Raw genomic sequence first — 113,866 nt, 5'->3', positions numbered from 1 at the left:
AGTTAAAAGAATGTTAAAGAAGGTGTGTGATGCACTGGGGACTGATTTCCAGAGCTGCAAGGTAATGGTGCAGCTCTGTAAAACTCTGATTTGATCACACTTGGAGTATTGTAGAGTGTAAGCCATAGATTGAGTGGACAGCCAGCACCCCTTTCCCGTGGTGACAATGACCAATACCAGAGGACGTCCATTTAAGGTGATTGGAAGAAAGTTTAGGGGTAATATAACAGGCAAGTTTTTTTTTACACAGATTGGTGTGTCCCTGAAATGCATGGCAGGCATGGGAGTAGAGGCTGATATAATAGGAACATTTAAGAGACTTGCAGATAGGCACACACATGTATGTGTGAAAAATAATGTGTTATGGGCTATGTAGGAGGGATGAATTAGACTGATCATGGAACATAGATTGTCTGAGTATTGTATGCTGAAAGACTCATCCTGTACTCTACTAATCTATATGAAATATTGACTGTACTCTTTTCCATTGATGCTGCCTGGCCTGTGAAATTCCTCCAGCATTTTGTGTGTGTTGCTACAAATAACAGAACTGTTTTCTTTTTCTCCACTTTTCAGAATTACACTTTCTTCATATATAGTGATATTTTCAAATTTTGATAATAAATTTACTTTAAACTTTTTGAGCTTTAATAAGGTGCATGATTACTTATCTACAGTAACGCATTTTTGAGCATAGATCACAGAAATTTACAGCACATTACAGGCCCTTCGGCCCACAAAGTTGTGCCAACCATGTAACCTACTCTAGAAACTGCCTAGAATTTCCAAATAGCTCTCTATTTTTCTGAGCTCCATTTACTTATCTACGAGTCTCTTAAAAGACCCTATTGAATCCCACCTCCACCACCATTGCCGGCAGTGCATACTGCACAATGACAACTCTGTGTGGAAAAATTTACCTCTCACTTAGACCTTGTACCTACTTCCAAACTCCTTGAAACTATGATCCTTTATGTTAGCCATTTCAGCCTGGGGTAAAAGCCTCCGGCTATCCACACGATCAATGCCTCTCATCATCTTACACACCTCTTTCAGGTCATCTCTCATCTTCTGTAACTCCAAGAAGAAAAGGACAAGTTCACTCAACCTGTTCTCATTGGGCATGATCTCCAATCCAGGCAACATCCTTTTAAATCTACTTTGCACTGTCTCTAGAGTATCCACATCCTTCCTGTAGTGAGGTGACCAGAACTGAAGACAGTACTCCAAATGAAGTCTAACTAAGGTCTTATATAGCTGTAAAACTACGTCACAGCTCTGAAACTCAATCCCATGGTTGATGAAGGCCAAAATACCATACACCTTCTTAACAACACAGTCAACCTGCACGGCAGCTTAGAGTCCCCTATGGACACAGATCCCAAAATCACATTGATCCTCCACACTGCCAAGAGTCTTACTATTAACATTATATTCTGTCTTCAAATTTGACCTCCTGAAATAAATCACTTCACATTTATCTGGGTTGAAGTCCATCTGCTATTTCTCAGTCCAGTTCTGCATCCTATCGACATCGCACTCTAACCTCAGACAACCCTCCAGACTATCCACAACACCCCCAACTTTTGTGTCATCAGCAAACTGACTAACCCACCCTTCCACTTCTTCATCCAGGTCATTTATAAAAATCACAAAGAGGAGGGGTCCCAGAGCAAATCACTGTGGAACACCACTGGTCACCCTCCTCCATGCAGAATACAAACCATATACAAACACTCTTTTCCTTCTGTGGACAAGCCAATTCTGGATTCACAAAGCAAGGTCTCCTTGGATCCCATGCCTCAATATTTTCATAAGGCTTGATGTGCCCTTGACAAAGCCATGCTGACTCTCCCTAATCAGATTACGTCTGTTAGAACCACGGATTCGGCAGCGCAGGAGATTCGGCAATTGCACTCATGAATGTGCATGTGTCAGCTAATTGTTACTTCATTGTGATAGTATTTAACTCCAGTCATAGTATTTGTCGAGACTTGGTCATGGACATAGCTACACTTCATTACCTGCATTCTGCCTTGGCTGAGAAATTGGACTGTCAACTGACTGTGAAGACAAGCGGTATTCATTTTATTCTTAGTTGTTCTTTTCAGCCGCACTGTAGGCTCCACTTTCCATCTGAGTGTTTTAGTCAATGGCCCTGTTTGGCCTAACGTTTATTGTTTTCTTTTTCCTTTCTAACATCGTTCACATTAAAGTCTGTGAAATATCGAACCACTTCAGTTTCTCTCACTCTGCACTTGGGCCATATCCAAATCTGGTGACAATATATTTCCAAATGTTCATAAATCCTGCCTCTCAGGATCTTCTCCAACAACTTGCCCTCCACTGAAGTAAGACACACTGGTCTATAATTTCCTGGAGTATCTCTAATCCCTTTTCTGAAGAAGTGAACAAAGTTTGCAACCATGCAGTCCTCTGGTACTTCGCCTGTCCCTATTGATGATACAAAAATCATCACCAGAATCTCAGCAATCTTCTTCCTCGCTTCCCCCTGTAGCCTGGGGTATATCACGATCGGTCCCGGTGACTCATCTAACTTAGTACCTTTCAGAAGCTCCAGCAGATCCTCTTTCTTAATGTTTATTCACTCAACTGTTTCAATCTGCTGTATGTCACCCTCACAATTGCTAAGGTCCTTTTCATTGGTGAATACTGAAGCAAAGTATTCATTAAGTTCCTCCGCTATCTCCATTGACTCCATACACGTTTTTCACTATCGCTCCTGATTAGTCCTATTCTCACATGGCTCATCCTCCTGTTCTTCACATATTTGTAGAACGCCCTTGGGTTTTCCTTCATCCTGTTTACAAGTGCCTTCTCATGGCCCCTTCTGGCTCTCCTAATTTCATTCCTGAGCTCCTTTCTGGCACCCTTGTAATTTTCTTGAGCTCTAACAGTACCTAGTTTCTTGAACCTTTTGTAAATTTTTCTTTACTTTTTATCTAGATTTTCTACATCCTTTGTACACCGTGACTTTTTTATCCCACAATCCTTTCCCTGCCTCAATGGAACATACCCATGCAGAACGCCATGCAAATGTTCCCTGAACACTTGCCACTTTTTTGCCATGCATTTCCCTGAGAACATCAGCTTCCAATTTATGTTCCTAAGTTCCTACCAAACAGTATCATATTTCCCCTACCCCAATTAAATGTTTTTGCAAATAGTCTGCTCCTGTCTCTTTCTAGCGCTAAGGTAAAGCAGAAAGAGTTGTGATCACTATCTCCAAAATGCTCTTCTACTGAGAGATCTGACACCTGACAGTTCATTTCCCAATACCAGATCAAGTACAGCCTCTTCTCTAGTTGACTTATCTACGTATTGCATCAGGAAACCTTCCTGAACACAACTAACAAATTCCACCCCACCTAAACCCCTTGCTCGAAAGAAATGCTAGTCAATATTTGGAAAGTTACAATCACTCATCACAACAACCCTTTTATTTTTGCACCATTCCAGAATCTGCCTCCTTATCTGCTCCTCGATGTCTCTGTTACTATTGGGTGATGGTCTATAAAAAACACCCAGCAGAATTTTTGCCCCCTTCCTGTTTCTGACTTCCACCCACAATGACGCAGTAGACAATCCTTCCAAGACTTCCTCCTTTTCTGCAGCCGTAATACTATCCCTGATTAGCAATGCTTCTCCCCCATCTCTTTTGCCTCCCTCCCAGTCCTTTTTAAAACCTCTAAACTCGGCACACTCAGCAGCCATTCCTGCACCTGAGACATCCAAGTCTCTGTAGTCACATCAACATGATAGTTCCACATATTGCTCCCCACTCTAAGTTCATCTGCCTTGCCTATGATTCTCCTTGCATTAAAATAGACACATCTCAAACCATCTGGCTGAATGCATCTTTGCTCTATCATCTGTTTCTCCTCCCTCACAAACTTCCTACAAGCTGTCCCGACTTTTGCACCACTACCACATCCTCTGCCTCTTCACTTCGGTTCCCACCCCACTGCAAATCTAGTTTAAACCCTCCCCAATAGTATGAGCAAACCTCCCTCCCAGGATATTAGTTACCCTCCAGTTCAGGTGCAACCCGTCCCCCTTGTACAGGTCACCCCTTCCCCAGAAAAGGTTCCAATGATTCAAGAACTTGAAACCCTGCCCCCTGCTCCATCTCCTCAGCCACTCATTCATCTGTGTTATCTTCCTGTTCTGACCTTCACTAGCTCATGGCACCAGGAGTAATCTGGAGATTACCACCTTGGAGGTTCTGCTCTTCAGCCTCCTTCCTGACTCCCTAAATGTATGACGCAGAACCTCTACCCCTCTCCTGCCTATATCATTGGTACCAACATGTACTGTGACCTCCAGCTGCTCACGCTCCCCTTCAAGAATATTCTTCAACCATTCTGAGACATCCTGAACCCTAGCACACAGGAGGCAACACACTATCCTGCTGTTTCTTTTGCTGCTGCAGAATCCCCTATCTGTATAAATGGAGTGAGAAAGAGACACAGCATGAAAATTTCTGGTCACTGTACAAAGGTTTTAAAGAAGAATGAGCAATGGAAATAAAAGTTGGGTGCTGACTAAAATGAGTGAGCTGCAAACTTTTGCAGCTTGCATTGTTCATCAGGGTGTGAATCTGCAAATAGAAGGTGTAACTTTTCTCAGTACTGATCTGTGACTGTAACCCATGAATGTACAATAAAGGGTCTTGAAAATAAGAGGTGAACTACACTATTGTCATTATAATCATGAAGTTAGAAAATGCAAAGGACCTTTTCAAGTTCAATCTGAAGTTCAAGTTTATTTGTCATTCAACCATGCACATGTAACAGCTAAACAAAACAATGTTCCTCCGGAGCCAAGGTGAAAAACACAGAAGACAGTTACACACAGCACACATCACACAACACATATAGTTAAAAAAGCACATAGATACACAAAAATAAATAATAATGATAATAATAATATCAGTGCAAATCTCTGAGTGACATATCCGTCCTGAAGACTGATGGTGCAGGGGATATTGTCTCAGAGTGACGTTTCTCTAACAAGAGCGCAGCAGCTCTTTTTGAACTTTGATAAGGTGCACGACTACTGTCCTATTGTAATGCATGTTGAAGAAATGGAGTGAGAAAGAGACTCAAGCATGAAAATAAAGTTGGTGCTGATTAAAATGAGTGAGCTGCAAATTATTGCAGCTTGCATTGGTCATCAGGGTGTAAACCTGCAAACAGATAGTGTAACTTTTCTCAGTACTAACATGCACCTGTAACCCATAAATGTACATACATAGAATAAAATGTCTTGGAAATAAAACAGAAGGTGAACTTCATTATTGTAACTACAATCAGGGTAGTATATGGTGACATATATGTACTCTGATAATAAATTTAATTTGAATTTTAAACTTTGAAATGCCTCAATGACAAGGAGGAATATGACACAATAGTCTTCACCTGCTGTGTGAGGATGTGAAGCAAAAACACTAGCGTCTGTTAGGAGCTCTTGACCTCTACAAGTCAGGGTTATCTGATGGGATTTGATTAGCCCGAGATGATTCCATTTACAGTGGTCCCACTTGTGAATCTGGACCTGTTAAACCCAAACTCATTAATAGTCTGAGGGAATGAACTTGCTCGTTTTTTTTTCTGCTGCAAAACAGGGAATTTTACATCGGAAGACAGTTAAAACAAACCTGATTCTGATTCTGAAAGGGGCCCTTTCCCTTTCTGAGGACATCCCAAAGCAATTGTCAGTGGATATGCTGAGAACTTCTGTGCTCTTTACTTGACTTACAAAACAGAATTTAAGGAAGTACCAATGGATGCCTCATGTAACTGAGAGGGTCATGGTTTTTGACTTCTCCAGTACATTCAACACCATCCGCCCTGCTCTGCTGGGGGAGAAGCTGACAGTGATGCAGGTGGATGCTTTCCTGGTGTCATGGATTCTTGATTACCTGACTGGCAGACCACAGTACGTGTGCTTGCAACACTGTGTGTCCGACAGAGTGATCAGCAGCACTGGGGCTCCACAGGGGACTGTCTTGTCTCCCCTTCCCTTCACCATTTACACCTCGGACTTCAACTACTGCACAGAGTCTTGTCATCTTCAGAAGTTTTCTGATGACTCGGCCACAGTTGAATGCATCAGCAAGGGAGATGAGGCTGAGTATAGGGCTACGGTAGGAAACTTTGTCACATGGTGTGAGCAGAATTATCTGCAGCTTAATGTGAAAAAGACTAAGGAGCTGGTGGTAGACCTGAGGAGAGCTAAGGTACGGGTGACCCCTGTTTCCATCCAGGGGGTCAGTGTGGACATGGTGGAGGATTACAAATACCTGGGGATAAGAATTGACAATAAACTGGACTGGTCAAAGAACACTGAGGCTGTCTACAAGAAGAGTCAGAGCCGTCTCTATTTCCTGAGGAGACTGAGGTCCTTTAGCATCTGCTGGACGATGCTGAGGATGTTCTACGAGGCTGTGGTGGCCAGCGCTATCATGTTTGCTGTTTTGTGCTGGGGCAGCAGGCTGAGGGTAGCAGACACCAACAGAATCAACCAACTCATTCGTAAGGCCAGTGATGTTGTGGGGATGGAACTGGACTCTCTGATGGTGGTGTCTGAAAAGAGGATGCTGTCCAAGTTGCAAGCCATCTTGGACAATGTCTCCCATCCACTACATAATATACTGGTTGGGCACAGGAGTACATTCAGCCAGAGACTCATTCCACCGAGATGCAACATAGAGCGTCATAGGAAGTCATTCCTGCCTGTGGCCATCAAACTTTACAACTCCTCCCTTGGAGGGTCAGACACCCTGAGCCAAGAGGCTGGTCCCGGACTTATTTCCTAGCATAATTTACATATTACTATTTAACTATTTATGGTTTTATTACTATTTATTATCTATGGTGCAACTGTAACGAAAACCAATTTCCCCCAGGATCAATAAAGTATGACTATGATTATGACTATGACTATGACTAAACAAATTGTTCCATCATCTGCCTTCATTGTTCCATCACTTAAGAGCATAAGACCAGAAGACAATATTCCAGGAACATAATTAGGCCATTCAGCCTATCAGTCTGTGCCACCATTCTATAATGGCTGATTTATTATCCACCTCAGCCCCATTCTCCACATAACCTTCAACACCCTTACTAATCAAGAACCACCAACATCCACTTTAAATATTCACAATGACGTAGTCTCCACAGCCTTCTTTTTCAATGAATTCCACAGGTTCACCACTCTCTGACTAAAGAAATTCTTTCTCATCTCTGTTCAAAAGGGATGTCATTGTATCGGAGACTCCCCCATGATAGGAAACATCGTCTCCACATACACTCCATCCAGGCCTTTCACTATTCAAGAGATTTCAATGAAATTTCCCCCTCATTTTTCTAAACTCCAGCAAGTACAGGCCCAGAGCCATCAAACGCTCCTCATGTGTTAACCTTTCTCATTCCTGGGATCATTCCCATGAATCTCCTCTGGACCCTCTCCAAATACAGCACATCCTTTCATAGATAGGGTTTCCTAAACTGTTCAACATATTCCAAGTGCAGTCTGACCAATACCTTATAAAGCCTCAGTTCTTTGATAACTTCCCAAAAACCGACTGGAAAACATTTTATGATCCCATAGTTGTGTTTACAGCTGTGCACAGGATTGGGATTAATTTTAAACACAAAGGACAAAAGGCCTTTACTTCATGGAATTATTATTGTTGTTCAGTGATCTTGCTGAAACAAAAATGCTGATCTGAAGATATTTTGCATCTCTGCACTTGCTCTCATCAGCATATAGCACAATGGTTATTGAGAAGTTTTCCAAAAAGTGATGGGAAAATACAGGAAGAGGGTAGAACAATTTGTTTATATATAGCATCTACTGGTACTTCCCTATATTCTGTTTGGGAAGATAAATAAAGAAGACAGAAGTTCTAACCACATCTTTTGCTGAGAGTGAAAATTACACAGATGACAGTAGTGACTGATACAACAGAGTCAGCACTCATACTATATCCCAATGTACAGAATTTAAGCAGACATACATTCATGGCTAATATACTGCACTGTTTTCTCCTAAAACACATGTAACAAACTCAAAGTAACAAAAGCTCTCTATCTATACTGAATTATTTTTATCATTTATCCATTTCTGTACAATGTGAAATTCAGTGTTTATAAACAATTGCAAAATCAGCAACGAAAATTCAGGACAATATAAATCAGCCACATTCTTGGATCATCTCAACCCTCGCACTGCAATGAAATTAAGATTGAACAATGAAACAACACACACAAAATGCCGGGGGAGCTCAGCAGTCCAGGCAGTTGAACAATTAACATTGTTTAGTTAAACTCCAAGATGGTGCCGATACAGATAATTTCAGGACATACAGTATGCCAGTGATATGAAACCTGATTTTGATTCTGATCCTGTATTATTTCTCCAACAAGTGTGACATGTGAGAATTGTTATCCCTTGTACTGAAGCTCTCTCTGTTACAAGGGGGGCGCTGGTAGCGGACCCAAATGCAAGACACAGACACTGAAGTTCTAGGAACAGGACTAGGTTTGTCAGGAAAGCAAGGGAAGAAACAATGCTGGACATTGACACAGGCCCTGGGCGAGGATTCAGGGCCTGGGCTAGGACTTGGGCTAGAAGCACGGAACCCGGATGTGGAATGAGGAACAAAGAGCCTGGACTAGGAACTTGCAACCAGAGCCTGGACAAGGACCCGGAACCTGGGTCTTAGTTGGGACTTGGAACCTGAGTCTTGACTCGGAACCGGAACCCGGGTCTAGGCTGGGACTCAGGACTAGGATCTCGGCAAGGACAGGATGTGGAACTCCTGCACAGCACGAGGTTCTTGAATGTGGCTTGGATAGGCCGAGGGACTCCTGGACTGGACGAGGGAACTCCAGCACAGGACGTGGCTTTTGAACTAGATTTGGCTCGGCTCTTGGACTCGGCTTGGTTAGGCTCTTGGGTACGGAGCTGGGACTCCTCCTTGGAGCACAGGGCAGGGATGTCTGCTGAGGATTTGGATTGGGCGATCCAGCACAGGATGAGGAATCTCCAGCACTGGGCTGGGCGAGGCACCAGAACTGGATAAGGACACGAAGCTCAGACTTAGACAAGGCTGGAACACGGCGCCTGGACTTGGTCTTGGAACACAGCAACAGAGAGCTTTGGATTTGAGCACAGGAACAGGAACCACAGAGTCAGGACTCCTCCTTGGGAAGCACAAGATGTAGGGTTGGGACTTGTACACAGAACATGGAAACTAAACAGAGGGACACAAAGAGACAGTTCCAAACTCAATGACAGATAGTTCCCTCTCTTGGCACGGCAAGGCTCTGGTCTCACTCCGGCGGCTGAACTTGACAAGGTTGCAGGCAAAGGTTTCAGAAGGAAGGGAAGGGAACAGTCCAGCCAAAACAATCCCTAGGTTTGCAGAGGTATTTATGTGCCAGGCCGAATTGAGAATCAGGTGCCTCAATTAAGGCACCCAACAGAACAAGAGAGAAAACAGGAAAACCCAGAACAAGCATTGATGGACTGGACCGTGAACAGAAATGCAGACTTCACTGACTGGACCATGACACTCTAAGACTTCATCTGCCTCAGGGAATCGCACAGCATGAATCTGGATAGATCACACTTTGACTAACATTGAAAGATCTAACCAGGTGAACAGGAATATTGGGATGCTAGCAACTGAGAATCTGTGCAAAAGTATGCAGAGTTAGGATATGGAGGTGAATTAGGTAAGATAAAAATGTCTTCTCCTTAGACAAGTGTGACCTGTCCATTTACTTTGCCCTATGATTCTATGAGAAATAGAAACTACAGCGGTTGTCTACTTACACAGACCATTTCCTGTCAAAGTGGAGCCGAGTTGGTTTAGGAACAGTTCCGACGTGGCTTTTACCCATTGTGAATGTGTAATTCCATTCAGTAGGTTTCCCCTCACATCTAACTAAAGCAAAGTGAAACCACATCAGAGCTCTTGAAATTGCACCAACGGAGGGAAAAGAATTCAGAAGAGGTGAGCTCTAAAAGTTACTTTAAAGAGTGGGCACAGCCTTTAGAGAGGGAATGAAGTGGAGTACTGTATGCTGAGTTTCCATGAAAGGCCCCTTCTACATCACACCTATTTCCTACCTCTTCATCGCTGTTCAAAAGGGATGTCTCTGGGGGACTAAGATTGCTTCTGCCCTCTCTGCCCCAGCCAATGATTCTGCCGATGTTGGGCAAACATGCTGCCGAAGGCGTTTACAAAAGTGCAGAGGGCAAGCTCTTCCTGGGCTGCAGGAGGGAACTGGCGGTAGCCTTGCTGAGTACAGTGGCTGTGATCTGCCGCAGGGGCCCCCAAGCTTTCTCCGTACTGCACCGTCTGTGGCACAGTTCTTCCCTCATTGCTCGAAACAGCGCTCCAGCACTGATACAAGGGCCCGGTAGTCATGCTGCTTGGCTAGCATTAGGTCGATGAGGGCTCACAGGGTCTACCCCTCCAGCACCACGGAAAAGTGCACAGCCACCTCGGCGGGCTCTACCTGTTGTGCCATGAGGCAAGTTTGACTTGCTCCGGGCGGCTGGACTGTTGTATCTGGGGAGCTCCAGGGTTGATCTTGTGGCGCTAATCGTTGAGGCCCTTTGGTCTTCCCCTTGCTCCAGCAGCATCTGCCTCATGCCCATCCTCCCATGGCTACGACATCTTGCATTCCCTGGTGCGGGTCGTGACAGAGGCGGGTGTTGCGCTCCGCCGTGTCCGCCAGGTTGGGTTGACTGGTACGCTCTCTCCGTCGGGGCTCCCTGGGAAGGCATGAAGCTCGGTTCCCAGGTCCTCCCTGGGGTCTCATCTCATGAGCCCGGTACGGGGCAGACATACTGCTCGGTCCTGGACTTATTACGCGTGTCTTAAGGCACTCTATACAACGTCGTAGCCCTTCAATCTCATTGTCAATTTTGCATCCCACTCCTGATACCAATGTGGCGAACATTTGGTCCACAATGACAGACGAGGAAACTCATTGAACTCAACAACCATTGTATTGTTATAAACCCAAAACAGTCTAGGAACCATGACCCGGAGAGTGAACCCAACCAGTCTCATACAGATGGGGGAGGTAACCATCACACACCTCCATTGCAGTTAGGGTGACCCACAAATACACAAGCAAATAACTGCATAATCCAAGCTAAAATGTAACAATAAAAGAACTGGAACTTCCCACCATAATCCCATAAAAACATTTGAACACAAGAGCAATAAATAGTGCTGGTCATTAGAAATTCAGGGGCGGTGTCACAATATTATGATTAGTTTTTCTTAGGGTTCTTTTACCTTAATCTGTCAAATCAATCCAGGTTCATTGCACAACACCCAATCCAGAATAACTGATCCCCTAGTGAGCTTAGCCACAAACTGCTCTAAAAAGACATCTCATAGGCACTCCAGAAATTCTCCATCCTGGAAACCGGCACCAACCTGATTTTCCCAATCTACCTGCACACTGAAGTCTCCCATGACCATTGTAACATTCACGAGAAAACCTGAAGGTGCTGGCAGTCTGAGCAACACACCCAAAATGCTGGAGGAACTCAGCAGGCCAGGCAGCATCTATGGAAAAAAGTACAGTCGACATTTTGGCCCATAGATGCTATCTGGCCTGTTGAGTTCCTGCAGCATTTTGTGGCTGTTGTAACATTGCCCTTTTGGCATGCATTTTCTATCTCCTGTTGTAACTTGCAGACCACATCCTTACTACTGTTTGGGTGTCTGTATACAACTCCCATCAGTGTCTTTTTACCTTTGCAGTTCCTTAGTTCTACCCACAATGATTCAAAGCTGTCCGACCATATGTCATCTATTTCTAATGATCTGATTTCATGTTTTACCAATAAAGCCAGCCCACCTCATCTTCCTTCCTGCCTGTCTTTTCGATACAATATGTATCCCAGGACATTCAATTTCCAGCTAGAATCTTTTCTCAGCATGATTCAGTGATGCCTACAACATCACACCTACCAATCCTCAACTGTGCTGCAAGATCATCTACCTCATTTTGTATACTGCGCACATTCAGATATAACACCTTCAGTCCTGTATTCACTCTTTTCAATTTTGTCTGCCTTTTATGTTGCAACTCATCCCGTTGATATATTTTCTAATCCTGATATTTTAGCTCTTCTCAGCATTTAATTTAATCCTTGGGAACTGTTTGAAAGTTTCTCTCTTGCTAAATATAGCTAAAAGCTTTGAAGATCGTCACTTCCTACTCTCCAGTTGTGGTTTTTGATCAAACTCCCTGCTGCTTTCTTCCTCATTTTTATTTCCCAGCTATTTCTCTCTGAGGACAGATAGGTCCTGGCTGGGTCTCTGCGAATAAAAAGATGTGGACTTCAGTTCTTCTGATTGGTTTCCTACCCGGTGAGTAACAAACTGCGCTGGACATTTGCATCATCAGTTTTGGTTTGGGGGTCATACACCATTTTCAGAACAGTATTTGAATACCTGTAGACACTAAAGATGTCAGAAACTGGAGTTCAGAGTTCACTCCTGGAGGAACTCAATGGGTCAAGCAGCTTCTTTCAGGGAGAGGGGAAATGTCAACGGTTTGGGTCGAGACCCTGCGTCACGTGTGAGTGGAGAGGGATAGAGTGTAAATAGAAGAGGGGGAGGTGTGAGACTGGGTCCACTAGGTGGTAGGGGATTGAGGAGGGGTGAAGCACAGTCGGCAAATAGAATGGAGAGGGGAAGGTGTGGAGTTTCAAGTGGGTGAGAGGTGAAGCAGATAAGGAGAAAAGGGGAATAGTATGGAGTCAGTCAGGAGAGAATATGTCCAGGTGGAGAAATCTCCTGGTGGCTGTTAAGCGAGAACATCAGGTCTGCCATTTCTGGAATCTGATTTCACAATGTAGGGATCACTATGAGATTATTGTCTTGAAATCAGTGTCATTCCTGGACCATTTCAGTGGGGCAATTAGTAAAGAACATTACTAGATCTAGAGTCAAAGGTAAACCAGGGTGTGTAGGGATGAAAGATTTCTGTCCTGAAAGGCCTTTCTGATCCAGATGGGATTTTGACAGTCTGGTAGTTGATCATTATCATTATTGATATGTGTTTTTAATCCAGAAATAATTAATAAATTATCTACATAAACTCTTAATGTATCCTTAAAGAAATTAAAATTGCATCTGGATTTCTAGACACTAAAGTACTAATGACCACTATTGCACCACCTTCTAATTACACAGAGAAATACTTGATAGGTACAAAATATAAAGTTTCCATCAGAACCAGAGGGCCTGGTTTTAGACATCATGAGGGGTTTCTTTCTGCAGTTTATAAACTGGTCTGTAAGTGAGGAGTAAATCAGGACACCAGCCTAATGGAGAGGACTGAAACATGATCTCAAATGATCCTACCAACTTCCAGCTCAATCAGTTTCAATAGATACATTTAATGTACATCCTGAAATTCTTTTTCTGAGCATACATCCACAAAAACAGAGGAATGCCTCAAAGAATGAATGACAATTAAATGTTAGAACCCCAAAGAACCCCCCAACTCCCCCTCTCACGCATAAGCAGCAGCAAAGCAATGATCCCCCCTCCCCCACCAGCAAAAAAGCATCAACACCCCACCCACTGAGCACTCAAGCATGCAGCAAAGCATAAATAAAGACACAGACTTGCAGTACCCCAAAGACTATTCATTCACCCGGTAATTCAACATACCGCAGGCGCTCTCGCTCCCTGATAAGGGAAAAGAGGTGTCCCTGTTTCACAGGTAGAAGGGAGGCATAACAAAGCGACTTGCTGATTTATGGTGTTAAAATTCTGTTGTGTTGTATTTTCCAAGCCCTGTGCCCAAAAGGCTCGGGCCTCTGGGCACACAACCTGCAGCCAGCTCGCCGCTTACGATCTTCCGTCTACTCCCACGACTCACCAGCCTTGAATCCGCCTGCCTCCAGAGCCACGAAAAGCCGGCACCCTGAAGGCGCGCTGACCTTCCAGGCTGCATCCTTGGCATATCGAAAAGCGACCAGTCGTGAGGCCCCGAAAGCAGGTCCCATTTCCACCAAGAACTGAATTGAGCGTGTAACCTTCAGGTCAGGGACTACAGAAGAATCTTGAGAGGGAAAAAAGAGCTATCAAAAGATAGAAATAGAGATGTTTCCAAAATGTCAGCAAAGGAGTTGCCGTTAGGCTCCGCCTCCAGATCCAATTTCCTGGAATCTGAGACACACACACACAAAAATCTGGGAGTATTCCAAATTAATCCTTTGGGAACTTTGTGTACATTTGAAGGGCTGATAGGAGGTAATTGAAAGTTTAATATTGCCGCTGTCCCCCAGTACTGCACTGGAGGGTCAGCCCTGGGTTTCTGCTCAGGGCTCTGGAGTGGGAAGTGAACCCACAATGTACTGACACAGGGGAGAGAGCACTGACACAGCTGACACAGTAACAGCACTGACTGCACTTCACACCAAAATCATTAGCCGTGGTAACACGTGCCACTTGCTGGACGTGACCTGGACGGGTTTTTTATTGTCATGTTCAAAAATATTAGTTTGCATTAATTGGTCCTTTCTCCTCAAAACTGAAAATGCCTCCCTCAGTTTCAGGTGCATTGTGGGCAGAGAAATATGTAAAAGGAGTTTTGGGAAGAGCGATCACAATCGATTGTCACTATGAAGAAAAGCACCGCTCACACAAAAAGTATTGGTGTGATGGATGGACTCCACTGTGTTCAGTTTTAGTGGAAACAAATGGGCAGCACAGACGGAGTGGATGAGTGTCAATCACAGATAACCCAGAACAGAAAATATTTACTGTTACTGTGGATGATCACCACTCTGGAGATACAGGATGGTACAGCTGTGGAATTAGAACACCAGGTCTTGATACGAGATATTATTTACATCTAGAAGTACATGAAGGTAGGTTTCTCAGTGATTGACTTTGTCCCTTCAGTAGAATAAATGTCTCATCCATGTTTTCTCCGGGAAGGGTCTGTGCATTAGATGTCCTGGGGAGTGACAATGTGCTGATCCCAGGGTGAAGCTTGTTGAATGGAGAAATGCCCATCTCGTGGATGTGTCTGAAGAACAGCATTCTTCTCCTCCTCCTGCTCAGCCTCTGCACAGATTACAAGATCTTTGTCCAGACACTGTCCATCCCTAACTACCATTGCATTAATATCAGTGCCAAATATTTCCCTTTCTACGGCAGGTCATTTTCTCATGAAAGCCACCAAACATGTGACGGATATCTCACAAGTTGCTGCCTTTAAGCACTCAATGGCCACTTCATTAGGTATCTTCATAACTAATAAATAGGCCACTGAGTGTACATTCATGGTCTTCTGCCGCTCTGACCCACTCACTTCAAGGTTCAGATACTCTTCTGCACACCACCGTCATAACACATGGTTATTTAAACTCCTGTCATCTTTCTGTCAGCTTGAACCAGTCCGGCCATTCTCCTCTGACCTCTCTCATAAAGAAGGCATTTTTGATCACAGAATTGCTGCTCACTGGATACTTTCTGGTTCTTTTGCACCGTTCTGTGTAAACTCTGGAGAGAGTTGTGCCTGAACATCCCAGGAGGTCAACAGTTTCTGAGATGCTCAGACCTCTCCATCTGCCACCAACTATTATTCCACAGTCAAAGTCACTAAGAGCACATTTCCTCTCTATTCTGATGTTTTGCCTAAACAGCAACCAGACATCTTGACCATGTCTGCATGATTTTATGGACTGTGTTGCTGCCACATAAATGACTAATCTGATATTTGCATTAATGACCAGATGAACAGGTGTAGCTAATAAAGTGGCAGAAGAGTGTTTGATTTTCAGATGTTCATTCAGAGTCTGATTGTTGAATTCCTTCCCACAGAACCTGTGTCTGTTCCTGTGCTTCGATATCTGTCACCAGCAAATGTCTCCCGTCTTGGGGGCTCAGTGTCAGTTTCCTGTGAGTCTCTCCAGGGATCCCTTCCCATTCAGTACACATGGTATGAACAAACCTCATCTGGGCATCCAAAGATCTCAGATACCAATAAACAGGCTCTATGTTGTCAATCCTTCAACCAGCAGCACCATCAATATTACTGCAAAGCCTCGAGTAAGCTTGGAGTAAAATACAGTGCAATGGTTAAAGTGACAGTCTTCAACAACGGAGAGATCTGCAGTTACGTGACAGAAATCAATGGCACCAGTAAGTTCTACTTTCAAGAGAGGATACATTTAAATATTTCTTTTTGTTACTCTGTTACTGCTGCTCTTATACTTCTAGTGAGAGTAAGGTATGTCTTTGCATTTGTAGAAGCTACACATTGCAGCCTCCATGGGGTAGAAATAAAGTGCAGTAAACAGTTAAGTCTGTCACTTCCTCCTGGAAGATGTGGAGCATCTCAAACATAGTTGGACTTGCACCTCCATGAAAAAGAAAGAATTCCATTCATACTTGTGACTTCTGCATTGAAGATGTGAGAATGGGTGTCCAGTTGTGAGACAGTGACACTGTCATATAAACAAAAGGAAGGACTCTGAACAAGCAGTATGAAAGAAATTCGAGAATGTCAGGGGGCAGGAGTGAGTGTAGTTGCTACTACTAAGGAGAAGGTGCTTGGAAAACTGAGAGGTCTGAAGGTCAATAGGTTGCCTGGACCAGATAGACTACACCCCAGTGTTCTGAAGGAGGCAGCTGAAGAGATTGTGGAGGCATAAGAAGTGATCTTTAAAGAATATCTGGATTCTGGAATGGTTTTCTAGGACTGAAAAATTGGGAATGTTCCTCCACTCTTTAAGAATAGAGGGAGGCAAATGAAAGGGAGCTAAAGACCAGTTAGCCTGACTTCAGTGGTTGTGAAGATGTTGGAGTCCATTATCAAGGATGAGGTTTTGGGTTACTTGAAGGCACATGATTAAATATGGTTTCATACAGGGGAAATCTAGCCTGAAAAATCAGTTAAGACTCTTTGAGGAAATTACAGGCAGGATAGACAAAGTGGATATTGCTTACTTGGATTTTTAGAAGGCCTTTGACAAGGTGCCACACTTGAAGCTGCTGAAGAAGAAACCACAGTAGTACTGGAAAGATTCTAGAATGGAAAGAGGATCGGCTGGCTGGCGGGAGGCAAAGAGCGTGAACAAAATGGTGCCTTTCCGTTTGACTGTCAATGACTCAAGGTTTTCCACAGTGGTCTGTGTTGGAACCACTTCATTTCACATTTCATGTCAACGATTTGGATGACAGTGTTGATGACCTTGTGGCCAAGTTTGGGGACAATAAAGTCAAAGTGAAAGTCAAAGTTTGCACAGTTTCTTATCCATTGATCCTGTTTACAGTTACTGTTCTGTAGGTTTGCTAAGTATGCCCGCAGAAAAAGAATCTCAGGGTTATATGTGGTGAGAAGTATGTACTCTAATAACAAATTTTTACTTTGATTTTGATGAAGGGGTACGTCATTGAATCCTATCGAATATTGAAAGGACTAGAAAGAATGGATTTAGAGATACAAACAAGGCTGCTGCATTTCATGATTCTGAACAGGATAATAAACGCTCAAATCTCTTGTAAAACACTACAGCAATGTTTGTCATAGGTGAGGGATAGGCCAGTGTTCAACTTAAGCTCCACAAGGCTGATATATCTCTGTCCTGAACTGACGCTGTGGCCTTCAATTAATGGGCTCCTAAATTGGCTGCAGTGATGACTGGCTTTGTGTCTGTGACTCATTTTCACGAATTTCAGTTCTGAATGTAATTTGCTTACTTTTATGGTTTGCACGATTTGACAGTTTTTTTTCTAAATGTGTTCTATTTGGTTTCTTTGTTTTGTGGCTGCCTGTAGGAAAATGAATCTCGGGGTTGTATATAGTATACATACTTTGATAATCAATGTACTTTGAACTTTGAACTTTGAAATTGAAGTGTAATCTGATTGGCTGAGTCCATAAGCTGTCACACTTTTTTTTAGATTATGAAGACATGCAGTCCTCTTTTATTGTCATTTAGAAATGATACAATATTTCCTCCGGTGTGATATCACAAAACACAGGACAGACGAAGACTGAAAAAAACTAACAAAACCACAGAATTATAACATATAGTTACAACAGTGCAACAATACCATAACTTGATGAAGAAGTCCATGAGCACAGTAAAAGTTCGAAGTCTCTCAAATGTCCCACATCTCAGGGAGAAGGAAGAAAAACTCTCTCTGCCATACCCGACCACGGTCCGACTCTGAGTCATCTGAAAACTTTGAGTTCTGATCAGCTCTCTGACACCGAGTACTGAGCGCCATCTCTATCCGAACGATTCGTCCTCCATCTCGGTTGCCAACAGCAGGCAAAGCTGGGGATTTTGAGGCCTTCCCTCCGAAATTGAATTCTGAATTTAAACTTTCAGAAGTGTAATCCAGTTTAGAGAGGATGCTGCAGAGTCATGGAGTTACAGGTTATGGGTACAGGTGTTTCAGCCCAAATCGTCCATGCCGACCACAGTGTCTTACTGAGTTTCACCCATTTCCCTGTATTTGGTCCACATCCTTCTAAAGCTTTCCTGTACATGAACTTGTCCAAATGTATTTTAAATAGTGTATTTGTACCCACCTCCAACACTTCACAAGATCACAAGACAAAGGAGCAGAAGTAGGCCATTTGGCCCATTGAGTCTGCTCCGCAGCTCCCCCATGAGCTAAACTATTCACCCATCTAGTTCCAATTTCCGGCTTTTTCCCCATATCCTTTGATACCCTGACTAATTAGATACCTGTCAATCTCCTCCTTAAACACCCTCAATGATCGGGCCTCCACAACCATATGTGGCAACGAATTCCACAAATCCACGACCCCCTGGCTAAAAAAAATTCCCCTCATCTCTGTTTTAACTGGGTACCCTCTAATTCTAAGACTATGGCCTCTTGTCCTGGACTCACCCACCAAGGGAAACAACCTTTCCACATCTACTCTGTCCAACCCTTTCAACATTCGAAACGTTTCTATGAGATCTCCTCTCATCCTTCTATACTCTAATGAATACAATCCAAGAGCCGACAGACACTCCTCATATGTTAGCCCCTGCATTCCAGGAATCATCCTCGTAAATCTTCTCTGAACTCTCTCCAACATCAGTACATCCTCTCTAAGATAGGGGGCCCAAAACTGCACATAGTATTCCAAATGAGGTCTCACTAATGCCCCATAGAGCCTCATCAACACCTCCTTACTCTTATACATTATTCCTCTTGAAATGAAGGCCAACATAGCATTCGTCTTTCCTTACCGCCAATCCAACTTGGTGGTTAACCTTTAGGGTATCCTGCACGAGGACCCCCAAGTCCCTTTGCACTTCCGATATTTGAATTTTCTCCCCATCTAAATAATAATCTGCCCGATTATTTCTTCTTTCGAAATGTACAACCGTACATTTATCAACGTTGTATCTCATCTGCCATTTCTTTGCCCACTCTCTTAAACTGACTAAGTCTCTCTGCAACCTTTCCGTTTCTTCAACATTTCCTGCTCCTCCACCTATCTTGGTGTCATCCGCAAACTTGGCCACAAAACCATTTAATCCATAATCCAAATCATCGATATACATCGTAAAAAGAAGCAGCCCCAACACCGACCCCTGCGGAACACCACTAGTAACCGGCAACCAATCAGAATAGGATCCCTTTATTCCCACCCTTTGCTTTCTGCCTATCAGCCAATGCTCCACCCATTCCAATATCTTTCCTATAATTCCATGGGCTCTCATCCATTAAGCAGCCTCATATGCGGCACCTTATGGAAGGCCTTTTGAAAATCCAAATACACAACATCCACAGCCTCTCCCTTGTCAATCTTATTCGAGATTACCTCAAAAAATTTCAATAAGTTGGTAAGGCAGGATCTTCCCTTCATGAAACCATGCTGGCTTCGGCCTATCTTGTCATGCATCTCGAGGTATTTCATAACCTCGTCCTTGAGGATTGACTCCAATATCTTTCCAACCACCGATGTCAGACTAATAGGTCTGTAATTTTCTTTCTGCTGCCTCCTTCCTTTCTTAAATAGCGGAACTACATTTGCGACCTTCCAGTTCTCCGGAACCATGCCAGAGTCTATTGATTCCTGAAAGATCATTTCCAATGCTTCCACAATCTCCAAAGCCACCTCCTTCAGAACCCTTGGGTGCACCTCATCCGGGCCGGGAGACTTATCTATTCTTAGTCCACTTAGCTTCCCAAGCACTTTCTCTCTAGTTATCTTGACTGTACCTAATTCTATTCCCTGATACCTCTGGCTATCAGGTATATTGCTCATGTCTTCCACTGTGAAGACTGATACAAAATACTCATTCAGTTCCTCCGCCATCTCTTTGTTATCCATTATAATTACTCCAGCATCGTTTTCAATCGGTCCCATATCTACCCTTGTCACTCTTTTACTCTTCATATATTTAAAAAAAACTCTTAGTATCCTTTTTTATGTTAATCGCCAACTTCCTTTCATAATTCATCTTTTCTTTCCTAATGACTTTCCTAGTTTCTTTCTGTAAGTTTTTAAAGGTCTTCCAGTCCTCATTTTTCCCACTAATTTTTGCTTCCTTGTACGCCGTTTCTTTTGCTTTTATTTTTGCCTTAACCTCTCTCGTTAGCCACATTTGTGCCATTTTTCCATTCATGATTTTCTTTTTTCTTGGAATATATTTTTCCTGCATTTTCCTTATTTCTTATAGGAATTTCATCCAATTCTGCTCTGCCATCCCTCCATTTAGTTTACTTTTCCAATTGACTTGGGCCAGTTCCTCTCTCATGCCACTGTAATTTCCCCTGTTCCACTGAAATATCGATACACCTGATACCAGCTTCTCCTTTTCAAATTTGAAACTGAACTCAATCATATTATGATCACTACTTCCAAGAGGTTCCTTTACCTCCAGCTCCCTAATCACCTCAGGTTCATTACACAGCACCCAATCCAAAACAGCCGGTCCCCTGGTGGGCTTCTGGACAAGTTGCTCCAAAAAGCCATCCTGTAGGCATTCTACAAACTCCCTCTCCTGAGATCCATTACCTTCCTGACTTTCCCAATCCACTTTCATATTAAAATCCCCCATAATTATCTTGACATTTTCCTTCTGACACGCTTTTTCTATTTCCAGCTGCAACTTGTAGTCCACATCCCGACTGCTGTTTGAAGGCCTGTATATAACTGCTATTAGTGTCTTTTTACCCTTGCCATTTCTTAATTCTACCCATAAGGATTCTACCTCTTCTGATCCTATATCCCTTCATTCTATTGATTTGATATCGTTACTTACCATCAGGGACACGCCGCCCCCTTTACCTACCTTCCTATCCTTCCTGTACACTGTGTATCCTTGGATATTCAGCTCCCAATCACATCCATCATTTAGCCATGACTCGGTGATGGCCACAATGTCATACCTTTTAACCTGCAGCTGTGCAGCAAGGTCATCCACTAATGCTGAGTGCATTTAAGTACAGTACATTTAGATCGGTACCTGTTGCCACTTGTGCTATGTATCTATTTCGCAGCAAATTATCCTGTATATTCATCGGCCTGTCCTTTTTACCATCTTTGCTGCACGGTATTTTTGACTTATTTCTATTTTCTTCTTCCTCGATCCTAACATCTTGGTTTCCTTCCCCTTGCCAACTTAGCTTAAACCCTCCCTAACAGCTATATTAAACAATCCCGCTAGGATATTAGTACCTTTTGAGTTCAGGTGTAATCCATCTTTTTTGTACAAGTCATACTTTCCCCAAAATAGATCCCAGTGATTCAAGAATTTGAAGCCCTGCCCCCTGCGCCAGTTACTTAGCCACACATTCATCCACTTAATTCTGCTATTCTTACCATCATTAGCGTGCAGCTCAGGCAGCAATCCTGATATTATTACTCTGGAGGTCCGGCTTTTCAATTTTCTTCCTAGCTCCCAGCAATCTTTCTTCAGGACCTCCTCTCTTTTTCTGTCTATGTCATTGGTACCAATATGTACCAAGACTTCCAGCTGCTCGCCCTCTCTCCTCAGAATACTCTGGACTCGATCTGAGACATCCCGTACCTTGGCACCAGGGAGGCAACACACCATCCGGGTATCCTCGTCCGGCTCGCAGAATCTCTTGTCCGTCCCCCTTACAATGGAGTCCCCTATAACTACCGCATTTCTTCTTGCTCTCTTGATTTTGGCACTGGGCAGAATGCTAGAGTCTCGTTCACTGTGGTCCTCCTCTGTCAGGTCTGCCTCTTCAACAGAATCCAAAACGATAGATCGATTTCTGAGGGGGACTGTCACAGGGGTGCTATCCACTACCTCTCTATAGGTAGTATCTATCACCTCCTCACTTTCCCTAATTAGCCGAAGGTCATCTATTTCCATCTCCAGCACCTTAACACGGTCCTTCAGAAGCCTCATCTCAGTGCACCTGGTGCAGATGTAATCCTTGGGGAGGCTGGGACTTTTCCTCTGACCTTTTCCATGCACATACTGTTCCGTGTGGAAAACACTACACCTCCCAGTCCTCTAAGACTCTCCTCTCACCTTCAGACGAGACTCTTTAGATTTTGAAGTCCCTACTCTGGAATAAAGACGGTGATTATCCACCATATCCTCTTAATTACAGAGTACCTGGAGGCATATGACAAGATAGGCAGAACTCAGCATGGATTCCTTAAAGGAAAATCCTGCCTGACAAACCTATTACAATTTTTTGAGGAAATTACCAGGCCAGACAAGGGAGAGGCAGTGGATGTTGTATATTTGGATTTTCAGAAGGCCTTTGACAAGGTGCCACACATGAGGCTACTTAACAAGATAAGAGCCCATGGATTTATGGGAAAGTTACATACGTGGATAGAGCGTTGGCTGATTGGCAGGAAACAGAGAGTGGGAATAAAGTGATCCTATTCTGGTTGGCTGCCGGTTACCAGTGGTGTTCCGCAGGGATCAGTGTTGGGGCCGCTTCTTTTTACATTGTACATCAATGACTTAGTTTATGGAATAGATGGCTTTGTGGCTAAGTTTGCTGACGATACGAAGATAGTTGGAGGGGCCGATAGTGCTGAGGAAACGGAGAGTCTGCAGAGAGACTTGGATAGATTGAAAGAATGGGCAGAGAAGTAGCAAATGAAGTACAATGTTGGAAAGTGTATGGTTATGCACTTTGGCAGAAAAAATAAACGGGCAGACTATTATTTAAATGGGGAAAGAATTCAAAGCTCTGAGATGCAACAGGACTTGGGAGTCCTCGTACAGGATACCCTTAAAGTTAACCTCCAGGTTGAGTCAGTAGTGAAGAAGGCGAATGCAATGTTGGCATTCCTTTCTAGAGGAATAGAATATAGGAGCAGGGATGTGATGTTGAGGCTCAATAAGGCGCTGGTGAGACCTCACTTGGAGTACTGTGGGCAGTTTTGGTCTCCTTATTTAAGAAAGGATGTGCTGACGTTGGAGAGGGTACAGAGAAGATTCACTAGAATGTTTCCGGAAATGAGAGGGTTAACATATGAGGAACGTTTGTCCGCTCTTGGACTGTATTCCTTGGAGTTTAGAAGAATGAGGGGAGACCTCATAGAAACATTTTGAATGTTAAAAGGCATGGGCAGAGTGGATGTGGCAAAGTTGTTTCCCATAATGGGGAGTCTAGTACAAGAGGGCACGACTTAAGGATTGAAGGGCGCCCTTTCAGAACAGAAATGCGAAGAAATTTTTTTAGTCAGAGGGTGGTGAATCTATGGAATTTGTTGCCACGGGCAGCAGTGGAGGCCGAGTCATTGGGTGTATTTAAGGCAGAGATTGATAGGTACCTGAGTAGCCAGGGCATCAAAGGTTATGGTGAGAAGGCAGGGGAGTGGGACTAAATAGGAGAAAATGGATCAGCTCATGATAAAATGGCGGAGCAGACTTGATGGGCCGAATGGCCTACTTCTGCTCCTTTGGCTTATGGTCTTATGGTCTTAATTTTTAAACTGAGGTCATCCCTCATCAGAGTTCACTTCAGGGAAAACAGTCCCAGCCTATCCATATCCTAGAACTTCCAGTCCCACAGCATCTGTATGAATGTTTTCTGTACCTTCCCTAAATTAATGACACTCTTCCTCTGGACAGGTGAAATCTTGTCAACACCCTTTATAGCTGTAACATGCCATCCCAACTGTACTTAATGCCCCATCCAATGAAGGCAAGCATGGCATTTGCCTTGGTCAACACTTTGTCCATCTGTGTTGCCACTTTCAGGGACCAATGTAGTTGCACACCTCGTTCCCAACAGTGCAAGTTGTGTCCTTGTTTAATTTCCCAAAATGCATCACTTCACAGTGCCTGAGTTCAATTCCATCAGCTGTTCCATTAGCCACTTTCCTAGTTCAAAGTTCAAAGTAAATTCATTATCAATCTAGGTATACCATAAACAATCTAGTTTCATCTTCTTGCAGGCACCCACAAAACAAAGAAACACAACAGAATCCACGACGAACCACATACGACAAAAACTAACAAGCATCCAATGTGCAAAAGATGATGAATTGTGCAAAATAAATAAAATATGTAAACAAATGATACGTAGAACATGAGTCACAGAGTCCCCAAAAGTGAGACCACAGCTGCAGAGTCAGTTCAGTGCTGAGGCGAGTGAAAATGGTCCAGGACTCCTGTACGTCTTACCTAATGGTGGTAGCAAGAAGAGAGGTAGATGTTTCAAATTCAGACAAATGGGATGGGCTCAGGTGGAAGGATTGTGCTGGTACAGAGTGATGTGGCTGAACACTGGTTCATTTTCCAGATCCCATTATAAAATTCGACAATTCTTTCCACTGTCCACCACACTACAGTGTCATCCAAAACTTATTAATCATATTACTTACATTATCATTACAAATTATTAATATTGATGACAAATAACGAATAATAGCACTGATCCCTATGGTACACCACGTGATAAAGTCTGATGTCAGACTTCAGAATCACGATCTGATCCCTTCCGCCAAGCCTATTCAATATCCATCCAGTTAGCTTACACTGTGACCTCACATTACAGATCAGTCTACAATGCAAGATCTTGTCAAAGGCCTTGCTAAACTCCATGGGCTAAACACTACTGTCCTGCTCTCTTCAATCCTTTTGATTATCTCTTCCAAAAAGCTCAGCCATATTTGTTTGAAAGGGGATGTCCCATGCACAAGATCACATAGACCATCCCAAATCATAAGACCATAAGACCATAAGACAAAGGAGCAGAAGTAGGCCATTCGGCCCATCAATTCTGCTCCACCATTTTATCATGAGCTGATCCATTTTCTCCTATTTAGTCCCACTCCCCTGCCTTCTCACCATAACCTTTGATGCCCTGGCTACTCAGATACCTATCAATCTCTGCCTTAAATACACCCAATGACTCGGCCTCCACTGCTGCCCGTGGCAACAAATTCCATAGATTCACCACCCTCTGACTAAAAAAATTTCTTCGCATTTCTGTTCTGAATGGGCGCCCTTCAATCCTTAAGTCAGATTATGTTTTGGCAAATTCAGATAGATCCTGTCTCACAGAATCACCTCCAGTAAGTTACCCACTGCTGATCTTGTGCTCACCTGCCTGGAATGGGACTGGATCAGTAATCTATTGACCCTGAAATGTGGAAACACACTGCGACATTAGTGGGCAGTGATAATGATGACTCCAATCAAATAAAAATCATTACTTGTGAAGAGCTGTGATTTTGTGATGAGGGACGATGCTGTTGCCTTTTCAGACAATGTGGAATTCAATTACACCAATTGACGGTGTGGTAGATTCCTTAGAACACAGCGACAGCTTTAAATAAAATATCTTTATTTATTATTATTATGTTCTTTATCTTTTGAGTTTTTGTGCTGCATTAGACTGGAGTAACAATGATTTCATTCTCTTTTACACATGAGCACTGGAAATGACATTAAACAATCTTGAATCTAGGATCTGCCTGTGTAAATTTGATTTTACCTGTCCATTCTCTAAGAAACTTCTCCCTCATGCTTTATGGGCAGAAGATAAAGTGAGAGGAGTTGTGGGAAGAGCGATCACAATCAATTGGCACTATGCACCAATGTATCGCTTAGACCCAAAGATGTTGTGCCGCATGTGGGATCGCCAATGCACATCGTTAGTGAATACAAATGGGCAAAATGAGCAGTATGGAAGAATGACAATCAGAGATAACACATCCCAGGGAATATTTACTGTTACTATGGAGCACCTTGACCCTAATGATGCAGGGCATTATATATGTGTAATTCTATCATCTGGCAATCCTCCAATATTTAACGTGCATCTACAAGTATCTGTTGGTAGGTTTCCGATTTTGACTTTATCTTTCCACTGAAGTGTCTGATTCATGTTTTCTCTGGGGAGTGTCAGGGCAGCACCGATATTCAGAGGCTCTGTTACAGAGCAGGCCCCTGCGGGGAGGGTGCTGGGTTCGGAAATCCCACTCCAGTTGCTCTCACCCAGTGTGGGATCTGACCCTCTGGTTTCCAGTGGGAGGCTCAGCACATTATCCTGCTTCTGAACCATATGAAATGTTGCTCTGACAGTGGTTTGCATTCAGACTAAAACTAAGAATCTGATATTTACAGGTCAATGAGAAACAAGTGTTTCACATGGTCTAAACACTTCAAAAAGCATAAAAAGGGAATCAGATCCAGATCACTACAGATTGTGTTCAGTCCTCCCAGGGCAGTCTATTCCATTTCCCATCCCTGCTTCATGGATCAGTCACTCCCACCCCTACCCGGCACTCTCTCTGTGCTCTCATAAACCACCCGCCAGCACCCACTAACCATCCACTTCCCGGTAGCCAGCCTCCCCATTCAGCCCATTCCTGGTGGGAAATAGAGCAATGGGGTTAGAGAGAACTTGATATAATGTACAGCCCAAGAATTGACTCTTTGGCCCACCATGTCTACACTGACCATGCTATCATTCTAAGCTACTTCCATCTTACTGCATGTGGTCCATATCTCTCCAACCCCTCCCTTTTCATGTCCATGTCCAAAAGCTTCTTAAATATTGTTATGATATCCCTTTCTACCAGCCAGTCTGTCGGTGTGTTTCATGCAGTCAGCACCCTCAGAGTAAATAAAACTTGTCTCGAAAACATTCTTTAAACATTCCCCCTATTGCCTTCAAACGATGCTCACTATCATTTTACATTTAAACCCTGGGAAAAGATTCTATCTTCCCTATCTGTGATTTCTATAACTTCATAAACTTCTATCAGGTCTCTCCTCAGCCTCCTATACTGCAGCGAAAATGATCCAAGTTTGTCAAACTTCTCCCCATAGCTACAATCCAGGTAACATTTATTCATTTATTTGATTTATTCATTGATTGAGATATAGCGTGGAGAGGCCTTTCACGCCCTTTGAGACGTGCCACCCAGTAATCCCCCAGACTTAACCCCAGCCTCAAACTCAGACAATCTATAACAACCAATTGACCTACCAACTTCTAGGTCTTTGGACTGTGGGAGGAAACCAGAGCACCTGGAAGAAACCCACGTGGACATGGGGAGAACACACAAACTCCTTACACAGAGCAGCAGAAATTGCCACGGTAAAGCCTTGTGCTAACCATTAGTCTACAATGCTGCCCTGGTGACACCCTGATGACCTTTTTACCCTCTCTAAAACCTCCACATCTTTTCTATACTGTCGCTATCAGAATCACAAATTATTGTATGTTGCAAATGTGCCCTAAACAAAGTCTTATGAAGCTTCAAAATGCCTTGTCAGCTTTAGTTTCCAATATGTAAAATGAAGAATGCAAATGTGCTGAATGCTTTCATTACCATTATTTCCACTTGTGTTGCAGCTTTCAGGGAGCAATGGACTTCAACCCCAAAAACTCTCTGTACATCAACTCTAAAGGGCTCCAGATATTAAATTCCCCAGATGTATGCGGAGTGTTTGAAACCTCTGGGCGTGCACTTGCAGGAGCTTAGAAGAATGAGCACAGAAAAGCTGATGGTTGTGGAGAGGATGCTTCCTGTAGTGTGGACCTCTAAGACCAGAGGGCACAGACTCAGAAAAAAAGAGAGATGAGGAGGAATTTATTTAGCCAGCGGCTGGTGAATCTGTGGAATCCATTGCCACAGTCTGTGGAGACTAAATTATTGGATATATTTAAAGCAGAAGTTGATAGGTTTCCAGGACACCCACAAGTGCTGCCTTTTCAGAGTCAAGCTGTTGGTTGCAACATTAGACTGTCTCCTTGCTGCTGAGAGAGTTTGTAACTCTGATTTTCACACAGATACATACTCAGTGTCATCACTGCTGTCCTGATCTGGAGACCTGCTGTGTTCAGGGATAATGGCAGATATGGCAGTTCAGGCAGATAAGAGGATGCAGAGACACAGAGAGGTAGAGGAGCTGCTGAGATTCCAGACGTGTGGGTCCTGGTTGAGATACAGAACTGCTGAAATCTTTACTGTGTTTGATTTTCAGATGTTTATTGGTTGTTTTCCACAGAACCCGTGTCTGTTCCTTTGCTTCGATTTTCACCACTAACAAGTGGCTCAGGTTGTGGGGACTATGTGTCAGTGTCCTGTGAGTCTGGCCATGGATCCCTTCCCATTCAGTATTCATGGTACGAAAAGACCCCAACTGTGGATTCAAAGATCTCTGTTACCAATAAACTGGATCTACATTGTCAATCCTTAAAATACAAAAAATATCTGTATTATTGCAAAGTCTCAAATGATAATGGGGAAAAGACTAGTGAAATGATCAGCGTGTCCATCTCCAACAATGTCAGGAACTGCAGAAATGTGATTGATGTCAACAGAATGGGTAAGTAGTGCAGAGTTTAATATTTTATGATTGTCAATGGAGTACAACTGAGTGACTGATGTGTACTGGATATTGTATTGTTGGAACACAATATCCAGTACACATGGCTTAGATGGTAGGGGGTTCGTGCTGCTTCGATACGCTCCTGTGCCTGGGACTCGCTGCCTCAATTTGGCACATACCCCACTTTTCCATTCTGGCCTAAAGCTTAAATCAGTCAGACAATCTCTTCATCCTCACTCTCATGTCACCAACAGTTTTGGTCTGATGAAAGATGTTCTTGTTATGGAAGGAAGCTAGCAAAGGATCAGCAGACTGATTTCTGGGATGCCATGAGTGACACAAGAACAGAGAATTGGTTGATCAGGTTTTTATTTCCTGGAGTTCACCAGACTGAAAGGTGATCTCATAGAAAGCTGCAATATTTTACCAGGCTGAAACAGATGCAGTTAGAAGGCTTCCAATACCAGGGAATACTGGACAGTCTATGGAATCTTACCTCCAAGAGGATCACAACCTTGCTGTTGGATTTGGAGTCTTGCATGCCTCAATAACCTGGAGATCTCTGTTGGCTGGAGTGAGGTCTTTATACTTTGGCTCTTTGTAGGCTCACCCATGCCTATATAGGTCAAAGTGTAGAGGTCAGACTTAGAGTGATCCACCAGTCCTCCAGGTTTGGGGGTTCAGCTCAGGACTAACAAAGCTGAGTGGTAAAACAAAATTGTTATGGAAACAGGAATGAAGAATCCTTCTACATCAGAGATTGATGGTATTGCTCAGTCTGCATCTGGGACTTGCATGACTGACAGCAGTGAAAACCGAAAGGAATCTACTGGCATGATGGAGGAAGCCCTGAACAATGCTAGGGATAGAAAACCTTCATTGCTGCCCTAAATGCCAATGTTGTAATGGGCAGTAAGTAAGTAAGCATGGAGGCTTAGAAATAATCTAAAGGGTGAGACATTTAATACTGGGATTAGGAAGGATTTCTTCGCCCAGAATGTGCTGAACCTATATGCAAGAAAGATTGAGTTATTTTTCTCAGAGGTAGAAAGATCAAGAGATATGGGAAGGAAAAGACTTTGACTTTTCATTGAAAAAATCTCCTACATTATCCTTTTGGACAAAAAGTGTACTTGAACCACTATCTCCCTGTATATTCAAGTACAGCTATCACCAACTCTGCAGAGGGTGATGGGGCCCTGGAAAGTGATCTCGCCATGCCGGCTGAGGCCATCTCCCTAGATGGACCTTTCCCTAATTAGATAGAATTACAGTTTCCTCAATCCAAGTCCTTTAACTTTCCCAGCTGCATCTCCACACCATCAGGTACTGAGTATGGGAAAGAATCCAAGCCATCAGTAAATGTAATTGGGTGCACAGTAGAACAGCAATTAGCGATCAGCAATCCGGGTCCAATTCCAACCACTATTGCAAGTTGTTTGTACGTTCTCTTAGTAGCTGTATGAGTTTCCTCCGGGTGTCGCGCTTTCCTCCCACGTTCCAGAGACGCACAGGTTAGTATTGGTATGTCAAAGGGAAGCTATTTTGGCACTGGAAACATGGAACACTTGCAGGCTGCCCCCAGCACATATTCTGTGTTGGTCATTGTAAACAACACATTTCACTGTATGATCTGATGTACATGTGAGGAAAAAATGTCATCTTCAACTTTTAATGTGCATTCAGTATAGATCACCTTTGGTCCACCACACTAAACTACCTGTTGGTCTAACAATTGTGCTCTTTTGTTCTTTTAAATACAAAGCAGATGAAATTGAATTTTATTTTCTTTTAACAGGGCAAAATCATTTCTGTAAAAATAATGTGACAGAATCGATGACAACTGCAGAAAGGAAAAAAACTACATCACCTCAAATGTAAAGTATTAGGTTCTCTCTACAGGGGATTTCACTGTAATTGCTTTCAAATAGAGCCAGCTGGGAGAGAACTATGTTTCTCTTTAACTGGTGTTAAACTTATCTGACATGATTAACTTCAATGAAATGATGTGTTGGAATCTGAATATTCCTGATTTTCTTGTACATGCGTCAAGCCTGAGATCAAAGATAAATTTATTTTTCCAAATATTTAATAATTTGAGCATAGCAATTGAAACTCATGTTCTGAGTCATAAAGTGCTTGTTGTTTACTAGAACAACTGGCCCGTCAGCCTGACTCGTCCAAGTCAACCGAGATTTTCATCTAGGTAGAGCACCTGTAATTTTATTTATCCCATATCCTTCTCTGCCAGAGATTCCCAACCTGCGGTCAAGACCAGTCAAGTCAAGTCAAGTGAATTTTATTGTCATATAACTATATAGATGTATGCCATCAAACGAGACAATGTTTCTCCAAACCAGGGTGTAACACGCATAACACATAATAACTTATGAAAGTGGGGATGAGATCTGCAAATGGATTACACATAAATAAACAAACTGAGGTGCATAAATTCAGTTCTGTAAACTACAGAGCAAATTAACCAGTGACACTGACTCTATGGACCCCTTAGTTAATGGTAGGGGGACATGGCAAAAAAGTTTGTGAACCCTTGTTCTAAGCCTTTCCTACTCATGTATCTGTCAAAATGTCTTCTGAATGTTGTAAATGCTCCCACTCCTATGGATTGCTATGGCAGGTTGTTCCATATACCTAAGACCCTCTGTGTATAAAATTGCTCTTTAGGACCTTTCACCGCTAAATTGTAGCCTGCACCTGCTGGCTTTACTGTCCCCTCCCCTTGTAAAAAGACAGTGACCATTCACCTTATAGGTGCCCCTCATGATTTTATATACCTCTGTTAAATGACCCGTCAGCATTCTAAGCTCCAGGGCAAAAGTCTCATCCTTCCAACCCTCCATTATAACTCTATCCCTTCATTCTCAGGAATGTCCTCATGATTTTTCTGCTGCACCCTTTCCAGTCCAATGATATATTTCCTATTATCAGGAGACAACATCTGCACATGGTATTTGAAGAGTAGTCTCACTAACATCTTGTACAGCCATAACATAATATAATAATCTTGTACGCAGTGCCCTGACTAACAAAGTAAGTGTACCAAATGCCTTCTTCACCATCCTGTCTACCTGTGTCATCATATTCAGGTAACAATGTACCTGGAAGAGCAGATCACTTTTTTGCAACATTCTCCATAGCATCCTCCGACCATTTACTGTACGTCTTGCAGTGGTTTAACTTGCCAAAATGCAAAACCTCCAATTTGAAAACCCCCCATGACAATCCACTAACTCATCCCATCAAGCCAATGTTATATTCAATTTGCTAGACCATCTTGAACTAATGGGTCCTTGTCAAAGGCCTTATTGAGTTTCAGATAGACAACATCCACTGCCCTGCTCTCATTAATCCGCTCTCTGTCTGTAATGAGCTCATGTGATTGTCAAACTGCTTGCCCTAAGACATTCACTGTAGGTCTTCTGCTGGGTCTGTTGAAGATATTCCACAGTTCAGATGAGAAAAAATTTTGACATGACACTAGTAAGAGCTCAGCAATCAATGTCCAAACCAGTGTGGGATTTGGCGGGAATTGATTTTTATAGGGGAGCTGGTTTTAAGCAAATGCAATCTTTCCTTTATTAGATCCTTCAACTGTGAGTGCAGTGGAATCTCTAGATATCTACCTCAGCTTCTCCCCACATCCTGATTGTTACACACAAGTGTGCATACATACAAAATTATACTTTTTGGATATTTGCAGTAATTTATATTTTTTATTGTTTTTAATACTTTTCACTGACTTGGTAAAGCAGCCAATCTAATTGAAGATCCAACTTTCACTGACATATTCTCTTCCTCTCACCTCCTATCGGGCAGAAATTACAAAAGTCTGAAAGCATGTACTACAAACTTCAAGGACAGCTTCTTTCTCACTGTTGTGAAACTATTGGATGGTCTCCTAGTATCATAAAATGAGCTCTTGATCTTGTAATGTACCTGGGCTTGCTCCTTACAAGAACATTCTTTCTTTTTATTTATTTAAAGATTTGGCCCTGAATAGGCCATTCTGGCCCTTCAAGCCATGCTGCCCCATTAACCCTTGACAAAGCTGATAATTTTAACATAATCACAGGACTATTAACAGGGACCAATTAACATGGTTTTGGACTGTGGGAGGAAACTGGAGCACCTGGGGAAAGCCTATGCATTCTACGTGGAAGAAGTACAGACCCCTAACAGACAGCATTAGAACTGAGATGAGGAGGAATTTCTTTAGCCAGATGGTGGTGAATCTGTGGAATTTATTACCACAGATGGCTGTTGAGGCCGAGTCATCGGGTTTATTTAAAGCTGAGTTTGATCGGTCTTTGAGTAGTGAGGGCATCAAAGGTTACAGGGAAAAGGCAAGAGAATAAGATTGAGAGGGATAATAAATCAGCCAAGATGGAATGGCAGAGCAGTCGATATAGGTCGAATGGCCTAATTCTCCTATGTCTTATGATCTCATTGTGTTATGATCATCACCAGCTTTAGGATTTCCTGAGCAGCCCAATTAACATTGTGACTACTGAAACTGAGTTTCAGGTTGCTGGTTAAAGTACCTTCCTCACCTTCAGAAATGAGAAGGGAACCCATTCCTTCTATACTGATATGAACAAGGCTGCTGTATTTCGTGATTGTGACAAAGATAATATACCTTCGAAACCTGTGCGAAAAACTAAAGGAATGCATGTCATAGGCAAGGGGATGGGCTGGTGTTTAATTAGTTTGTCAACAAGGTTTACTCACTTCTGCGCTGAACTCAGTCTGTGGCCTGCAATTAATGTGCTGCAGTGATGACTCACTTTGTGGCTATGGACTAACTTCAGCAAATTTCATGAACTTGTCCAAAAGTATTTTAAAGGTGAATTTATTCCCACCCCCTAGTACTTCTTCTGGCAGCCTTTTCACGTACACACTGCTCTGTGTGGAAAACACTGCCCCTCCAGGCCCTCAAAGACTTTCCACCCTCACCGTCAGTCTTGGCTCTCTAGTTTTCGACTCCCCAAAGTTGGGATAAAGACTGTGATTATCCAGCATATCTTTGCCCCTCTTAATTTTTAAACCTCAGCTGTGTTCACTTCAGGGAAAACTGTCCCAGCCTATCCAAAACCCAGACCGTCCAGTTTCAGAAGCATCTTTGTGAATGCTTTCTGTACCTTCTCTAATTAATCACATTCTTCCTCTGGAACTGCACAGATTAGTCGAGATGAGGTCTTGTCAATGTCCTTTATAGTTGTAACATGCCATCCCAGCTCTACTTAATGCCCCATCCAATGAAGGCAACTGGTCATATTCCTTGTTCAGCAGTTTGTCCACCTGTGTTGCCACATTCAGGGACCTGTGTAGTTGCAAACCTGGTTCTCTGCTGTGTACGTTTTGTCCTTGTTCCACTTCCCAAAATTCATTACTTCACACTGCCTGAGTTCCATACATCAGTCATTCCATTAGCCACTTTCCAAGTTCAATATTCAAAGTAAACTAATTATGAAATTATGTGTACCATAAACAAACTACATATAATTTTTTCTTGACTGCTATTTTATATGAGCCTTCTGCTATGTTTCACCGTTGTTACTGTAGTTTTCGTCCTTGTCCAGGAATATCGCTGTTACATTTGGCAGTATCCATATATGGTTGAATGACAATTAAACTTGAAATTCAACTTGAATAGATGGCTCTGGTGAGAAGAGAGGGAGATGGATCAAATGCAGGCAGACGGGTTGGGCTCATGTGGGGGAATCTGGCTAGCACAGAGTAATGGGGCTGAACACCAGTTCTCTTTCGAGATCCCTTCAGCCTATTCTGTATCCAACCAACTAGCTTACCATGTGATCTCACAATACAAATCTGTCTGCTATGTGAGATGTTTTCAAAGGCCTTGCTAAACTCCATGTGCTACATGCTACTGCTCCTGCCCTCATCAGTCCGTTTCTTCATCCCTTCAAAAAAAAACCTTGTCAATTTCTTGAGAGTAGATTTCCCATGCACAAAATCACGTTGACTATCCACAACCAGATCATGCCTTTGCAAATTCAGGTAGACCCTGTCTCAGAGAACTACCTCTGGTAATTTATCCACTACCGATCTTGTGCTCACCTGCCTGGAATAGGACTGGATCAGTAATCTATTGACTCAGAATTGTTGAAACACACTGAGACATCACTGGGCAGTGATAATGATGACTCCAATCAAATAAAAATCATTACTTGTGAAGAGCCGTGATCTTGTGATGAGGGACGATGCTGTAGCATTTTTCAGACAATGTGGAATTCAATTACACCAATTGAGGGTGTGGTAGATTCCTTAGAACACACTGACAGCTTTAAATAAAACATCTCTTTTTATTATTATTGCTTTCTTTATCATTTGCTTTTTCTGTGCTGCTTCAGATCCGGAGGAACAATGGTTTTGTTCTCCTTTATATTTGTATAGAGGAAATGACATGAAGCAATCTTGAATCTGCTTGTGTAAATTTGAATTTTACCTGTCCATTTTCAGAAGAATTTCTCCCTCAGTTTTGGGTGCTTTATGGGCAGAAAACAAAGTAAGAGGAGTTGTGGGAAGAGCGATCACAATCGATTGTCACAATGACCAAAGTACCGTTCACACACAAAGTATTTGTGCCGCATGTGGGGTCGCCAATGCACATCATTAGTGAATACAAATGGGACAAATGAGCAGTATGGAAGAATAACAATCAGAGATAACACATCCCAGGGAATATTTACTGTTACTATGGAGAATCTTGTCTCTCAAGATACAGGAGTTTACAGATGTGGAATTGCAACATCTGGCAATCATCCAGTGTTTGACGTGTATCTACAAGTATCTGACGGTAGGTTTCTCCTTGATTACCTTTATGTGTCCAGTGAAATGTCTGATCCATATTTGCTCGAGGAAGTGTCAGAGAAGCATGGATATCCTGAGGCTCCTCAGCAGTGCAGAGCCCTGTGGGGAGTGGGCAAGGTTTGGGAACCCCACATGTTGTCCGTCCCACTGACTGGCCAACAATTTCCAGTGGAAAGGCTCAGTACATTTTCCTGCCTCTGAACTGTATGAAATGCCACCCTGATTTCCGGTTCTCTGGCCCCGAGCATCTTATTTTCACTATGCATGTACATTCCCTACATACCTCTATCCTCCACCAGAAAGGCTTCAAAGGTCTCTGCTGCTTTCTGGACACCAGAGCCAACCAGTTCCCCTCCATCACCACTCTCCTCCATCTTGCGGAACTTATCGTCACTCTCAATAATTTCTCCTTTGGCTCCTCCCACTTCCTTCAAACAATAGCTATGGGTACTTGCATGGGTCGCAGCTATGCCTGCCTTTTTGTTGGCTGCATGGATCAATCTACGTTCCAAGTCTATACTGGTGTCTCTCCCTCACGTTTCCAATGCTACGTTGATGACTGCATTGGTGCTGCTTCCTGCACCCATGCCGATCTAATTGACTACATCAACTTTGACTCCAAATTTCCAGGTCCTTTTCCAGCACCTCCCTTCCCTTCCTCAAATTGTCTGTCTCTATCTCAGGAGACAGTTTATCTCTGAAGATTGCTACAAACCCCAATGACTCTTGCAGCTACTTGGACTATACCTCTTCCCACCCTGTTACTTGTAAAAATACCAAACCCCTTCCCTCAATTTCTCTTTCTGTACTGCATCTGCTCTCACGATGAGGCTTTTCACTCCAGGAGGATAGAGATGTCCTCCTTCTTGAAAGAAAGGGGCTTCCCTTTCTCCACTATCAACACTGCCCTCAACTACATCTCTTCAATTTCACACACGTCTGCCCTCACCCTATCTTCCCACCACCCCATCAGTGTTAGGGTTCCTCCTGTTGTCTCCTACCACCCCGTTAAGCTGCAACTCCATCACATATTTCTCTGAAACTTCTGCCATCTCCAATGGGATCCCGTCACCAGGCACATCTTTCCTTTCCCCTCACTTTCTGCTTTCTACAGGGATCACTTCCTGCACAACACCCATGTCCATTCACACCTCCCCACAGACTCCCTCCTGACATTTATCCTTGCAAGCGGACAACTGCTACATCTGCCCCTACATCTCCTCCCTCACTACCATTTAGGGTCCAAAACAGTCCTTCCAGGCGAGGCGACACTTCACCTGTGAGTCTGTTGGGGTCATCTATTGTATCCGGTACTCCCGGTGTGGCCTCTTGTATATCAGTGAGACCCAAAGTAGAATGGAAGACAACTTTGCCGAGCATATACACTCCATCCACCAGAAAAAGCGGGACCTTGCAGCGTCCACCCATTTTAGTTCCACTTCCCAATCCCATCCCAACCTGTCAGTCTCTGGCTTCTTCTATTGCTGTGATGAGGCCACACTCAGGTTGTAGGAGCAACACTTTTTGTTCCGTTTGTGTAGCCTCCAGCCTGATGGCATGAACATTGATTTCTCGAATTTCCAGTAATGTTCCTCCCCCCCCCTTTCTCTATTGCCCATTCCCATTTCCCTCTCTCACATTATCTTCTTGCCTGCCCATCACTTCCCTCTGGTGCTCCTCCCCCTTTTTCTTTCTCAATGGCCTTCTGTCCTTCCCTATTCGATTCTGCTTTCTCCAGCCCTGTATCTCTTTCACCAATCAACTTCCCAACTCTTTCCTTTACCTCTCCCCTCCCTGTCACTTTATGCTTCCCCCTACTGGTTTTACCTATCACCCTGCGTTTCTCCCTCCCCTCCTCCCACCCTCAGACTCTGAGTCCTCATCTTCCTGTTCTGCTGAAAAGCCTTGGCCCAAAATGTCGACTGTACTCTTTTCTGTAGGTGCTCCCTGGCCTGCTGAGTTCCTCCAGTAATTTCTATGTGTTACAGGGAGTCGCCACAATCATTGTAGCTAAAGAGCTTGTCTCACAAGTTTCCATTAAACTATCACCTTCAAACAACGCTTGCATTATTTTTTTTCAAACACCAGTGGTGACTGTCTCCTTGTAGCTGTGAGAGATTGTACCCTGATTTTCACACTGACACATCACATCCTCACTGTCATTGCTGCTGTTCTGATCTGGACTCCTGCTGTGTTTTGGAATAGTGGCAGACGCGGGGTTCAGGCATCTGGGATTGATGTGGAGTTCAGATGCCCACATATTGATTTCAATATGTTGACTGATTCTTTCCCACAGAACCAGTGTCTGTTCCTGTGCTTCGATATCTGTCTTCTGCAAATATCGTGTGTGTTGGGGGCTCCGTGTCAGTGTCCTGTGAGTCTGTCCAGGGATCCCTTCCCATTCAGTACACATGGCATGAAAATATCTCATCTGTGGATTCAAAAGTCTCTGAAAACAGTCAACTGGATCTACGTTGTCAATCCTTCAAACACCAACACTATCAATATTACTGCACTGCCTCCAATACTCATGGAGCAAAGTCTAGTGAAATAGTGAACGTGTCCATCGACAACAGAGGAGACAACTGCAGCTTTGTGATTCAGTTCACTGGCACTGGTAAGTGGTGGAGGGTGCGAATCATTAGGGAGATTGATTGAGTATCATGTACCGTCTTCAAGATTCAAGATTGCTTAATATCATTTCCAATATGCAAATATAAGGAGAACAAACTAATTGTTACTCTAGATCTAATGCACCCATAAAAAATAACAATAAGGTACAGAACACAATCGTTAATAAACATGATACATATAAATACATAAAATTGTTTATATACATTGGTTGTATGTAAGTAAATTGCTGCTAGGCACAATAGTGTATCTACCTGAGGTGCCTGACATGAAATGATAAAGTAGTGGTGGTGGGGGTTGTGGAGGGGTGGGTTAGTGGGTGGGAGTGTTCATCTGTTATGTTCTTTAAGCTGCATTGTGACAAATCTTGCAGGGAACGGCATGCCCTGTTCGGTAGCTGAGAAGTGAGTCCCTCACCAGAGAGTTTCCTGCCTGCAGCCTGCTCTTGCTGTGCATGGTGGCTTTGCGTCTAAATTGCTGACATTTCTAGTTGCTGACTGAGATTTTCTCATCTTTGAGAACCAGCAAATACCCAAACTCACACCTTCTGGATTTATAAACAGTTTCCAGTAGTTTGTTTCGTGGAAAATAGAGAGAATTATACAGGCTAAAGAAGCAATGGAAGTCACATGCAATAGGTGTAAGGACTGAACTCAAGAAACCAAGCAGGCTGTTTGGTGTCTCAAGACTACTCCACTATTCAATATCATCTTGGCTGATCTGTACTAGGCTTTCTTAGCTCTTCTGCATCATTTTCCTACAGTTCGCCATTTCCTGATCTTTATCAAAAAATATCTACGGTACTTTCTGTTTAAAGATCCCCACTGATCCAGCCTCCACCACCATCCAGGTGTAGGATTCTAAGGATTGTGAATTTAAATCCAATTTTAAATTACCTGATCCTTATCTTGTTACAGTGCCTCTTCATTTGAGATATTCTAATAATAGAAATTGGTTTTCCTACAGAAGGCAGAGGGTTGCAATAGATATTCTGCCAGGAGATGGTGACCACTGGTATTACACAATTACCTCACAACTCTTGATCTCAATCCTCTGATTAATGAAGGCCTGTCCTTTTCAGGGACGTCCATATTGTGAGTATTTCTGGGCCTTTTATCTAAAATAAGATGTGTTGGCATTGGAGATAGTTCAAAGGAGGTTCACAAGAACGATTCCGGGAATGAAAAGATTATCATATGAATAGCAATTGAAGGCTCAGGACCTGTACTCACTGGAATTTAGAAGAATGAGGGGAGGTCTGATTGAAGCTGATCGAATGGTGAAAGGCCTTTATACAGTGGATGTGAAGAGGATGTTTCCATTGGTGGGAAAGTCAAAACCCAGAGGGCACAGACTCAAAAGAGAGTGATGTCCACTTGGAACAGAGATGAGGAGGAAATTCTTTAGCCAGAGGGAGGTGAGACAGGAATTTGTTGCCACAGGTGGTGGTGAAGGTCAGATCACCAGATACCTTTATGGCTGTGGTTGATAAGTTCTTGATTAGTCAGGACATGAAAGGTAATGGGGAGAAGGCAGGAAAACGAGGTTGAAAGGGAAATGGATCAGCTGTGCTGAAATGGTGGAGTAGACTCAATGGGACTAGCTCATGCTGGTTAGTGTGGATGAATTGAGCTGAAGGGCTAGTTCCCATACTGTATAACTCTATGATGTTCAATGACATTTGTCATCCCACTATTAAAACAGGAACAGAAGAGATTCTGTAGATGCTGGAGAACAAGAACAACATATACAAAATGCTGGAAGAACTCATCAGGCCAGGCAGCATCTATGCAAAGAAGTATACAGTCAATTTTTCATGCAAAGATCCTTCATCAGAAAGGTCTTGGTCTGAAATGTCGACTGTTTATTCTTTCCATAGATGCAGCCTGAACTGCTGAGTTCCTCCAGCATCTTGCATTATACAAGTTGTTTTTTCATTGAGAACAGAAGCATTATCCTGTTGTATCAACAACTGTACTTGGTCCAATATCTCCACATACACTCAGTGCAGAGATGTGTATGTCTTTCCGGTGGGTGTTGTGGCCCCAACAACAGATCTCCCAGAGCTGGCAGATGTCAATTGCCTGGCTGGAACTTCCACTTCTGTCTGCTTAGGATTATGGTTTGCAAACCCTCCAACTCAAGCCTTGTAATTTCCCCAGCAACAGGTGTTCAAATATGCACAAGAAACAGAAATTACTCACCTCCCTGTAACCAATCAGCCTTTTACTCAAACCATGAGTTTCCACCTGCCAATCATGTACTCTTGCTTGACTGCACTGGGTAAACATGCGAGACTGAATTTTCTTTCCTTGCCTCAACAGGACGTGAATATTCATGTGAAACATTTACAACAGTATCAACTGCAAGGTAAGTCACTTGATCCAGTCCTGCTTAAATGTACAATGTTCTCATTGCTGGTGCTATGATTGCCTCCCCCCCCGCCATATGAGAGATAATTCAGGGGAAATTTATAATTTCATTTACTTGTACTGAATGCCTGTGAGAATATTGTTTTCATTTTCACAACCAGTAGTACAACCAACGCTCGACAACATGTTTTAATCCCAGGAGTTCAAGATAAACTAATCTCTCCAAATATTCTGCAATAACTTTTGACATGAAAGTTGATATATGTTTTTACCTTGTAAGTAGATTATTGGAATGAATAATGGAAAAACACATTAAATTACATCTGCCATGAATTTGCCCACTCACCCAACCTATCCAAGTCACTCTGCATCCTCTTAGCATCCTCCTCACAGCTAACACTGCCACCCAGCTTCGTGTCATCTGCAAACTTGGAGATGCTGCATTTAATTCCCTCATCCAAGTCATTAATATATATTGTAAACAACTGGGGTTCCAGCACTGAGCCTTGCGGTATGCCACTAGTCACCGCCTGCCATTCTGAAAAGGTCCCGTTTATTCCCACTCTTTGCTTCCTGTCTGCTAACCAATTCTCCATCCACATCAATACCTTACCCCCAATACCGTGTGCTTTAAGTTTGCACACTAATCTCCTGTGTGGGACCTTGTCAAAAGCCTTTTGAAAATCCAAATATACCACATCCACTGGTTCTCCCCTATCCACTCTACTAGTTACATCCTCAAAAAATTCTATGAGATTCGTCAGACATGATTTTCCTTTCACAAATCCATGCTGACTTTGTCCGATCATTTCACCACTTTCCAAATGTGCTGTTATCACATCTTTGATAACTGACTCCAGCAGTTTCCCCACCACCGACGTTAGGCTAACCGTTCTATAATTCCCCGGTTTCTCTCTCCCTCCTTTTTTAAAAAGTGGGGTTACATTAGCCACCCTCCAACTCTCAGGAACTAGTCCAGAATCTAACGAGTTTTGAAAAATTATCACTAATGCATCCACTATTTCTTGGGCTACTTCCTTAAGCACTATAGGATGCAGACCATCTGGCCCTGGGGATTTATCTGCCTACAATCCCTTCAATTTACCTAACACCACTTCCCTAGTAACATGTATTTCGCTCAGTTCCTCCATCTCACTGGACCCTCTGTCCCCTACTATTTCTGGAAGATTATTTATGTCCTCCTTAGTGAAGACAGAACCAAAGTAATTATTCAATTGGTCTGCCATGTCCTTGCTCCCCATAATCAATTCACCTGTTTCTGTCTGTAGGGAACCTACATTTGTCTTTACCAGTCTTTTCCTTTTTACATATCTATAAAAGCTTTTACAGTCCGTTTTTATGTTCCCTGCCAGTTTTCTCTCATAATCTTTTTTCCCCTTCCTAATTAAGCCCTTTGTCCTCCTCTGCTGAACTCTGAATTTCTCCCAGTCCTCAGGTGAGCCACTTTCTCTGGCTAATTTGTATGCTTCTTCTTTGGAATTGATACTATCCCTAATTTCTCTTGTCAGCCACGGGTGCACTACCTTCCTTGATTTATTCTTTTGCCAAACTGGGATGAACAATTGTTGTAGTTCATCCATGCAACCTTTAAATGCTTGCCATTGCATATCCACCGTCAATCCTTTAAGTGTCATTTGCCAGTCTAACTTAGCTAATTCACGTCTCATACCTTCAAAGTTACCCCTCTTTAAGTTCAGAACCTTTGTTCTGTTGTGGTCATTCTGTTCATTCTGTTGTGGTTATTAATCTATAGATTTACTGAGTATGCCCACAAAAAATTGAATCTCAGGGTTGTATATGATGACAGATATGTATTTTGGTAATAAATCCACTTTGAACTTTAAGCTTCAGGGTTCAGATAATGCTGTTGTGTAACAGGTTCATCTGGTCCCAGAGTCGTACAACACAGACAAAGACCATGTGGATTTCCATTGCACATCCATCTACAGTATACTGCAAATGCCTTAGGCACCTTCGATTCTTATTTAGTTTCAGGTGGTATCATCTCCAGAGTCCTGATCACAACACCGAGGCTGTCTGTGATTGCTTGGAGAAGCAGAAGCCAAGGTCTGAAAAAGAAATGTGGCAAGTTCTCCAAGACACTTGGAACAACCTAGCAGATGATTTTCTTATAAAACTGCATGACAGGGTACCCGAAAGAATTGAAGTAGTTTTAAAGGAAAAGTGTGGTGACACCCAACTTTGATTTGATTTAGTTTATTGCTGCTTAATGCACATTATAATATTTTTAAATATTTAAATATTTTTCATTTCATTACTTTTGAAAGCATCGTCTCTTTACAGAATTCTTTTAAATGCACCTGTATTTTGCACAGTAATGTATCTAAACCCTATCTTCCAGAACAAGGTCCAAAGCCTACCATGGAGATGTGACTTGAGATCTCATTCAGACACTCCACAAACATTGACTGTGACACTTTTTCCACCACTCTCTGGGTGAAAACAATCGCTTCAAATCTAAATCCATGTCATCTAGTTTCATTCACCTCTGAGAATGGACAAGTTTGCTGTCACCTTTCCAACCTGTACATCTCATGTCCCTGGTGAAAAGGATTTTGAAGAATTACAGAGGATCTTGATGAGCTGAGTTTTTGGGCTGAGGAATAGCAAATGGAGTTTAATTCAGAATTGTGCAAAGTCTTGCATTTTCAAAAGACAAATCAAGTAAGACTTTCGAAGTGATTGGTTGGGCCCTGGGAAGTGTTAAAGAACAATGGGATCTTGGAATTCAGGTACATGGTTCCTTGAAAGTGGAGTCACTATAGTGAAGAAGGTTTCTGGTATTAGTCAGAGTAGAGAATCTGGTACTCTGTTAAAAAAGGGAATTGTTATTCAACTGGATGTAGTGCAGAAATGATTTCAAAGCTCGAAGTAAATTTATTATCAAGGTAAATTTATTATACAACCCTGAGATTCATTTTCTAGCAGATCTACTGTAATTCCAACAACCATAATAGTATCAGTGAATGACTGCATTGCAAGATGTTGCCATTGCCTCGAGAAAATATGGTTTTATTCCAACTGATGATGTTTTTCTCCCTTTCATTCAGTCAACATTATTTACTCCTCCAGCTCTGCTTATTTACCTCACCCCACTCCACTAATGTTACAGAGGAAACAGGAGGTAAATATTTCAAACACAAAGCCATCTCGTTTCTGTATCTCATCAGTTCTGTTACTCTTCCCCTTTACGCAGTTTCATGATATGGAAGGTTGGTTGTTGGCTGCTCTTCGCTTTCCTGATCTGCACTATTTCGGTCACGTGGTTCACAAGGGAAACCAAGGTAGGCTTATGGAAAACAATAGAATTTGCACTCAAATATACTGATCATTTGAGGATGGTCAATCCAAAGCTATTTGCAGATGATATTGACAAGATGTTGACATACTATGTGTGCAGAATGCTTGATGTGAATATATTGGAGTCCAAGCTCCAGATACAACTCTAAATCAGAGTTCCCAGTGTTGATGAGTCTGATGATTTGACCATTTCCTTTTGCAGAGACGCGATGAATCAGATCCTCCCAGACTGGTCTATAAGGTAAAGTGAAGGCTTCTGGATCACACAGATTCTGCTGGAATTTCACACCAAGATGAAATAGTCATACTTTTTCAGAATATAGACAAATTTAACATCTGTGGAGAATTAACCTCTCTTGTCATTCATTAACAACTTCATGAAGGTGAAAAAATAATGTTACCATACGTAAGGACTTTGACTTTTTTTAGCATTCCATTTCCAACATGTCACCTTCACAGATCTCAACTGTATGGCACCTTTTCACAATGTTTTCTTTTCATTGCGCAAGCAACGATTTTTAACCCTGTCATGGCTGTGAACTGCTTAAGACCAGTTTACTCTATTAAATGCTGTTCTATGGACTCAAATGCCTGAGGTTGTTGTTGTATGTTTCAATAATTAATAAACAATCAGCTAATATTCTTATTAACAAATTGTTGATGCTAATAACTAATTTATCCTCTTGGCTTAGTTGAGAATGAAAATTCAAACATGGTGAACAGATCACATTCAGGTTCCTGGATTTTCTTGATGGAATCAAGACCATAGGGCCATAAACACAGGAGCAGGGTAAGGCCATTTGGCCCATAAAGTTTGCTTCGGCATTCTATCATAGCTGATATATTATCCCAGTAAACTCTATTCTCCTGCCTTCTCCCTGTAAGCTTTAATGCCCTCACTAATGAATATACCCAATGACTTGGTCTCCACAGCCATCTGTAATAATGAATTCCACAGATTCACCACCTCTGATGAAGGATATTCCTCCTTATTTCTGTTCTGAAGGGATGTCCGTCCATTCTGAGACTGCCCTTTTGTCCTTGGCTCCCCTACTAGTGGAAGCTGTATTTAATATTTCGGTTCTATATGAGTCATCTTGTGTGTTTGTGTGTGTGTGAAAATAATAAATTATGGGTTACATGTATAAATATGAGCTAGAATGAAGATATATTTAATTTACATGATACATACATGCCTCACTTGAAGTGAAGAATGAAGTGAAGAATATTCCCCGACTCCCGTATTTCCTTTTGAATTAGTTTGATGTTTTGAAGTTACAAAACATACATTGGCGATGACGTATCTTTAAAATGAATGTTAGGTAGCTGTCAACCTGTTGAAACGCAGAGAAATATTTGAACTAAAAAAAAACACTGCAAGTTAAAAAAATCGTAGCCCAGCACATAGAAAGATGGTCAAGTTTAATTAAAAAACAGCACAGCACATGTTCTTCTGAAGGGAGAACACGATCAAGTATTAAAAAAGTCAGATATCAGAAGAATTCATCCATTCGTAAAGAGTGAGTACTGGGCGATAATCATCATTTAAAACAGCAGACACAGATGGCTACATCAGAAAGATTGGCTTGTCTGATTCCATAGCAGATAATTGGAATGTGTATCGTCGTTGTTAGGTCGCATCTGGAATTTCCATTTGGCGGAAAATTTCCCTCCACGCCGCTCAGACATATTGGGAAATCATGTACATGGCAGGGGAATATGTATACTGAGCTAATTCAACACTAGCTTGAAGAAAATGTAATAGACATCAAGAAATGAGTGCAAATTTTTCCAAGTACTTTGCCTTTAAAGGCATATAGTTTGCTTCAAAGTTTGACTGCTCCAAACAAACCAGCAGAAATTAGCTTTGCTAATATTCTCAAGAACATTTAGAAACAATGCCACTGTTTGTTGCAGAAAGCTTTAGGTTTCATAAGCAGAATCTAAAAGAAGGGGAGCCCACTTCAGTGTTCATGGCTGAATTGAAGAGATTGCCTGACCATTGTCACCTCAACAATAGGCTTAAAGATGTACTGAGAGATTATTTATTTTGTGGAATCTTTCAAGAAAGCATTCACAAATGACTCCTAACTGTAGCACAACTTACATTCAAGAGAGCAGGTAAAATTGCTGTTTCAATGGAAACCACACACAGAGATACAATTAAATTGCAATCAGGAATGAAAGTGAGTGTAGACAAATTACATTGTCCAAACATAAACTGGCCTGGCTGAACAAATTGTGTTACCATTGTGTCAGGGGCTCACGTTCACCAAACAAATTGTCATAGTCCGGTCCGTAAAGTCCGTGTTCCGGTTCACGGTCCGGTCCATGGTTCCTCGTTCCAGGGTTTCTGATTTTCCCCAGTTTCTGTTTGGGTCACATGTTTCTCGTTTTGGGGCTGAGACATAAATACTTCTACAAACCAGGAATTCCCTGCTGGACTGTCCTGCTCCCCTCCCTGTCTTTTCCCCCTTGCCTGACTCTCTGCCTGGATACCTTGCCTGACTCTCTGCCTGCTCACTTCAAGACCAAGACCCCAAACCTCAAGACCAGCACCCCAAGCCTGTCTCCAAGCCTCAAGACCAAGACTCCAAGCCTGTCTCCAAGCCTCAAGACCAAGACCCCAAGCCTGTCTCCAAGCCTCAAGACCAAGACTCCAAGCCTGTCTCCAAGCCTCAAGACCCAAAGCCTGTCTCCAAGCCTCAAGACCAAGACCCCTAGCCTGTCTCCAAGCCTCCAGCCTCAAGACCCCTAGCTTGTCTCCAAGCCTCAAGCCTCAAGACCCCAACCTCCAGTCCTGCAGTCATGTCATGTCCATGCCTGGTTCTGGGGCCCGAGCCCGAGACAAGACCCAGGTTTTGGGTCCTTGTCCAGTCTCTGGCTTGGGATCCAAGCCCTAGTCTGCGTTCTTGTCCCTGCTCCTTGTCTGTATCCTGTCACGTCCCTACTCTAGTCAAGTCCTGTTCCTTGTACTTCAGTGTCTGTTTTTTGTATTTGGGTCCATTCCCAGCACCCCATTGTGACACAAATACAGGTTTAAAGCTGAAACTTGCAGAAAGTGCAACAAAGTAGGACACATACAAAGAACTTGCCAGCCAGACAAAAATAAATGCATGGTACTAGGAAGCAAAAAAGCTAAAAAGTCAACTTGCAGCTTCGAAAAAGCACTAAGGGTGGCTAATGTAACCCCACTTTTTAAAAAAAAAAAGGGAGAGAGAAACCAGGGAATTATAGACCAGTTAGGCTAACGTCGGTGGTGGGGAAACTGCTGGAGTCAGTTATCAAAGATGTGATAACAGCACATTTGGAAAGTGGTGAAATCATCGGACAACGTCAGCATGGATTTGTGAAAGGAAAATCATGTCTGACGAATCTCAGAATTTTTTGAGGATGTAACTAGTAGAGTGGATAGGGGAGAACCAGTGGATGTGGTATATTTGGATTTTCAAAAGGCTTTTGACAAGGTCCCACACAGGAGATTAGTGTGCAAACTTAAAGCACATGGTATTGGGGGTAAGGTATTGATGTGGATAGAGAATTGGTTAGCAGACAGGAAGCAAAGAGTGGGAATAAACGGGACCTTTTCAGAATGGCAGGCGGTGACTAGTGGGGTACTGCAAGGCTCAGTGCTGGGACCCCAGTTGTTTACAATATATATTAATGACTTGGATGAGGGAATTAAATGCAGCATCTCCAAGTTTGCGGATGACACGAAGCTGAGCGGCAGTGTTAGCTGTGAGGAGGGGAGGATGCTAAGAGGATGCAGGGTGACTTGGATAGGTTGGGTGAGTGGGCAAATTCATGGCAGATTCAATTTAATGTGGATAAATGTGAAGTTATCCACTTTGGTGGCAAAAATAGGAAAACAGATTATTATCTGAATGGTGGCCGATTAGGAAAAGGGGAGGTGCAACGAGACCTGGGTGTCATTATACACCAGTCATTGAAAGTGGGCATGCAGGTACAGCAGGCGGTGAAAAAGGCGAATGGTATGCTGGCATTTATAGGGAGAGGATTCGAGTACAGGAGCAGGGAGGTACTACTGCAGTTGTGCAAGGCCTTGCTGAGACCACACCTGGAGTATTGTGTGCAGTTTTGGTCCCCTAATCTGAGGAAAGACATCCTTGCCATAGAGGGAGTACAAAGAAGGTTCACCAGATTGATCCCTGGGATGGCAGGACTTTCATATGAAGAAAGACTGGATGAACTAGGCTTGTACTCGTTGAAATTTAGAAGATTGAGGGGGGATCTGATTGAAACGTATAAAATCCTAAAGGGATTGGACAGGCTAAATGCAAGAAGATTGTTCCCGATGCTGGGGAAGTCCAGAACGAGGGGTCACAGTTTGAGGATAAAGGGGAAGCCTTTTAGGACTGAGATTAGGAAAAACTTCTTCACACAGAGAGTGGTGAATCTGTGGAATTCTCTGCCACAGGAAACAGTTGAGGCCAGTTCATTGGCTATATTTAAGAGGGAGTTAGATATGGCCCTTGTGGCTAGGGGGATCAGAGGGTATGGAGGGAAGGCTGGTGCAGGGCTCTGAGTTGGATGATCAGCCATGATCATAATAAATGGCGGTGCAGGGTCGAAGGGCCGAATGGCCTACTCCTGCACCTATTTTCTATGTTTCAAATCTGCATGCTGTAGATGAAAAATCTGATTATGATGAGAGTGACACAGGACTGTGTAGCCTTGAGCTTTACTGTATGAAAATTAACAACAAACAAGCAATGTGGCTTACACCAGGAGTAAACGACAAATTAGTAAAATGGAATTAGGCACTAGTTCAGCTGTTTCAGTCATCCCACAAAATGAGTTTAAACAGCATTTGAAAGATACCAAAGTGAAGCCTGCAAATATTCAACTGAGAACTTACACTGGTAAAAGGATAACTCCTGTGGGAATGACATGCAGAACTGTGAGCCACATTGAGCTTGTATGTGGTAAAAACAGAAGGACCAGCATTGTGGGGACTTCATTTGCTGAGACAACTGCTACTCGATTGGAGATCCATCCACCAATTGCATGCCACATCCCTTGCAATGAAGCCGACTGAAACCAAATTAAGAAAGGTACTAGATAATGCCACGACTGCCTCTTTGACATACATCATAAACCATTGCCTAACTGAGAACAAACATGTGTTGGTTCCAACTTCTATGCCTCTGATTGGAAAGCATATTCCTGTAAGGAAGGGCCACGCTGCTCAGAGGAAGAGTGAAAATGATGAAAGCACTAGTTGGACTACAACAGTTTTTATAGGCAACATGTCTGAGAAAGCTTCTGATAAGTTAATCAGTCAGATACTTGTGAAATGTGGCTTGGTTTTAAGCTGGAGGAGAGTTTAAGGATCTTCAGGAAAGTTGCAAGCATTTGGCTTTTGTGCCTGTAAAGAACTGAAACCTACTCTGTGTGTTTTATGGTTGTTGCAGGAATGTCAAGTAGGAGAAAAAATTGCTTGTAAAAGTAGATGCAAAGACCAAAGACCAAAGACCAGATCGATGAAAGGAAGGCCAAAAAGAAATAGAGTCAAAGGAGAGACAAAAACAGGATTTGCCACAGGTTGTGGATGAGGAAACCTAGAGGGCAGATCAGGTTGTAAACATAGAAACATAGAAACATAGAAAATAGGTGCAGGAGTAGGCCATTCGGCCCTTCGATCCTGCACCGCCATGTATTATGCTCATGGCTGATCATCCAACTCAGAACCCCGCCCCAGACTTCCCTCCATATCCCCTGACCCCCGTAGCCACAAGGGCCATATCTAACTCCCTCTTAAATATAGCCAATGAACTGGCCTCAACTGCTTCCTGTGGCAGAGAATTCCACAGATTCACCACTCTCTGTGTGAAGAAGTTTTTCCTAATCTCGGTCCTAAAAGGCTTCCCCTTTATCCTCAAACTGTGGCCCCTCGTTCTGGACTTACCCAACATCGGGAACAATCTTCCTGCATCTAGCCTGTCCAATCCCTTTAGGATCTTATACGTTTCAATCGGATCCCCCCTCAATCTCCTAAATTCCAACGAGTACAAGCCCAGTTCATCCAGTCTTTCTTCATATGAAAGTCCTGCCATCCCAGGAATCAATCTGGTGAACCTTCTTTGTACTCCCTCTATGGCAAGGATGTCTTTCCTCAGATTAGGGGACCAAAACTGCACACAATACTCCAGGTGGGGTCTCACCAAGGACTTGTACAACTGCAGTAGTACCTCCAAGTCATTAATATATATTGTAAACAACTGGGGTCCCAGCACTGAGCCTTGCAGTACCCCACTAGTCACCGCCTGCCATTCTGAAAAGGTCCCGTTTATTCCCACTCTTTGCTTCCTGTCTGCTAACCAACTCTCCACCCACACCAATACCTTACCCCCAATACCATGTGCTTTAAGTTTGCACACTAATCTCCTGTGTGGGACCTTGTCAAAAGCCTTCTGAAAATCCAAATATACCACATCCACAGGTTTTCCCCTTTCCACTCTACTAGTTACATCCTCAAAAAATTCTATGAGATTCGTCAGACATGATTTTCCTTTCACAAATCCATGCTGACATTGTCCGATCATTTCACCGCTTTCCAAGTGTGCTGTTATCACATCCTTGATAACTGACTCCAGCAGTTTCCCCACTACCGACGTTAGGCTAACCGGTCTATGATTCCCCGGTTTCTCTCTCCCTCCTTTTTTAAAAAGTGGAGTTACATTAGCCACCCTCCAATCCTCAGGAACTAGTCCAGAATCTAACTAGTTTTGAAAAATTATCACTAATGCATCCACTATTTCTTGGGCTACTTCCTTAAGCACTCTGGGATGCAGACCATCTGGCCCTGGGGATTTATCTGCCTTCAATCCCTTCAATTTACCTAACACCACTTCCCTACTAACATGTATTTCGCTCAGTTCCTCCATCTCGCTGGACCCTCTGTCCCCTACTATTTCTGGAAGATTATTCATGTCCTCCTTAGTGAAGACAGAACCAAAGTAATTATTCAGTTGGTCTGCCATGTCCTTGCTCCCCATAATCAATTCACCTGTTTCTGTCTGCAGGGGACCTACATTTGTCTTTACCAGTCTTTTCCTTTTTACATATCTATAAAAGCTTTTACAGTCCGTTTTTATGTTCCCTGCCAGTTTTCTCTCATAATCTTTTTTCCCCTTCCTAATTAAACCCTTTGTCCTCCTCTGCTGAACTCTGAATTTCTCCCAGTCCTCAGGTGAGCCACTTTCTCTGGCTAATTTGTATGCTTCTTCTTTGGAATTGATACTATCCCTAATTTCTCTTGTCAGCCACGGGTGCACTACCTTCCTTGATTTATTCTTTTGCCAAACTGGGATGAACAATTGTTGTAGTTCATCCATGCAACCTTTAAATGCTTGCCATTGCATATCCACCGTCAATCCTTTAAGTGTCATTTGCCAGTCTATCTTAGCTAATTCACGTCTCATACCTTCAAAGTTACCCCTCTTTAAGTTCAGAACCTTTGTTTCTGAATTAACTATGTCACTCTCCATCTTAATGAAGAATTCCACCATATTATGGTCACTCTTACCCAAGGGGCCTCTCACGACAAGATTGCTAATTAACCCTTCCTCATTGCTCAAAACCCAGTCCAGAATAGCCTGCTCTCTAGTTGGTTCCTCAACATGTTGGTTCAAAAAACCATCCCGCATACATTCCAAGAAATCCCCTTCCTCAGCACCTTTACCAATTTGGTTCACCCAATCTACATGTAGATTGAAGTCACCCATTATAACTGCTGTTCCTCTATTGCACACATTTCTAATTTCCTGTTTAATACCATCTCCGACCTCACTACTACTGTTAGGTGGCCTGTACACAACTCCCACCAGCGTCATCTGCCCCTTAGTGTTACGCAGCTCTACCCATATCGATTCCACATCTTCCCGGCTTATGTCCTTCCTTTCTATTGCGTTAATCTCTTCTTTAACCAGCAACGCCACCCCACCTCCCCTTCCTTCATGTCTATCCCTCCTGAATATTGAATATCCCTGAACGTTGAGCTCCCATCCCTGGTCACCCTGGAGCCATGTCTCTGTGATCCCAACTATATCATAATCATTAATAACAATCTGCACTTTCAATTCATCCACTTTATTACGAATGCTCCTTGCATTGACACACAAAGCCTTCAGGCGCTCTTTTACAACTCTCTTAGCCCTTATACAATTATGCTGAAAAGTGGCCCTTTTTAATGCTTGCCCTGGATTTGTCGGCCTGCCACTTTTACTTTTCTCCATAGTACTTTTTGCTTCTACCCTCACTTTACACCCCTCTGTCTCTCTGCGCTGGTTCCCATCCCCCTGTTGTGAACTAACCTCCTCTCGCCTAGCCTCTTTAATTTGATTCCCACCCCCCAACCATTCTAGTTTAAAGTCACCTCAGTAGCCCCCGCTAATCTCCCTGCCAGGATATTGGTCCCCCTAGGATTCAAGTGCAACCCGTCCTTTTGTAAAGGGAGCAATAGAAGGATTAATAAGAGAATACTCCAGTGAGCTAAATGCATGAACTAGAAGAAGAAATGGGAAAGAGAAGAAAGATGTCCATCGCAGTCAGAACCACTTCCTGCAGTCTCAGGGTCAACAGCTCTTACAACCCACTGTGGAGGAGGCCCCAGAACCTAAGATGGTTTCACAGCTACAAGTCTCATCTGCTAAGCAGAGTGATCCCCTGTTTCAGGAAGGATGATATGCCAAGAGTATGAAATCCTTCATATAGTATACTGTATATATAGTGAGATGCATTTTCTATTCAGATGGAATTTATACTTAAGTTGCAAGGAGTGTTGTGTATTTAATATTTCAGTAATATTGTAAATATTCGAGTAATATTGTAAATATTGTTTGATTAAGTATTCTTGTTTGTTTAAGTAATTAAATATGGTTCATAAGTAAATGATATGAATTGATATGTCATGACACCAACATGGTGAAAGTGTGGAATTCTCTGCCACAGGAAACAGTTGAGGCCAGTTCATTGGCTATATTTCAGAGGGAGTTAGATATGGCCCTTGTGGCTACGGGGGTCAGGGGGTATGGAGGGAAGGCTGGGGCGGGGTTCTGAGTTGGATGATCAGCCATGATCATAATAAATGGCGGTGCAGGCTCGAAGGGCCGAATGGCCTACTCCTGCACCTATTTTCTATGTTTCTATGTGATACATGTGCGCCTCACTTAAAGTAAAAACACAGTCTAAGATTCTCATTTCCCAGCTCTGTTGTTTGCTTTGAATTCGTTCACTGTTTTGAAGCTGCAAATCATAACAGGAACTTTTCATTAAATCCAGTTTCAGGTCAGGAATTTCTCATCAGATCTGAGTTAAAAATGGAAGAGTGTTAGTTTAAAGAATTGATCTGGTAGGAGGAGTAATGTTAAGATAAAAGAGGATACAGTTATACTTTATACTTTATTGTCACCAAACAATTGATACTAGAATGTACAATCATCACAGCGATATTTGATTCTGCAGTTCCCGCTCCCTGGATTACAAATATGAAATATTAAACATATTAAAAATAGTAAAAAGAAGTATTAAAATTAAATTATAAATCATAAATAGAAAATAGAAAAATGGAAAGTAAGGGAGTGCAAAAAAACTGAGAGGCAGGTCCAGATATTTGGAGGGTATGGCCCAGATCTGGGTCAGGATCCGTTCGGCAGTCTTATCACAGTTGGAAAGAAGCTGTTCCCAACTCTGGCCGTATGGGTCTTCAAGCTCCTGAGCCTTCTCCCGGAGGGAAGAGGTACGAAAAGTGTGTTGGCTGGGTGGGTCGTGTCCTTGATCATCCTGGCAGCACTGCTCCGACAGCGTGTGGTGTAAAGTGACTCCAAGGACGGAAGATTGGTTTGTGTGATGTGCTGCGCCGTGTTCACGATCTTCTGCGGCTTCTTTCGGTCTTGGACAGGACAAGCTCATTCCCAAGTTATAATCACTTGACTTAATGTCACTTGTACACACAAATGAACCTCTGTAATGTTACTTAATTCAAATTTCCAATGTACATTACCGTGCAAAATTCTTAGGCATCCCAAGATAGCATAGCCTTCACCGAGTCCTGATCTCAACATTATCCAGGTTACCTGGGATTACCTGGAAAGTCAGAAGCAAACGAGACAGCCCAAGTCTGCAGAACAGTGGCAAGTTCTCCAAGTTGCTTGGAAAAAGCAGCTGATTTTCTTATAAAACTGCACAACTGTGTGCCTCAGGGAATGGATGCCGTTCTTAAGGCAAAGAGTGGTCACACCAAATATCGATTTTATTTAGCTTTTTTCTGTTTACTGCACTTTATAGTAAATATCTGATATTCGGTAACTTGACATTTCATTATTTTTGGAAGCCTCTTCGCTTTATAAAATATTTTTACATACGCCTACAACTTCTGCACAGTACTGTATATACATATGGTAGATTGTACTATTTTTACATACGCCTACAACTTCTGCACAGTACTGTATATACATATGGGGGTAGATTGTCAGTGTTGTGGGTGGTACAGAAGGTTGTCATAAGATACAAACAGACAAAGACAGGATGCAATGTCGGGTGGAGAAGTGGTAGATGGAGTTTAACACTGAAAAATATGTTGTGATACACTTTGGGTAATTGAACTTTAAGCCAGATTACAAGGTTAATGGCAGGATTCTTAACAGTGAGGAGTTACAGAGGGACATTGGGATCAAATGTGTAGATCCTTTAAAGTTGTTGAGCAAGTTGAAACGGTGTTAAAGATGGTGAATGAGGTGCTTGACTTCACCGGTTGAGGGGATCAAGTTCAAGAGCCGTAAAGTAATGTCGCAGCTCTCGAAAACTCTGGTTTGATCACTCTTGGAGCGTTGTGGAGAATAGATTGAGTGGATAGCCAGCACCCCCTCCTCATGGTAACAATGACCAATATCAGAGGAGATCCATTTAAGGTGAGTGGAAGAATGTTTAGCAGAGATGTAAGAAGTAAGTTTTTTGTTATACAGAGAGTGGTGGGTCCCTGGAACGCACTGCAGGCATGGGGGTAGAGGCTGATACAATAGGGACATTTAGAGACTCCTAGATGGGCTTACACATGTATGTACGAAACAGAGTCTCATGGGCTATGCATTTGGGAAGTATTTGATTGATCATGGAGTATAGATCAGCACAATACTGTGGGCCGAACTGTTTTATGTTCTATGTTATAACAAAACTGGTTTACTTTCTCTCCACTTTTCAAAATTACTGTTTTTCCTCAGTTTTATTTGCAGTTGATCCTTTCGTTACAATACCATGAAGGTATGGGTAACACATTGAGTGATATTTCTGTGTTTTCTGATTTATCGGCAATATTTACTTTCTGGCCTCTGTAAACACAGACCCATTCGTTACTCGGGGGTAGTCTGTATGGAGATTGGTTAATACTGATTTGATCAATTGATAGGCAAAGCCCAGCCCAGCACACCAACGAGCATATCTACAGCGATGTATTGCCATGAGAAAGCAGAATCCATCATCAAGGACGTCCATCATACAAACATGTTCTCTTCTCACTGGCAAGGACACAGAGAAGCCTTAGGCCCAAAGCCCACAGATTCAGGAACACTTCAGCTAACAGGCTCCTGAACCAGAGTGGTTTACTTTGGTCACTTAACAGCAAAGATCACTGAACACAGCCTATAGACTCACTTTCAAGGACTCTACAATTTTATGTTCTCAGTATTAATTAATTTCTTATTTATTGTGTTTGCACAGATTGGCTTCCTTTGCATGTTTGTCGTTTATCAGTTTTTGTGTGTAGTTTTTCATTGATTCTATTGTTTTTCTTTGTTCTCCAATGAAAGGTTGCAAGAAAATGAATCTCTGGGTAGTATATAGTGATTTATATGTATTTTGAAAATAAATTTGCTTTGGATTTTTTGAGCTGTGATAAAGTGCGTGATTACTTACCCATCAGAACACATTTTGTAGAAATGGAGTGAGAAAGAGACTCAAGCATAAAGCTCTCCAGTCATTGCACAAATGTACTAAAGGACCAGCAGTAGAAATAAAAGTTGGGTGCTGATTAAAATGAGTCAGTTGCTGATTATTGGAGTTTGCATTGGTCATCAGGGTGTGAATCTGCAAATAGATGGTGTAAGTTTTCTCAGAACTAACACGTGACTGTAACCCATTAATGTACATACATAGAATAGAACATCCTGAAAATCGAACAAAGGGTGAACTTCATTATTGTAATTATAACCAGAGTAGTTTTTTTGCTGAAATATATGCACTTCAATAATAAACTCAATTTGAGTTTTGAACTTTAAAATGCCTCACTGACAAGGAGCAATACAGCACAATATCCGTCACCTCCGATGCAAGGATGTGAAGCAAAAGCACCAAATAACACCAATAACACCAGAGTCTGTTTGGAGCTCATGACCTCCTCAGGATAGGGTTAGCTAATGAGGGTTGATTATCTGCAGATAATTCCACATGCAGTGGTCCCACTTGTAAACCTGGACCTGTTAAACCTGAGCTCGTTAATAGTCTGAATGAAGGAACTTGTTTATTTTTTTTCTGCTGCAAAACAACACAGTTTACATCAGAAGACAGAGAAAACAAAGCTGATTTTGATTCTGAAATGGACACTTCCCTGTCCCAGGCTGTCTCAAGCAGTTCTCAAAGGATATTGTTAGAACTTCTGTGTTGTTTACTTCTCTTACAAAACAGAATTTAGGGAAGAACTAATAAATGCCTTCTGTAAACAAGCTTCTCCTTCCCAATGGGAATCATCAAATATTCCTGTTTAGGACTGCTATAGTTAATTTCATGACATACGGTAAGCCGGTGATGTTAAACCTGATTCTGATTCTGATTCTGTGTTTATTCTCCAATATGTGTGACATGTGGGAATTCTAATCCCTTGGACTGAAGCTCTCCTCAGACTTCATCTGCCCCAGGGGATCGCACAGCATGAATCTGGATAGATCACAGTTCGACTAACATAGAAAGAAGTGCAGAAGGTAAGATAGAAATGTCTTCTTCTTGGACAAATGTGACCTGTACATTAACTGTGCCCCATGAATCTATGAGAAAAAGAAACTACAGGAGCTGTCTACATATGCAGACTATTTCCTTTCAAAATGGAGTTGATTTGGTTTAAGAGATCCGACGTGGATTTTACCCGCTGTGAATGGGTAATTCCATTCAGTGGGTTTTCCCCTCATATTGGACTGAAGCAAAGTGAAATCCCATCAGGGCTCTTGAAATTGCACCGACAACTGGAATAGAATTCAGAAGGGTAAGCTTTTAAGGTTCCTTCGAAGATCGGCCATAGCCTTTAGAGAGGAGAGAGAATGAAATGAGGTACTGTCTGCTGAGTTTGCATGAAAAACCCTTCCACGTCACACCTATTTCCTATTTTTATTCTTTCTCAGCAGCAAGTTCTATAAAACACGTCTGATTGAATTATCATCAAGGCAGATCCAGAATGATGCACAAATCTTGGAGTCCATAATTCCCCAAACTTTGGAATCGAGGGAGACGGTAAAGTAGGTGGTAAAGAGAGCTTATGGCATTGGGCCAGCATTAATCACTCAAGAATTTATGTTACAAATGTATAAAAATACAGTTAGAACACACTTGGGGATTGCAGAAGAGGTTCACCAGTTTGTTGCCTGTATAAGAAGACCATAAAACCAAAAGACATATATATCCAGAGAGCCGTGCCTGTCATGGCTCAGCACTGCCCTCTACCTGGTCGGAAGGCACACCACATGCCAGTCAACATTTCACCCCTCCCAACTAATCAATGCACACTTAACCATTGGCCACCTTAATTGGATTAACCCATCTACTACCAAGCCGTTGGCCCCCCAGTGAATCACCTGGGCTGGACCCTCCAGCCCCCTGACCTATAAAGGGTGCTACATGTGCTTGGCCAGCTCTCTTTTTTGCCATCCTCGAGGGACCACCCTGCTTCACTCCAGGCTGAAGACTACAGAACAGCGCTGGAGACACGTGGTGAGCTGTGCATTGAATAGGGTTTTGGGAGCGTACTGCCAACCCAACTTTTCCCATGCTTGACTATCCTAAGCGTGTTTGTGCGAATATTTTAGCCACTTGTGTTGTCCTCAAGCTCTTCTCCCCTTGTAAATAAACTCCTTATTGTTAAAACTGTGTGTCCAGAATCCTTGCCTTTGAGACCCAAAGAATCTGTCTCATTTCCATCACAACAACATAGGAGAAGAATTAGGCTATCCTTCCCATTGGGTCTATTCCACCATTTCATCATTCAAAAGTTCAAAGTGCAATGTACATTTATTTTCAACTCTTAAAATCCATCTCTTTATAGGTAGCCACAAAACAAAGAAGCCCAAAGTAGCCCATCAATAAAAGATCAAAAATCTCCTGATGTGCAGAGACAGAGAGAAATGTGCAAACAATAAAAGTAAGCAAATAGTATTTAGAATGAAAGTACGTCCTCAGACTCGAAGCCTGGAGCAGCCTGAGCAGGCTATAGAATCAGCCTGAATTTAGAGCACGGCATGGTAAATGTCGTGGAGCCTGTAAACACGAAGCCCACAACTTCCTACTCACAATCACAAAAACACTCAACATGTGCTCTTTCTCTTTCCACCATGAGCACTTCTCCCAATGACTCAACACACCTGACATTTTTAATCAAGCAAAATATAAAAGTTCTGGAGGAACCCAGGGAGACAGGTGTGTTCAACATAGGCAGAGTGGTCAGCATTTCAGATTAATCCTCTGCTTCAGGACAAATCCAAATCTTTATTTTTGCTTCAAGTTAAAATATCTGCTATTGCTTGTGGCTGAGAAGTTCAGATATAGGAGCATAATTAGGCCATTTGGCTCATTGAGCCTGCTCCACCAATTCATCATGGAAACTCCAGTTTTGCTCTTAGCCTCAATCTCCTGCTTTTCTCCCCGTATCTCTTCATGCTCTGACCAATGAAGAAGCTATCAATCTTTGCCTTAATTATACATGAAGACTCACCCTCCACAGCTGCATGTGGCAAATATTCCAGAGGTTCACCGATCTCCAACTTTGAAATTCATCCTCATCTCCATTCTGAATTGACACACCCCTATTCTGAGGCTATGTTGTCTAGTCTTAGGCTCTCCCACCAAAGGAAGCATCCTTTCCACATCCACTCTATCAAGGCCTCTCAGCATGTGATAGGTTTCAATTAGGTCTCCACTCATTCTTCTGAATTCTATTGAATACAGCCTAGAGCCATCAAATGCTCTTCATATGAAATGCCATTCAATCCTGGAATCATTTTCGTGAAATTCCTTTGAACCCTCTCCAGTTTCAGCACATCCTTTTCAAGATGAGGAGCTGCTCGTAATACTCCAAATGAGGCCTCACCAGTATTTTATGAAGTCTCAACATTACATCCTTGCTTTTATATTCTAACATCATATTTGCCTTCCTTACCACAGACTCAACCTGCAAAATAACCTTGAGGGAATCCTGCACAAGAACTCTCAAGTCCCTTTGTGCCTCAGTTTTTGGTATCTTCTCTCCATTTAGAAAGTAGTTCATCCTTTCATTTCTTCTACTAAAGTGTATGACCAAACACTTCCCGACACTGTATTCCATCAGCCATTTCTTTGCCCATTCTCAGATACTTAAAGAAGGTGTATGATGTGCTAAACTTCACTAGTTGATGTGATTGAGTTCAAGAGCCACAAGGAAATATTGCAGCTCTGGTTCGATCACACGTGGAGTATTGTGGAGTATAAAGCATTGGTTGAGTGGATAGGCAGCACACCGATCTCATCATGACAAAGACCAGTACCAGAGGACACCCATTTAAGGTGAGTGGAGGAAAGTTTAGGGGAGATGTAAGAGGTAGGTTTTTTTTTCCACACAGTGAGTGGCAGCTCTCTGGAATTCACTGTAGGCTTGATGATAGAGGCTGATACAACAGGGACATTTAAGAAGCTCTGAGAGAGCTACACACATATATGTATTAAAATAGAGTGTTAAGTGCAATGTAGGAGGGAAGGATTAGCTTGATCATGGAATACAATTTAGCACTACTCTGGGGGCCAAAGGGCCTGTACTGTGCTGTACTGTTCTATGTTCTCTGTTCCTACAAATAACATAATGAGTTTTCGTTCTCATCTCTTTTCAGAATTACTCCTTTTTAGTTTTATATGCAGTTGATGCCCTTCATTAGAATACCATGGAGGTATGGATACCACATTGTATGATATTTGTCTGTTTTCTAATTTATGGGCAATATTGACTTACAGGCTTCTATAAAAAACAGAGCCATTCATGACTCAGAGACGGTCTGTGTGGAAATTGGTCAAGACTGATCAGATCATAGGTAAAGCCCTCCCATACAATGAGCACACCGACAAAGGAGGGTTTCCACAAGAAAGCAGGATCCATCATCCAGGATCCTCATCATCCAGACATGCTCTCTTCTCACTGCTCCCTTTGGAACGTCCCAAACCATCAGCTTCAGGAACAGTTCAGCCATCAGGCTCCTGAACCAGGTATTGATAACTTCACTCAGCTCAACAGTGAAGTGCTCACTGAACACAACCTATGGACTGACTTTCAATGTCTCCACAACTCATGTCTCAGTCTTATATTTACAATCAATAATTTTTTTGTATTTGCATAGTTTGCCTTCCATTGCAGATTATATTTTGTCAGCTCTTGTGTGTAGTTTTTACTGATTCTATTGTACTTCTTTGTTCTACTGTGAATGCCTGTAAGAAAATGGAACTGAGGATAGAATATGGCAATACATACAAACTTTGCTACTAAAGTTACTATGAAGATTTTCAAGTTTGACAAGGTTACTGACTTTTCATAACACATTTTGTCGAAATGGAGTGAGAAAGAGACACAGCATGAACATTTCCAGTCACTGTACAAAGGCCTTAAAGGAGAACGAGCAATGGAAATAAAAGTTGGGTGCTGAATAAAATGAGAGAGCTGCAAATTATTGCAGCTTACATTGGTCATCAGGGTGTGAATCTGCAACTAGAAGGTGTAACTTTTCTCAGTACTGATCTGTGACTGTAACCCATGAATGTACAATAAACGGTCTTGAAAATGAGAGAAGGTGAACTGCATTATCGTCATTATAATCAGGATAGTTTATGCTGACATGTATGTACCTTCATAATAAATTGAATTTGAATTTTGAACTTTGAAAAGCCTCATCGGCAGGTAGGAATATGGCATAATAACCTTTGCCTGCTGTGTGAGGATGTGACACAATAACACCGGAATCTGATGAAGCTCTTGCCCTCTTCAGCTCAGGGTTATCTGATGGGTGTTGATTGCCTGGGGATAATTCCAGAAGCAGTGGTCCCACTTGTGGACCTGGACCTGTTAAACTGGAGTTCATTAATGCTCTGAGGCAAGGAACTTACTTAGTTTTTCTACTGCAAAACAACACATTTCACATCAGAAGACAGTGAAAATAAACTGATCCTGATTCTGAAAGGGACCCTTTCCTTTTCCGAGGACATCCCAAAGTAATGCTCAAGGAGTAAGTTTAGAACTTCTGTGCTCAGAAGACAGTATTCAGGGTGGATCCAATGGATGCTTCAAGTCAACTAGTTGTTGCATCCTCTTCCTGCATTGCTTCATCAGTTAAGACCATAGACCAGAAGACAATAAAACAGAACAGAATTAGGCCACTCAGCCCATTGAATCTGACCTATACCTTATAAAGCCTCAGTTCTTGGATAACTTCCCAAGAACTGACTGGTAAACATTTTATGATCCCACCATTGTATTTACGGGGCTGCACAGGATTGGGATTAGGTTTCAACACAATGGTTAAGTGGCCTTTTCACTTCCCTGAATTGTTATTGTTGTTCAATGATCTAGATGCTGAAACAAAATAGTTTTGTTGAAGATGTTTAGTTTCTCTGCACTTGTTCACATCAGCATGTTGCACCATGGTTGTTGAGATGTTTTCCAAGAAGTGATGGGGCAATACAGGAGGAGACCAGAACATCTGTCATCTATAGAGAAGTACCAACAGCTGTTCGTACTTCTCCATATTCTGTTTGCTATGGCAAGTAAAGAAGACAGACGTTCTAACCACATCCTTCACTGAGGGTGAACACTACACAACTGACAGCAATAACTGATACAATAGAGTCAGCTCTCATATTATACAAGGTATCATTTACAAATACCCAATGTGTGGTGAGGCGAGGCTGTTGTAGTTATAAAGAAGGCAAGACAGCGGCTGTACATAATTAGGAGATCGAAGAGATATGGTATGTCAACAAATACACTCAAAAATATCTATAGTTGTACCATGGAGAGCATTCTGACAGGTTGCATCACTGTCTTGTATGGAGGGGCTACTGCACAGGACCAGAAGAAGCAGCAGAAGGTTGTAAATCTAGTCAGCTCTATCTTGGGTACTAGTCTTCAAAGTACCCAGGACATCTTCAGAGAGCAGTGTCATGGAAAGGCAGCATCAATTATTAATGACCTCCAGCATCCAGGGCATGCCCTTTTCTCACTGTCACCATCAGGTAGGAGATACAGAAGCCTGAAGAGACACACTCAGCGATTCAGGAACAGTTTCTTCCCCTCTGCCATCTGATTCCTAAATTGACATTGAATCTTTGGACACTACCTCACTTTTTTTAAATATACAGTATTTCTGATTTTCCACGCTTTTTAAAAAAATTATTAAATATATGTATACTGTAATTGATTTACTTGTTTATTTATTATTATTATTTTCTCTGCTAAATTATATATTGCATTGAACTGCTGCTGCTAAGTTAACAAGTGCCGATGACAATAAACCTGATTCTGATTCTGACAGGGCAAAATAGCAGTCAATAGGATGAGTTTCAACATAAAAGGCAGACAAGATCGAACAGGGTGAATACACCGTTAAATTTGAATATGTGCAGTATACGGAATAAGGTAGAGGAACTTGTCACAAAGTTATGGATTGGCATGTATGATGTTGTAGGCATCACTGAATCATGGCTGAAAGAAAATTATAGCTTGGAGCACATTGTATCGAAAGAACAGACAAGAAGGCAACAAGGGTGGCATTGCTCTGTTTATTAAAATGAAATCAAATCATCAGAAAGACGTGACATTGGGTTGGAAGATATTGATGTTGACATGGCTCCTGATGGTAACTGAAGCAAAGTGAAATCCCATCAGAGCTATTGAAATTGCACAAACAGATGGAATAGAATTCAGAAGAGTGGAGCTTTAAAGTCTCTTCAAAGATAAGACACAGCCTTCAGAGAGGAGAGTGAATTAAGCCAAGTACTGTGTGCTAAGTTTGCATGAAAAGCCCTTTCTACATCACACCTATTTCCTAGTTTGTTGCTTTTTGGCAGCAAGTTCACAAAACAGATTTGATTGAATTATCATCATGGCAAATACTGAATGTGGAAATATTGGAGGGGTGTAGAAGAGTTCACAGGTTTGGTGAATGTATTAGAAGACCATAAGATCAAAAGGCATAGGAGAAGAACTAAGACAATCTTCCCCTTGGGTCTATTCCACCATTTCATCATGTTTGATTTATTTTTACTCTCAATCTCATTATCCTGACTTCTCCCCGTAGCCTTTGACGTCCTTACTAATCAAGAAACTATCAATCTCCACTCAAAATACACCTGGTGTCTTGGCCTCCGCAGCCATCTGTGGCAGTGAATTCCACAGATTCATCACTCTCAATTTCAACTTTGTTCTAAAGGAACATCCTGTACTCTGAGGCTGTACCCTCTGGTCTTAGACTCCTTTTCTACAGGCAACATCCCTTCCACATCCATTCTATCTAGGCCTTTCAATATTCAATAGTTCAATGTACATTTATCATCATTGTATGCATACATTATACAATCCTGAGGTTAGCTTCCTTACAGGCAGCCACAAATCAAAGAAACCCAAAATAACCCACAAATAAAAGAAGACCTCCAAACACCCAATGTACAGCGAGAGAAAAGAACAAATCAAAAACAAAAGGAAGCAAATAGCATTTAGAAGAAAAGACTGGAGCAGTGGGGAGGGTCACTCCCTCAGCCTCAAATCAGCACATGGAACCCGTAGACACGAAGCCCAGATCGTAACTTCAACTCACAATCACGACAACCTTCAACTTGGGCTTTTTCCTTTTCCACCATTTAGTTTTCAACATCAGCAGTTTCCCCAATAACTCAATGCACCTAACATATTTAATCAAGTAAAAAAATAAAATTTCTGGAGAAATGTGGGGAGAGAGGTGGGATCCACAGAGGCAACATTTTTAGATTAACGCTCTGCTTCAGGACATCTCCTGCAGTTTGTTTTTGCTGAAGATTAGACCAACTGCTGTTTCTTGTATCTACCATTTTAACTCTTCTCAACATTTCATTCAGTTTTTGGGAATTGCTTAAATGTTTCTGTCTTGCTAAATATAGCTAAAAGCTTTTCAGATTGTCACATACCATACCCCTGTTGTGGTTCTCTTATTGAACTTCCTGCTGCCATCTTCCTCATTTTTATTTCACTGTTACTTCTTGCTGAGGACAGACAGGTCCTGGCTGGGTCTCTGTGAATAAAGCAATGTGGACTTCAATTCCTCTGATTGGTTTCCTACCTGGTGAGTGACAGCAAGCACTGGCCATTTGCATTGATTTGGAGGTCGTCCACCATTTGCAGAACAGAACTTGATGTGTGCAGACACTACAGATGACTGAATCTGGAGTTCAGAGCAAACTTCCGGAGGAAGTCAGTGAGCCAAACAGCATCTGTTAGGGGGAAGAGAACTGTCGACAGTTTAGGCTGAGTCTCTGCATCAAGTCTGAGTGGAGAGGAAGATAGTGTAAATAGGAGAGGGGGAGATGTGAATCTGGGTCCACTAGGTGGTCAGGGACTGAGGAGGGGTGAAGCATGACAGGCAAATGGAATGGGGAGGAAAAGGGGTGGATTTTGAAGATGGCTGAGAGGTGGAAGCAGATAAAGGGAAAAAGGGAGTAGTGTGTAGCCAAGTGGGGGGAGAATATATCCAGCTACTGAAATCTCCTGGAGGCTGTTCAGTGGGAATATCAGGTCTACCATTGCTGGAATCTGATTTCACTCTGCAGGGAACACGCTGACATTGTCTTGATATCAGTGTCTTTCCTGGGCCATTTCACTGGGGCAATTAAGTAAAGAATACAACTAGATCTGGAGTCAAAGATAAGCCAGGGTGGGTAGGGATGAGAGATTTCTGTCCCTAAAGGCTTTTCTGATCCAGATGGGATTTTGAAAATCTGGTAGTTGATTATTACCATCATTGATATGTGGTTATAAATTCTAGAAATAATTAATAAATTGGATTTAAACACTGAATATATCCTTATGGAAATTGAAATCATGCTTGGAGTTCTTGACACTGAAGTGGTAATGACCACTGTTACACCACCTTCCAACTACACATAGAAATACCTGACAGATGCAAAATATAAGATTTCCATCAGAAATTAGAGCAGCATCCTAAATGAAACGGCTGTTATATTTGTGTACGTTCGGCTGCACTTCATACCGGAATTATTGGTTGCTCATCATGGTTCACATTCTGGACGTGACCTGGACCTGTTTTTACACTCGTGTTCAAAGATATTTGTTTGCATGAAGTTGTTCCTTTCCCTCAAATCTGAAAATGCCTCCCTCAGTTTCAGGTGCATTGTGTGAGGAGAAAGATGTAAGAGGGGTTGTGGGAAGAGCGATCACAATCGATTATCACTGATGCAACGTACCGCTCACACACAAAGTATTGGTACCATGGATAGAGTCAACAATGTTCAGTTTTAGTGGAAACAAATGGGCAACACGGACGGAGTAGCCGAGTGTCAATCACAGATGACCCGGAATGGGGAGTATTTGCTGTTACTATGGAGGATCTTCACACGGGAGATACAGGATGGTACGGCTGTAGAATTACAGCAACAGGTGTTGATACGAGATTTTATGCTTATAGAATTGCTGCTCCATGGATGTTTTTTTTTTTGTTTTTTGCACTATTCTCTACCAACTCTAGAGACAGTGTGAAAATTCCAGGAGATCTGCATTATCTGAGATACTCAAACAACCGCTTACAATCATTTCATGCGTAAAGTTACTTTGATCACACTTCTTCCACATTCTGATGTTTGACCTGAACAACAACTGAATCTCTGGACCATGTCTGCATGCTTTTATGGACTGTGTTGAATTGAATTGACTATATTTCTTACATCCTTCACATACATGAGGAGTAAATATTATTACACTACATCTCTGTCTGAATCTGCAAAGTGCAATTTATAGTCATTTGTAATAAATAGTATGTACAACAGGACAGTCAATGTAGCATAGACATACAATTGTATCAGCACGAATTAATCTGTCTGATGGCCTGATGGAAGAAGCTGTCCCAGAACAGTTTGTGGTTAGGGTGACTTGGGTCCCTAATGATCCTACAGGCCTTTTTTATGCACCTATCACTGTAAATATCCTGGATATTGGGAAGTTCACATCCACAGATGTGCTGGGCTGTCCACACCACTCTCTGCAGAGTCCTGTGATTGAGGGAGGTACAGTTCCCATACCAGGTAGTGATGCAGCCAGTCAGAATGCTCTCAATTGTGTCCCTGTAGAAAGTCCTGAGGATTTGGGGACCCATGCCAAACTTCTTCAACCATCTGAGGTGAAAGAGGTGCTGTTGTGCTTTTTACGCCACACAGCCAGTATGTACAGACCACTTGAGATCCTTGGTGATGTGTATGCCAAGGAACTTGATGCTGTTTACCTTCTCAACCTCAGATCCATTGATGTCAATAGTGGTTAGCCTGTGTCCATTCCTCCTGTCATCCACAACCAGCTCCTTTGTTTTTGCGACATTGAGGGAGAGGTTGTTTTCTTGACACCACAGTGTCAGGGTGATGACTTCCCTGTAGGCTGTCTTGTTATTATTTGAGATAAGGCCAATCAATATAGTATCATCTGCAAATACAATTAGCAGATTGGACATGTAGGTGACAACACAGTCATGAGTATACAGAGAGTAAAGGAGGACGCTTAGGACACAGCCCTGAGGGGCTCCTGTGTTGAGGGTCAGAGGGGCAGAGATGAGGGAACCCCCCTTTTACCACCTGCCGGTGAACTGACAGGAAGTCCAGGATCCAGCTGCACAAGGCAGGGTGAAGGCTGAGGTCTCTGAGTATCTTGTCAAGCCTGGAGGGAATTATGGTGTTGAATGCTGAACTGTGGTCCAAGAACAGTATTCTCACATCAGCATCCCTCTTCTCCAGGTGTGTAAGTATGCTGCCACATGATTGGCTAATTAGATATTTGCATTTACAAACAGGTGAACAGGTGTACCTAATAAAGTGGTAGAGGAGTTTTTGATTTCATATGTTCATTTAGTGTCTGATTGTTGAATTCCTTTCCACAGAACCTGTGTCTTCTCCTGTGCTTCGATATCTGTCAACAGCAAATGTTTCACGTCTCAGGGACTCAGTGTCAGTTTCCTGTGAGTCCTTGCAGGGATCCTTTCCCATTCAGTACACATGGTATGAAATAACCTCATCTGGGTATCCAACGGTATCAGGCACCAATGAAGTGGCTCGATGTTGTCAATCCTTCAATGCAAGTACCATCAATATTACTGCAGTGCCTGGAATTGGCACTGAACCACTACTCACAAGATTTCCTTTTTTCAATTTTTTGCACCATCCTCTGTGAACTTTAGAGACTGTAGTGTGTGCAAATCCCAGGAGATCATCAGTTTCTGAGATACTCAAACTACTCCATCTGGCACCTACAACCATTCCACAATAAAGTCACTTAGAACACATTTCTTCCCATTCTGATGTTTGTTCTGAAGAACAACTGAACGTCTTGACCATGGTTTTTTCTCTTCCTCTCATTCCTTTTCCTTCCTCAGTTAACTTTTTGTCATCAACCCTTTACTTGATGACTCATCATGGATAACCTTTTAACTCAAGCAAGAGAAAAAGCTTCTGGAGGAACTTAGGGAGTCAGATAGCATCTGCAGATTGAATTGAATTGAATTCACTTTACTTCTTACATCCATCACATAAGGAGTGAAAATCTTTACGTTACATCTCCATCTGAATGTACAATGTGCAAATTACAGTAATTTGTAATAAAGAGTATGAACAGTAAGATATAAAACAGAACAGTCAATATAGCTTAGAAATACAATTGTGTCAGTGTGAATTAATCAGTCTGATGGTCTGGTGGAAGAAGCTGTCCCGGAGCCTGTTGGTCCTGGCTTTTATGCTGCGATACTGTTTCCCGGATCGTAGCAGCTGGAACAGTTTGTGGTCGGGGTAACTTGGTTTGCCAATAATCCTTCGGGTCCTTTTTACGCACCTGTCACTTTTAATGTCCGGCAGAATGGTCAACATTGCAGATTAAGCTGCTGCATCATGACTCCTCCAGCAATTTATTTTTGCTGCAGATTATAACATCTGCTGTCGCTGGCGTCTAACAATTCGACTTTTCTCATTATTTCTATCTGTTATTGGGAATTGTCTTTAATTTTGACAAATATAATTAAGAGCTTTTGATATTCTGGCCTTTTACCTCATCCCACCTTCCTATCACTTCCCCCTGGGTCCCCTTCTCCTTCCCTTTCTCCTATGTTCCACGGTCCTCTCCTACGAGATTCCTTCCTCTCCAGCCCTTTACCTTACCCACCCACCCACTTGGCTTCACCAATCACTTTCCAGCTAGCCTGCATCCCCTCACCCCATCCTTTCATTCTGGTGTCTTCCCCTTTCTTTTTCAGACCTGATAAAGGATCCCGGCCCAAAATATCGACTGTATGTTCATTTACATAGACGCTTCCTGACTTACTGAGTTCCTCCAGAATTTTGTGTGTGTTGCTTTTCATATGTTCACATATCAGCCTAAGTTAGCTCACTGTGGTTTCGCGATTGGACTTCCTGCCCTATTCTTCCTTAATTTTATTCAACAGCAATTTCACTCTGTGAACAGACAAGTGCTGACAGGGTCTCAGTGAGTAAAACAATGTGGATTTCGATTCTTCTGATTAGTTTCCTACCCAGTGAGTGACAACCAGCATGGGGTATTTTTATAATCAGTTTTGGTTTGCATTGTTTCCAGAACAGGGCTTGAATACGTGTAGACACTAAAGATGTCAGAAACTGGAGTTCAGAGAAATCTCCTGGAGGAACTCAGCAGGCCAAGCAGCATCTGTCTGGGGGAAGGGAATTGTTGGTGGTTTGGGTTGAGACTCTGCATTGAACCTGAGTGGAGAGGGAAGATGGTGTAAATAGGAGAGAGGACATTGTGAAATAGGATCAGTTACTTGGACTGCACCCCATGGTTCTGAAGGAGCTAACTGAAGAGATTGTAGAGGCATGAGTAATAATCTTTCAAGTATGGTTCCAGAGGAATGGAAAACTACAAATGTCACTCATTTCTTTAAGAAGGGAGGGAGACAAAAGGCAGGATGTTATAGGACAATTAGTCCGACTTCAGTGTTTGCTAAGATGTTAGAATCTGTTATTAAGGATGAGGTTTCAGAGTACTTGGAGGTATATGGTAAGATAGGCTGAAGTCAGCATAATCTGCTTAAGGAGAAATCTACCCTGCCAAATTTGTTAGAACTCCTTAAAGAATTAACAGGCTGCATAGAGGAACGAGACTTTGTCCATCAGTGGATGTTGTTTACTTGGATTTTCAAAAGCCTTTTGACAAAGTGCTGCACTAGTCAAAGTCAAAGTAAATTTATTATCAAAGTACATGCATGTCAGCATATACTACAGTGAGATTCATTTTCTTTCAGGCGTTTAGAGAAAAATAAAGCAATGTGATAGAATTTGTGTAAACCTACATAAATGAAGTCAGACAAACAACCAAGGTGCAAAAGAAGACAAATAGTGCAGATAAAAATACACATATTTTAATACATTATTTTTATACTGAGAGTATGAGCTGCAGAATCCTTGAAAGTGAGACTGATTCCATGTGTTGTGGAATCAGTTCATAGTTCAAGTGAGTGAAGTTATCCACATCGGTTCAGGAGTATGATGATGAAAGGGTAATTACTGTTCCTGAAAATTGGGGAGTAGACGCTGAAGGGTCTGAGCCCGAAACGTGGACAGTACCTGTTTCTATAGGTGCTGCCTGGCCTGCTAAGTTTCTCTGGCATTTGTGTGTTACTATAAGATCAATCTAATCCATCCCTTCTAAAGCTCTCCTATAATCCATAAGCCTATCTAAGAGTTTTTTAAGTGTATCTGCCTCTACCACCACTCCTGGTAAGGCTTTTTATGCTCCCACCACTCTGTGTAAAGAACATGCCTCGGACACCCTCTCAATCCTTTCCTCCAATCACCTTGAAATTATTCCCCCACACATTGGCCATTTCTGCCCTGAGATATTCTCTGGATCTCCGCTTGATCTCTGCCTCTGATCATCTTATACATCTCTATCATGTTGTCTCTCACCCTCATTCGCTTCAATTCTGAATTCTCTTCAGATCCTCAAGAATTTTGCTTTCAATTTCAGTTTGCTTTTGGTTAGAGAGAGATGGATTGTGGAGATGGAGAGATGGGGTAAGAGGAGTTGTAGGAAAGGTGATCATAAATGATTGCCCCTATGCAACAGTAAATCAGTCACACACAATGTATTGGTGCCATGGAATATTGGTCACCAATATTCAGTTTCAGTAGAAACCAATGGGCTACAGGGTCGGGAAGGAAATATTGCATGTATATTCTGTTTTATTTTTAAAAATTAGCTTTATATTCATCAAATTTACATCAAAACTTCGAAGCATACAGTGAAATCCATCTTCTTGTGTCAAATGAATTAGTGAAGACTGTGCTGGGATTAGGCTGGGTTAAATCGGTGGGTTACTGGGCAGTGTGGCTCATTGGGCCTAAAGAGCCTGTTCTGTGCTGAATCTCCAAATAAATAAATACTGAGAACACGAGTTATGGAGTCCTTGAAAGTGAGCCCTTAGGTTTCTGTGTCATGATCAGTTCAGTGTTGAGTGAGTGAAGTTATCCATGCTGATTCAGGTGCCTGATCTTGAAACTATAGTCTGTCAGTTACTGAAACTTGATACCTTAATATGTGAATCCTCTGTCATATTAATCAAAGAAACTGACATCATCTCAATCAAAGGTGAAAGATATACAACTATAATAAGCTCAAAATTGGATTGTAGGTTGCAGTTTTATTCCAGGTTGAAACTCGCTGCATAAGAGTGACCTGCTGCAGTTTTCAATGTAATGCTGGCCTTTTGCCTTACTTATTCTCTTTCTCATCCACTGTGTGAAAAAAACTTGTGCTATACCACATCGTTATCTGATTACAAAGAATCTTCTAATATTTTGCGTTTTGTTATCATGAGTGATGATCTTTACATCTGCAAACAGCTCCCTTCATGTAGCAGCTCCGAGGCGAATTGTACATCGACGGGTTACAGTTACATGTCAACTCTGAGAAAAGTAGCAACTTCTATTTGCAGATTCACACCCCGTTGACCATTGCAAGCTGCAACAAGGCAATCACTCATTTTGTTCAACACCCAACTTCTAATTCCATTGTTCATTCGTCTTTAATACCCCTGAATATTGACTGGAAATATACCCAATTTCAATTAACTTTTATTTTATTCTGATCAAATGATTGCATAATTGTCAGAAAAGAAACTTCAATTTATTATTGAAGGACATACTGTATATGTCACCATATACTATTTCATTTACTTTCAGGCATTCACCGTAAATACAAAGAAACACAATAGGATCAGTGGAAACTACACACAAAGACAAATAACCAATGAGTAAAAAAAAATGGAAATACTAAAAGAAAAACAAAATAATAATCATAGTAATAGGTAAATAAGTTCTAAATAATATTTGAGAACATGAATTGTAGAATCCTTGAAAGTGAGTCCATAGGTTGAGAAATCAGTTCAGTGATAGGTGAAATTATCCACTCTGGTTCAGAAGCCCCATGATTAAGGGGTAATATCTGTTCCTGAACCTGCTGGTGTGGGACATGAGGCTCCTGTACCTGCTTCCTGACGGCAACAGGAAGAAGAGAGCATGGCCTAGTTGATGATAGATGCTGTTTTTAGTGTGACAATGTGCTCCACAGTGAGGAGGGGTTTATCTGTGATCAACTGGACTTTATCCACTACCTTTTATAGGTTTATCCATTCAAGGACATTGGTGTTTTCATACCATGCCATGATGCAACCAGTAAGAATATGCTCCACTGTGGATCTATAGAACTTTGTCAAAGTTTTAGATGACAGTTTGATCTTTGCAAATTTTTAAGTAAATAATGCGCTGTCAGCTTTCTTTGTGCTGGACCCAGGACAGATCCTCTAAAATGATAATGCCAAGGAATTTAAAGTTACTGACTCTTTCCACCTTTGATTTCCTGCTGAATACTGGTTCGTGGACTTCTGGATACCTCATACTGTGGTCAATAATCAGCACTTTGGTTTTGATGATGTTAAATGAGAGATAGTTGTTGTGACACTATACAACCAGATTTTCAAACGTCCTCCTGTATACTGATTGAACACACACAAGTGTTGAAGGAACTCAACAGATCAGGCAGCATCTCTGTAAAGGAATTAGCACTGAACGTTTTGGTCCATTGAACCCAGTTTCAGGTCAGGGACCCCTCCTCAGATCTGGATAAATAATGGAACACTGTCAGTTTAGAAAGCAGATCTGCTCAGAGGAATGAGGTGTAAGACAAAGACAATACAGTTCAGTCCCAGGTGATGAAGCCCTGATTTATGGACACTTCTGCATATGAAAACAGATCTCTACATAGTGATGTAAATTATTTGAAATATAAAATGCAAAATAATTAATTGCATAAGTATTCACCCCCTTCAAGTCAGTACTTCGTAGATGCACTTTTGGCAACAATTACTGCCCTGAGTCTGTGTTCGGACTTCCGTATTCTTTACTTGTCTTATTCTGTAAAAATAGAATATAGTTAAGTATCAATGGATGCCTCACGTAAACTAACTGTTGCAACCTTTCCCTGCATTGCCCTATCACTTCAGATCATAAGACGATGACACATAGTGGCAGAAGGCCATTCAGCCCATTGAGACTGTATCACCATTCTATAATGGCTCATTTATTGTTCACCTCAACCCTATTCTCCCAGTACCTTTTGACACCCTTACTAAACAAAAACCTATCAACCTCTGCTTTAAATATGTCCAAGGGCTTAGCCTCCTCAGCCATCTGTGATAATAAATTCCACAGAATCAGTACCTTTTGGTCAGGGACCCTTCTACCAGAGGAAACTTCCTCTCCACATAGACACCAACCCAGGTCTAGGCCCTTCACTATTCAAGAGGTTTCATTGAGAACCCTTCCCCAATTCTTCTAAACTCCAGCGAGTACAGACCCCAAGACATCAAGCACTCCTCACATATTTACCCTTTCATGCCTGGTATTGTTCTCGGGAACGTCCTCTGGATCCGCTCCAAATACAGCACATCCTTTCAAAGATAAGGGGCCAAAAACTGTTCACCATCTTCCACATGCAGTCTGACCAATACCTCATGAAGCTGCTCTTTTTGTATGACTTCTCAACAACCGAATGGAAAATGTTTTACAATCCCACCATTGTATTTAGAGGTATGCACAGGATTGGGATCCAGTTTAAACACGATGGTTAAATGACCTTTTCACTTTTCTTCACCAAATTGTTATTGTTGTTCAGTGATCTAGCTGCTGAAACAAAAATACTTTGCTGAAGATGTTTTGTATCTCTGCACTTGTTCTCATCAGGATATTGACCCACAGTTAAAAACATAGAAAACCTACAGCACAATACAGGCCCTTTGGCCCACAAAGATGTGCCTAACATGTTCATACCTTAGAAATTACCAAGGGTTACCCATGGCCCTCTGATTTTCTAAGCTCCATGTACTTATCCAGGAGTCTCTTAAAAGACCCTATCTATCCACCTCCACCACCATTGCTGACAGCCCATTCCATGCACTCACCACTCTCTGCATTAAAAACGTACACCTGACATCTCCTCTGTACCTACTTCCAAGTACCTTAAAACTGTGCCCTCTCATGCTAGCCACTTCAGCCCTAGGAAAAGACCTCTGACTATCCACACAATTAATGTCTCTCACCATCTTATACACCTCTATCTATACATCTCATCCTCCGTTGCTCCAAGGAGAAAAGGCCGAGTTCACTCAACCTATTCTCATAAGGCATGCTCCCCAATCCAGGCAACATCCTTGTAAATCTCCTCTACACCCTTTCTATGGTTTCCACATCCTTCCTGTAGTGAGGCGACCAGAACTGAGCAGAGTACTCCAAGTGGGGTCTGACCAGGGTCCTATATAGCTGCAACATTACCTCTTGGCTCCTAACTCAATCCCACGATTGATGAAGGCCAATGCACCGCATGCTTTCTTAACCACAGAGTCAACCTGCGCAGCAGCTTTGAGTGTCATATGGACTTGGACCCCAAGATCCCTCTGATCCTCCACACTGCCAAGAGTCTAACCATTAATACTGTATACTGCCATCATATTTGACCTACCAAAATGAACCACCTCACACTTATCTGGGTTGAACTCCATCTGCACTTCTCAGCCCAGTTTTGCATCCTATCAATGTCCCGCTGTAACCTCTGACAGCCCTCCACACTATCCACAACACGCCCAAACTTTGTGTCATCAAATTTACTAACCCATCCCTCCACTTCCTCATCCAGGTTATTTATGAAAATGACCTTTGAGAAGTTTTCCAAGAAGTGATGGTGCAATGCAGGAAGAGGCCAGAACAATCTGTCAATGTGTAGCATCTGCTGTTACTTCTCTATATTCTGTTTGGTAAGACAAGTAAAGAAGACAGAAGTTCTAACCACATCATTCGCTGAGGGTGAACATTAGACTGATGACAGCAGTGACTGATGCAATAGAGCCAGCACTCATACTATACAATGTACAGAATTTAAGCAGATATACATTCATGGCTAATATACTGCACTGTTTTCCCCTAAAGCAAATGTAACAAACCCAAAATTACAACAGCTCTCCATCTATACTGAATTATTTTATGATTTATCTCTTGATATACAATGTGAAATTAAGTGTTTATAAACAATTGCAAAGTCAGCAACAAAAATTCAGGAAAATATAAATGAGCTACATTCTTGAATCACCTCAACCCTCATACTACAATGAGGTCAAAAGCAACACACACAAAATACTGGAGGGACTCAGCAGGTCAGTCAGAATCTATGGAGGTGAATAGACAGTCAAGGTTTCAGTCGGAGGCCCTTCTTTTACCAGTTCTCACCAGCCTGGTTCTTCTCCCTAGGCCCCTCCTCCTTTTTCTCCTATGGTCCACTTTCCTCTCACGTCAGATTCCTTCTTTTACTGCCTTTACACCTGTTCCTATCCAGCTGGCATCACTGATCACCTTCCAGATAGCCTTCCGCCCCTCACCCATCTTTTGATTCAGGCAACTTCTCACTTTCTCCTCAGACCTGACTAAGAGCCTGAGCCTGAAATGTCGACTATCTATTCATTTCCACAGATGCTGCCTGACTTGCTGAGTTCCCTCCAGCATTTTCTGTGTGTTGGTTTGGATTTCCAGCATCTGCAGATTTTCCAGTGTTTACAATGAAATCAAGGTTGAACAATTAACATTGTTCAGATAAAATTCAAGATGGCACCGAGAATTCGTGACTCTGTGTAGAGCTCCAATGGTAATCATCGAACATTCCCATTTAGGACTGCTACATTTAATTTCACAACATACATTATGTCAGTGATATTAAGACTGATTTTGATTATGATTCTGTATTACTTCTACAATATGTGTGACATGTGAGAATTGTTATTCCTTGCACTGAAGCTCTCCTCAGACTTCATCTGTCCCAGATAATTGCACAGCATGAATGTGGATAGATCACACTTCGACTAACATAGGAAGATCTAACCTGGTGAACAGAGATACTGTGATGCTAGAGACTGAGAATCTCAGCAAAGATATGCAGGGTTAGGGGAAAGGGAGACCATGGAGTTGAGCCAGGTAAGACAGAAATGTCTTCTCCTTGGACAAGTGTGTCCAGCCCATTAACTGTGCCCTGTGATTCTATGAGAAATAGAAACTACAGGGGTTGTCTACTTAACACAGATCATTTCCTGTCAAAATTGAGTTGATTTGGTTTAAGAACAGATCTGATATGGATTTTACTCCATTGTGACTGTGTAATTCCATTCACTTGGTTTCCTCTCACATCTAACCAGAGTAAAGTGAAAATCCATCAGAGTTCTTGAAATTGCACTGACAGATGGAATAGAATTCAGAAAAGGTGTGCTTTAAAGTTTCCTTCAAAGAGCAGACACGGTTTTCAGAGAGGAGAGGGAATGAAGTGAAGTACTGTATGCTGAGTTTGCGTGAAAAGCCTCTTCTACATCACACCTATTTCCTACTTTGCTCCCTCCTCAGCAGCAAGCTCCCCAAAACATTGAGTTATCAGAATCAAAATCAGAACCCGAATCAGAATCACTTTTATTATCACTGGCATGTGTCATGAAATTTGTTAACTTAGCAGCAGCAGTTCAATGTAATATATAATATAGAAGAAGAGAAAAAAATAAATTACAGTATACATATACTGAATGGATTAAAATCATGCACAAACAGAAATAATATACATTAAAAAAGTGAGGTAGTCTTTATGCATAAAATACCTATTTAGGAATTGGATGACAGAGGGGAAAAGGCTGTTCCTGAATTGCTGAGTGTGTGCCTTCAGGCTTCTGTATCTCCCTACTGATGGTAACAATGAGAAAAGGGTTTGCCTGAGTGCTGGGGGTACCAAGGCAAGATCCGGAATGACGGACAAAGCTTGGAGTGTAAGTCCATAACTCCCTGAAATTTGGAACAGAGGGAGATGTGTTTCCGCTAATGGCAATGAGCCAGCAATGTGCATATGAAAATTCAGGTTGCAAATGTATAAAAATATGATTAGGACACACTTCAGGTCAGTGTGTAGTTGTGTTTGCAGCATAGCAAGAAAGATGTGGAAACATTGGAGGGATTGCAGAAGAGGTTCAGCAGATTGCTGCCTGTATCAGAAGACCATAGGACCAAAAGGCAGAGAGAAGAATTAGGCCATTCTTCCCTTTGAGTCTATTCCACCATTCCATTGTGCCTGATTTATTTTCTCTCTCAACCCTATTCTGCTGCCTTCTCCCCATAATCTTTCATGCCCTTACTATTCAAGAATTTATCAATCTCCACTTTAAATATACCCAGTGAATTGGCCTCCACGGTCATCTGTGACAGTGAATATAACAGATTCACCACCATCCAGCTAAAACAATTTTCCCTCATCTCTGTTCTAAAGGAATGTGCTTGTACTCAGAGGCACTGCCCTCTGATCCTAGAACTCACAGGGAACATCCTCTCCACATCCACTCTGTCTTGTTCTTTCAATATTCAATAGGTTTGAATATGATTCCCCCTCTCCCCCTCATTCTTCTAATCTCCAGTGAGTACACGCCTAGAGCCATCAAACTTTCTCCTCACACTCACAACACTCTACATGGGCTCTTTCTCTTTCCATCGTTAACTTTTCACCATGAACACTGTTCCCAATGACGCACCACAGCTAACACTATAAATCATGCAAAAAATAAATTGAACTTCAGGAGTCAGGTGGTCAACATTTCAGCTTAATTCCCTGCTTCAGGACACCTACAGTCGTTTATTTTGACTTCAGATTAAAACGTTTCCTGTTGCTTGTCTCTAATATTTTAACACTTCTCAGCATTTCATTCAGTCTTTGAGAATAGTTTAAGTGTTCCTGTTCTGCTAAATATAACTAAAAGCTTTTCAGATTGTCATGTACCACACACCAATTGTGTTACTGTAGTTTTTTTGATCAAACTTCCGACTGACTTCTTCCTTATTTTATTTCAGTCATTTCTCTCTGAGGACAGACAGGTCCTGCTTGTGTCTCCGTGAATAAAATGCTGTGGACGTTGATCCTTCTGACTGGTTTCCTACCTGGTGAGTTACAGACAGCACTGGACAACTGCATAATCAGTGTTGGATTGGGGGTCGTACAACGTTTTCACAAGAATGCTTGATACCCGTAGACACTAAAGCTGTCGGAAACTGGAGCTCAGAGTTCACTCATGGAGAAACTCAATGGGTCAAGCAGCTTCTGTCAGGGGCAGAGGAAATGTCAATGGTTCGGGTCGAGACCCTGCCTCATGTGTGAGTAGAGCGGGAGAGGGTTAAATAGGAGAGGGGGAAGTGTGAAACTGGGTCCTCAAGTTAGTCGGGGCTGAGGAATAGTGAAGCACAACAGGCAAATGGAATGGGGTGGAAAAGGGATGGTGTTTGGAGGTGGGTGAGAGGTGGAAGCAGATAAGGAGAAAAGAAGAATTGTGTAGAGCCAGGTTTGGGGAGAATATGTCCAGCTGGAGAAATCTACTGCAACCTGTTAAGCGAGAACATCAGATCTACCATTGCTGGGATCTGTTCTCTCTCTGCAGGGATCACTGCGACATTTGACGTTATTGTCTTGAAATCAGAGTCCTTCCTGGGCCACTTCAGTGGTGCAGTTAACATAGAACGTTACTAGATCTGGAGTCAAAGGTAAACCAGGGTGGTAGGGATAAGAAATTTCTCTCCCTAAAAGTCTTTCCAATCTAGATGGGATCTTTACAATCTGACAGTTCATCATTATTATTATTGATACTTGTTTTTTAAATACCAGAAATAATAAATTGGATTTTCATACTCAAAGTATCTCAACAGTTATTGAAATCTCACCTGAGTTTCTAGACACAGAAGCACTAATGACCACTGTTGCGCCACCTTCTAACTACACATAGAAATACTTGATAGGTACAATATTTACAAATTGCTTCAGAACCTTGTCTGAACACACACAGGCGCACACACACACACACACACAAAATTGGGAGCATCTTATGAAATAGCTGGAAGCTCTGTGGACATTTCAAAGGCTGACATATTCTGAAGCAACTGAAAGTTGAACACTTTCATGGCCTCAAAAGCTGTGTATGGTATTGAATTCCATAGAGTCAACACCCTCTGGCTACACTACGGCTCTCCCCCAGCAGTGCACTGGAAGATCAGCCCTGGGTTTCTGCTCAGGATTCTGGAGTGGGAAGTGAACCCACAATGTACCGACACAGGGAAGAGAGATCACTGACACGGCTGACACAGTAACAGCACTGACTGCACTTCACACCAAAATCATTGGCTGTGTTGTCATGGACCACATGCCGTACATGACCTGCACCTGTTTTTACCGTCATGTTGAAAAATAATTGTTGTATTAAATTGTTCCTTTCCCTCACATCTGACAATGCCTCCCTCAGTTTCAGGTGCATTGCGGGCAGAGAAATCTGTAAGAGGAGTTGTGGGAAGAGCGATCACAATCGATTGTCACTATGAAGAAAAGTACCGCTCAGACACAAAGTATTGGTGCCATGGATGGACCGTCCATTGTTCAGTTTTAGTGGAAACAAATGGGCAGCACAGACGGAGTGGACGAGTGTCAATCACAGATAACCCGGAACGGAGAATATTTACTGTTACTATGGAGGATCTTCACTCTGGAGATACAGGATGGTACGGCTGTGGAATTACAACACCAGGTCTCGATACAAGATTTAATTTAGAACTAACAGTAAATGATGGTAGGTTTCTCAGTGATTGATTTGTGCATTCCATAAAATAAAAGTCTCATGATCTTTGCCAGACACTGTCCATCCCTCACTATCTCTGCAGTAATATCAGTACCAAATGTTTCCCTCTATACGGCAGGTCACTGAACCCAGTTACAATTTCATTCTCTCCTGAAAGCCTCCAAACATGTGACAGATATCTCACAAGTTGCTGCCTTTAAACCTCCTAAACATAACAGAGTGGCCACTGAGTGGATGTTCATGGTCTCTTGCTTCTGTGGCTCATCCACTTCGAGGTTTGACGTGTTGTACCTTCAGATGCTCTTCAGCACACCGCTGTCATAACCCACGGTTATTTGAATTCCCGTCACCTTTCTGTCAGCATGAACATGTCTGGCCATTCTCCTCTGACCTCTTTCATTAATAAAGCACTTTTGTTCACAGAGTTGCTGCTCTCTGGATGTTTTTTCATGTTGTTCGTACCATTCTCACTAAACTCTAGAGACAGTTGTGTGTGAAAATCCCAGGAGGATAGTAGTGCCTTAGATATTTACAAACCTCATCTGGGTATCCGAAGATCTCAGATACCAATGAACTGACTCTGCATTGTCAATCCTTCAAGCACACACACCAGCAATATTACTGCAGTGCCTCAAATCGGCTTGGAGCGAGATCCAGTGCAATGGTTACTGCGACAGTCTTCAACAACAGAGATATCTGCAGTTACGTGACAGAAATCAATGGCAGCGGTAAGTTCTAATTTCAAGGGAGGATACATTTAAATATTTCTTTTTGTTACTCTGTTACTGCTGCTCTTATACCTCTACTGAGGGTAAGGAATTTCTTTGCATTTGTAGAAGCTGCACATTGCAGCATCCATGGGGTAGAACTAAAGTGCAGTGAACAGTTAAGTCTGTCACTTGCTCCTGGAAGATATGGAGCATCTCAAACATAGTTGGACTTGCGCATCTCGACAAATTGAGAGCATTCCATTAATACTTCTGGCTTTACATTGAAAAGTCCAGACTGGTATCGACTTCTGATTCTCATAAAAGCAAAAGGAAGGACTTATAATATTGCAAATATTAGTGGGAATGACAGAAATTTGGCAATGGCAGGGGCAGAGATGAGTGTTGTTGCTATTACTAAGCAAAACGTGCTTGAGAAGCTGAGGGATCTGAAAGTAGATGAGTCATTTGGACCAGATGTACTACATCCCAAGTTTCTGAAAGAGTTATTTAAAGAAATCATGAAGGCATTAGTGGTGATCTTTCAAGAATAATTAGACTGGAATGTTCAAAGGATTGGAAAATTGGAAGTATCACCACACTCTTTAAGAAAGGAGGGAGGCGAAAGGAAGGAAATTGTCAACCAGTTAGCCTGACTTTAGTGGTTGTGAAGATGTGGGAGTCTATTATTAAGAACAGGATTTTGGGGTACTTGGAGGTATATGATCAAAAGTGGTTTCCTTATGGGGAAATCATCCTGAAAAATCAGCCTCAGAATGCAAGGGCATCCCTTTATTTTATTTATTTACCGATAGAGTACAGAATAGGCCCTTCCAGCCCTTTGGGTCACAACACCGATCGAACTCTCGACAAACCCAATTAACTGTAACATAATCACAGGGCAATCTGCAAAGAGCAGTTATCCTAATGAGTATGTCTTTGGACTGTGGGAGGAAACAGGACCACTCGGGGAGACCCCATACATTCCACATGGAGGATGTGCAGACTCCGTACATTAGAACAGAGATGAGGAGGAATTTCTGTAGCCAGAGGGTGTTGAATCTATGGAATTCAATACCATACATGGCTTTTGAGGCCAAGACATTGAGTATATTTAAAGCGTACTTAATAGTTTCTTGTTTAGGAAAGGCATCAAAAGATTATGGGGAGAAATGCCAAGGATGGAATTGAGTGGGATAATAAGTCAGCCTTGATGGAATAGTGGAGCAGACTGTATAGGCCAAATGGCCTAATTCTCCTCCTATGTCTAATGGTCTCATTGTCTTTGGTCGTCTCTAGCTTTTGAATATCTGAGCATCCCAGGTAAATTACTAACCGCTGAAATTGGGTTTTTGTTTGTTAAATAAAAAACCTCACTCGCTTTGAGACATGAGAAGGAAATCCATTCCTTCTATGAACAAGGCTGCTGCATTTCATGATTACAACAAGGATAATAAACCTTCAATTCCCTTTTAATCACTAAAGGAATGTCAGTCCAAGGCGAGGGATGGGCTGGTGTTCAGCTTGCTGCACAGAAGGTTTACGTGTCTTTACGCTGAACTGAGGCTGTGGTTGGCAATTAATGGCCTCATGAATTGACTACAGTGATGACTGGCTTCTTGGCTGTGGCCTCAGTTTTGTGAATTTCAGCTCCAAATGTTATTTGCTTACTTTGATTTGCTCTTTTTTCTGTATATTGGGATGTTCTATTTTTTTGTGATTGCCTGGAAGGAGGTGAATCTCAAGGTTGTATATAGTATAGATTCTTTGATAATAAGTATACTTTGAACTTTGATTGTTGAGATTGAAGTGCAATCTGATAGGCTGTGATCCCATGAGCTGTCACATCTATGCAATGAAATAGAATTCTGAATTTATCCTTTTAAAAGCATGTTCCAGTTTAGAGAGGATGCTGCAGAGTCAGGGAGTTATAGGTTATGGACGCAGGAGTTTCACCCCAAATCATCTGTGCTGACCACAGTGTCTTCCTGAGCTTCTCCCATTTCACTGCATTTGTCTCGTATCCTTCTAAAACTTGCCTATATATGAACTTGTCCAAATGTATTTTAAATAGTGTATTTGTAACCATCTCTAGTACTTCCTCTGACAGCCTTTTCCATGCACACACGGCTGTGTGTGTAAAACACGGCTGCTCCGGGCTCTCTAAGAATTTTCCCTCACTCCTTAAGCCGAGGGTCTCTAGTTTTCAACTCCCCCACCCTGGGATAAAGACTGTGATTATCCACCATACCTTTGCCCACAAAACAAAGTAACACAATAGAATCCATGTAAAACCACACACAACAAAGACTGACAAAAAATCAATGTGCAAGCGATGATGAATCGTGCAAATAATAAAACTATGTAAACAAATAATACATAGAACATGAGAGGCAGAGTCTCTGAAAGTGAGTCCACAGCTGCGGAGTCAGTTCAGTGCTGAGGCGAGTGAAACCAATCCAGGAGCCTGATAGCTGCAGGACAACAACTGTTGACGAACCCTGTGGTGTGGGGCCCAAGGCTCCTGCACCTTCCACCTGATAGTAGGACCGAGAAGAGAGGGAGACAGGTCAAATGCAAGCAGACAATACAGGCTCAGGTGGGGAGGGGGCAGCTTGCTGGCACAGAATAATGGGACTGAACACCGGCTCATTTTCAAGATCCTCGTGTAAACTTACACAACTCTTGCCACTGTCCACCACACTGCTGTCTCACCCATAACTTATTAATCATGCCACCTACAGTTTCATTCCAGATTATTAATATTGATGACAATAAGAGTGGTTAACAAATAACAGCAACGATCCTGATGGCACATTGCTGGTGATAAAGTCTGATGTTGTCAGAAAACCAACACTCTACTACCACAGTCTGTATCCTTCCACCAAGCCTATTCAATATCCATCCAGGTAGCTTACCATGTGATCTCACATTACAGATCAGTCTGCTATGCAAGGTATGGTCATAAACCTTGCTAAACAAAAATTGCTAATCTCTAAGGTCCTGTCCTTTCATCGTCTCTCAAAAAAAACTCAGTCAAATAGTTTTGGGGGAGGATTTCCAATGCACAGGATCATGTTGACTATCCCAAATCAGATCTTGCCTTTGCAAATTCAGGTCGATCCTGCCTCCAGTAAGTTACCCCCCACTGATCTTGGGCTCACCTGCCAGGAGTGGGACTGGATCAGTAATCTATTGACTCAGAAATATGGAAACACACTGAGACATTAGTGGGCAGTGACAATGATGACTCCAATCAAATAAAAATTGCTACTTGTGAAGAGCTGGGAGCACGTGAGGAGGGACGATGTTATTGTCTTCTCTGTCTGTGAGGAATTTATTTATATCAATTGACACTGTGGCAGATTCCTTGTAACACAGTGTCAGTTGTAAATAAAACATCTTTAGCTATTTTAATTGTATTCATTATCTTTTGTGTTTTTTTCTGCTGCATTTAGATCCATTTAGATCCAACGATTTAATTCCAGTTTACACGTTCGTACAGGAAATGACATTAAATAATCTTGAAACTTGAGCCTGCTTGTGTAAATTTGATTTTACCTGTCCATTTTCTGAAGATTTTCTCCCTAGCAGCACTCAATTGGTGAAGAAGTCTAATATCGTCAAAAAAAAACACTCCACTAACAATCTGACTCTTTCCACCAAGCCTATTCAGTATCGATCCAGCTAGCATCCCATGTGATCTCACATTACAGATCAGTCTACAATGTGAGACCCTGTCAAAAGCCTTGCTAAACTCCTTACCTTCAACAGTCCCTTTAGTCAGCCTTTCAAAAAAACTCAGTCAGTTTCATTTCAGAGAGGTTCTTTCATGCACAAAATCATGTCGGCTATCCCAAATCAGATGCTATCTTTACAAATTCAGGTAGATCCTGTCTCACACAATTGCCTCCAGTAAGTTACCCCCCACTGATCTTTTCCTCACCTGCCTGGATTGGGACTGACTCAGAAATGTGGAAACACACTGAGACATTAGTGGGCAGTGACAATGATGACTTCAATCAAATAACGTGTGAAGAGCTCTGAGTATGTGATGAGGAACGACGGTGTTGATTTCTCAGTTTCCCTGGAATTCAATTATACCCATAGACAGTGTGGGCTGTTTCCTTGGAACACAGTAACAGCTTTCAATAAAGCATCCTTATTCATTACTATCGCATTCTTTATCATTTCTTTTTTTTGGTGCTGCATTGGATCCGGAGTAACAATTTTTTTTTGCTCTCCTTTACACTAGGGTGCTGGAAATGACACAAAATAATCTTTAATCTGCTTGTGTAAATTTGATTTTACCTGTCTATTTTTAGAAGAATTTCTCCCTCAGTTTCAGGTGCTTTATGGGCAGAAAATAAAATAAGAGGAGTTGTGGGAAGAGCGATCACAATCGATTGTCACTATGCAGCAATGTACCGTTCACACACAAAGTATTTGTGCCGCCTGTGGGGTCGCCAATGCACATTGTTAGTGAATACAAATGGGAAAAATGAGCAGCATGGAAGAAGGACAATCAGAGATAACACATCCCAGGGAACATTTACTGTTACTATGGAGAATCTTGCCTCTCAAAATACAGGGATTTTCAGATGTGGAATTACAACATCTGGCAATACTCCAGTGTTTGATGTGTATCTGCACGTATTTGACGGTAGGTTTCTCATTGATTGACTTGGCGTCTCCACCAAACTGTCCAATTCATGTTTTCTCTGGGAATGGTTAGGGCAGCACTGATATCCTGAGGATCTGTAGAGGTACAGAATCCCACAGGGAGCGGGTGAGGGTCAGGAAACCTCGCTCATATAGCTCTCACTCTCTGACTGGAAACTGATTTCCAGTGGGAGGCTCAGCACATTTTCCTGCCTCTGAACTGTATGAAATGTTACACTCTTGAAGTTTACTTTCAGACTAAATCTAATAATCTGATAATAGGTCAATGAGAAGCAAGTGTAACTCATGATCTAAATACCTCAAAAATCATAAAAAAGCAATCAAATCCAGATCAAAACAGCCTGTGTTCATTCCTCCTAGGCCAGGCTATCCCACTTCCCATCCGTGCTTCAAGTATCACTCACTCCCTCCCCTACCACGTGCTCTTTCTCTCTGTCCCCCTCAATGTGCTCCAGTGTTCCACCTCTCAGCACCCAATGACCATCCACTTCCTGGCAGCCAGACTCTCCATCTGGCCCGTTGCTGTGGGAAATGGAGCAATGGAACTAGAGGGAACTTGGGACACATTCCAGACCAAGAATAGACTCTTTGGCCCACCATGGCTGCACTGATCATGATGTCATTCTAAGCTCATTTCATCATATTGTATATGGTCCATATTCCTCCAGTCTCTCCTTTTTCATGTCCTCATCTAAAAGCCTCTTAAATATTGTTATGATATACTTTTCTTCCAGCCAGTCTGACTTTGTGTTTCATGCAGCCACCACTCAGTGTAAAAAAAAACTTGTTTTACAAACGTCCTTTAAACTTTCCCCCAGCTCACCTTAAAACTATGCTCACTATTATTTGATATTTTAACCTTGGGAAAAAAATTATGACTATTTTCCTTACATATGACTTCAGTCATTTTATGAACTTCTCACAGGTCTCTCCTCAGCCTCCTGTACACCAGCAAAAACAATTCTAGTTTGTTGAACTTCAACCCACAGTTAATACACTTCAATCCCAATAACATTCATTCATTCATTCATTTATTTATTTATCCATCCATTTATTGATTTGTTTGCTTGTTTGTTTGTTCCTTTATGAAACACAATGTGGAATAGGATCTTCCAGCCCTTTAAACTGTGCACCCAGTAACTCCGAGATTTAACTCCAGCCTAAACCTCGGACAATTTTCAATGACTAACTAACCTACCAATAAAAACAATTATTAAAAAAAACCTATCAAGTTCTTGGTCTTTGGACTGTGGGAGGAAACCAGAGCACCTGGAGGAAACCCACGCGGTCATAGGGAGAATGTACAAACTCCTTACAGACAGCAGCAGGAATTCAACCCGGGTCACTGGTATGGTAAAGTGTTGTGCTAACCGCTACACTACCATGCCAGCCTGGTGTTATCTTCACCTGGTAAAGTCTTTACTCTCCTCCAAAACCTCCATCTTTTCTAGAGTGTTGGAACCAGAACTACAAATTACTGTATGTTGCAAATGTGCCCAAACAAAAGTTTTATGAAGCTACAAAGTGCCTTGTCAGCTTCAGTCTCCAACATGTAGAATGAAGAAGGCAAACATGCTGAATGCTTTCATTACCATTATATCCAGTTCTGTTGCTACTTTCAGGGAGCAATGGACTTGTATCCCAAGAACTCTCTGTACATAAACTGTAAAGGGATCCAGATATTACGAGGGGTGATTGATAATTTCGTGGCCCAAGATAGAAGGAGTCAATTTTAGAAAACCTAGCACAGTTATTTTTCAACATTGTCCCCTCCTACATTTACACACTTAGTCCAGCAGTCATAGAAACATAGAAACATAGGTGCAGGAGTAGACCATTCAGCCCTTCGAGCCTGCACCACCATTCAGTATGATCATGGCTGATCATCCAACTCAGAACCCTGTACCTGCCTTCTCTCCATACCCCCGATCCCTTTAGCCACAAGAGCCATATCTAACTCCCTCTTAGATATAGCCAATGAACTGGCCTCAACTGTTTCCTGTGGCAGAGAATTCCACAGATTCACCACTCTCTGTGTGAAGAAGTTTTCCCTCATCTTGGTCCTAAAAGGCTTCCCCTTTATCCTCAAACTGTGACCCCTCGTTCTGGACTTCCCCAACGTCGGGAACAATCTTCCTACATCTAGCCTGTCCAAAACCTTTAGAACTTCATATGTTTCAATAAGATTCCCCCTCAATCCTCTAAATTTCAGAGAGTATAAGCCTAGTCAATCCAGTCTTTCATCATATGAAAATCCTGCCATCCCAGGAATCAATCTTGTGAACCTTCTTTGTACTTCCTCTATGCAAGAATGTCCTTCCTCAGATTAGGGGACCAAAACTGCACACAATACTCCAGGTGTGGTCTCACCAAGGCCTTGTACAACTGCAGTAGTACCTCCCTGCTCCTGTACTCGAATCCTCTTGCTATGAATGCCAGCATACCAGGTCTCGTTGCACCTCCCCTTTTCCTAATTGGGCACCATTCAGATAATAATCTGTTTTCCTGTTCTTGCCACCAAAGTGGATAACCTCACATTTATCTATATTAAATTGCATCTGCCAAGAATTTGCCCACTCATCTAACCTATCCAAGTCACCCTGCATCCTCTTAGCATGCTCCTCACAGCTAACACTGCCGCCCAGCCTCGTGTCATCCGCAAACTTGGAGATGCTGCATTTAATTCCCTTGTCTAAGTCATTTATATATATTGTAAACAACTGGGGACCCAGCACTGAGCCTTGCGGTACCCCACTAGTCACTGCTTGCCATTCTGAAAAGGTCCCATTTATTCCCACTCTTTGCTTCCTGTCTGCCAACCAATTTTCTATCCACATCAATAGCATACCACCAATACCGTATGCTTTAAGTTTGCACACTAATCTCCTGTGTGGGACCTTGTCAAAAGCCTTTTGAAAATCCAAATATACCACATCCACTGGTTATCCCCTACCCACTCTACTAGTTACATCCTCAAAAAATTCTGAGATTCGTCAGACAAGATTTTCCTTTCACAAATCCATGCTGACTCTGTCCGATGATTTCACCGCTTTCCAAATGTGCTGTTATCACACCTTTGATAACTGACTCTAGCATTTTCCCCACCACCGATGTCAGGCTTACCATTCTATAATTCCCCAGTTTCTCTCTCACTCCTTTTTTAAAAAGTGGGGTTACATGCCACCCTCCAATCCTCAGGAACTAATCCAGCATCTAAAGAGTCATGGAGCATACAGATCCATTCTTTGTAGAAGCCGGCATTTTGGACTTCCAGAAAGTGGTCCACATCAGAGGTGATTGATACGTTCGTGGCCTAAAGTAGAAGGAGATGAAGAAGAGGAGTTGTGGGAAGAGCGGTCACAATCGATTGTCACTATGCAGCAATGTACCGTTCACACACAAAGTATTTGTGCTGCATGTGGGGTCGCCAATGCACATCGTTAGTGAATACAAATGGGACAAATGAGCAGTATGGAAGAATGACAATCAGAGATAACACATCCCTAGGAATATTTACTGTTACTATGGAGAATCTTGTCTCTAATGATACAGGACCTTACAGATGTGGAATTACAACCTTTGGCAATGATCCAGTGTTTGATGTGCATCTCCAAGTATCTGATGGTAGGTTTCTCATTGATTGATTTGTTGTCTCCACCGAAATGTCTGATTCAGTTTTTCTCTGGGAAGAGTCAGGGCAGCAGGAATATCCGGAGGCTCCACAGCAGTGTGGCGAGTGTGCAAAGATGGGGAGACCTCGCTCATAGTACTCTCATCCACTGTGAGTTCTGATCCACTGTTGGGATACTGGTTTCCAGTGGAAGGCTCAGTATATTTTCCTGCTTCTGAACTCTATGAGACGTCACCCTGTTAAAGGAGGAGGTGTTTGCTTTCCTGAGGCAAATCAGTGTGAATATATCCCCAAGGCCTGCTAACGTGTTATCTCGGACCTCACGGGAGGCAAGTACAGAAATTACTGGGGCGCTGGCAAACATAATTAAAATATATTTAGCAACAATGATGCTTAGCGCAGGGATTGGTGCTGGGTCTGTTGTTGTTTGCATCTGTATCAGTGATCCGGATGATAATGTGGTAAAATGAATCAGCAAATTTGCAGATGACACCAAGATTGTATGTGTATTGCACAGTCAGGGGGGCAATCACGGCTTGCAGAGAGATCTACAATAGATTGAAAAATAGGCTGATAAATGACAACATCCTTCCTATAGTGTTGCAACCAGAAATACATATTATGTTCCTAATGTGACCTAATCAGTGTTTTATGAAGCTACAAGATGCCCAGTCAGCTTCAGCCTCCAACATGTAGAGTGAAGAAGGCAAAGGTGCTGAATGCTTTCATTACCATTATGTCCACTTGTGTTGCCACTTTCAGGGAGCAATGGACTTGTTTCCCAAGAACTCTCGGTATATCAATTCTAAAGGGATCCATCTGTTAAATTCCAGGTGATGTTAAACTCCCTGAATGTATGAGCATCATTTGAAAGCTTTGGGCCTGTGCGTGCTGGAGTTTAGAAGAATGAGGGTGGATTTTATTGAAAGCTATCGAGCATTGCAAACCCCAGTGGATGTGAAGAGAGGTTCCCTACAGTGTGGGCATCTAGGACCAGAAAGCACAGACTCAGAATGGAAGGATGTCCCTTTAAAAGAGACATGAGGAGAAACTTCTTCAGCCAGAGGGAGATGAAGCCTTTACTAATGAGAAGGATAAGATGGCGGCGCGACAGCAGCACGCGCAACCACTTCGATGGTGATGTCTGTTATCTGTTAAGTAGGGGACCGTGCACAATTCTGATTTGATTGAGACGGACATGAGAGTACAGAGGAACATCTGGAAAACTTCTGAATTGCCCGCTTTGCTGCCGCTGTTACTGTATGGTAACCAGAATCTCTGGAGCAGAAGGCCCGAGGCTGGTCGGAAGCTCGAAGTTTTTGGACGGATGGACTCAGTGTCGGCTGCTTCCAAGGCATCGGCAAGTTGACGGTGCCTGGAGGTTTATGGCAGGGAGTTTCTCTCTTTTGCCGTCTGCTATCGGGGACCCGGGAGTCAATTGACTCGGGGACTTTTGAGATTTTATTTACCGTGCCCATGGTTTGTTCTTCATCAAATTATGGTATTGCTTTGCACTGCTGTAACTATATGTTATAATTATGTGGTTCTGTCAGTGTTAGTCTTTGGTTTGTCCTGTTTTCTGTGATATCACTCCGGAGAAACATTGTGTCATTTCTTAATGCATGTATGCATTTCTAAATGACAATAAAGGAGGACAGAGTGTTCGCATAATCTAAAAAAAAATCTGTGGAATTCATTGTGACAGGCAGCTGTGGAGGTTAAGTCATTGGGTATATTTAAAATGGAATTTCATAGGCTCTTGATTAGTAAGAGCATCAAAGGATACAGGAAGAAGGCCGGAGAATAGATTTAGAACGATAATAAATCAGCCATGATGGAATCGTGGAGCAGAGTCAATGGACAGAATGGCCTAATTCTGCTCCTATGTTTCATGGTATTATGGTCTATGATCTCACATCATTCCTTGTTGTCTTCATACAGCTATCATTACTAATGGGTTCCCTTGCTGCTGTAGGTCACTGAAATCAAATCACAATTACACTTTCTCCTTAAAGTCACCATTCATCTTGTACGTATCTGACAATTTCCTGCTTTCAAATTATGGTGAGTTTTCTAGGACACACACAAATATTGCCATTGCAAAGTCACAATGTTTGCTCTCACTTATGACTGTCTCCTTGGGGCTGAGAGAGACTGAATCCCAGATTATCACACTGACACATTCTCAGTGTCACCACTGTTGTTCTGATCAGGAATCCTTCTGTCTCCGGCGATACTGACAGACATGGAAGTTCAGACAGATGGGAAGATGCAGAGACACAATGGAGCAGATGAGCTGCTGAGATTCCAAACTTGTGGGTTCTGGTTGAGATACAGAACTGCTGAAATCTTTACTGTGTTTGATTTTCAGATGTTTACTGATTGTTTTCCACAGAACCTGTGTCTGTTCCTTTGCTTCAATTTTCTCCACCAACAAGTGGCTCAAGTTGTGGGAACTCCGTGTCAGTGTCCTGTGAGTCTGTCCATGGATCCCTTCCCATTCAGTACTCATGGTACGAAAGGACCCCATCTGCGGATTCAAAGATCTCCGATAACAATACACTGGATCTACATTGCCAACCATTAAAATACAAAAAAGATCTCTATTATTGCAAAGCCTCAAATGTTAATGGAACAAAGTCCAGTGAAATGGTCAATGTGTCCATCTCCAACAGTGTCAGCACCTGCAGAAATGTGATTGAAGTCAACAGCATGGGTAAGTGGTGCAGGGTTTGATTCTTTATGATGGTCAATGGAGTACAACTGAATGACTGATGTGTGCTGGATATTGTGTTGTTGGAACTTCACACAGGAGCATGAAGTGTATGTTGTCACCACGTTTCAGAGAATGAGAAGCTTTTCGGCACAGCCGTTTAAATGTGAGTCTCTCAGCACAGGGTCTCCTGTCTCTGATCTGACTCTCGCTGGCTGGGTGTGAATGTATCTCATCTGGTAATATTTCTGGCCATTCATTAAGATAGTCCTTCCAAGATAAATCACTTCAAAGTTGAAAGAAAATTAAGTTTTTGTCACCATATACTACCCCGAGATCCATTTTCTTGCAGGCATTCGCAGTAGATACAAATGAATACAACAGACTCAATGTAAAACTACACACAATCAAAAATGGTCAGACAATCAATGTGCAAAATAATACAAATTGTGCAAATACAAAAGAAACAAATAATAAATAAATAAATAAATAAATAAATAACAAGCGAATACCTGCAGATGCTGGAAAGCAAAGCACTACACACAAATTGCTGGAGGTACTCAGAAGGCCAGGGAACACCTATTGAAAAGAGTCATCAGTCATCGTTTCGGGCTGAGACCCTTCATCAGGACTGGAAAGGAAAGGAGATTAGAAGTCAACCTAAGAAAGTCGGTGGGAGGAGATGGAGAAGTACAAGGTGAAATTGAGAGAGTGGGAGGGGTGAAGTAAAGAGCTGGAAAGTCAATTGGTGAAAGCGATAAAGGGCTGGAGGAGGGGAAATCTGATAGGGGACAGAAGGCCATGGAAAGCAGGGAAAGTGGAGGCTCGCCAGGGGGAGGTCATGGGCAGGTTAGGAGAATGGTGAGAGAGGGAAAGGGGAAAGGTGAAGGAGATAAACAAATAAATACTGAGAAGATGAACTGTAGAATCCTTGAAAGTGAGTCCATTGGTTGCAGAATCAGTTCAGTGTTGGTGAGTGAATTTATCCATGATGTTTCAGGAGCCTACAGGTTGAAGATATTAACTGGTCCAGAACCTGGTGATACGGGATCTAAGCCCCCTGCAACTCCTTTGTACCGACAGCAGCAAGAAGAGAGCATGGCTTGGATGGTAGGGGCTCTTGCTGTTTTGACACGCTCTTGTGCCCAGGACTCACCGCCTCGATTTGGCCCATACCCGATCTTTCCTTTCTGGCCTGAAGCTTAAATCGATCAGACATTGACTCGAGCCTCAGTCTTGGGCCACCAGCATTGTCAGCAGATTTGGTCCGATGAAAGATGTTCTTGTTAAGGAAGAAGGCAAGCGAAGGATCACCAGACTGATTTCTGGAATGCCACAAGTGACACAAGATCAGGGATTTGGTTGATTGGGTTTATATTTGATGGAGTTCAGCAGGTTGAGATGTGATCACATAGAACTGAGCAATATTTTAGTAGGGTGATATGTGCTGAACTGATGCAGGTAGGATGCTTCAAATGCCAGGGAATATAGGATGGTCTGTGGAGTCCTACCTCCAAGAGAACCACAAATTTGGAGGCTTGCATGCCTCAATGACCCAGAGAGCTATGTTGGCTGTTATTCTTTGGCAGTTCATCGGGTCACCCATGCCAAACAGGTCAAAGGGTAGAGGCCAGACTTAGAGTGGTCCACCAATCCTACAGGTTCGGAGGATTCGCTCAGGACTGACAAGCCTGACTGGTTAAACAAAATTGTCATGGAAACAGGAATGAAAAATCCTTCTCCATCAGAGTTTGACGGTATTGCTCATCTCTACCCGAGACTTGCATGACTGAAAGCAGTGAAAACTGAGAGGAATCTACTGACACAATGAAGGAAGCGCCGAACACTGCCAGAGATAGGAGACCTTCATTGCTGCCCGAAACACCAGTGGTGTAACGGACAGTAAGTAAGAAAGCTTGGAATCTTAGAAATAATCTGAAGGGTGAAACAGATAAGACTGGGATTAGGAAAGATTTCTTCTCCCAGAATGTGGTGAACATGTATTGAAGAAAGATTGAGTTATTTTTCTCAGAGGCAGAGCGATCAAGAGATATAAGAAACAAAAGACCTTGCCTTTTCATTGAGAAAACCTCCTGCATTATCCTGTTGCATAAAAAGTGTACTTGAATACAAAAATTATCTGTATTATTGCAAAGCCTCAAATATTAATGGAGAGAAGTCCAGTGAAGTGGTCAGTATGTCCATCTCCAACAATGTCAGCACCTGCAGAAATGTGATTGAAGTCAACAGCATGGGTAAGTGCTGGAGGGTTTGAATCTTTATGATGATCAATGGAGTACAACTGAATGACTGATGTGTGCTGGATATTGTGTTGTTGGAACTTCACACAGGAGCATGAAGTGTATGTTGTCACCACGTTTCAGAGAATGAAAAGCTTTTCGGCACAGCCGTTCAAATGTGAGTCTCTCAGCACAGGGTCTCCTGTCTCTGATCTGCTCTCGCTGGCTGGGTGTGAATGTATCTCATCTGGTAATATTTCTGGCCATTCATTAAGATAGTCTTTCCAAGATAAACCACTTCAAAGTTGAAAGTAAATTAAGTTTTTGTCACCATATACTACCCCGAGATCCATTTTCTTGTAGGCATTCACAGTAGATACAAATGAATACAACAGACTCAATGTAAAACTACAAACACTCAAAAATTGTCAGTCAATGTGCAAAATAAGACAAATTGTGCAAATACAAAAGAAACAAATAATAAATAATAACAAGAGAATATCTGCAGATGCTGGAAAGCAAAGCACCACACACAAATTGCTGGAGGTACTCAGAAGACCAGGGAATATCTATTGGAAAGAGTCATCAGTCATCATTTCGGGCTGAGACCTTCATCAGGACTGGAAAGGAAAGGAGATTAGAAGTCAACCTAAGAAAGTCAGTGGGAGGAGATGGAGAAGTACAAGGTGAAATTGAGAGAGTGGGAGGGGTGAAGTAAAGAGCTGGAAAGTCAATTGGAGAAAGCAATAAAGGGCTGGAGGAGGGGAAATCTGATAGGAGGGGACAGAAGGCCACGGGCAGCAGGGAAAGTGGAGCAGCACCAGGGGGAGGTCATGGGCAAGTTAGGAGATTGGTGAGAGAGGGAAAGGGGAATGGGGAAAGGTGAAGGAGATAGATAAATAAATACTGAGAAGATGAACTGTAGAATCCTTGAAAGTGAGTCCATTGGTTGCAGAATCAGTTCAGTGTTGGTGAGTGAATTTATCCATGATGTTTCAGGAGCCTACAGGTTGAAGATAACAACTGGTCCAGAACCTGGTGATATGGGATCTAAGCCCCCTGCAACTCTTTCGTTCTGACAGCAGCAAGAAGAGAGCATGACTTGGATGGTAGGGGTTCTTGCTGCTTTGATACACTCTTGTACCCGGGAATCACTGCCTCGATTTGGCCCATACCCGATCTTTCCTTTCTGGCCTGAAGCTTAAATCAGTCAAACACTGACTTGAGCCTCACTCTTGGGCCACCAGCATTGTCAGCAGATTTGGTTCAATGAAAGATGTTCTTGTTAAGGAAGAAGGCAAGCAAAGGATCAGCAGACTGATTTCTGGAATGCCACAAGTGACACAAGATCAGAGAGCAAATGTAATTGGTTTTTATTTGATGGAGTTCAGTAGGCTGAGAGGTGATCACATAGAAATGAGCAATATTTTAGCAGGGTGATACAGATGCAGGTAGGATGCTTCAAATGCCAGGGAATACAGGATAGTCTAATGAGACTTACCTCCAAGAGAACCACAAATTTGTCGTTAGATTTGGAGGTTTGCATGCCTCAATGACGCAGAGAGCTACGTTGGCTGGAGTGAGGGCTTTATGCTTTGGCAGTTCATCGGGTCACCCATGCCGAACAGGTCAGAGGGTAGGGGCCAGACTTAGAGTGGTCCCCCAATCCTCCAGGTTCGGGGGGTTCACTCAGGACTGACAAGCCTGATTGGTTCAACAAAATTGTCATGGAAACAGAAATGAAAAATTCCTCTCCATCAGAGTTTGACGGTATTGCTCAGTCTCTACCTGGGACTTGCATGACTGACAGCAGTGAAAACCGAGAGGAACCTACTGACACAATGAAGGAAGCCCCGAACACTGCCAGAGATAGGACACCTTCATTGCTGCCCTAAACACCAGTGGTGTAACGGACAGTAAGTAAGTAAGCTTGGAATCTTAGAAATTATCTGAAGGGTGAGACATTTAAGACTGGGATTAGGAAAGATTTCTTCTCCCAGAATGTGGTGAACCAGTATTCAAGAAAGATTGAGTTATTTTTCTCAGAGGTAGAGACATCAAGAGATGTGAGAAACAAAAGACTTTGCTTTTTTATTGAGAAAACCTCCTGCATTATCCTGTTGGATTATCTCCCTGTATCCAAATTGCCAGTAAATGTAATTGGCTGCACAGGAGCACAGCAATTAACTGTAACACTATTACAGCACCAGCGATCGGCGATCAGGGTCCAATTGCCACCACTGTTTGCAAGTTGTTTGTATGTTCTCCCAGTGACTGCGAGGATTTCCTCTGGGTGCCGCAGTTTCCTCCCACGTTCCAGAAATGCACAGGTTAGGATGAGTAAGTCCTATGGAAGCCATTTTGGTGCGAGAAGCATGGAACCCTTGCAGGCTGCCCCCAGCACAAACTCTGTTGGTAACTGTTGTAAACGATACATTTCACTGTATGATCAGATGTACATGCGACAAATAAAGCTCATCTTTAATCTTTAAATGTGCATCAGGTAATAGATCACCTTTGGTCCACCATGTTCAAGTACCTATTGGTCTAATAACTGTGCTCTCTTGTTCTTGCAAGTACAAAGCAGATGAAATTTTATTTTATTTTCTTTTAACAGGGAGAATTGATTTCTGTGAAAATACTGTGACAGAATTGATGACAACCGCACAAAGGTAAGAAACTACTCCAGCTCAGATGTAAAGTATAAGGTTTTCGCTGCGGGTGGTTTTACTGCTACTGCTTCCAAGTAGAGCCAGTTGGGAGAGAAATCTGTTTCTCTTCAACTAGTGTTTATCATATTTGACATGATTAACTTCAACAAACTCATATCTTGGAAACTGAGTATTCCTGATTTTCTTGAACATGCGTCAAGCCTGAGATCAAAGAAAAATTTCTTTTCCCCAATTATTTAAAAATTTAAGCATAGCAGTTGAAGCTCATGTATAGAATCATAATGTCTTTGATATATATTAGAACAACAGGCCCTTCAGCCTGACTCGTCCAAGCCAACCAGGATGTTCATCTAAGTTCAGCACATTTAATTTTATTTATTCCATATCCTTCTCTGCCAGGGGCTCCCAACCTGGGATCAAGTCCAGTCCAGTCCAGTCAAGGTAAGTTTATTGTCATTTAACTATATACATGTATACCGTCCAGTGAGGCAATGTTTCTCCAAACCAAGATGCAAAGCACTGCAGTATACATAATGCATAATAGTTTATGAAAGTGAGAATGAAATCTACAGATTAATTACACATAAATAAACAAACTGAAGTTGATGAATTAAGTATTGTAAGGTCCATGGCATAAAAAAGTTTGTGAAGCCCTGTTCTAAGCCTTTCCTATCCACACATCTGTCAAAATGTCTCTTAACCTTTGTTAATGTATCCATTTCTATGGATTGCTATGGCAGCTCGATGGCAGGAGGGAGAAGAGTTTGTATGAAGGGTGCATGGAGTCCTTCATAATGCTGTTTGCTTTACGGATGCAGCGTGAGGTGTAAATGTCGGTAATGGTGGGAAGAGAGATCCCCATGATCTACCCAGCTGACCTCACTATCCGCTGAAGGGTCTTGCGATCCAAGATGGTGCAATTTCCGAACCAGGCAGTGATGCAGCTGTTCAGGATGTTCTCAATACAACCTCTGTAGACTGTGGTGAGGACGGGAGGTGAGAGATGGACTTTTCTCATCCTTCGCAGAAAGTAGAGACGCTGCTGGGCTTTCTTTGCTCTGGAGCTGGTGTTGAGGGACCAGGTGAGATTCACCGCCATGTGAACACTAAGAAATTTGGTGCTGTTACCGATCTCTACGGAGGAGTCATTCATGTTCAGCAGAGAGTGGTCGCTCCGTGTCCTCCTGAAGCCTGAAGTCAACAACAAACTCTTTTGTTTTGTTCACATTCAGGGACAGGTTGTTGGCTCTGCACCAGTCTGTTAGCTGCTGCACCTCCTCTCTGTAAGCTGACTCATAATTCTTGCTGATGAGACCCACCACGGCCGTGTCATTGGCAAATTTGATGATTTGGTTCGAGTTGTGTGTTGCAGCACAGTCGTGGGTCAGCAGAGTGAACAGCAGTGGACTGAGCACACAGCCCTGGGGGGCCCCCGTGCTCAGTGTGATGGTGTTGGAGGTGCTGCTTCCAATCCGGACTGAGATCTCCCAGTCAGGAAGTCTAGGATCCAGTTGCAGAGGGAGGTGTTCAGGCCCAGTAGGCTCAGCTTTCCAATCAGTTTCTGAGGAATGATTGTGTTGAATGCTGAACTGAAGTCTATGAACAGCATTCGAACGTAAGTGTCTTTTTTGTCCAGGTGGAGGGTGATGGCAATAGGATCGTCTGTTGAACGGTTGGGACGGTACATGAACTGCAGGGGGACCAGTGAGGGGGGCAGCAGGGTCTTGATGTGCCCCATGACGAGCCTCTCGAAACACTTCATGATGATGGTTGTGAGTGTGACGGGATGGTAGTTGTTGAGGCAGGACACTGAAGACTTCTTCGGCACGGGGACGATGGTGGCAGCCTTGAAGCACGTAGGAACGACGGTGCTGCTCGGAGATGTTGAAGATGTCAGTGAGAATCTCAGCTAGCTGGTCTTCACATACTCTAAGCACTTTGCCAGGAATATTGTCTGGTCCAGCAGCCTTCCATGGGTTGACCCTGCACAGGGTTCTCCTCACATCAGCCAAGGTAAGACACAGCACCTGGTTGTTCGGAGGAGGAGTGGTCTTCCTCACTGCCATGTCATTTTTCACCTCAAAACGAGCATAGAAGTTATTCAACGCATCTGGGAGGGAGGCATCACCAGCACAGGCAGGTGGTGTTGTCTTGTAGTTGGTGATGTTCTGAATGCCTTTCCACAGGTGCCACGTGCCGCCCCTATCCTGGAAGTGGCTGTGGATTCGCTGGGCGTGTGCACGCTTTGCCTTTTTGATGGCCCGGGACAGTTTGGCCCTTGCTGTTGTTAGGGCTGCCCTGTCGCCTGCTCTGAAGGTGGAGTCACGGGTCCTCAGCAGCGCACGCACCTCTGTGGTCATCCATGGCTTCTGGTTAGCGCATGTAGTGATGGTCTTGGCCACAGTGACGTCATCGACGCACTTGCTGAGTCACTGATGCCGTGTACTCCTCTAAGCTGGTAGAGTCGCCGTCAGTTGCAGCCTCCCTGAACATGTGCCAGTCAGTGTGCTCAAAGCAGTCTTGAAGAGCAGAGATGGCTCCTGTTGGCCAGGTTTTCACCTGCTTCTGAACAGGTCTGGCGCGCCTGACGTGCTGTCTGTACGCTGGGATTAGCATAACAGAGACGTGGTCTGAGTAGCTGAGGTGGGGTCGGGAATGTTTGTGTAAACAAGGTCCAACACATTCTCCCCTCTCGTTGCAAAGTCCATGTTCTGATGGAATCTGGGGAGCACTGACTTAAGGTTCACGTGGTTAAAATATCTGGTGACAATAAAGAGTCCATCATGGTGTGCGTTCCATCATTTTGATAGGCTCAGGAATTCCATATTACTTGTATTACTTAAGCGGATGCCTGATTAGCGCTAATAGCGGGGTCCAATTTGAGAGCGTTCAGTCTTGCAGTTGCCGCTCAGCCATTGACATTCTGTTGGAATTCCTATGAATAAACTTTGGTCTCCGTCTCCACATTGGAGTCTGGATTTCCTGTGCAATTGGGTTCCAACATTGCCAGCGTACATCGTGACACTGTCACCTCTTCAAATGCTCATTCATATTGGTGAGATCTGATTTCCCATGCAGACTATTCCTCATCAGTCCTTGCTTATCCAATTGCTAGTCGACTCTATTTCTCAGAATCCTCTCTTGTAAGGTTCCGACCAGTGATGTTGGTCTCACTGACATGCAGCTTCCTGGCGTGCCTTTGTACCCCTTCTTTACATAAAGCCACAATATTTGCCATTAATCCTCCACACTTCTGTTCCCTCACTTATGGCTGGGTGATGCAGATATCTCTGCCAAGGCCTTAGTAATTTCTCCCTAGCTCCTCATAATATCCTGGGCTACACTTGCTCAGGCCCTATGAGATTATCTGAAAATTATATTCTTCAAGACTGCCAGCAACTCTTCTTTTGTAATGATATGTTCCAATAGAACACTATTCATTTCCCTTAATTCCTATCTTCCATGACCTGCTCCACAGTAAATACAGACAAGAAATATTAATTTAAGACCTCACCAGTCTCCTGTAGCTCCACATATGGATGATCACATTAATCGTTATGGGAACTTAATCTCTTCCTTGTTGCTCTTCTCCTTTTAATAGACGTGTAAGACTCTCAGAATTCTTTTACCTTATCTGCTTATGTTATCTCACATACTCTATTTGCTTTCCTGATCTCTTTTAATTGTATACCTATATCTCTTACATTCCTCAAGGGATTCACTGCCGATGCCTTATTTTTCCTGACCAGAATCTCAATATCCCTTGTCAGCCAGGATTTCCTAATCCTGCCAGACTTGCACTTCATTCTTACAGGAAAGTGGCATCCCTGAACCTTCCTGATCTGCAGCTCATCAGAATGGAAATAGCGTCATGTTTACATCACACTGCTGTGCTATGTCTGTGATGAGGAAATTAGAACATGTTCCTCCATTTGTCATGACTCAGAGGGTGCTCCCTGTAGCATTTACTCTGACAGTTCCATGGCTAACTCTATCCCATGACATAAGTTGAGCTGTACTGGCCAAGAACTTGCAAAGCTTCTTTACCACTGGTTCCACAGCAGCGAAAGTCACAGCAAGGCAAAGTTCCTGCTCAATTACTGGCTGAGGACATCACATTTCAAGTTATTTCTCTATGTGCTGGTTATGTAACAGCAGGAGACATCTCCATCTACAATGTGTGCTTGGAGGAGCTCATGTGATGTCAAACTGTTTGCCCTGATACATTCACTGCAGGCTTTCTACTGGGTCTGTTGAAGATGTTCCACAGTCCAGAGGGGAAAAGATTTTGACGTGACACCAGTGAGAACTCAACAATCAATGTCCAAACCAGTATGGAATTAGGAGGGAGTTGACTTTTGTAGGAGAGCTGGTTTTAAGCAGAGGCAGTGTTTCCTTTATTAGATCCTTCAATTGTGAGTGCAGAGGGATCTGTAGATATTACCTCAGCTTCTCCCCACATCCTGATTGTTATACACGTTCATACATACATAATTATACTTTATGGATATTTGTAATAATTTATATTTTTAATTGATTTTAATACACTTCACTGACATGGTAAAGCAGCCAATCTAATTGAAGACCCAATTACCGATAAGACCATAGGATAAAGGAGCACAAGTAGGCCATTTGGCCCACCGAGTCTGCTCTGCCATTCAATCATGGGCTGATCCAATTCGTCCAGTCATCCCCGCTCGCCTGCCTTCTCCCCATACCCTTTATTACCCATACCTCTTGATTACCCTAGCTAAACAAGAACCTATCTATCTCTGCCTTAAATACACAAAATGACTTGGTCTCCACAGCTGCTCATGGCAAAAAATTCCACAGATTTACGACTCTCTGACTAAAGTAACTTCTCTGCATTTCTGTTCTAAATGGACATCCTTCAATCCTGAAGTCACGCCCTCTTGTCCTAGACTCCCCTCCCATGGGAAATAACTTTGCCATTTCGAATCCATTCAGGCCTTTTAACATACAGAATGTTTCTATGAGATCCCCCCTTATTTTCCTGAACTCCAGGGAATTCAGCCCAAGAGCTGCCAAACGTTTCCCATATAGTAACTTTTTCATTCCTGGAATCATTCTCTTATAATCCCTCAACATCACATCCCTGCTCTTGTATTCTATACCTCTAGAAATGAATGCCAATATTGCATTCGCCTTCATCATCACTGACTCAACCTGAAGGTTAACCTTTAGAGTATCCTGCAGAAGGACTCCCAAGTCCCTTTGCATCTCTGCAATTTGAATTATCTCCCCATCTAAATACTAGTCTGCCCATTTATTTTTTCCACAAAAGTGCATGACCATACACTTTCCAACATTGTATTTCATTTGCCACTTCTTTGCCCATTCCCCTAAACTATCTAAGGCTCTTTGCAGGCTCTCTGTTTCCTCAACACTACCCGCTCCTCCACCTATTTTTGTATCATCAGCAAATTTAGCTACAAATCCATTAATCCCATAGACCAAATCATTGATGTACATTGTAAAAAGCAGCAGTCCCAACACCAAACCCTGTGCAACTCCACTGGTAACTGGCAGCCAGCCAGAATAGGATCCCTTTATTACCACTCTCTGTTTCTACCGATCAGCCAATACTCCACCCATGCTAGTAACTTCCCTGTAATTCCTTGGGCTCTTAACTTGCTAAATAGCCACATGTGTGGAACCTTGTCAAAGGCCTTCGGAAGATCCAAGTGCACCACATCCACTGCATCTCTTTTGCCTACCCTGCTAGTAATTTCTTCAAAAAATTGCAGTAGGTTAGTCAGGCAGGATTTTCCTTTCAGGAAACTCTGCTAGCTTTGGCCTATCTTGCAATATGCCTCCAGGTACTCTGTAATTTCATCCCTAACAATCAATTCCAAAAACTTCTCAACCACTGATGTCAGGATAACAGGCCTACAGTTTCCTTTCTGCTGCCTCCCACCCTTCCTAAATAGCGGAATAACATTTGCAATTTTCCAGTCATCTGGTACAATGCCAGAAATATTTATTCTTGAAAGATTACTGCTAATGCCTCCACAATCTCTCCAGCTACTTCCTTCAGAACCCAAGGGTACATTCCATTAGGTCCAGGAGATTTATCCACATTCAAACCATTAAGCTTCTTGAGCACCTTCTCAGTCATAATTTTCACTGCACATACTTCACTTCCCTGACACTCTTGAAAATCAGGTATACTGCAGAGGTCTTCCACTGTGAAAACTGTTGCAAAATATGCCATCTCTGTGTCTATCATTACAATATCTCCAACGGCATTTTCCTATTGGCCCTATATCTACCCTCGACTCCCTTTTACCCTTTATATACTTAAAAAAGCCTTTAGTATCTTTTTTGATATTAGTTACCAGCTTATTCTCATAATTCATCTTTTCCTTCCTAATGACCTTCTTAGTTTCCTTCTGTAAGTCTTTCAAATCTTCCCAATTCTCTATCTTCCCACTAGCTCTGGCTTCCTTGTATGCCCTCTCTTTTGCTTTTACTTTGGCTCTGACTTCACTTGTCAGCCATGGTAGTATCATCCTTCCATTTGAAAATTTCTTCTTATTTGGAATATATCTGCCTTGCACTTCCCTCATTTTTCGCAGAAACTCCAATCATTGCTGCTCTGCTGTCCTTCCTGCTAGTGTCCCTTTCCAGTCAACTTTGGCCAGTTCCCCTCTCATGCCATTGTAATTTCCTTTATTCCACTGAAATACCAACACATTTGAATTTAGTTTCTTCTTCTCAAATTTCAAAGTGAATGATCATATTGTGATCACTGTTCCCTAAGGGTTCCTTAACCTTTAGCTCTCTTTATCACCTCCGGATCATTGCACAACACCCAATCCAGCACAACCTATCCCCAAGTGGGCTCAATAACAAGCTGTTTTAAAAAACTATGCCTTAGACATTCTACAAATCCTCTCTCTTGAGGTCAAGTACTGACCTGGCTTTCCCCAGACGTTTTCATGTAAAAATCCCTGAAGGTTATCATGATATTGCCCTTATGACATGCCTTTTTTATCTCCTGCTGAAGTTTGTAATCCACATCCCAGCTGCAGTTTGAAGGTCTGTACACAACTGCCATTAGGGTCCTTTTACCCTTGACATTTCTTAACTCAACTCATAGAGACCCTACACCTTCCAATCCTCTGTCATCCCTTTCTAATGATTTAATATTATTTCTTATACACAGGGCCACACCACCCCTTCTGCCTATCAACCTATCTTTCCAATACACAGTAGATCCTTGGACATTCAGCTCTCAATAGCAGCCATCTTTTAGCCACTGACGTACTCTCTTCCTCTCCCCTGATATTGGGCAGAAATTACAAGAGTCTGAAAGCATGTACCACAAGCTTCAAGGACAGCTTCTTTCTCACTGTTACAAAACTATTGGATGCTCTCGTAGTATGATAAAATGGGTGTTTGATCTTATAATCTAACTGGGCTTGCAGCTTATTGTCTACTGCATGGCACTTTCTCTGTAACTGTAACACTTTATTCTGCATTCTCTTACTGTTTCCCCTTGTACTACCTTAATGCAATGTTATAATCTGTCACTTACTCCATTCAAATGTGGAGCATTTCAAACATAGTTGAACTTGCACATCCAAGTTTCAAACTGTCCGAGCCTGTCCATAACCCAAACCCTCCAGTCCTAGCAGCATCTTTGTGAATGCTTTCTGTACCTTCTCTAATTTAATCACACTCTTCCTATGGAACTACACAGAGTATTCAAGTTGAGATCGTGACAATGTCCTTTATAGCTCTAACATGCCATCACAACTGTATTAATGCCCCATCATATGAAGGCAAGCTGGTCATATTCCTTGTTCAGCACTTTGTCTGCCTGTGTTGCCACTTTCAGGTATCTGTCTTACCATTTTCAGGTATCGGTGTAGTTGCACACCTAGTTCTCTACTGCGTAAGGTTTGCCCTTGTTCAATTTCCCAAAATTCATCATTTCACACTGCCTGAGTTCAATTCCATCAGTCATCCCACTAGCCACTTTCCAAGTTCAAAATTCAATGTAAACTTATTATCAAAGTATGTACACCATAAACGACCTAGAGATTCATCTTCTTTCACACATGCACAAAACAAAGAAACACAATAGAATCCATGACAAACCACACACAACAAAGTCCGACAAATGTCCAATGTGCAAAAGAGGCTTTAAGTAAAACATCTTTTATTATTATTATTGCTTTCTTTATTTTTTTTTGTTTTTGTGCTGCTTCAGATCGAGAGGAACAATGATTTTGTTCTCCTTTACATTTGTATACAAGAAATGACATTAAACAATCTTGAATCTACTTGTGTAAATTTAATTTTACCTGTAAATTTTCTGAAGAATTTCTCCCTCAGTTTTGTGTGGTTTATGGGCAGAAGATAAATAAGAGGAGTTGTGGGGAAGAGTGGTCACAATCGATTGTCACTATGCACCAATATACCGTTCACACACAAAGTATTTGTGCCACATGTAGAACCGCCAGAGCACATTGTTAGTGAATACAAATGGGCAAAGTGAACAATATGGAAGAATAATAATCAGTGATGACACGAGAGGAGAAGTTGGTATTCTGCTAAAAAAAAATGTTATTGAACTAGATGTAATGCAGAAAAGATTTCAAAGCTCAAAATAAATTTATTATACAACCCTGAGATTCATTTTCTAGCGGGCATACTCAGTAATTCCAACAATCATAATAGTATCAATGAATGACTGCAATCCAAGATGTTGCCACTGCCTCGAGAAAATGTGGTTTTGTTCCAGATGATGATCAGGTTTTTCTCCTTTCTCCTACTCATCGTTCTGTCAACACTAGTTTACTCTTCTAATTAAACTCGTCTGCCTGTGCTTATCTACCGAGCTCCACTCCACTAAGGTTACAGAGGAAACAGAAGGTAAATGTTTCAAACACAGAGCCATCTCGTTTTGTCTCATCAGTTCTGTATCTCTTCCCCTTTGCTCAGTTTCATGATATGGAAGGTTGGTCGTTGGCTGCTCTTCACACTGCTGCTGATCTGCACTATTTCAGTCTCATGGTTCACAAGGGAAACTAAGGTAGGTTTCTGGACGTCAATGGAATTTGCTTTCAAATATACTGATCATTTGAGGGAAGATATTTAAACACATTGACTATTTCTTATCCAATGGTCAATCCAAAGCTATCTGCAGATGATATTGACAAGATGTTGACAACTGTATGTGTGCAGAATGTTTGATGTGAATATATTGGAGTCCAAGCTCCAGATACGACTCTAAAGCAGAGTTCCCAGTGTCAATGAGTCTGATGATTTGACCGTTGCCTTTTACAGAAACCTGATGAATCAGATCCTCCCAGAGTGGTCTATAAGGTAAAGTGAAGGCTTTGGGATCACACAGATTGTGTTGAAATCTCGCAACAGGATCAAGTATTCATACTTCTTCAGAATTTCTGCAAATTTAACATTTATGGAGAATTAACCTCTCGTCAGTCATTTACCATGTCAGATGGCAGCTCATTCCACACTCCCACCACTCTCTGAGAGAAGAAGTTCCCCCTAAACCTTTCCCCTTTCACTCTAAAGCCATGTCCTCTCATATTTATCTCTCCTAATCTAAGTGGAAAGAGCCTACTCACATCTACTCTGTCTACACCCCTCATAATTTTGTAAACCTCTATCAAATTTCCCCTCATTCTTCTATGCTCCAAAGAATAAAGTCCTAACCTGTTCAATCTTTCCCTGTAACTCGACTCCTGAAGACCCGGCAACATTCTCGTAAATCTTTTCTGCACTCTTTCAATCTTACTGATATCCTTCCTATAGTTAGGTGACCAGAACTGTACACAATACTCCAAATTTGGCCTCACCTATGTCTTATGCAACCTCACCATAACATTCCAACTCCTATACTCAATACTTTAATTTATGAATGCCAGGATGCCAAAAGCCTTCTTTACAACCCTGTCTACCTGTGATACCACTTTCAGGGAATTATGCATCTGAACTCCTAGACCCCTTTGTTCCTCTACACTCCTCAGTGCCCTACCATTTACTGTGTATGTCCTACTTTGATTTGTCCTTCCAAAATGGAACACTTCACACTTGGCTGCATTAAATTCTATCTAACATTTTCTGGCCCATTTTTCTCATTGGTCTTTGATCTTCTAGGGGACCAATTTTGTCCCTTACTATCCTTTTACTCTTAATATACTTGTAGAAACCCTTCGGGTTTACCTTCACATTATCTGCCAAAGCAACCTCATGTCTTCTTTTTGCCTTCCTGATTTCCTTCTTTCGTATTTTCTTACATTTTCTATACTCTTCAAGTAACTCATTTGTTCCTTGTTGCCTATACCTGCTATACACTTCTTTATTTTTCTTAATCAGATCATCAATATCCCTTGAAAACCAAGGTTCCACAAGGATGTTAGTCCCCCTCCTGTTCAGGTGCAAACCGTCCCATTGGAACAGATCCCACCCTCCCTGGAACAAAGCCCAATTGTCCAGAAACATGAAGCCCTCCCTCCTGCACCATCTCCTCAGCCACGTATTTAGCTGCATTATCTTCCTATTTCTAGCCTCACTAGCATGTGGCATGGGTAGCAATCCTGAGATTGCAACCCTGGAGGTCCTGTCCTTCAACTTTGCACCTTACTCTCTAAACTCTCTTTGCAGGACCTCCTCCTCCTTCCTATCCACGTCATTAGTCCCTACATGGACCACGACATCTGGCTGCTCACCCTCCCTCCTGAGAAGGCCGAGAACTCGATCTGAGATATCGCAGACCCTGGTACCAGGGAGGCAACAGACCATCCGTGATCTCGATCTCTTCCACAGAACCTCTTATCTGTCCCCCTAACTATTGAATCCCCTATCACTACTACTCTCCTCTACTCCCTCCTTCCCTTCTGAGCTGAGGGTCCAGATTCGGTGCCGGAGACGTGACCATTACAACTTGTCCCCAGTAGGTCGCCCCCACCAACAGTATCCAAATTGGTATACTTATTGTTGATGGGAACGGCCACTGGGGTGCTCTGCTCTTTCTGTCTATTCCCCTTCCCTCTACTGACAGTCACCCAACTACCTGCCTCCTGACTTTTAGGGGTGACTGTCTCCCTGAAATTCCTGTCTATTTCTGCCTCAGCCTCAGGAATGATCCGAAGTTCATCCAGCTCCAGCTCCAGTTCCCTAACTCGGTTTGTCAGGAGATGCAGCTGGATGAACCTTTTACAGGTGTAGTCATCAGGGACAATTGTGCTGTCCCTGACTTCCCACATACTGCAAACGGAGCACTCGACTGCCCTAACTGCTGCCTCCATTACCTACTCCTAAGTTAATTAAAGGAACTTACCCGGCCTTACCTCACTGGGAGCAAGCTTGTCCTCAGCCTCTGCTCGCCAAAGCCTCAAAGCTCCACTCCTACCCTGAGCCACTCACACACTGGCCGCTCCTCTTTAGTTGCCCCTCCTTATATTTGTCCCTGCCAATTATCTCAAGTACTCACTCCTCCAATCGACTAATCAACACTCTGATTAATCCTTCAGTTGCCCTCCACGCTCCTTTTCAAGCACACTCACCTCAGCTCCTCAGCTGCTTCCCAGCTCTCAGCGCTCTCCCGAGCCCCTCGTTCCTCCTCGTGCTGCGATGGTCCCGCGATCACACTGTGGATTCATATGCCTGAGGTTGTTGTTGTATGTTTCAATAACTAATAAATAATCTGTTAATATTCTTATTAATAAATTGTTGATATTAATAAGTAATTTATCCTTTTGGTTTAGTTGAGAATGAAATTCAAACGTAGTGAACAGATCACATTTAGGCTCCTGGATTTTCTTAATGGAATCAAGACCATAAGATCATAAAATATGAGCTAGCATGATGATGTATGCAATTCACATGATACATGCACGCCTCGTTTGAAATGAAGAACGAAGTTAGACCCACATTCCCTGACTCCCATATTTTCTTTTGAATTAGATTGATGTTTTGAAGTTACAAAACATAGCATTGGTGACGACGTATCTTTAAAATGAATGTTAGATGGCTGTCAACCTGCTGAAGTGCAGCAAAAGATTTGAAGTAAAAAAACATTGCAAGTAAAAGAAATTGTAGCACAGCACGTGCAGAGGTGGTCCAAATTAATAGAAAAGCAGCACAGCACATGTTCTTCTGAATGGAGAACACAATCAAGTTTTAAAAACATCAGAAATCAGAAGAATTCATCCATTCATAAAGAGTGAGAACCAGATGCTAATTATCATTTAAAACAGCACAAACAGCTGGCTACATCAGAAAGACGGGCTCGTTTGATTCCACACCAGACAATCGGACTGTGTATACTGAGTTAATTCAACAATAGTTTGAAGCAAATATAATAGATACCGAGAAACAAGTGCCAATTTTGCTGAGTACTTTGCCTTTAAAGGCATACAGTTTGCTTTGAAATTTAGACTGCTCCAAACAAACCAGCAGAAATTTAGAACATTTAGAAACAATGTTATTATCAATTACAGAAAGCTTTAGGTTTCATTTGCAGAATCAGAAAGAAGGGGAGTCCACTTCAGCGTTTGTGGCTGAATTGAAGAGATTATCTGAGTATTATCAGCTCAATGTTGGGCTTGATGATGCACTGAAAGATTATTTAGTTTGTGGAATCTTACAAGAAAGCAGTCAAAAATAGCTCTTAACTGAAGCACAACTCACATTCAACAGAACATCTAAAATTGTTGTTTCAAAGGAAACCACAGACAGGGATGCAATTGAATTGTAGTCAAGAATGAAAGTTAGTGTAAACAATTTGCAATATCCGAACACAAACTGGCCAGGCTGAACAAATTGTGTTAGCATTGTGTCAGGGGCTCACATTCACCAAAGAAATGCAGGTTTAAAGGTGAAACTTGCAGAAGTTGCAATAAAGTAGGACTCATACAAAGAGCATGTCGGGGAGACAAAAATAAGAGGACAGTACACCTTGGACGATTGAACTTGAAGGCAGATTGCAAGGTCAATGGCAGAACTCTGAGCAATGTGGAGGTACAGAGGGATATTGGGGTCCAAGTATGTTGATTCCTCGAAGTTGCTGCACGAGTTAAAAGAATGTTAAAGAAGGTGTGTGATGCACTGGGGACTGATTTCCAGAGCTGCAAGGTAATGGTGCAGCTCTGTAAAACTCTGATTTGATCACCCTTGGAGTATTGTAGAGTGTAAGCCATAGATTGAGTGGACAGCCAGCACCCCTTTCCCGTGGTGACAATGACCAATACCAGAGGACGTCCATTTAAGGTGATTGGAAGAAAGTTTAGGGGTAATATAACAGGCAAGTTTTTTTTTACACAGATTGGTGTGTCCCTGAAATGCATGGCAGGCATGGGAGTAGAGGCTGATATAATAGGAACATTTAAGAGACTTGCAGATAGGCACGCACATGTATGTATGAAAAATAATGTGTTATGGGCTATGTAGGAGGGATGAATTAGACTGATCATGGAACATAGATTGTCTGAGTATTGTATGCCGAAAGACTCATCCTGTACTCTACTAATCTATATGAAATATTGACTGTACTCTTTTCCATTGATGCTGCCTGGCCTGTGAAATTCCCCCAGCATTTTGTGTGTGTTGCTACAAATAACAGAACTGTTTTCTTTTTCTCCACTTTTCAGAATTACACTTTCTTCATATATAGTGATATTTTCAAATTTTGATAATAAATTTACTTTAAACTTTTTGAGCTTTAATAAGGTGCATGATTACTTATCTACAGTAACGCATTTTTGAGCATAGATCACAGAAATTTACAGCACATTACAGGCCCTTCGGCCCACAAAGTTGTGCCAACCATGTAACCTACTCTAGAAACTGCCTAGAATTTCCAAATAGCTCTCTATTTTTCTGAGCTCCATTTACTTATCTACGAGTCTCTTAAAAGACCCTATTGAATCCCACCTCCACCACCATTGCCGGCAGTGCATACTGCACAATGACAACTCTGTGTGGAAAAATTTACCTCTCACTTAGACCTTGTACCTACTTCCAAACTCCTTGAAACTATGATCCTTTATGTTAGCCATTTCAGCCTGGGGTAAAAGCCTCCGGCTATCCACACGATCAATGCCTCTCATCATCTTACACACCTCTTTCAGGTCATCTCTCATCTTCTGTAACTCCAAGAAGAAAAGGACAAGTTCACTCAACCTGTTCTCATTGGGCATGATCTCCAATCCAGGCAACATCCTTTTAAATCTACTTTGCACTGTCTCTAGAGTATCCACATCCTTCCTGTAGTGAGGTGACCAGAACTGAAGACAGTACTCCAAATGAAGTCTAACTAAGGTCTTATATAGCTGTAAAATTACGTCACAGCTCTGAAACTCAATCCCATGGTTGATGAAGGCCAAAATACCATACACCTTCTTAACAACACAGTCAACCTGCACGGCAGCTTAGAGTCCCCTATGGACACAGATCCCAAAATCACATTGATCCTCCACACTGCCAAGAGTCTTACTATTAACATTATATTCTGTCTTCAAATTTGACCTCCTGAAATAAATCACTTCACATTTATCTGGGTTGAAGTCCATCTGCTATTTCTCAGTCCAGTTCTGCATCCTATCGACATCGCACTCTAACCTCAGACAACCCTCCAGACTATCCACAACACCCCCAACTTTTGTGTCATCAGCAAACTGACTAACCCACCCTTCCACTTCTTCATCCAGGTCATTTATAAAAATCACAAAGAGGAGGGGTCCCAGAGCAAATCACTGTGGAACACCACTGGTCACCCTCCTCCATGCAGAATACAAACCATATACAAACACTCTTTTCCTTCTGTGGACAAGCCAATTCTGGATTCACAAAGCAAGGTCTCCTTGGATCCCATGCCTCAATATTTTCATAAGGCTTGATGTGCCCTTGACAAAGCCATGCTGACTCTCCCTAATCAGATTACGTCTGTTAGAACCACGGATTCGGCAGCGCAGGAGATTCGGCAATTGCACTCATGAATGTGCATGTGTCAGCTAATTGTTACTTCATTGTGATAGTATTTAACTCCAGTCATAGTATTTGTCGAGACTTGGTCATGGACATAGCTACACTTCATTACCTGCATTCTGCCTTGGCTGAGAAATTGGACTGTCAACTGACTGTGAAGACAAGCGGTATTCATTTTATTCTTAGTTGTTCTTTTCAGCCGCACTGTAGGCTCCACTTTCCATCTGAGTGTTTTAGTCAATGGCCCTGTTTGGCCTAACGTTTATTGTTTTCTTTTTCCTTTCTAACATCGTTCACATTAAAGTCTGTGAAATATCGAACCACTTCAGTTTCTCTCACTCTGCACTTGGGCCATATCCAAATCTGGTGACAATATATTTCCAAATGTTCATAAATCCTGCCTCTCAGGATCTTCTCCAACAACTTGCCCTCCACTGAAGTAAGACACACTGGTCTATAATTTCCTGGAGTATCTCTAATCCCTTTTCTGAACAAGTGAACAAAGTTTGCAACCATGCAGTCCTCTGGTACTTCGCCTGTCCCTATTGATGATACAAAAATCATCACCAGAATCTCAGCAATCTTCTTCCTCGCTTCCCCCTGTAGCCTGGGGTATATCACGATCGGTCCCGGTGACTCATCTAACTTAGTACCTTTCAGAAGCTCCAGCAGATCCTCTTTCTTAATGTTTATTCACTCAACTGTTTCAATCTGCTGTATGTCACCCTCACAATTGCTAAGGTCCTTTTCATTGGTGAATACTGAAGCAAAGTATTCATTAGGTTCCTCCGCTATCTCCATTGACTCCATACACGTTTTTCACTATCGCTCCTGATTAGTCCTATTCTCACATGGCTCATCCTCCTGTTCTTCACATATTTGTAGAACGCCCTTGGGTTTTCCTTCATCCTGTTTACAAGTGCCTTCTCATGGCCCCTTCTGGCTCTCCTAATTTCATTCCTGAGCTCCTTTCTGGCACCCTTGTAATTTTCTTGAGCTCTAACAGTACCTAGTTTCTTGAACCTTTTGTAAATTTTTCTTTACTTTTTATCTAGATTTTCTACATCCTTTGTACACCGTGACTTTTTTATCCCACAATCCTTTCCCTGCCTCAATGGAACATACCCATGCAGAACGCCATGCAAATGTTCCCTGAACACTTGCCACTTTTTTGCCATGCATTTCCCTGAGAACATCAGCTTCCAATTTATGTTCCTAAGTTCCTACCAAACAGTATCATATTTCCCCTACCCCAATTAAATGTTTTTGCAAATAGTCTGCTCCTGTCTCTTTCTAGCGCTAAGGTAAAGCAGAAAGAGTTGTGATCACTATCTCCAAAATGCTCTTCTACTGAGAGATCTGACACCTGACAGTTCATTTCCCAATACCAGATCAAGTACAGCCTCTTCTCTAGTTGACTTATCTACGTATTGCATCAGGAAACCTTCCTGAACACAACTAACAAATTCCACCCCACCTAAACCCCTTGCTCGAAAGAAATGCTAGTCAATATTTGGAAAGTTACAATCACTCATCACAACAACCCTTTTATTTTTGCACCATTCCAGAATCTGCCTCCTTATCTGCTCCTCGATGTCTCTGTTACTATTGGGTGATGGTCTATAAAAAACACCCAGCAGAATTTTTGCCCCCTTCCTGTTTCTGACTTCCACCCACAATGACGCAGTAGACAATCCTTCCAAGACTTCCTCCTTTTCTGCAGCCGTAATACTATCCCTGATTAGCAATGCTTCTCCCCCATCTCTTTTGCCTCCCTCCCAGTCCTTTTTAAAACCTCTAAACTCGGCACACTCAGCAGCCATTCCTGCACCTGAGACATCCAAGTCTCTGTAGTCACATCAACATGATAGTTCCACATATTGCTCCCCACTCTAAGTTCATCTGCCTTGCCTATGATTCTCCTTGCATTAAAATAGACACATCTCAAACCATCTGGCTGAATGCATCTTTGCTGTATCATCTGTTTCTCCTCCCTCACAAACTTCCTACAAGCTGTCCCGACTTTTGCACCACTACCACATCCTCTGCCTCTTCACTTCGGTTCCCACCCCACTGCAAATCTAGTTTAAACCCTCCCCAATAGTATGAGCAAACCTCCCTCCCAGGATATTAGTTACCCTCCAGTTCAGGTGCAACCCGTCCCCCTTGTACAGGTCACCCCTTCCCCAGAAAAGGTTCCAATGATTCAAGAACTTGAAACCCTGCCCCCTGCTCCATCTCCTCAGCCACTCATTCATCTGTGTTATCTTCCTGTTCTGACCTTCACTAGCTCATGGCACCAGGAGTAATCTGGAGATTACCACCTTGGAGGTTCTGCTCTTCAGCCTCCTTCCTGACTCCCTAAATGTACGACGCAGAACCTCTACCCCTCTCCTGCCTATATCATTGGTACCAACATGTACTGTGACCTCCAGCTGCT

General features: G+C 42.4%; 1 protein-coding gene, 1 long non-coding RNA gene and 1 pseudogene across 4 annotated transcripts; all 3 read left to right on the top strand.

Moving 5' to 3' along the window:
* Positions 1 to 12,394: 12,394 nt before the first annotated feature.
* On the top strand, positions 12,395 to 66,090 carry LOC140209404 (polymeric immunoglobulin receptor-like; annotated as a pseudogene).
* Positions 40,664 to 44,647, top strand: LOC140210056 (uncharacterized). The gene is made up of 3 exons (XR_011889140.1): positions 40,664 to 40,713; positions 43,954 to 44,041; positions 44,260 to 44,647. It is a non-coding gene; the product is annotated as an uncharacterized lncRNA (long non-coding RNA).
* A 2,937-nt stretch (positions 66,091 to 69,027) lies between the features above and the next one.
* On the top strand, positions 69,028 to 108,168 carry LOC140210052 (CMRF-35-like molecule 4). Of its 3 annotated transcripts, none has more exons than XM_072278830.1 (8): positions 69,028 to 69,066; positions 78,030 to 78,119; positions 79,466 to 79,786; positions 91,212 to 91,532; positions 96,387 to 96,441; positions 96,841 to 96,882; positions 105,415 to 105,505; positions 105,760 to 108,168. In XM_072278830.1, exons 2-8 carry the CDS (start codon positions 78,080 to 78,082, stop codon positions 105,805 to 105,807), a joined length of 918 nt encoding a protein of 305 aa, XP_072134931.1. In that variant the 5' UTR covers positions 69,028 to 69,066; positions 78,030 to 78,079; the 3' UTR covers positions 105,808 to 108,168. The 3 variants fall into 3 exon arrangements, with proteins under 3 accessions (XP_072134931.1, XP_072134930.1, XP_072134929.1); XM_072278829.1 differs by having other exon boundaries at positions 69,033 to 69,115; XM_072278828.1 differs by lacking the exons at positions 69,028 to 69,066; positions 78,030 to 78,119; positions 79,466 to 79,786 and adding exons at positions 79,811 to 80,523; positions 84,845 to 85,165.
* Positions 108,169 to 113,866: the final 5,698 nt, after the last annotated feature.

This window comes from Mobula birostris, chromosome 14 (assembly GCF_030028105.1).
Source record: "Mobula birostris isolate sMobBir1 chromosome 14, sMobBir1.hap1, whole genome shotgun sequence".
NCBI lineage: Eukaryota > Metazoa > Chordata > Chondrichthyes > Myliobatiformes > Myliobatidae > Mobula > Mobula birostris.
The sequence above is the reverse complement of the archived record's forward strand: the minus strand, read 5'-3'. Positions and strand labels throughout refer to the sequence as shown.

Bases quoted from the DNA above. Each gene is read 5' to 3' on its own strand.
- LOC140210052 (XM_072278828.1), top strand. From the start codon at position 80,457: ATGGTTACTGCGACAGTCTTCAACAACAGAGATATCTGCAGTTACGTG. The intron at 96,442-96,840 runs GTAAGAAACTAC...CTTCTCTGCCAG, and splicing joins TTGATGACAACCGCACAAAG to GGGCTCCCAACCTGGGATCA. The intron at 105,506-105,759 runs GTAGGTTTCTGG...TGCCTTTTACAG, and splicing joins GGTTCACAAGGGAAACTAAG to AAACCTGATGAATCAGATCC.